The 144,179-nt window shown below is 41.5% G+C and overlaps 1 protein-coding gene and 1 long non-coding RNA gene across 3 annotated transcripts; one reads left to right on the top strand and one right to left on the bottom strand.

Annotated features, from left to right (window-relative positions):
- Positions 1-41,575: 41,575 nt before the first annotated feature.
- On the bottom strand, positions 41,576-45,854 carry LOC141000407 (uncharacterized). Of its 2 annotated transcripts, none has more exons than XR_012179529.1 (4): positions 45,574-45,854; positions 44,137-44,273; positions 42,794-43,001; positions 41,576-42,656 (listed from the first exon to the last, which is right to left on the bottom strand). It is a non-coding gene; the product is annotated as an uncharacterized lncRNA (long non-coding RNA). The 2 variants fall into 2 exon arrangements; XR_012179530.1 differs by lacking the exon at positions 45,574-45,854 and adding an exon at positions 45,265-45,301.
- Positions 45,855-48,685: 2,831 nt separating this feature from the next.
- ephb2a (eph receptor B2a) lies at positions 48,686-141,311 on the top strand. The gene is made up of 16 exons (XM_073470638.1): positions 48,686-48,785; positions 114,872-114,936; positions 118,221-118,905; positions 127,599-127,754; positions 128,654-128,989; positions 129,163-129,287; positions 130,023-130,185; positions 130,330-130,438; positions 132,216-132,280; positions 132,441-132,563; positions 132,934-133,181; positions 133,336-133,551; positions 133,987-134,136; positions 136,636-136,829; positions 136,942-137,097; positions 140,903-141,311. Exons 1-16 carry the CDS (start codon positions 48,686-48,688, stop codon positions 141,009-141,011), a joined length of 3,000 nt encoding a protein of 999 aa, XP_073326739.1. The 3' UTR covers positions 141,012-141,311.
- Positions 141,312-144,179: the final 2,868 nt, after the last annotated feature.

The raw sequence follows: 144,179 nt of genomic DNA, 5'->3' as shown, positions 1-144,179 counted from the left end.
TGAGGACAATGGAGAGTCGGTCCCCACTGCAACTGTGGACAATTGGAATGCTCCAACTTCCTCAGCATCAAAGGTCACTATTAATATGGGCTCTGTGTGTGTTTGATATAGTCGAGCCTATGAGTTCTTTGTTCAATGTCTGTGTTACTGAAATGAGCTGTATTTCATAGGCCTAATGATGAAGTCCAATCTTCCGCTCGCACTTTAATTTACATTCTTCAATCATATATGTCCATGCATTCCTTGTTCTGTGGACTAAAATAAGAAGGCATAGAAAAAGAGATTTTTGTCTTGTCATGTCATTATAGGCTATGTTATAGAAGGTATAGGTCTATTGTGGTTCATATGACTGAGCCTACAATTAAAAATATTTATTCCTATCTCATAATATATCAGACTTTGATCCTTTGTCTGCCTATTCATCACTGTGTCCAAGACCCTTCCTTTATTTAAAAGGATCTCGGCTATTTTATTGTTCTATATAGATTATTTGGGCTTTTTTTTTAAGTTACTAAATAGTAGTGTAATAAGTAATTTATTACTCTACGCAGTCAGTACTATTGTCATGTTATATATTACTTTAAAATGAAGGTAACTACTAACATGTAATATATTGCATTTTGAAAGTAACTTGCCCAACACTGACCATCATGGAAGCACCTGCTGCAGACTCTGTTGCTAACATCGCTAACAGACGACGACCACCCTGCAGTTTAGGGTTCACCGTGGTGATGACGAAGATAATGTTACACACTCGTGGCCTTATTTCCAAGAAATGTTTTTGTACGTCGGAGAGAAAGATTCTTCCCACTGGATGAAGTGCCTCTTATGCCTACCGAAAATCACTGAAATACTGGCATTCAAAAACTCTCTGTGCAACCTGAAGAAGCTCATCGAGGTAGGTAAAATGAATATTCATTCAGGAGCCCTTTTTCTCTTTGTTGATGTAAGCTCTCTCAGAATATGCCATGTTTGGTCCTTGAATTTGAGGGAATTGAGCCTGGAAAGTCCTGGAAAAGTATTTGAATATTATGTTGATGAAGGTTCTCAGTCATCCAGGTCACGGTAATTCTAAGTGCTGTATCGTACTCGTAGTACTTGTTTCAGTTTCTTGAAGACGTTTCACCTCTCATCCAAGAGGCTTCTTCAGTTCTAACTAACTGGGGGGGAGTTGCAGGTTTTTAAACTCTTATATTTTACTATTATTATTGTTTATTGTTATACTGAATTGTCCTTTGGCTGCTGTGATGCACATATTTCCCCGTTTGTGGGACTAATAAAGGAATTTCTGAATCTGATTCTGAAAAAATTCTCCGTAAATTGTTACAGTTATATAGTTTCAGCACTTTTGTATTTTTAAACAATGGCTACTTTGAGAATTGTGTTTGACCAGAATTACAGCTTCTCAAGGTGCGAGCTTACCTTATTTGAGCTCTGTGCATGGCAAGATAAAACACAAGCTATGTACCTCAACAAACATATAGTCGTGGTCAAAAGTTTACGTACACTGTATATCATGGCAGTCTTCAGTTCCAATGATTTCTACAGCTTTCATTTTTCTGTGATGGAATGAGTGGAACACGAACTACTTTGAAGTTTGGTTCAATAATGAATTTATTATAGGTCCTCTGAAAATGTGAACAAATCTGCTGGATCAAAAATAGACATACAGTAACTTGAACGATAAATTTTGGTGATTATAGAAAGCTGTGTGAATCAAATTTTCTTTGTAGCATGGCCTCTTCTTCTGAATGATTCTGATTGATAACAGCTGGTGACTTTTCTGGGCCCATTTTAATAGGGCTGTTTGATACAGCCATTAGACTCACACGAACACTACAATGTGAAAGTCTAAGGAGCTCAGCGTTGATCTGAAAGAGCACATTATAGTTACAGTTACAGTAGCATAATACAGTTGTGTCACTGCCATGAAGAAAACACAAACTATCACCTGCTGCTGAGGGAAAACTGGTCGGAGTGGTTAAGAGTCAACCAAAAAACAATGGACAATAAACTGGACTGGACTACAAACACGGAGGCAGTCTACAAGAAGGGCCTGAGCCGGCCTTACTTCCTGAGGAGGCTCAGGTCCTTCAATGTCTGCAACCGGATGCTCCAGATGTTCAGTCTGTTGTTGCGAGCACCATCTTCTTCACTGTGGTGTCCTGGGGTGTGGGCATCAAGGTGAAGGACGCAAATAGACTAAATAAACTCATTAAAAAGGCAGGGTCTGTTGTTTGCCTTAAGCTTGTTACCCTGGAGGAAGTGGTGGAGGACAGGATGCTGGCAAAACTGCTGGCGATCATGGACAATGTCTCTCACCCCCTCCACAAAACTCTGGACAAGCTAAAGAGCAGCTTCAGCAACATTACATTGAGTTACATTTTTCCAAAGTGGATTCTGTTTCAACTGTTTGGTCACAGACAGCATTCAACCCTGCTGCCTTAAGGAACGGCACAGGAAATCATTCCTACATGGTGCCATCAGACTGTACAACGCCCACGCAAAAACACACACATAATTTATTGCCCTTTAAATTATTATCACTGTAAATAAAACTGCACCTTATTCCTCTTGCACCTTAAGTTCCACTAAGTTCCACTTTGCTCAGCATTTTATTTTATTTACCTCAGTATTCTATCATATTCTTGTAACTACTTAAGCATTTTACTGTATATAGTACTCTATTGTTTTGTTTGCATATTGTGTATAGTACTTTTGTATATCTATATTTGCCTTTACATTTTGATTGCATTTGTACTTGTACCGCTGCTATGATGACCTAAATAAATCAATCTATCTATCTATCTATCTATCTATCTATCTATCTATCTATCTATCTATCTATCTATCTATCTATCTATCTATCTATCTCAGTCTCTTTCTCTCCCTCCTCTATTTTTTACCTCCTCTATGTCTTTCTTGCTCACTCTCTCTCGTCCACCCCAGTGTTAGGTTATGAAATTGAGGTTTTGGAATGGTCTTCCCAAAGTCCTGACTTGAACCCCATTGAGAACATGTGGACTGTGCTGAAGAATCAAGTCTGTGCTAGGAAGACAACAAATTTAGTTGAACTTCACCAATTCTGTCAAGAGAGGTGGTTAGAAATTCAGTCAAAGGGCTACCAGAAGCTTGTGGATGGCTATCAAAAGCACCTAATTAAGGTGAAAATGGCCAAGAGCCATTTAACCAAATATTAGAATTACTGTATGTATATTTTTGAGCCAGCAGATTTGGTCACATTTTCATAAGACCAATAATAAATTCATTATTGAAGCAAACTTCATGAATGTTTTTGTGACAAAAATGTGTTCCGCTCATTCCATCATAGAAAAATGAGAGCTGTAGAAATCATTGGAACTGAAAATTGCCATGATATTATGTTGTTTACAAGTGTATCTAAACTTTTGACCATGACTGTATAGTCATTATATACTGTTCAAAACAATCTGTGCAATTCATTTAGTGTAATCTTCCATTTTGTAGCAACCAATCGACACAAACTGTTCTCATATTTTTACTCTCATAAGTTATATATATATACATGCAGTGTTAATTCTCCGCTTGTTACCATTTGACCTCATTTAGACCAAATCAAGCATTGTAGAGAAAAACACTAGTCCTCTCATTCATTTAAATAGTGTGCTTAGGCTGCAGCAGTGCGGACTGCAGGGGGCAGCAGTAAAAACACAGCTGTCTGTGACCAAACAGTTGAAACAGAATCCACTTTGGAAAAATGTAACTCAATGTAATGTTGTGGTAGTCAGGAATGGACAATCATCAGTGCATCATCGAGTTAAGATTCCAGTATCGCCCAAAAATCTTGAACACAAAAAAAGTGTAATTGTGGAAAACCATTAAAAGGTTTAACGTCAGATATTCAATACTATATACATAGTTCATCATCTTGTCGCAAGTTTTCAGCTTTCTAACTTGTAGAATGTGTTTCAAAACAAATCTTTGAATTTTTCCTTTGCACATACTTTAAGCAGTACCACAACCAATTCCGCTAACATTATTTCAACTTTTGGTACTACTACTGCCATTGCTGTTACAACTATAACCCCAATCCCACAAAACAGTTTTACAAAGTTTTCCTGAACCAACAATATACAATCACATTTCACTAAGTGGTGAACCTCTTCCTATACTTGCATGTGTCTTTTGAGGATGCCCCTTTTAATACCAAATCATGATACTATCACCTGTTTACCTGTTGAATGCTCCAAACAGGTGTTTTTGGATCATTCCTCATTGTTCTCATTTTTTTGTTGCCTCTGTCCCAACTTGTTTGAAACTTGTTGTTGTCATCAAATTCAGAATAAGCATATATTTACAAAATGCAATGACGTTGCAAAGTTTAAACATTAATATACTGAAGCATGGTGGCTCAGTGCATGACAACCTAACCCTTGAGTTCCATTACTAGTTGGGGCTGGGCCTTTCTGTCTGGAGTTTGCATGTTCCACCAGTGCTTGAGGGGTCTTCCTTTGGGTACTGGATAGAGAGCAAAATTCACTACATTGTACTGAGTATGACTGCATGTGACAATAACAACTAAAGGTAATTTCATGCTGTTTTGTTTTCTACGGAAGCACTGAGGGGCAAGTGAGACTTTTTTTGTTTGTCGTTAATGTCGGGTGGAATACTGTGTATTATCAGCCTTCTCATCAATGGGTGTCCACAGTGAACAGTGAGTCACGGCCACAACCGAGAAGAAGACGAAGAAAGTGCATATTTCTGGCACAGAAAACGAGGTGGTTGTGTCTGACATGGAGGCTGGAAAACACAAATTATGAATTCTTCAATTCACGTTGTCCTTTAGCTGTGCAAGGACAGTTTAAAGTCCATCCATCCATCAGCATTACACACGAGTGACACTGCAGTATTTCTATGTTTACAGCACTGACTGCTTCACATGCCCAAATTATGTGGTATCCCTCAGTCTGGGATATTATTTGAAAATGGAAGCTTGATACATGAATACTATTTATTTATTGAAGTGTCGTTATGGTGAACTCGGCCTGCATCATGATTAGGACTCACAATGAGGATATGGAGTGTAACGATTCTGTGAAAGCTGTCACTGACTTTATTTACAGGCTTTCATAAATCATACAATCCATATTCGCAGGTGGTGAGGATGATCCAGATGAGCTGACTGGAGAAGGCAGAGTGTGTGTGCAGAGACTGCACTGTCTGCAGTGCGCTCGTTGTGCGCCTGACAGCACAGTCGTGTCCACTGCAGCGATTTCACACACAATAACTATATGAAAACAAAAATCATACTTGGTGAAATATGCACAGTATTCATTCTTTAATGCTATTTGATTTAATCTTGGATTTCTACCATAAATTATGATAACTGGATAAGTTAGTTACCAAACAGTCCGGCCCGCTCCGCTGTGCTCCAAGGGAGGGAATGTGATGATAACACAGCACTGACTGAGGAAAAATGGATTTCATATTTGACTTGGCTGATATTTTTACAACTGAAAGGTGTTTATGAAATAATTATTACATTTCAATACAACTGCAAATACGGAAGTGCAAGTACACAAGTGACACTGCTGGTTTGAATGTTTATGACAACTATAAATAATGATATTAAGTGAAATTGAATGTGAGATGCATCATTATGTGTAAAATAATGCCCCTCATGTTTAATTTCTACAATCTGGTTTTAATTTACCATCTCTGTTTTGCCAGTTTATTGTGTCTCCACAATGTTCATATGCAGCCTCACCAAGAGAAGATTAATCAACCTAATCTCAAAACTTTAAAAAATAAACTATATGCTCACCTCAGCTCTAAGGTTTCAGCCCTCCAGAGGCTCTGTATGGGGCCCAGATTTATGTGCTATGCCACAGTTTTACAAGGCACAGACGTGTCATGACATGACATGTCATGGTGCTGACGGGCAGAAACAATTCTCCATCTAGAAGCCACTGACCAATGACATTTTGTTGCTTCATTTGGAGGGCTTGTTTTTTGATAGCCAGTCTGAGTTTTCCTGGCCTTGTTGTTATGTATTTCTCCAGTGTTAATACCTGGCCCTTTGTGGAGCTGGCCAGTGATTACAGAGACACTGCCCTGCTCTGCTTGCAGGGAGTGGAACCCCGACAGCGAAGAGCAGCCACAGAAAGGCACCAGCTTTACTGCTCAATCTATGACCCACAAGTCAAGACAGATTACTTCTGATTGGATCGCTGATGATCGTCTGACCTACAATCTGCTGCATTCTCATCGCCGTCTCTCTGGGAAAAGGTTTCCATGGGAACAAGCCCAGGGCTCCTCTAATCTGTTGTTTTGCAGCCCTCGCTCATCTGGAGGCAGGCTGAATTCCTTTTTGTCAGGCCCATATTCTTCTGCTCTATTTCCTCACTGAGCTCTCTCTCTCTCTCTCTCTCTCTCTCTCTCTCTCTCTCTCTCTCTCTATCTATCTATCTATCTATCTATCTATCTATCTATCTATCTATCTCAGTCTCTTTCTCTCCCTCCTCTATTTTTTACCTCCTCTATGTCTTTCTTGCTCACTCTCTCTCGTCCACCCCAGTGTTAGGTTATGAAATAGCTCAGACAGATCAGCTGTAGGATCTCTGTGGACATGACAGCAGTGAAGCTAAGACACAAGATTCCTCTTGAAACCTTTAATTGACAAGAGCACTAAACAGAAAGATCAAGGAAGACATTCACATCAGAGACCATATCCACACCTGTTACCATGACAATTGGGCCTATTGCCAGTTGCCAGTTAGAGCTGTCCAGAAAAGAAAAAAACTACTTCCAACATTTACTTTAAGTATACCTTAAAAAAGTATTACAGTATGCATACAAGATACTTCCAATATCCCCTCCAACCATATATAAAAATACATACATAAAAAGTCTCTAATGTCTCCTCCTTCATTAGAAATTCCAAAATATCTAAATATGCAAATATTGTTCATTTCACAACTTTAGCTACTGAACACAAGATGTCCCCTATATCAATGTAAAGTCCATTCTCAGTGTATGTGAACTGGAGGTTTTTCCATATCACATTTAAAGTATAAAAACCTTTCTTGATAGATTTAGTTTAATACTAATGTTTCTTCTACAGCCATTTCATAGCTCATAACATAATTATTACCAACACCAGTTTGCAAGAAAACTTATGAAGGTTAAATCCCAGTGAAAGTTCTCATCAACTTTAACAGAGGAGCAATACAAAGCATTCTGACTGGAAACATGCCAAACTGGCATGCACGGCCCAGGACAGGAAGGCTCTACAGCAGGTGATTACTGTAAAAAAGGCCAGAACATCATTGACACCCATTTACTGAGAATCAGTGATATTGGTGAAGTGAGATGTCTGCCCAGAGCCCAAAGGATACTGAAAGACAACACCCATCCCAGCCACAGAAATACTGGCAGCCTTGATTTCATACTTGTTTCAGTTGCTTTCAGTATTCCAGCTACTAGCATAATGGTACCAACCAATTGCCCTGCATAGTACTTGTTCATTTGACCAACATTATAATTTCCTTGTTATTATTTCTCTGCATGCTAATATCCTTTCTTGATTACTGTTTTAATCATGCTATTGCCTTCAGGGTGACAATGGCCAGGGACCACACATGGAGTCAGGTCTCCTGTGGGCGCCGCAGTAGCGTACTTTTGGTCAAAAGTCAAAAGCTGACTCTGTGGTGGCATCAGCCATTTTCTATGTAGTAGTCTGCTGGAGCAGCAGCATCTTGGCAGCAGGTAGGAGGAGGCTTGATATACTTATCAAGAAGGCCAGCTCCATCCTGGGATGCCCTCTTGACCCAGTGCAGGTGGTGGGAGAGAGCAGGATGATGTATAAGCTGTCATCGCTGCTGGTGAAAGAGTCCCACCCCCTGCAGGTCACTTTCACAGCACTGGGCAGCTCCTTCAGTTATAGACTGATACACCCCAAGTGTGTGAAGGAGAGGTATCGCAGGTCCTTCCTTCCTGCTGCTGTCAGAGTCTACAATCAGCACTGCTCCCAGCAGACCTCACTTGTGCACTGTGCAATAAAAACAACTCTATACATAACCCGTTTCTCATTTTGGTTTGCACTAACTGAGCAATTTTCATACCCATATTTATTATGTATTAATAAGAATACACAGCCACACTGTTTATAATTACACTGTTTATATTTGTACATATTATGTATATACGAGCCTATTTCTACGTCTTAACTTTTTATTATATTGTTTATTTTTTACTATTATTATTGTCTATTGTAATATTACTTTCCTTTAGCTGCTGTGAAGCACAAATTTCCCCATTTGCGGGACTAATAAAGGAATTCTGATTCTGATTCTTATTCTGAGCTGTAGACAGGGTTGCAGATCTTTGGATAGAGTTTGGATAGGATGGGAAAGTCTTCATATCATTGTCATAAACAAGAACCTTTCAACTGGTTATTAAAATAGTCTTGATTTAATACTGATGCCTCTGTATGACCTGCTTTAGAATATGAGTACTGATGTTCACAGAAGTTGTTTTTAGAGTACTGAATCACTAGAACCAGTAAGGCAAGGCAAGGCAAGTTTATTTGTATGGCACAATTCAGACACAAGACAGCTCAAAGTGCTTTACAGAGGCACAAAATTACATTAAAAGACATTAAAAATTAGGAGGAAGACATCAAGAAACAAAGCATAATTGTTACGGCTCCCATCGTCATTTCATATTAGTTTGTGTGTGTGTTTTCTGTTCATGCAGAGTGAGCGCTCCTGTTTCTCAAAAGAAGGTGTGGCTCCCACACCTCATTGGCTCCACATCCCTGGCGTGGCAGCGAGGGATTGGCTGCTCCAGGAAGTGGGGACTACAAGAGCCGGTGATGCCAGAGGACGGGGTGGATCGCTATCGTCAAGGCATCTACCTAGATTAGAGAGCGTAAATTTGTACTGTGAAATATTGGCTTTGAATTCATTAGAGTGTGTTTGTTAGCCTGAGTGGGAGAGTGTTTCGGACTCCAGAGTTTAGATCTGTGTTTTGTCTGTTGTTTTAGGCCAGGGCTCACCCTGAAGCCACGCTTCATCACTTGTATATACCGCACCTATTCACTGTACATAATTGCACTTTTTCTGCCTGCCGTGTGATTATAAAAAATTTATTTTTTTCTCTGTACTTACACCATGTTGGGTGTTGGTTATTTATGTTGGGCTCAGCTCCCTGGGTCGAGCGTAACATAATAAGAAGAATAAGCTGAAATAGAACAGGTTTAGAATAAGTTTAAAAGACCAAAGAATAATATACAATTTATATAATATATCATTTTCTGGGAGTTTGTTCCAGATATGTGGAGCATAATACCTGAAAGCTGCTTCTCCATGTTTAGTTTTGACTCTATAGGGACTGAAGGCAGACCTGTACCTCACGACCTCAGAGGTCTGGTTGGCTCATAACATAGCAGCAGATCAGAAATGTATTTTGGCCCTAAGCCATTCAGTGTTTTATAAACCAACAGCAGGATTTTTGTAATCTATTCTTTGACAGACAGGAAGCCAGCGTAAAGATCTAAGAAGTGGTGTGACCCAACCCTTTTTTGGTCATTGTTAGGACTCGAGTAGCAGCGTTCTGAATCAGCTGCAGCCGTCTGATAGATTTCATTTAGATTTTAACCAATTTAGTGCTGTACCAGAGAGTCCCACCCAGTTTTCCAGGTGGTCCAGTAGTATATTGCGATCTACCGTGTCAAACACAGCCCTGAGATCCAGTAATACTAAGACTGAAATTTTGCTACTGTCTGTGTTTAAATGATTTGATTAAAAATACATTAAAAGAGTCATGTTGATGAAGGTTCTCAATCTTCCAGGTCACCAATTCCTACAGTGCTTAAACGGAGCATGCGGCACTATGCAAGTTTTCACCCAAACAAACTTGGCTCACGCATTCTAGCTGCTAACATACAGCATGCAGTGCAAACATCTTCACGTGACTGACTGTTTACTCCCCACACACACGCCCTGGAGTCTCCCTCTGTTGCCCCGGTCACAACTCTTGCATCTGTTACTCACCGTCAGCCCCCCTACTGTTCTCCTGTGACAATAATACCCTCACCTGTTCACTTCCCTATTCAGACAGTCATTACCAGTAGGTGATTTGTTCATTTTTAACAGGGGGGATGGCTCAATGGGAGCACCACCCTGACCCGACACACCTATGTACACCTCCCAAAGGACATTGTTGACGCCTTAACCATAACTGACATTCCTAATTCTCCAATTCCATTTTATCCAGTTATCTTCCTTCTCTCCCTACTACAATTGTCCTTTTATAACTGTATTAAGGTAATAAAGTAAATACACCTTTAAATTGTATGCAGTGGACTGAGTTTATTCAGGCAGGATTTTCTCATGTTTCTCACAATACACTACAAGCAGGGTCATTTTAAATTACATGACCCCTTGGAATTTTTTGCCATCTAAATTCCTTGAAGGACACACAATGAACATTGTGCAAAATAATAGAGCCCAACCGATTTATCGGCCGATATGAGCCTCTCGCAGATATCGGTTTCAGCGTATATATTGTCCGATATGCATCGATATGAAAACTTTATATTTAAAAACTATAATGGAGAAAAACATGCTTGGGGTAATATAAAATTGGTGTAATGACATAGTTTGTCCAGCAGAGTGTGCTTCAACGGGGGATAAAACAGCTGGTGTCACAAAATTTAACAGCTACCTCACTAATGGTTAAACTATAAACCAGCACAAAAATGACAATTACCAACATAACATAAGCCACCATGTTCTGAACAGGCACTAAAAACACTTACAAAAAGTAACATTTTAGTTTTAGAACAAGCAAACTTGTTGTGCTCCTCCTCTACAGAGAGATGTGCTGGGAATCCACCGGAAGCTGCTCTATGACGTCGCGTCTGCTGCAGGTTTTGTTCCGCCCTCTGCACGACATCATACCATGAATGTATAAAGAGAACCCAGCGGGAACGTTTCAGAACCGAGCCTTTGGCCTGCCCGATTTTGTTGACTTGCTCAGATTTTGTTTATCTGGTCATTTTTAGTTTTTATACAATCGGGAGTCTGCGCAGGGTGTTTTATTTTGAAAATTGACCAGATGCTCTATGTCGTTCCTGTGTCTCTGACTTCCTGCCGGCGCGATCTGCTCTGTGCAGCTTGTTGCGGCTTCCGTCAAAAAATCGACCAGGCAGCCGGAACGCAAAGCAGCCATGCAAGGCTTGACTCCACTGTGCGCCGGAGCTGATCGCAGCCGCTTGTGATTTGTAACACACTTCCTGCTACTAGGGGATGGAGAGTGATGGCAGGTTAACAAGGGGGATGCTTTTTGGTAATTTTGCTAACAAGGGGGATGGCATCCCCCCTCATATCGCCTACTGGTCATTACAGATAGGTGCCTCACTCTGCTGAGACCTCCCGCTGTGCAATGCAGACAACTGTGCCCTTTGGCTCGGACCACTACTGCTACTAGCAGTAAATCTGTGCCCCTTAGGATGGCGCGGTTAAATAATATAATATTATTATATATATTATATAATATTATTATATATAATATATTGAAAGATGTAATTGTCTCTAGATGCTTGGATTTCCTGTTTTTGACTGAGACTTGGCAGAGGGATATGGAATACAGCCCCTTAATAGAACTCTGTCCACCGGGCTATACTTTTCTCAGTACTCCCAGGACCACGGGCCGGGTCGGAGGACTTGCTGTGGTTTTTAAGAACTGTTTTACAAATTGTATATTGAACACTGTCGCTTTCTTCTCCTTCGAAATGCAGATAACTAAAGTTGGTCTTTTAAATCCATTTTATTGGATTTTAATCTGTCAACCCCGTGGTGTTAGTGGTTCTTTTATGACTGATTTTAGTGAATTCTTATCCTCTATTATAAAATTTGATGGAGTTTTCCCAGTCGCTTTGGTGCTTTTCTCACATCACTATTAACATTTGCACAGCAGTTAATGCATTTCTCAAAACAATTAGTGCAAACTGCAAGGTTATCACCTGCAAAAGCACGTCACTTGCTCAAAATGGATAGTCCATTCCTCAAAAGCAAGTATTCATGTCAATGAAACTGCCAGTGTCATCATAATGAGAAGTCTTGACACCATCGTTTATGAACAAGATAGTCAAATGGCTTTGTCATGTTTTCATTATGACAGTTTATTCTCTCAGTGTTTTCCAATGCAAAAAAAAGGTCAGAACTCGGTGACACTACCTGAAAATGCTCAAGACAGCACTATACACTACTTGTACAGCCATTTGAAAACTACAGTAAAGTTACACATTGCTGTAGTTAGGGGAGACACTGAATACGTACGTTTCACATTTTTACTGTATATGCTCTTTGCAATTCTACAGCATTGTGCAAAAGAAAAATACACTACAGTCACTTATTTAGAACAAACATAAGAAACACCCTTTTGGTAGAGCTGTGCACAAATGTGAACAATATAACAATATTGTAACTGAACATAGGTTAATCATTCTGGTACATCCAAACGTTTCTGTCCATCTGGCCACATATTTTCATCTACATCACAACGGATATCATCCCTTGCAATGCAGCGAGGAAAGTATCTCCTGGAGTGGCATCCACCCTCTGCATGACTCTGCTGTGATGTCGTCACATGCTGCATCCATGGCTGCTAGCAGGGCCATTTGCGCATGTGGACACCGGTCATAAACCTTCCACCTCCAGGCAGAGAAAAACTCCTCTATCGGATTAAGGAATGGGGAGTAGGGAGGGAGATATTCGACCAGCATCCTGTCATGTGCTGCAAACCACTGTCTGACCAGATGTGAGTGGTGAAAACGGACATTATCCCACGCAACAACATACTTGTTGAGTTGGCCTCCACCCCTCTCATTCTCAGGGACTATGTCCCTGTAAAGACTGTCTAAAAAAGTCAGCAGATGTTGTGTATTATATGGACCAAGAAGGGGGATATGGGTGAGGACACCATTGTCTGAGATGGCTGCACACATTGTAACATTCCCTCCACGTTGGCCTGGGACATCAGTGGTTGCTCTCTGTCCAATGCGATTTCTTCCACGCATTCTACCTTTGGCCAGATTGAAACCCGCCTCATCAACGTATATGAATGTGTGCAATGGTTCCCTGGCTTCCAGCTCCAGTACACGCTTTATCGAGAGAGAGAGAGAGAGAGAGAGAGAGAGAGAGAAATGTAACAACTTTTCCTGTGTAACATAATGCATTTTGGAAAACATATTGTACAGTATGTTCTGTGAATACATATACAGAATTGCTAGTGTACTGCATGAAACTACACAAAGTAAAACAGTTTACAGTGCTGAACATTAGAGTATACATAGAAGACATGTTTTACCTGTACTGGTGACGGATCTCCTTCACTTTTTCACTGTTCCGTTCAAATGGCACTTCGTACAATTGTTTCATTCGCATTTCATTTCTCTTGAGCACTCTGTCAATTGTTGCAATTGACACAGATTCAATATTGCCAAATACATTGTTATCCTCTATGACAGCGCTTTGAATTTCTTTCAACCTTATTGCATTGTTTGCAATCACCATTGAACAAATGGCTTCCTCTTGCTGTGGGGTAAAAAGGGGCCCTCTTCCACCTCTGCGAGGTTGTCTTTCAATCCTATGTGGTGCAGAGTAAAATTACAGTAATGTACAGAAAACATGAGATATTATGAGATGTTGGATTACTGTCCAATACTATACACACCTGTTCTCCCTACGAAATGTTTGAATGATTGAATTCACAGGGGTTCTTCCAACATTTGGTTGCACCCTCCGACCAGCCTCAGCCATTGTGAGGCCGTGATTGACAACATGGTCCACAGCTGTAGCCCTAATTTCATTAGGAATCTGCCTATGTATTTGGCCTCTTCTCCCTCGTCCCCTGTTTTGTCCCCGTCCCCTTCCTCCCCGCATCCTCAACCCTCTTCCTCGATGCTGGTCTCCATTTCTGTGTCACAGAATTGTAGAAATGGTACACACTATGTCCTGCTCGGTTCATATATGCTTGCCAAATGAGGGTTCATGGGATTCATCCCTGAGTGACTGTGAACAAGTGGCTTGTCATTGGTTACAACTAATACTTCACACACCTCCTCGTGAGTGAAAGCTGAAGTTCACCTGAGAGCAATTGTTCAATTTAGGAGACATTTCAAGGAAAAAATGATAAAGAAAGGTATAAAATTTGTTTGACAGAATTTGATAACTAATTCAACAATTTTGTATGTAATGACTCAAGCAATGAAATGAAGACTATTAGTCAAAATGAACTATACTTGTGGACGCTGAATAGTCGTTCCCAATAAAACTGACATGACATAAGCAAAAGGTAATGTTATAAAACAGCAGAGAATTGTATAAAAGCAACTGATACATGTCCAAAAGCATTTGCAATTTGTTCAGAGGAAGGAGAAATTGCTACTATGATGTGCACAAATGACTAAATGTTGTGGAGGTTGAACTAATAGTTATGAGAATTTTCATTCTGATCTGAGAAAAGCACCAAAGCAACTGAGAAAAACTGTATTATGGCTGGTGATTTTAATATTCACGTTGATGATGCCTCTTGCACCTTTGCTGCAGATTTTTTCAACATCACTGAATCTTTTAATTTTATTCAACATGTGTTTGGTCCTACTCAAAACATGGGTCATACTTTAGACCTTGTTTTTACACTTGATTTAAACATCGACTCTATTACCTCTGAGGACCTCCTTGTAACTGACCATGAATGTGTTTTGTTTTCTTTGTCTTTTCATTTGGAATCTCTGTCCAGCAAACGTTTAAGTTCCTCTCACATCTTTAATGACATCTCAGCTGATAACTTTACTGAAGATTTTGCTAAGAAGATTAGAGATATCAGGACCAGCGTCATGCTCTCTTCCACTCGCATCTCTGCCTGTCCAAGTCGGCCATCAGTTACTTCTTTTCTATAATTACTATGTAAGATCTCATTGATCTTGTGGGCAGCATGAAGCCCTCCTCAAGCCATGCTGATGTTTTACCAACATTATTTTTAAAAAATGTACTTGGTGCCATTGGTCCTAGTTTGGTCCATATTATAAATACTTCTGTAATGCCTCTGTTGAAAAAAACAAATCTCAATCCATCACTTCCCAAAAACTACAGACTGATATCAAATTTAAAACATCATCTAAAAAAGAAAGAGTAGTTGCCAAGCAGCTAGCATAAATTTTGTTAAAACATGATATTTTAGATAAATTCCAATCTGGTTTCCACCAAAAGCATTCAACAGGAACAACTCTACTTAGAGTAACTAATGATATAATGATTAACTCTGATCGTGGTGAATACTCCGTTTTGGTTTTTGTAGATCTTAGTGCAGCTTTTGACACTGTGGATCATAGAATTCTGATTGAGAGACTTAGGCAGTGGGTTGGTGTCTCTGGCAGCACCCTGGGCTGGTTCTCCGCCTATCTATCAGATAGAAGTGTTTCAGTTTCACTTGGTCCATACATGTCTGATACTGTGGCTTTGTCCTGCGGTGTGCCTCAGTGTTCTGTCTTGGGTCCTATACTATTTGCATTATACATGCTCCCCTTAAGTCATTTGATAAGCAATTTTAAAGGTATTTCATACCATTGCTATGCTGATGACATCCAGCTGATGACAAACAACCATCTCCAGCCGAACTTGGATAAGACTGTGATCATTACGTCAGATGGCAGAGCTTCTAAGATTGCTCAGTGTATTGGTTCCATGTCCTCTACTGTACAGACCAGTCTTAGAAATCTCAGTGTTGTATTTGACCAATCAATGCATTTTGAAAATCACATCAAAACATTCACCCACACATTTTTTCCATCTGAGAAATATCGCTAAATTCAGATCCATTGTATCACAGTCTAGAAATGATAATCCATGCTTTTCCATGTCATCCCGGTTAGACTATTGTAATTCTCTTTTCACTTGCCTCAACAAGTCATCCTGAGACCGTCTTCAATTAGTTCAGAACGCTGCTGCATGGCTGTTGACCAGGTCCAGCAGGATGACACACAAGCCAGTTTTACAATCTTTACATTGGCTTCCTGTTAAACTCAGGATTCATTTCAAAGTTCTTCACGTACAGAGCCATATACAGTCAAGCACCTGCCTATTTCTGAGCTGCTCCATCCCTATCTCCCTAATAGGTCACTTAGGACCTCTGACCAGGGCTTACTGATTGTGCCTCGCTCTCATTTAAAAACAAAAGGTGACTGTGCCTTTGAAGTGGTGGCCCCGATACTGTGGAATGCTCTTCCTGTAGACGCATGGCAGTCTGTTGATGCTTTTAAAAAGCAACTGAAAACATATTTATTAAAATTAGCTTTTGTCTCACTTTCTGCTATCTAGTGTTGGAATCTATATGCTTTTATTTATTTATTTATTTATTTTCCTTCTTGTTGCTGTTTTTTATGTTTTGTTATCTTACTTGTGAAGCACATTGTGACTCTGTGCTCTGTGAAAGGTGCTATATTAAATAGACTATACTTACTGTTGTAATGTTACTAGTCACATTAAATTTAAATTTGCATTTAGCATTAATCTTGTTATTGTCATGTAGCCCATGGAATTAGATGCCACACAGGACACATTTACTTCTGGGGTTTGTTTGGCTGCAAGTATATTGCTGACAATAATTGGGACAGGTCACTTATAACAGTGTTACAATTTGTGGCAGTCTTTTACCAAAATAATAAAAGCACAATTAACAAAATACGCTAAATACACTATGCTAAATACGGCAGTGGGCTATGGCTAATGACAGAAAACAGAAAATACAGCCTGTCAAATACATATTTTTACAGCATAAACCATAACCATACACCCACAAAATGACCATAGAATGTACAATACATTTTTACAGGACACTTACATTCTCCCTAGTTTCACCAAACCCATGTGGAACTTCCCGGAGAGTGCACAACTTAACACACTCACTCATTCACCTTCAAACAGAGTTAGAAACAATGTAACCAGTGCATTTCTCTAGTAACAAAGTAAAAGCACAGTGAAGCTTTATGCACTCGGACATTACCACGCACATGGAACACAGTTGTTGTCGACGAGTGCTCAAAAGGACACAAAACTCAGGACACAAACTCCAGCAGTGCCTAAAACAATCAATCTTGTTCAAATATCAACAAATAATGCTTTTTGACATGTTTATACATGGATATTTTACAAGATATATGTCTATTTACCTAATACTTTACACAACGGGACCTCCACCGTCCTCCACGCTAATTATCTCCACATTGTCTGCACATAAAAAAGGAAGGACCATGGATCATCTGGCGCAGTAACAATAACATTACTCAATACTGCCGCCTTGTGACCATAATCCGCAATAACAGGTAAGCCTGTGCCAACGCACTTACAATCTACTTCATCCTTTTCTCACATTTAAAGGATGTTACACTCAAAATGAAACAACAAAACACATGTATTAACATTTAATGAACCCTGAGAACTATATTAAACCTAAGTGGGAAATCTGATTTACCACCCGCGGACATTGATTATTTGCAGGGGGTATACTCCCCTGTCCCCTCCCCTGCGGTTGCCCGCTTGCTTTTCCTAATGGCAGGTGTAGGTGCATCAGCTTTACTTCTTGTTCTACCACCAATGTGTGGTGTTTGTCTGTCCCTATTTGTTGTGGTGAGCAAGTTACTGTCACTAACGTCTAGATGCACATTACCACTTACACCTTCTGCTCCTGGTGTCACAATTTCTCACATCTGTATAACCTTCCCCAGGTCCTTCACTGTCACTCTCATCTGCAGATGCTGCTACATCAACCATGTCCGGTACATGAGGTGGATCAACTGTTTGCACAAGCTGGGGAGGAAAGATTTCCTCAATGACAACAAAATCAGGACCGGGTGATTCTGGCATTTCCTCAGCTACAGGCTGTGTACTGGTCTGTATCCTCATTTTAGTTTTGGGTTTGGGAACTGGTTTTACACAAGGTCGCAATTCTGACCTATGAAGGTTCAACAGTGTGGTACCCTGGATGTCAACTACCTTGTAAACGATGGGACTCCATGCGTCTTGAATCTTATGTATACCCAAAGGTCTGTGGCGTTGGAAAACCAACTGACCAACATCTACAGGGGGACAATACATCTTTTCATTTTGCAGTGCAATTCTCTCAGCTGCCTTCTGTTCTACCATGTGCTTGCCTGAGTCTCTTCTGATGAACAGACAACCAGTCCTGCTTCCTTTCTGATACACACTCCCGCCCTAGTAATGCATCTACTGGGAGATGTGGCTGTACCCCGAAAAACAGATTATAGGGCAAGTACCATATGGAGGAATGCGGAGTGACGTTATAGGCATACACTAGTTCAGGAAGATGCTCTGGCCAACGCCTTTTGTTCTCTGGTGGAAGTGTCCTCAACAAATCATGGAGCGTTCAGTTGTATCTTTCACACTGAGCATTTCCTTGCGGCCTGTAAGGAGTTGTCCGTGTCTTTTTAAGCTCATAAAGCTTGCACAGTTCTGCTATAACGTCACTCTCAGGGACCCCATACTTCATGAACCACTCCCTGAGCAAAACTTTAGCTGTAGTGTCAGCTTTCTGGTCTTTAGTAGGATATGATTGTGTGAACTTTGTGAACACATCGGTCACAACAAGGACATTTTCCAGGCCATCAGAAACTGGCTCCAACATTGTAAAATGAACAGCCACCACTTCTAGTGGTCTGGAGGCCAAAAATGCTTGAACTGGAGTATGGATTTTTAGCTGAGACATCTTGGTCAAAATGCACCGCTCACAGTTTTTAACCCAGTTTTCAACATCCTCACATAGCCCTACCCAGAAAAAAACCTCCCTCTTAGCAGGTTTACAGTGTGTTCTATGCCCTGATGTCCCATGTTGTTGTGCACATTCTCTAGAACTTGATCCCTCAAACAACCAGGCACGAGTAACTGCCACACTTCACCATGACGTGGGTCTTTGACAACTCTGTACAGAAAACCGTCCCTTTGCTGTATGCAGCTCCACTGTTTCAACAGTCTTTTCACTTGGCTAGACAGAGCCGCTCTCTCTCTGGGGCGTGGCCCTCTTCCCTGGTCCCAAAATGTTCTGAAAGCTTTTAGGGTTGGATCACTATTCTGAAAACCTATCAGCTCTTCTCTGGTATAACCTGGCAGTGTGGGGGTGTTACCTTGCCTAGCACTTAAGTCACCAGACCCCGACTCCACAGCACGGATTTGTCTCACCTTGTAAAACTCAAAACCTTTACTGACAAGACCAGGATCCAGAACTGTCCCTCACTCAATCAGATTACAAACTGCAATGCAATTGTCAAAGTCTGAATCAGGGTCAGTTATAGGCTCCCCTGCAAACCCCTGCCTAGAGAGGGCATCAGCGGTGGAAGACAGACAGTTGCGCTACCCACCTCTGTTCTATAGCACCTAACTTAGCTGTCTGGAGGTGGCAAAGGGGGTTGTTGTTGGCTAGCGTAGGCTTTGACTCGTTTGGTGTTGCCCTGCTGCTGACACAATACAGCGCCCAGTCCATGCTGACTGGCATCTGTCGCAAGTATGAAGGGTTTTGTGAAATCAGCAAAGCCTAAAATGGGAGCTGAGGTAAGTTTTTTCTTTTAACTGTTCAAACAAAGAGTCACACTCTGGTGTCCACATAGTAGAAAACTGGTGACCTACTTTCCCTGTTTTCTTCACACCTGAACATTTGTTGACTAGGTCATCCGTGAGAAAACCTCGAATGAATCTCCTGTGGTAACTACAGAACCCCAAAAATGACTGCAGCTCTTTGCCAGTGATTGGGACCTTCCAGTTTTTAACAGCAGAGACCTTGGAGGGGTCAGTTCCTGCACCTTCTGCTGACACCTGATGCCCCAAAAACTTCACTGACTGTTGTAGGAAAGCACACTTCTGCAACTTCACCTTAAGTCTTCTTCATCAGACAGGTTCATGACTTGCACTGGGAAAACGTGACACTCAGATGAAACCAAAGTTGGCTCAACAACCAAACCGCTAGGTAAGGGTGCACTTATAGGCTCCAACAACAATAAAGGGCCACCTTCACTCACAGTCCTTAGTCCTCTAGCCATGACTGTAGCAGCAGATGAAGCAGGCACATGAACTACATCCTTACCCGCTACTCTAGCAAATGAGAGCCTGTCTGTTACAGTTGCTGCCTGAAAGTGATGAAAAGCCTCTCTCCAATGTGGGTCAAATTTACCATGCGGTGTGGTGTCAAACTCAGTGCGTACTAGCTCTTTGCAGTTTTTGACATTGTTCATCCCTATTAGACCTGGAACTGAGGAAGAGTGTGCAGAATCTTTGACTATCAGGAAACCTCGCGTTGGGATAGTCAGACCCATGGCTTCTACATCAAGCTCCACATAGCCCATATAGGGTAAGTCTAATCCATTCGCTGCAGTGATCTTTAACCACTCAAATGCAGGAATGTCTTCCCCTTTTTCTGACAGGTGTTCCCTGAAAAAACTCTCTCTCTGAAATTGTACTGACCATGCTACCAGTGTCAAGTAGGCATGATACTGTAACACCCCGGAGTTTCAACTCAACTATCTTGCATTCTCCAACTGCACGCTCTAAGATTTTACTTTTGTCAGGTGTCTCTTTTGGTGAGCCAGCTTTTTCTCCCCGAGTTGTTTGGCTCATGACAACCGAGGGTGGAAGTTTTCCTGTGCTACAGAGGGACTTGGTGTAGTGGAATCTTGCCCCCTTTTGGCCTGTGGGCGCCTCCTTGCAATGTGACCAATGCCTCTACATTTGAAACAGATAGGCTGGCCATCTGGTGTGAACTCTGGCTGTGATCTCGCTCAGGGCTTGGGTCCTGGGAACATCTGTTAAGTGCTGCGCTTACTCAGTTCACTTACAGCACCAGTTAGCTTCATGAGTGTTTTGCTTAGCTCTGCTAGCTGCTTTTCCTGATGAGCTACTGCTCTTTGAACATCATCTAATACAGTACATTGGCCATTGTCTGTTGTAACAGGGAAGCTCTGGGTTTCTGAAACCTCTGACTTAACTTGGTTACTCTTAACAGCTCTGGGATGGTGGAACCTGCTGTCCTCCATTTCCCATAGGAGGGCTTCGCTCCTCACATCTAGAAGACTGGAATCTGGTTTGTCCCTAACCATTTTTCTGAGTTCACGCCAGAGGGCTGCATCCCTTAAACCTTCGGTGAACTGATCCCTGAGAACAGTTTTCTCATTTGGTATTACATCTGCTTCACTACAGAGCTTAAGATCTGGGACAGTGCATGAGAGTAGTCAAGGAGGTCCTCCCCCTCAGCTTGTTTACAGTTGTAAAAGGACTGCCAAAGCTGTGTGGTGCTGCGTTTTTCACCAAATGCATTTCTCAGGTAAGAATACAAATCAAGTGGGCCCAATGGCTGATTCCCCATGCACAGTCACACCTCTTCTAATGCATGACCTCGTAACAAAAATAGTATGTAGTCACACTGTTCTTCTGTTGTTTGCTCTCTGGATCTTAAAACCCTTTCAACTTCATCAATCAACTCTTCCACAGATCTCCCATCTTTACCACACTCCCCACTAAATGCTTGGATCTGGCCTTCTCTTGGAACATAGATGTATGAACGTGCGGGTACACTCTGAGCCCTTGCTTCATTACTTAACCTGGTAAGTTCATCTCGCAATCTGGTGAGCTCTTGCATTTGAATCTGCATTTCATCTGTAGTGTCTCTACTTGTACCTGCCACCCCACCGGAGGCCTGGTCTAACTGACCATTATCATTACTTGTGGTACCTTCATCACTAGACATGATGAAATATCTTTAAACAGTCCACTATGAATGTAAATGTGAAGTCCAAATCGTGGGTCAAGGATACTGTGAAAACAGTCTCTATCTGAAATCTTGTTGAATCTTGTTCTTTACAGCGGAAGTTCGTGCTGGAATCCTCTGCGCAGGCACAGATGAGTCTTTTAACCAGGAAGCACCAGCACACCTTGGAGCCCTTCAGGTCGTCCCTCAATGGTCACCGCCTCCACCACAGGCTGGCCTCTCTGACTCAAACACTGGACATCACCTGCAGTCTTCACCACTGCCGTATTTCTCGAATAAAAAATAAAAATATGCCACTCTGTTGCCAATTTAAAAAAGTAGCATGAACCCCACTCCTGGTACTAAAAATGCCTGTGGAATTAGATGCCACACAGGACACATTTACTTCTGGGGTTCGTTTGACTGCAAGTTTATTGCTGACAATAATTGGGACAGGTCACTTACAATTTGTGGCAGTCTTTTACCAAAATAATAAAAGCAAAATTAACAAAATACAGAAATGTGCAAAATACGGCAGTCGGCTATGGCTAATGACAGAAAACAGAAAATACAGCCTGTAAAATACATATTTTACAGCATAAACCAGTGGTTCCTAACCTTTTGTGGCTCGTGACCCAATTTTTACATCACAAATGTCTGGCGACCCCAGAGACATTTTTTTTCTAGAATTAGTTTTTGATCATGTTTGTTATACTGTGTTGCAAATACAGAGTAGCCAGATTAGTGCAAAAAGTGACATTTTATTTTCCCTGATCAGGATATACATGTACAACAAACAATCTCTCAAACAATGAATTATGAAAAACGAGCTACTGCAGCATCTTAAACTGGCCACAGTGAAGATTTGAAAGATGGAAAGTATCACAGTGCTTCTGTTTCAGCTTCAGTTTGTCGTGTCTTTTATGTATTATTATTGTCTCTCTCAACTCACCACATTTAATGGGATGGCTGAGCCTGCACACCTCGCTGCAGCCTTTCAAAGTCAGGTGCTGTAGTAGACAGAGCGCACCTCATCTCTGCCGTAACATCCAGTCGGGAACGGTACTTTGACTTCATACACACAAGGGCACTAAATCCAGCTTCACACAAATATGTGCTTCCAAAAGGAACCAACGGTTTTAGAGCACACAGTGAGATCTCTGGGTACTCATCTCTTGCTCCAAACCTGAATTCCTCCACTGCCACTCGCGAATGCAATCCCTGATGCGTTCTGTCATATGAAAGTTCAATCAGCTGTTCAACAGTGGTGGCAGGCAGGTCCACTGCACCTGCATCACAGTGAAATGGGTCCCTCACCCAGTCAAACTTTGACATATCCACGTCTGGGAAATAAGTGGCGAAGTGCTCTTCTAGGCGTTTCAGGTGGCTACACATCTCCTTTGTGGAGCACTTATTGATGCTGTTGTTTTTTAAAAACTGACTCATCTGAGGGAAAGGGGTGAAGTTTGCCTTTGAAAGGCTTTCTCTCCAGTATGCGAGTTTCCACCATCAATACGATCACTCATCTGCATGACATTCTTGTTTTTCCCCTGCATGCTTGTGTCAAGTTCGTTTAGCTTTCCAAAGATGTCCGTTACATATGCAAGGAGGCACATTTTCTGCTGGTCACACAGAAAGTCGACAAAATCATTTTTTTTCACATCCATGGAAAACGCCAACAGTTCGTTTCTCAGCTTGAAAACCCGCTCCAACACGTTACCTCTCGACAACCACCGTGCCTCTGTGTGAACAGTAAATATTCATATTCAGAGCCCATGTCGGCGCATAGTTTTGCAAACAGACGTGTGCGCAGAGGATGTGGCTTCATGCAGTTCACCATGGTTACGACCTGCTGTAGTATGTCTCCGATGGGCACACTCAGTTCTTTGGATGCCAGTTGTTCACGGTGAATCATGCAGTGATTCCATATTGCAGATGGGGCCAGCTGGGTGATAAGTGTCCGCAAACCACTTCACCGTCCCGCCATAGAGAGCATGGGCATTTTTTCCTTCTGTGCTATCATCCATTTGAAGAGCGTAAGCTGGGGAATTGTGAAGTTTTTCTGTCAGTGTGCTCTCTTGGTCATCAGCGATTGAAAAGAAGGATTGATGCACAGTGTATCAGACAGTGGTATCGTCTTCAGTTTTTGAGCTTCTTCCTCCCCGCACATCGTTTTTACCATTGCGATGGCAGCTGCCGATATTAATGTCTCAGCAATGGTATGCGGCTTCATAACCCTAGCAATGAGATAGCTCACCTCAAAAGACGCTTTCAGTGCCCACCCACTAACCGTCACAGCCTTTTGAAGAACACTCGCTGCTTATTGAGCTCGGCATATTTCTTTTCGAAAAAAGATCTTGGTTTGCCGACATGTTCTTTGTGTGTTGTCTCAAAGTGTCTTTTAAGCTTGTTAGGTTTCATACTCTCGGCAGACAGGACGTTACCACACAGCAGACATTTCAGCTTCTCCTCGTTGCTTTCAATGACGCTAGTAAATACATACTGAAGGAAACTTTCGGCGTATTTTCTCTGTCTTCTTGGTGTCGGTTTCTCCGTTCCTCTTGGAACTGTCTTTACGGGGCCAGGTGGGCGAGGAAATCTTTCCATTTTGTTTTCTGTTTTTCCCTACTGACTGCAAGTTTGTGTTTAGACAGGTTGAATCAGGAACTCAAGTAGCGGTCACTTGTGCAGTCACGTGATCACGGCCGTCAATCAAGATGCGCCAGCTCAGATATTTTTATATGCTGCATTTTATTTGAACTCGATTTATACTCGAGAAAGTGAAAGTATAGAATACAGTTGTTTAAGATTGTGTGTGGTGTTTTTAATCATAATTTTAACAAGAATAATAACTAATTAAAAAAATAAATATTTTTTTTATCAATTACTAGACATTTCAGGCGACCCCATTTGAATTCCAGGCAACCCCACGTGGGGTCGCGACCCCAAGGTTAAAAAACACTGGCATGAACCATAACCATACACCCACAAAATGACCATAGAATGTACAATACATTTTTACAGGACACTTACATTCTCCCTAGTTTCACCAAACCCACGTTGAACTTCCCGGAGAGTGCACAACTTAACACACTCACTCAGTCACCTTCAAACAGAGTTAAAAACAATGTAAACCAGTGCATTTCTCCAGTAACATAGTAAAAGCACAGTGAAGCTTTATGCACTCGGACATTACCATGCACATGGAACACAGTTGTCATAGATGAGTGCTCAAAACGCCAGGACACAAACTCCAGCAGTGCCTAAAACAATCCATCTTGTTCAAATATCAACAAATAATGCTTTTTGACATGTTTATACATGGATATTTTACAAGATATATGTCTCTTTACCTTAGGGTGACCAAACGTCCTGTTTTCCCAGGACATGTCCTGTTTTCACGTCCTGTCCTGGCCGTCCCGGGAGTTTTTTATAAAGTGGTGAAATGTCCTGGTTTTCATTGTTTTTCATTGGGCCATTAAATTGACGCTGCATGCGACGTAATCCCTGAGAGGCTGCTACATTTACACTCACAATGAGTGAGCAGACAGCCATAGCACTCCTGCCTGCATCATCATGCCGAAGCGTAAATGCACATTTAACGATGAGCTACAAAAGAAATTCCCCACTTACCGTCCCGGTCGGGACAAGTGGGAGGCTTCGCGCACCATGTGCAAACCCGGTACATATGTTTCAGTGTCCAATGGGGGTGCCAGGGACCTCAAAGCCCCCATCGACACCGAAAAACATAAAAAAAAGTGTGTAAGGTGAGTGTAGTTCATCAAAGTTGACAGAGTTCTTTGTGAGACCCGGGAAATCAGAGGATGCTGTGAATGCAGCGGAGGGTGCATTCTCATTTCACACAGTGAAACACCACAACAGCTACAGGTCCATGGATTGGCACTAGTGCATTGCTAAAAAAGGCATTCCCAGATTATGACACCGCCAAAAAGTTTAATAGTGCCCGCGCTATGACCGAAGCCATTGTGAATGGTGTTTTAGCGCCCCACTCTGTTGAAGTCACAAATGAAGCACTGAAAGAAATCCAGTATTGTGGTATTTGTACAGACGGGAGTAACCACGGAGCAGTGAAAATATTCCCGATCATAATCCAGTACTTTGATTGGAAGAAGGGTGGTGTGCAAACAAAATTAATTGAGGTGAAAGGCACACCTAATAAGAAAGCAGAAACCATTGCAAATTATCTCACTGAAACACTGGCAAAAAAAATGCATTGCATTTACTGGAGATAATTGCAACACCAATTTTGGTGGAATCCGACGTGATGAAGGGGGAAACAATGTGTGCAGAAAAAGACCCTGATTGGTATGGGTTTGCCCAGCACACATATTGAATAATTGTGTTCATCATGGGGCAGACACAATAGATGTTGACCTTGAGAATATCATGTTCAAAATCTACCAGTACTTCCACATTTACACAGTGCGTACTGAGAACCTAAAAGAGTACTGTGATTTTGTTGACATTGAGTACAGGAGGATGCTTTCTCACAGCAAGACAAGGTGGCTGTCATTGTTCCCAGGCATCAAGAGGATGCTACAGATGTTCCCAGCTTTAAAGGCATTTTTTCTGTCTCAGGAAAAGCCACCTATAGTGATAAAGAAGTTTCTTGAAAACAACTTCAGTGAGATCTACCTGTGGCACATGCACTCACTGATTTCTGTGTTCCACACCCACATTCAACAAATGGAAAAGGAGAACAACTCCATCATGGAGGTGAAGAAAATATTGAACAGCATTCACAACGTTCTTTTTGAACGTAAGAGCAACAATTTCATGTCCCTTAAAGTTAAGGGACTACTGGCAGAAAATCGCAGAGATGGACTGGGTGAGGGCTGTGACAAGTTCTGTGCTGATGTGCAAGGCCTGTACAGTGCATGTCTGGAGTATCTGGAGAAGTGGATGACTCCCATGGAAGAGTTCTCAACATTTATGTGGATGGATATGAGTGAGCCACCAGATTGGGATGATGTGGAGGTCTGCATCAAGTACCTTAGAGAGAAGCAGTGTTGGGGCTAGTTACTTTAAAAAGTAATATATTACAGATTACATATTACTCTCAAAAATAGTAATGCCTTACACTACTATATTACTCCCTGGAGAAAGTAACTAGTTATATTACTAGTTATATTACTAGTATCTACGTCATCTCTTTCTCACATTTAAAGGATGTTACACTCAAAAGAAACAACAAAACACATACTAACATTTAATGATCCCTGAGAACTATATCAAACCTAAGTGGGAAATCTGATTTACCACCCAGGTACAGTCCTATATCTTGACTGCAGTCCAAGACCAATGTTGTTGAATCATTGCAGCTAAATGTCAGCAACCTGAGACAGTTGTGCATTTGCTGTCTTGAAAATTGCCCATTCCTCCTGAGAACAAATGACACTTAGCAACACACGCACCAGCTATAAAAAAGTCGGAAAATTTGGCAGTTAGAACGGAAGTAAAGTGTCATTGCAATGGAGATGATACACCCTCTCATGTCATCGCATTGGTGTCAACTACAAGGCTTCCAGAATATTGCAAACTGGCCACGTAGTTTGTCTCGTCGAGAATATTTGGTCTAAACGGGACTTTAAGAACAGATCATTTCAGGAAGTGAATCAGTTAAGTTCATTTACCCCAAAAATTAATTCTAATTAATTTTTAATTTGTTAGCAAACAACACAAATATTTTGTAACTAGGTTACATTTGTTCATCATTTAACAACGCCAGGGTTGCAAAACGAAATTTAGTTAGAGTCCTTCCTTTTAACCTATATCACAGAAAAAGAATTAAAAAATACATATTGTACATTTATTAATGGCATGATCATCCATAGTTAACTTGAGATTAACTGCACATTTTTATCAGTTCTAAATGTACCTTTGAAGGGGACATATTATGCAAAACTCGCTTTTTCATTCCTTTAGTACGTATATTTGTGCATCCGGAGTGCCTCCCAACCCCTTAAGCGTGAGTTTTGACAACTAAGTCAATAGCTGTGTCTCAATTCAGGGGCTGCATCCTTCGAAGGGTGCATTTGAAGGCCGATTACGTTACAACGCTGCACGAAGGCTGTCCCAATTTGAAGGCTCCTCCAAATGCACCCCCCAAATGCAGCCTTCTTTTCACTCTTTTTGGAGGATGCACCGCTACTATCCTTCGTGGGGGATCATCCCTATATTCCCCGGGTCCTATGTTCCCCACTTTGTATGTGACCGGGGAACATAAGACCCTTTTTTAGAAAAAGGGTCCTATGTTCCCCGCTTTCCCCCAAAGATTAGGGTTAGGGTTAGGGGTTAGGGTTAGGGTTAGTTACTTAGGACCCTTTCTTAGAAAAAAGGTCCTATGTTCCCCGGCAACAGTGGGGAACATATCCCATGTCCCATTTAACAACGGTTGACGCGGCCTTCGAAGGTCTCTCCGAAGGACTCGCCTTCAAAGGCCGCAAAGGCCGGGTTCTTCGAAGGATGCAGCCCCTGAATTGAGACACAGCCAATGTTTTGTACCTGCCGGAGTCAGGAAATGAGTCTCTAAACGAGCCATACTCCTGCCCTCGCGCTGGGTATCTCCTCCCATACTACCCCAGCTACCTGAACGAGGATCCGCCATTTTCTCGCCATGTTCTCGCCATGTTCTCGCTTCACTTGTACGCGACAGACTGACCGCTACCATGTACAACCCAAAAGTCAAGCACTGCTGCTCTGTCGTCAGATGCACGGATCCTCCTGTTTCGCTACATCGCCTCCCTACCAAAGAGGATATCAGAGCAAAGTGGCTACATTTTATTTATCAGGGAAACGTCCCAGCTTCAGTGAGCAAAAGCGTTTTTGTCTGTGCCAATCACTTCACGCTGGACTGTTTCAGCAACCAGGGTCAGTATAACGCTGGACTGGCAATGAGATTGTCCGTGAAAAGATGGATCCATACCCACTGTCCGTGGCAACGCCACAGATGATGGAACTGTAAGTGTTTAAAAAACAGTATAGTTTGTGTTACTTTGGCCATTTAGCACATGAGCTAACACTAACCATTGATGTAAATATGAGGCTGAACTAACCTTACATGTGAAGTTATCAACATTGGGCTTACTGGCCGTAGGATTCACGATAATGTTTATGTTACCAAACGTTAATTTGTCATAGCAGCACTCTTTTAAAACATGACTGACTTGAACGACTTCCTGTGTTTGGTATACATGTAACTACGTGTGTAGCGTTAGCTGCTGGCATGAGAGACCAGACCTGAGAGTACCAAAACGTTATCTGTAGTAAAGCAATCACTACTTTGTTTTGGAGCCATCCACAACATTACTGCTGCATCACTGCCTGATCTCCCAAACTACGGGAGATCAGGCAGCGATGCAGCAGTAACGTTGCGATTAACGTGCGTGCGTGCGTTAATCGCACATCAAAAAAATTAACGCTGTGGAATTCGCGTTAACGCATTATTATCCCGTTAACTTTGACAGGCCTAATATATAATAATCATATAGGTATGATTATTATATTCCGTTCATGCCAATAACTCCCCTTAACCCTGCACATGACTGAACTTTAAGATCAATAGAAATAAAAAAGAAAAAGAAAGTAGGAGTAAAGCGAATTGATAAAAGAAAAAAATAATTTTTGTGTGTGTGTTAGTGTAGGTGTGTAGGTGTGTGCGTGTAGGTGTATGTGTATGTGTGAGTGCGTGTGTATGACTTTTTGAGTTGATCAAACATGATCTACTTGTTTGGTAACACTACAATCAGGGTAAATTAATTAACATTAGTTAATGTCATAATAACCATAGCTTACAGTAAATTAATAGTTGACAATGTGTCAAGTAATCATTTACTGATAACGGTCATGTTAATTAAGTAGTTATTGGTTTGTTATTAATTCTAACAACATTAAGAATGACACATTAATTAACATTAATTAATGGAGTGATAACGTTAACTTGCAGTCAATAAATAGTGTGTCAAGTAATTATTTACATTGTTTATGTTAATGTGAGTGTTAATTCATACATATTTTCATAGTTTATTTACAGTAACAACAATAAGGTAACATCAATTAACATTAGATAATGGTGTTTAGCGACCGAGCGACACACAAACACAAGAGGGATCTGCCTGTACTAGTGATTTGAAACTTTGAAACTCACAGCTGGATGTAAATACCGGTGTGTATCTATCGCGAGTTCTGGTTGATCTTGTCTGGCGCGGCCTTCGTAGTGCAAACGGCTGTGAGGGAGACTCACGTGCACGCAGGAGCGTGCCTCCAGTCAAATATAATATAGTGACTGTTTAGGCTACAAAAATGTACTAAATGACGTCGTTTCGAGTAAACTCTGGATATCGCCACTTCAGGACACTTGGATTGCAGCGGACGAGCAGTATGGAGGAATATTACAAAGTTTTTGGGTAGTTTTATGGACCTTTTCGTCTCGGCAACCATTGACACCCGTTATATGGATTTTTGCTGCAGGAGGGTACCCCCGTGGGTCTCCAGCTGCACTTTGAGGAATAAGAAACTACACCGGACTTCTCATCAGCATGAGGGTGAGTCGATAATGACTGACTTTCGTTCTAGAGTGAACTATTCCTTTAACAATTAAATAATAGTAGTTAACTTACGTTTCAAGTACTTATTAACTAATGATGTTCATGTTATTTAACATTTTAATTCAAACATTATCGAAGATTCTATTTACAGTTATGACAATAGTAACAATACATTATTTAACACTAGTTAATGACATAATAACCATTTAGTAACAGTCAATTAAAAGTTATCAAATGTCTCAATCTTTATTAAGGTGTTTACAGGTGGGTGAGGTTCGCCCAGGGCGTCATGCAAACTTGGACCGCCACTGGGTTTACATATTAATGTAGGTACTTATAAGTTATAACTTACTTGGCTTCTTCCCCTAGGTCTCTGTGCTTCCTCGCATCACAAGTTCCCATGGATCGTGGTTGTCCCTGCTACTGTGGTCCTGCTTGACTGCTGTTATCACAATCATCATCGTCTTTATTATTATTATAATTGCTCTTGTTATAGTTTTAATTAGAACTATTATAATTATAATTATTATTATTAGTAGTAGTGGTATTGCCGTTATTATATCATTATTATTATTATTAGTAGTAGTAGTAGTGTTATTATTATTATTGCTGTTATCATTATCATTGTTGTTGTTGGTATTAAATGTCTACCTGTTGGGTGGATTGAATATAAATCTATTCATTTAATGTTTTATTTAAGTTAAAATCAATAATTTGGCATTAAAAATCCGATATTTCACAAAACTGTGGAAATTACCTGTTAAATCTTGGGCTGCTGTCTCAACTAGGATTCAGTGACTTTGAGCTTATAATAGTTCAATTATAAGAAGGTTTGATTTGATATTATTCCTTTGTAGATAACCGCATTTTCCGAAATGCTTTCTTTTGTTTCTCTACTTGAGTTATTTCCCCTCACCTTAAGTGTATTGGGTTTACACTATACCGTCTAACCAGAGTAATATCTGAAGGGTTACTCTGCTGACCATATTAATATCTAAGAGGTAACCTGCCCTCCATAAAAAATATTAATGATTATAGCGATAGTCTTTCGGTAGATCTAGCCTACAGTAGGCTATGCAGCCAAGTTATGCTGATGTGCATGCATTTTTGTATATAAACAAAAAGAATAAAAGAATTGTGCAGTCTTATTTGTGTCCAAGGGTGTAACATAATGCTTCTTAGTGACAGTTAACAAAGTTGAAAACTTCAAGTCTTCATAAATGCAAAGAAGCACAAGCAAAATTTACCATTTAACATAGTTTTTGTGAACCTTGTAAATGTGCAATCACACATGTATTAAACATTTCATGATTCGTTCCAAATTTAAAAGTAAAGCAATTATTTTATTGGCAACATTTATTTCATTTGAAATTAAAAATGAAAAAGTGATTATGGTTAGGTAATGCTTCTTCTTCGTTTATGATGCGTTTATTTTTTTTTGTATGGAGCAGTTATCTGTTAACATACAAATCCGTTGTCTTATTCTTTAGTGAAAAAATATCCACCATCAGCTATTTCCTCATCTGTTCTTCATTTAGTCTCTCCCACTGTAGTGATCAAATAAATACTTAAAGTACAGTACAAAAGTACTTATTGTAAAAATGACTTGAATCACAAGTAACTTCAGAAATTAAAAAGAAAAAACACCAAGCACACAGCTGTCTTATTTGATGTGGATCTAACTGGTCTGATTATTTCAACCATAGATGTCTCAGTCTTCTTTGGGTAAAGGTAAAAGGCCGAACAGACATCTGGATTTATTTGTGAATCATCATCTCCTGATTAGATACAATGCCACATATAAACCAAACTGTAGAAAACCCCTGTTTTTATGGGGGAAAAAAACTTTTCTTTATATATACTGCTTGCTCTCTGCAGTCTCTCCAAGGGACAGGCATTTTAGATTCCATTTGATGCAACCATAAGCGTCCTGGTTTGCCGGTCTCTTTTCTGAAGGAACTTCGTATTTGTCAGACGCATCAGCACAATGCTTTAGTTTTTCTTATTTTTGAAGTCGTAGATCGCTTCACATTCTCAATCCTATTTTGCAGTTGTTTAATGACAGGGTATATAATAGAATAATGTCTCCCTCTATTATGTCTTGCAGAGATTTGGGATATTTTGCCACCATCTTTTTGGCAATGTCAGTAGCGTTCCTTTTACTTATACACAGTTCCTTCTACTTATACAAGTTTTTCACATCATCTCACAAACCCCAATCCATACTATCTCCTTCATCAATCATGGTCATTTCCCTCTCTCCAATGCCTGCATCAGTTCCACTGGGAACTTCTCTTATGGTTTCATAAACGTATCCACAGAGGTGTCAAGTAACGAAGTACAAATACTTCGTTACCTTACTTAAGTAGAAATTTTGGTTATCTATACTTTACTGGAGTAATTATTTTTCAGCCTACTTTTTACTTCTACTCCTTACATTTTCATGCAATTATCTGTACTTTCTACTTCTTTACATTTATAAAAAAGCCTCCTTACTCCCATTTCATTTCGCCCTGTTTTTATTTTGGCTTGTCACCGTTCAAAAAAAACCAACCCAATCCAGATCAATCGCGCCATTAAATTTGATTGTGGTTGGATGAGGAGTATAAACACAATCCCATTACGACACCCTATTGGTCTGTACGTGATCCATCACCCCTGCACATGACACAAATCACGTCAGAGCAAACGTTTCGAAGAAGTAGACAGCACAACACGTTATCATGCGAAGATGCACGTGGCAGAGACTGAGAGCAGCGAAATGTCCCACTCCGAACCGACCACGAGTGAGGAGGCTCGGGTCCGCGAGCGAGGAGGGAGCCAGGAGCCAAATTTGGTACACCTAGCAGCAGAAATATTCGACGTGGTTGGAAGACATAACAATTCATATCGAATGCACTGCAAGCTCTGTGCGCCAAAATACCAGGAGCTAATGGCGTTCAAGAACTCGCCGTCCAATTTGAGAAAGCATATCGAGGTAAGCTGCAAGTTTCTAATCAGCCGAATAATGACAGAATATCATAGTAACTTAGTGACATACTAATGGTATTTGCAATGCTTGCTATGGCTAGGTACATGCTAAGACATGCCGTGGGTTTTACAACTTGTTGGTAAACCATGCACCAAGCATGAGCTGCTTGTGGGAGAAGGGTCTGACTGCAGAGCGCAGAGCCAGACACACCGTACAGCACCAGCTTAGTTTCATGTAAGTGTAACCCCTCATATGTCTGCGTAGTGGTTTTCAATCAAATGACGAGGAGAGTAGGACCATGCAGCAGTTTTATTAACCTGGCACAAACAGATAAAGTTGGGATTCAGCATAGCAGCGCAGGTTCAAATATACAGGCAATGTTAGTATGGGGAGAGATGGGATATTAGCTATTCATACGTGTGATCTCTAAACCTCTCAAGGGAGCAGTGAAACCTAACTTGTAGTCTTACCTTCATCCATAAACCTCAAGCATGACATTTAACACAGCAGTCCTAGGTAGTCTGAGCTTGTGGTTTGAGAGAAATGATGAGTCTCAATCTGTGCCTATGCATTTATTTTCTTCACAGAAGAAACACCCCACACATCTGGAGAGATACACGCAACTTACCTCCCTGAAAAGGAGGTCATCCACTGAAGGTTCTTTGGCTCCGCCGTCCAAACAAACCAAGCTGTGGGAGACTCGAATAGTGTATATTTACTATGGATGTGATTTATAACTTACCTACATCTACATTTCTCAGATGACAATATTTTTCTTTTTAAATGATCAGTTCCTGCAATTGAAGGTGGTACATCAATTAGGCTAAATGTTCCATGTTGTGTTTTTCTTTTCCTTTTTGTACAGGTTTACTCCAGTGGAACTGGCATTTCTTGCAGAATATGCGAAGACAATGAGCCCAGTTGCAAAGGCACTTGATGTTCTTCAGGGAGAAACCACGGTGCAGATGGGATGGTTGGTCCCCACCATAACTCTACTGAGGACCAAGCTCCAGCATCTTCGCGTGTCTTCAAGTTCTGAGAGCCTTTGGTTGCTGCACTTCTTTCAGGCCTTGAAAAACGCTTCGGAGAGATGCTTGCAGACCCAGAGCTGATAGCCTCAGCCATTCTAGTTCCCAAATTTAAGACCTGCTGGACAAGTGACAGAAATGTCCTCAAACTTGGTAAGTGTCTCACTGCTCAACTTTCCTGTAATACTGTGAATTCCTATGGAGTCAGTGAAATGAGGCTGACATGACATTTAATGACACACACACAGACACACACACTAGCCAACACACAATTACAATAGTGTTGTATAATCTCAATTGTGCTGATTTTTTTGTTTGTTTTGTTTATTCCACAGGCCTTGACTATATCAGAAGCCACTTGGACTGTCAGACCGAGAATCACACCAGTGGGGGCTCCGCATCATCTGAGGAAGACGACTTCTTTTCCTCCTTGAAGAAGACTGGCCCTCTTGAAGCGACCCAGCAGTTGGATGCGTACCTGCGGCTGAACAAAGCCTATTGGTAACTCGTGTATAATTTGTTCAAATTTGATATTGTTGACATTGTTTGTGTGTCTGCTGGGATTGGTGGGATGGGGTGATGTGAAGTGAAGCCTCTGTTAGCTCAGGTCAGACAGAGAGGGTCCAGGACAATCAGTTGGTAGGGAGGAATTGTTTATTTCCCTTCTAACAAGCGTACAGTACATCATGTCCTGCATTTATGAATCTTTATTTGCTTAAATTTGCCCTGCAGGATATCATGCATGCCGCACGCTGAAACTACGTCAAGCTACCACAGAGCCACTAAATCTCACTCACTCACACACACACACTCTCACTCTCTCTCACACTCTCACTCTCTCTCTCTCACACACTCACACTCTCTCTCTCTCTCTCTCACACACTCACACTCTCTCTCACACACTCACACTCTCTCTCTCTCTCTCTCACACACTCACACTCTCTCTCTCTCTCTCACACACTCACACTCTCTCTCTCTCTCTCACACACTCACACTCTCTCTCTCTCTCTCACACACTCACACTCTCTCTCTCTCTCTCACACACTCACACTCTCTCTCTCTCTCTCACACACTCACACTCTCTCTCTCTCTCTCACACACTCACTCTCTCTCTCACACACTCACTCTCTCTCTCACACACTCACTCTCTCTCACACACACTCACTCTCTCTCTCACACACACTCACTCTCTCTCTCACACACTCTCTCTCTCTCTCTCTCTCACTCACTCTCTCTCTCACACACACTCACTCTCTCTCTCTCTCACACACACTCACTCTCTCTCTCTCTCACACACACTCACTCTCTCTCTCTCTCACACACACTCACTCTCTCTCTCTCTCACACACACTCACTCTCTCTCTCTCTCACACACACTCACTCTCTCTCTCTCTCACACACACTCACTCTCTCAATTTCAAATGAGCTTTATTGGCATGAAAGTTTAAGCAATTTTGCCAAAGCAACAAAACACAATATACAATGTTGATACAGTAAATAATTACAGAATAAATAATAGATATATGATTAATAATAATGATAATAATGATAATAATAAAACAAATAAATTAATAAAGAAAAGAAAAGAAGAAGAAAAGAAAAGAGAAAAAATAAATAAATAAAAATAAAAATGGAAAGTGTGTGTGTGTGTGTGTGTGTGTGTGTGTGTGTGTGCGTATCAGTGTGCAGGTAAGTGGAGGAGATCATGTCCGGTGTTTGCAGCTTCTCTTTTTCTGTGGCAGGCACTAACATATCTTGCTGCATCTGCAGCAGTGGCACTTTTCTCTCCCAGTAAATATTGTATTTTTTCTGTGTCTGGGAGTTTGTCAAAATTTGGGGTTGTGTGTGAGATTTTGTAGTAAAGTTTTGTTCTGATATCGGTGTATTTGTCACAGTGCAGCAGGAAGTGCTGCTCTGTCTCCACCTGTCTGTGTGGACAGAGCCGACACAGCCGCTCCTCTCTGGGCAGCCACGTCTGTCTGTGCCGGCCGCTCTCCAAGGCCAGGTTATGGCTGCTGAGTCTGTACATAGTCAACGTTTTCCTCAGTCTCGGGTCGGTTACAGAGCTCAGGTATTCTGCCATTGTGTATTGTCTGTTTAGGGCCAAATAGCATTGGAGTTTGCTTTGGGTTTTGGTTGTAGATGTCCAATAGTTGATGTAATTGTCTTTTTCTTTTGCTATAATTTGGTGGGGCCGGATTGTGTGAGGGCGGTCTTGGTGCCCGGTGCTGTTGGAGCTGAGCCTCTGGACCAGCTGGCTGAGGGGACTCCTGTCTGTGCTCTCCTCTTGGCATTGTAGGGCTTTGTAGTGGTAGGAGCGGGGCTCGCTGGCTTTGAGGTGTTGGTAGAATTTTATGGCTCTTTTTTGGATCCGAATTAACAGGGGAAATTGGCCTAATTCAGCTCTGCATCCGTTGTTGGGGGAGTTCCTGTGGACTTTGAGGATAGTTTTGCAGATCTCTGTGTGCAGGCTTTCGATTGGGTGTTTGTCCCATTTTTCAAGGTCTTGGTTGATGAGAGGGCCCCACACTTCACTGCCGTATAATATAATTGGTTCAATTATGGATTGGAATATTTTGATCCAGATTTTGACAGGTATGTCTATGTTTGAGGATTTTTTTATAGTCCAGAAAGCTCTTCTGCCCTTATCTCGGAGATCTTTAATGGCCAGATTGAAATTTCCCGTCGATGTTATGTTTAGTCCTAAATATGTGTAGCTGTGTGTGTGTTCTATGTCCGTAGAGTCCAGGTGGAACCGGTGTTGGTTTGTCTGACTCTTAGGTCGTTTCTGGAAGACCATGACTTTTGTCTTTTCCAGGTTAACGGTCAGGGCCCAGGTCTGACAGAACTTCTGCAGGTGATCTAGCTGTTTTTGTAGAGCCTCCTTTGATGGAGCGAGCAGTATTAGGTCATCTGCAAATAATAAGCATTTGACTTCTATGTCAGAGAGGGTGAGACCAGGGACATCGGACTCTTCCAGGGATTTGGCCAGTTCATCTATGTAGATGTTAAACAGGGTGGGGCTCAAACTGCAGCCCTGCTTCACTCCTCTACTTTGGGGGAAGAAGTCTGTTTCCATGGTTCCAATTTTTACAGCGCATTTATTATTTATGTACATTGTTTTGATGATATCGTAGGTTTTTCCTCCAATACCTTTTTCTAATAATTTTAGGAATAGACCATGATGCCAAATTGAGTCGAATGCTTTCTTGAAATCTACAAAACAAGAGAAGATTGTGTTTTTGTTCTGGTGGACGTGTTTCTGGACGAGGGTGTGGAGGGTGTAGATGTGGTCGCTGGTTCTGTGTTGTGGTGTAAAACCAATCTGACTCTTGCTCAGGACATTGTGCTCACTGAGGAAGTTTTGCAGACGGCTGTTTAAGATGCTGCAGAATAACTTCCCCAGGTTGCTGCTGACACATATGCCTCTGTAGTTGTCTGGCTCGTATTTGTTTCCGCTTTTAAAGATTGGAGTGATGATCCCTCGGCTCCAGGTGTCAGGAAAATGTCCAATGTTCAAAGTCAGATTGAATAGTTTCAATATGGCAGTCTTGATTTTATGGCTGCTGAACTGAAGCATTTCATTTAAGATGCCATCAGGGCCACTTGCCTTCCGTGACTGCAGGGCCTGGATCTTAGCCAGCAGCTCCCCTTCACTAATTTCATAATCTAAAGGATTTTGGTTGTCTTTAACGATTGATTCAAGGGTTTCTAGTTTGTTGAGCAGATTATTTTGGGCCGAATCCAGAGTGATTGCACTGTATAGGTTTTTAAAGTGGTTTTTCCATATTTCCCCGTTTTGAATAGCCAATTCTTCCTTGTGTGATTTGTTGAATGAATGCCATTTTTTCCAAAAATTATTTGAGTCAATGGACTCTTCAATTTCTTTAATTTGGTGCTGTTCGTGCTGCTCCTTTTTAGCTCTCAGTGTTTTCCTATATGATTTCAGTGTTTCCCAGTACTGGAGGCGCAGCTCATGATTGTCAGGATGTCGGTGTTTTTCGTTGGATAGTTTCCGGAGTGTTTTTCTCAGACACCTGCAGTCAGAGTCAAACCACTTTTCATTAGCTGAGTTTGAACTGTGACGCTGAGATTTTTTCAGATTGGACAGAGATGCTGTGTTGTCAAATATGAAGTTAATATCCCGAACAGCCTGGTTCAGGCCGTCACTGCTGTGGGGATATGAGGTGGTGATAAAATGGTCTAACTGGGATTGGATTGTTGGATGACCGATTGCTTTTTGGTAGTCATCCTTGCTATTACTTGTCCATCTATAGGGTTGTTTGGAGCGGTTGAGTTTGCTGGGCTCTGCTACATGGGGGTCTGTTGGTGTCTTCCTAATGTACAGGGTGATTTTGCTGTGATCAGATAAGGGTGTTAGGGGGCTGACGGTGAACGCTCTCAGACAGAGGGGCTCTAGGTCTGTAAGGCTATAGTCCACTGTGCTGTTGCCAAGAGGAGAGCTGTGTGTGTAGAGACCAAAGGAGTCCCCTCGAAGCCGACCGTTGACTATGTACAGACCCAGCGTGCGACACAACTGCAGCAGCTGATGCCCATTTCTGTTGACGGTTTTGTCAAAGTTGTTCCTGTGCCGATGTGAAGGAGAGGGGATGTTGATCTGGCCCGGTATGTGTTTGTCTCCATGTGCATTAATCAGATCTGGTTCTGTGCCTGTTCTGGCGTTAAGGTCACCACAGATCAGCACGTTTCCCTGTGTTTGGTAGAAGCTGATTTCATCTTCAAGAATGGAGAAGCTGTTTTCGTTATAATAAGGGGACTCTGATGGGGGGATATAGGCTGCACACATGAATATGTCTTTGTCTGTGGAGACCACCTCTTTTTTTATTTTGAACCAAATTGAAAAATCTCCTTTTTTGAGTAATTCTATTGAGTGTGTGAGGTTCATCTTGTACCAGATCAACATCCCTCCTGAATCTCTGCCTTGGCTGACACTTTTCAATTTGGTAGATGGGAAAAGGACTTCTCTATAACCTGAAGGACAACCAGTGGACACGTCTCCTCTGTTCCAAGTCTCCTGCAAAACAATGATGTCTGAATTTTTTAACTCTCTATTAAAGTCTGGGGTCCTGCTTTTAAGGCCAAAAGCAGAGGACCTCAGACCCTGGATGTTCCAACATGAGATAACAAACGATTTAGATTTCATTAAATTCTAAAACTCAAAATGTAGCATTCAGTGTTAAAAAATGAGATAAACTTCCAATCCTAGTGTAAATGAAGAGATCGGTTTTAGGACATGTTAGGTATTATCTTACCTAATAATAATATAACTCTTTAAAATGAATGAATAAGTAATAATTAAATAATTAAATATAATAATAATAATAATAATAATAATAATAATAGTAATAATAATAATAACAATAAATAAATAAATAAACACTCTAGGGTTGTCTACTGTGTTTGACCTATCAGGTGGGAGCAGAGCAGGCTGAGCATGTGCTGGATGTCTCTCAGTTGGCTCTGTGGGGGTGTAGGGGTGGGGTTGGAGGTTGGAAGGGTAAGGGGGGGGTCTGCTGCTCTCCTCACCACCTGAGCGTAGCTCAGTGGGCCGGGGCGTGGCTCCTGGTGATGGTGCTGGGGTGGGGCTCTTGGGGGGAGGAGGGGCTCTGGTCGGGTGTGAGGGGGTTCGTAGCTGTGCTGGTGGGGTCGTCGTGTAGGGGGATGAAGATAGTCAGGTCTCAGTGGGGGTGGTCTGGATGGTCTGGATGGCAGTCTGGGGGTGCCGCAGTCCGACCTGCTCCTTCTTTGGGGAGTGGACTGGTCTCGGTTGAGAGCGACGTCCTTCAGTGTCCGGGCGAAGATGGGGACGGTGTTTTTAAGTAGATGGACATAGTCATAAAGGCAGCTGATGTCCAGGGTGGGGTGGTGGGCCAGGTGGACGTTGGGCCTCAGGACACAGTCTCTGGAGACGCTGCTGTTGATCCTGTGGATGGTGTCTGGGTGGAAATCTTTCCTGGGCAGCAGGGTTGATATAACCACTCTACTGTTTGGGAAGGTGCTGGAGGCTTTTTCTATTACTCCTTTGAGTGACTCTGACACTCTCTCCTGCTGCGTCTTCAGCTCGTTGGAGCCGGTGTGGATGATGATGTGACTCGGAGAACCCAGACGCTCCTCTGACAGCAGCTCCATGGCATGTTGGCTGGTTGGGCACCAGAGTTTGGCCACCTTGTGGTTGGGGAAAAGTTTCTTTTCATTTAAGAACTTTCCATTGGAGTCGATGAGGATGACGATGTCTGGCTGCTGTGCCGGTCTGGATGGACGAGGGGTGGAGTCATCCAGTGGGCTGGGGGGTGGTCTGGGTGTGGTGTTGGTCTGTGGACTGGAGGGGAGCTGCTGGGTGGGTGGAGCCTCTTGGTCCTGGTGTCTCTGGGTGGGTGGAGCCTCTTGGTCCTGGTGTCTCTGGGTGGGGCTCCCAGGGTCCTGGTTGTGGTCTGGGTGTGAGTCCTGCTGTCCTGTCAGGTCTGGGGTGACTCTGTCTGTCTCCTGGAGCTTCTGTGACAGAGAGGCCAGCTCTCTCCTGTAGCTCTCTCCCTCCTCTCTCAGCTCCTTCACCTCCTCTGTCAGGGCGCTCAGTGCTGCCATGTGGTTCTCCTGGTGCTGCTGCAGCTCTCTGATCTCAGTCCTCAGGGTGCTCAGCTCTGTTTTGTTCTGCTCCCTGTCCTGCCTCAGTCTGCTCAGTTCTGTGCTGAGGCTGCAGGCCTCCTCCTGGTTCGGCTGATGGCTGATCAGCTCTCTCAGCTGGACCAGCTCTCTTTCCAGCTCACTGAACTTCACCTTCATGTCGGTGATGGTGGAGGTCAGCTGGGGGTCCTGGGCCTGTTCAGAGCTGGGGGGCTCACTCTTCTGGTCAGCAGGGGGGCAGGTGGGGGTGGAGGTGGTGTCTGTGTCTGGCAGGGTGTGGGTGTCATCAGATAGGGGGCTCTTCTCCTGCTGGGCTCTTTCCTTTAAAAGGGGAAAGTCCAGCTCAAACTGCCTGAGGTTTCCCTGCACCATGACAGTCCCATTCTTGTATATGTTGACTGATGTATATGTTGACTGATGTCACTCTCTCTCTCTCTCACACACACTCACTCTCTCTCTCTCTCACACACACTCACTCTCTCTCTCTCTCACACTCACTCACTCTCTCTCTCTCTCACACTCACTCTCTCTCTCTCTCACACTCACTCTCTCTCTCTCTCACACTCACTCTCTCTCACACACACTCACTCTCTCTCTCTCTCACACACACTCACTCTCTCTCTCTCTCACACACACTCACTCTCTCTCTCTCTCACACACACTCACTCTCTCTCTCTCTCACACACACTCACTCTCTCTCTCTCTCACACACACTCACTCTCTCTCTCTCTCACACACACTCACTCTCTCTCTCTCTCACACACACTCACTCTCTCTCTCTCTCACACACACTCACTCTCTCTCTCTCTCACACACACTCACTCTCTCTCTCTCTCACACACACTCACTCTCTCTCTCTCTCACACACACTCACTCTCTCTCTCTCTCACACACACTCACTCTCTCTCTCTCTCACACACACTCACTCTCTCTCTCTCTCTCACACACACTCACTCTCTCTCTCTCTCACACACACTCACTCTCTCTCTCTCTCACACACACTCACTCTCTCTCTCTCTCACACACACTCACTCTCTCTCTCTCACACACACTCACCCTCTCTCTCACACACACTCACTCTCTCTCTCACACACACTCACTCTCTCTCTCACTCACACACTCACTCTCTCTCACTCACACACTCACTCTCTCTTACACTCTCACACACACACGCACACACGTTTTTGTAGTGGCTGTGTTGATGACTGCTTATCCAAATAAAGGTTATTGAGAAATAACATGTTTCTGAGGTATGAAGTTTCACACCATTACAGTACTTGTATGCAACTAGTCATCATATTTTCCGCTCCATGAAACACATGTTAATGGTCAGTCGTACACATATATGCTTTTTTCCTTAATGGCATTTTTTCCTTTTATTACTTTTATACTTTAAGTAGTTTAGAAACCAGTGCACTTTTTACTTTTACTTGAGTAAAAAGCTTCAGTGGATACTTCAACTTCTACAGAAGTATTTCTAAACCCTAGTATCTATACTTCTAGTTGAGTAATAAATGTGAATACTTTTGACACCACTGCGTATCCACCCAATCTATACCAGGCCTTTAGTAACTGCTGGAAGACGTTGAGGTCAAACTTCTTGGTGAAAGAGACTGCAAGGATGGGGAAGGTCCTGGCAAGGCGCAAACAGATGAGCTGCAAAAATACACAAAGATTATCAAGAACATACAATGTTTGGATACATACAACACATGTAAATCTTTTATATTTCAGACTGATCTTTTATGTAGGCTACTTTGGGGACTGGTTGCATCCTGTACTCCAATACTTACATTTCAGCTTCCAGGCAGCAAGGACTTTTCGGGCTTGACTGGGCCTCAAGGTTGACAGCAAATCAGCTTCCTCCATAAACTGAAAATCATCATATGTCTCCACCCCGAAGGATTGTAATGTCTCTTCTCTGTCCTTTTACACCTCTGGAAGGTTGGGCAAGACCTCAGTGATAGCGACACAGAAATGTTTGTTCCAAGTCAGTCATTTCTGCAATCAAGAAAGACGACAAAACTAATTAATACATTTAGACAAGCAACAGTGTACCATATACGGTATTCAGATAACAGGCACCTCTACTTGGAGTATATAATGTGAGATAATTTTCAACTTTTATTTCTGTTCAACTAAAAAGGAAAAACAGCGGTCACTTTCCTAGTAAGCAATTTCTAATAAGCATACATGTGCATTTTTAGAATTCTCTACAACAGTTGCCAAGATCATGTTTACTTTTACGAAACACTGTCTTTCAGTGGAATAACTTGGTGCCCATCAGTAATGTATGATGGTAACGGATACAATCTAGCAAGTCATTAATGTAAAGACACTGCATCCTTGTACTCTGCTTTGTTACCGAGTACAGGTGGTATTCAGTATGATGGTCAGATTTATGCGTATCCATAACAAAATACAACTATTTTGAATTCAAATAATGACAAGCTCTCTGAACTCCATGGACTCATAATTTTTTTGATATAAGGAAATGGGCTTTTTTATATGATGTACCTTACTGTATTTCTGTGGAAACACTGGTATCGTTTTCTGAAAAGCCAAAATCACGAACTACATGTTTAATTATGTCACTGTAAAGGTTGGGGGAAAATGTACAACTGTCTTTGACTTGCAGAAGCTGACTGCATCCTGGCCCAGCCGAAAGATCTGCCTGAAACATCCAACGTCTTTCAGATAAAGTTAGGCAGACACTTTCTTGAATCCAAATAATCTTTGATTATAATATCAAGATAGGCTACATGTGACAACAAAATCTTTCAGGCACAAATCACATTGACATCAAATCTTTAAGCAGGAGAGTTAACTGCCACATCATTTTCTGAATTTTACACTTTATCACCAATTAATACAGGCAGCAACATCAAGAAATTCTTGACCCAAGAGTTTGGACACCTCAGAGTTGACAGCACATGGCTTTGTGAGAGCATCGGATCCTTTGTACTTGAATTGCTTAATGCGCCGAGTCAAAAGTGAATATGTAAGCTGTTTTTTCTTAATGAAATACTTCAAGTACAGTCCAACATCATAGCATAAAACACCCTTAAATATGTCATGACCTTAACAAGGTGGGAGGCATACATGAAAAGATTTCAAAGCATTGAAGACAATTTACCTTTATTCTTTTGATGTTTTGATTGTTTCCAGCTTATAAGATCACCAACAGCAGAATTGAAACAGTCAGGGGTGCACCATGGACGACAAATATTTGGACCATCATTCTGAAACTCACTTCGAGTGACTTCACAGTACCTGCAAAAGTACGGAGAATGGCTGAAGTTTTCAGTAAACCCACAAATGCTGTGCAAGCCCAAATTATCACCAGCAATACAATAAAAGCCCTTTTGTTTCACCACCTATAGTCATAACATTTTCTTCAGAATCTTTCAAATCCAGTAACATCACAGAAAGTGTACAGAAAGATAGACTGCAACAACTTTGTTTTTTCTTTGCAGAGCCGATTTTATTGACAAAAAGCATCCTGGTACAGAATTAGCTTCAGGCATCCAGAATTTCCAATGAAGAACTGGTTAGACTAGCTTTGTCCATCACTTATATCACCAAAACCATCTGAGTCTGTTTCACAAGATTGTTGGGACTAAGAATTCTTCCACAATTCTGATTCTTATATGCTATTGAATGTTTGCTTCACAGGTATGTAGTGAGCAACCCTTTGTGTCATATTTTCATCATTTCCTAATGTGATGGTTTTAGGCTTTACATTTTTGAACACTTTTGATTGTCTGAGCTCTTGAATATATTGTTCTCAGTGGTCCCTGATTACAGGTAGGAAACTAATCTAAATCCTTCACACAATCGCAGATTTTAGCAATAGAATTGTCTGTTAGACTCCTCATTTTTTTTTAAAAGTGAATGCAGTTTACTTAAAGTGTAATCCTGCCCCAACTCACACACATTTTGCATTTCTTTGAAGGAGGAGCTGCCCTTGTAATTTTAAGTAGAATAAACATACATTCCTAAGAAAGGTTTCATTGAAATTCAGTGCTTACATTTGTTGCACTATCTGAGCTGTGGGAAACATTTCAGTGACAGAAGAATGTGAAATAATTTCTCTGTACATGTCACTTGTACTATTCACCAAACAGTCTCTATGTTTCCTGGACATGTGAGCAGTAAATGATGATTTCACAGTGAGTGTATTTTTACAACCAGTTACTGGACATGCCACAGGCCAGCCAAATGATCTTTAAAGTTCTTTCACAGTCTAAAAATTAGCACTCACAGCGTATTGCTTTTTGTATTCGCAGTTTTTCTGCGTTCAAACTAAAGTAATGGGACTGTTACGTTTTGGGGGATATTAAATGGAGGACCCAAGTGCAGACACACTGGCAAACACACACAGGAGGCAGTTTTGGGGGGAAACAAAGGGTGCGCTTTTAATTAACAAGCTGAACTACACATGGAAATACAGAAAAACTAAAAAAAAAAAAAGGTGCAAGTAGACAAAAACAACGTAACAACTAAAGGCTAAAACGAAGTGCAAACAAAAGCAAATTACAAAACAAAAGAGAAACCAAAACTACAAACATACCACACTGGAAACATGAGCAGACACTGGGGACGAAGCTGGGAGGCAACACGGGGAAAGACAAACCAATACGAAGGATGACGGACGAAGACGAACACAGGCTAACACTGGCTAGGTCGGGCGAAGTAGAGAGGACACGGCAACTGGGACGGGACATCAAAGGAATGGCGGAGACTGGTAAACAGGTTACGGAACACGGAGGGAAGGGAAACGATCTGACAAAGACAGAGGGAGAACAAAGGCTATATACAGAGACACTAATGACGGGACGAGGTACAGGTGGAGTGAGGACGGACACGGACAGGTGAGGGGATTAACGGAAAAACACAGGAGGAAGTGACAAGCAGGACGCGACACACAAGGGTACAATTTCAAAGTAAAACAGGAAACAAACCAAACAGACCCTGAACCGTGACAAGGTCATTTCTACAAAGAAATGTGTTGGGGTTTTTTTTGTTGTTTTTTAACATATTCTTACTTTAAACTGAACAGTTATGTTTTGTTTGGTATTTTGCAAAATATTACTTATTATTATTATATATAGTAAACAATGCTCCATTGCATGTCCATTTACAGTTTTTTGATGTCATGATTTTACGACACTTAATTCTACGGACATTTCTTACAATGCAGGACAATACTCCCAGTTGGTATCTGGTATGAACAAAATATTACATTATCATTAAACTTTATCAAGTTAAAATGATATTATTTGGGGCGCCCATGAGCTCAGTTGGTAGAGCGGGCAGCGGCCCAGGGTCCGAGGTCTGGTCCGGCCTGGGCCCTTTGCTGCAAAAAAAATTATATTATTTGCTTGTTGTCTCCTATATTATATTATAATCCGCAAAATTAATTAGGAAATTGTGTGTATGTGCATAATAAACCATGTCTGTTGTGCCAAAAAGTAAATATAAAGAGTATCAACATGTAACAGTGTCCTTAAACTTTGCTAAATACATTATAGATGTCCCAAGTCACGGTTCTTATCTTAGATGACCTTAGATCAGGTCTGTCCAATCACATGAAGACAATAAGATAAGAGATGGTGCCAAATCTTTATCTTTCTGAAAATGTCTCATATCAGATGACTCTTCTAACTTCATGTCTTCACTTTTACCTGAAGACCCTTTGTGGTTGAAACATTACATCAGTAGTTTGTGTGACTAATTAACTGCACACGTTAGCTGGAATATTTTGCTACATTGTGGCAGAAAGCAGGAGTGATAGTAGTTTAAAGCATGTATGATGCCTACATCTTAAACTTATAAGTAACGTATAACTCACTGCTCTCTGTCAGTGGGTTCTCTGCAGTCTGCTGCACTGTGCACTGGTAACCCGTCTGTAAATATGAACGGTCAGCATCATTTGAAAACCATAGTACTCCTGCTAGAGCTTCTGCTGTCAAGCCGCTTTGAACAGTCATGTGGAGGTGTGGCTGTAGTAGAACTGAGCTCCATCAGCCCTGGGACCAGCTGACCAACAGCCTCTTAACATGACGTCCGTGAATTTAAGATAATGGTTTATTAAAAGTAGTGCTGCCACACAGACACTTAGAGGATTGACCAGACATTTCAGTTTTTTTATTGTAAAGTTTTCAATTTTTTTATTATAAAGTTTTCAATGTTATGCTAAATTGATGTTAATGAACAAGACAGCATTTATCAATCATAATTAACCGTTTGTTAATACAAACGGTTAATTATTTATGAAGTGTTACTTAATGAATACATGTTTTTGACTTTACAACATGGGTCACAAGGAGCATTAATAAATGGGTGATTACAGTTAATAAATGATTATTTAGCACTCTTGCAACTCTAAAAAGTCGTACTTAACGGATAAATGTTTTCATCTTACAATAAGGCTCACAAAGAGCATTAATTAAGGTTAATTACTGTTAAGTAATGTTGAGTAGTTGTGGATCTGATGGCATACATGTTAACAAACTTTTTTATCACAAATGTAAGTTATGAATTAACATTTCTATTTTATAAACTGTTAATAGAAGCTTTATAAACTATAATTTAATGTATGAATTAACACCTAAGTTAAGATGGACACCATTAAAACATTAGTTAACTTTTAATTGGCTATTAGTAAAAGGTTATTACTCCATTAACTAATGTTAAGTAGTGTTTTGTTACTATTGTCATAACTGTAAATAAACTATCAAATAATTTATGAATTGACATGTTAAATCACCATTAGTTAATTCGAAATGATTCAAATTTTGAAAGTGCATTCAAAATCCTACTTGAGTAAAAGTACAGAAGTATTGTCAATGAAATCTGCTGAAAGTATCTGTAGTAAACGTGTTTCTGCAGAAAACATATTTTTCTACACTGACATTATCAGATTTTCAGTATAATTAATGCCAAAGCGACGTTTACCTCTGAAGGTGCCAGAGGTGGAGTTTATATAGTATATACAGTTGGGTGGTCTGACCCTCCAAATGGTCACCAGATGTAGTAAATCAGAGGGGTCTGAGATGACTGATGGGAGAAGAGAGAAGAAATAAAGTTCTGCCTTTTTGTTAAATATTAGTTCAGCTAACCTCTTTGAGCCTCTGTTATTTAAATGTATCTCTGCTAACAACTAAGGGCCCCCAACTAGAGTTGTGAACAAACTTTAATCTTGATCACTATATTGTATTTTATAACATTACATGTGTTTTGTAAAATAAATAAATAAATAAAAAATCTTAATCTGAGAAGTAAGTCATAGCTGAAGTATAAAGTAGCATCAGATAGAAATGTTCAAGTAAAGAACAAAGGGCAAGCGCATCAAAATATACTTAAGCACAGTACTTCAGTAAATGTATTTAGCTACTTTCCAAAGATGGAAATAAATGAACCTAAATAACTGCTCTGATTAGTTGATTGGCCTATACTCCTGGAGGACGCACCGCTGATGTGTCGCTTTTCCGCCCCCTTCCTTTTGGTTTCGCCCAAACCGGCCTGAGCAGCAAGCTTCTCGGCCTTTATCCCGCTGCTGCTGCTGCTGCTGATGATGATGATGATGATGATGAGGAGGAGGAGGAGGAGGAGGAGGAGGAGGATGCGCTGCAGCTCTGAATGAAGCTACAGTCAATGGCCTCCTGCTGGACGTCTGCGTGATGAACGCATTTGTTTTTTACAGTCAAATGTCTGGAATAACTGTGATTATGGATATCTTCTATTTTCTATGGATACTGCCAGCGGTGTGGGCTGTCGAAGGTAAGCCGCTGTTTCACTCTCGTTTCGATGTGAATGGTCGAATGTGTCGCGTGCAGAGAGCAACAGGGACATACAGCTCCATAATTAATGCCTGTCCATGTTCTTACCGTGTTTCCAACAGAGAAGACTGCTGTGTAATAATGTGATAGTGTTCCGATGCTCTGTTAAAGCCTAGTGCACTGTGAAGTGCTGAGGCTGCCAACATGTTTGTAGGCTAGGCTGGAATTAATACGCCTCTCTGGCTTTTACTATGTATGTGACATCATTAAGGGCCACCGGGAGTATGATGCACTATTATTCTTGTGAGTTGTTATATCTTCGCGCTGTTATTGCTCACTTTGGGCTGGTCATGATCAGTCAGCAGCCTACACGGGATGCCTCTGCAACATGTGTGTTAATATAGCCTACTGTACGATATAACATAGGCCTATGCAAAACGTGCATTCAATACGTGTATATAAATAATAGCCAAATTATAGGAAACACCACATAAAGTCAGTTTATGCAGATCTGTAACTGAGTCCGGTACAATGGAGGACTGGTGAACCTCCAGGATCCAAGTACACTGAAGATAATATAGGCACAAAACAGGTAGCGCATATAGAATCTATGAATATTTAAGGTGAATAAATAGTAATCTACCCATGTCACACATCCCCCCATGCATAATATTTTTTTTTTTTAATACAATTTTATTTGTATTTGCATTACGTGAAAACACATTAGAAGCTATTTAAGGAACAGTATACCCAAAAATGAAAATGGAGTCATTATATCCTCAACCCCATGCTTATGAAAAGTCAGGTGAAGTTTTGTACCCCACAAAACATCTCTTGAGCTTCATAGTAAAACAGCGTTGCAACATTTTCTTAAACAACTGAAGTAGATGGGGACTTGATGTACACTCAAGCTTGTGCACCCACTTCAGTGCACACTGATGCTTTTAGCTTAGCAGCTACAGTGAAGATTTCGGCTTAAAAAGGGGTATAAATAATAAGTCTTTTCAAATCCGTTTGGGGTCGCAAACTACCAGAGACTGTGATTATGCCAGACCCATGATGGGTATGATATTACACTTGAATGCATGTGATAGTACTTTTTTTTTCACATTTACAATAGTCAGCTAATTATTGGCCTTTGGCTAATGATAATACAGTAGTATCAGTGAAAACACAACTTGTCTGGATATCTGCTCCATTATTCTCATTTCACATCTCAAATTCATAGCAGAACTGAGTGACCACACACAGTCGTGTATCTGAACATGCAGGTGATTCTAACTGGGCAGGTTAATAAGAAAAGATAAACTGTACATGGAGACAGCAACAAACTTTTTCCATTTCCTTTCCCACATCACAAACACCAACCACTCCTGCCTTACGGCAACTCTGACAGGACACACAACTTTTTTGTGCACTCTTGTTTTTTAAATCACAATATTGTGATGGTATGGGGCTCAGCACTTATTATCAGCAATCAGCGATCAACACTACACCCAACTCATTTTTCCCCAAAATTGCGTTAGGATTACATCTTTAGTTTAAAAAACCTTCACTATGATTTCACAGTGATGCACAAGTTGTTAACATGTTTTACTGTCTTCTGTAAATATGTTTATCAGTTTGCTCCTGGTCACGTCTCGTCCCAACCCACTTCCGCATTTGAAACTACAAGTGGGCAAGAGGTTTGTTTGGCCCTGAGCAGGTAATCTTTTGTCTTTATTGTGGATGATGGACAGATAACTTTTATGCCGATACTGGTTTATGACTGTGAAAGCTGCCGTTAGTTTTTTTCTGTTATAAGACAGTGTCGAAACATTTTCTGTCTCTGCAATATTGTTTACACACTTGTTTACTTGTTCGACAGAGACGTTAGCCTCTATGTTAGCATTGTAAGCTAAAATTGCTATCATGTTTACACCAAATCGGCCTATTTATTTGCTCGTGGCTGCTAAATGAAGCAGCAAGTAATGCAAGTAAGATGAATGAATGGATCCTGTCCGGATTTATTTCTCCATAACAACCTCTTGCCCGGTCACTACTCAGCTGTTTTGCTAACCCTCCTCCCAGTCTTGTCCATTTGTTTTCAATGAAGCCTTTGCTAAATCAATATGATGGATTATCATATACGCGTTACCAGTAGGTGATTTGTTAATTTTTAACAGGGGGGATGACCCAATGGGAGCACCACCCTGCCCCGACACACCTATGTACACCTCCCAAAGGACATTGTTGCAGGACGCCTTAACCATAACTGACATTTCTAATTCTCCAATTCCATTTTAACCAGTTATCTTCCTTCTCTCCCTACTACAATTGTCCTTTTATAACTGTATTGAGGTAATGATAAATACACCTTTAAATTGTATGCAGTGGACTGAGTTTATTCAGGCAGGATTTTCTCATGTTTCTCACAATACACTACAAGCAGGGTCATTTTAAGTAACATGACCCCTTGGAATTTTTTACCATCTAAATTCCTTGAAGGACACACAATGAACATTGTGCAAAATAGTAGAGCCCAACCGTTTTATCGGCCGATATGAGCCTCTCGCAGATATCGGTTTCAGCGTATATATTGTCCGATATGCATCGATATGAAAACTTTATATTTAAAAACTATAATGGAGAAAAACATGCTTGAAGTAATATAAAATTGGTGTAATGACATAGTTTGTCCAGCAGAGTGTGCTTCAACGGGGGATAAAACAGCTGGTGTCAGGAAATGTAACAGCTACCTCACTAATGGTTAAACTATAAACCAGCACAAAAATGACAATTACCAACATAACATAAGCCACCATGTTCTGAACAGACACACTAAAAACACTTACAAAAGTAACATTTTAGTTAGTGTAGTGACCGACATGACTGATATTGTTAGCTTTTCCCTTGTTATCCCAGTACCAGAGCTAACTTAGCTGTTAAATAAATAGTAACTTATTACGTAGCTGTAATGTGTAACGTAGCTGTAACATGCTAATGACGTTACGCTAGCTTGGCTGTGGAGCTTAGCTGTGGGCATTGTAATGACTTACGAGATTTATGTTAGTTTCAACGTGCATTGTAAATCCGACATCGTTACTCCGCATTCAAAGCTTGCTCCGTATTTGGTTTCTGCCGGCCGACTTGTTGCTCTTGTTGCTTGTTGCGGGAGGGTGTGGGGGGGGGTGGGGGGGGGGGGGGTGGGGGGGGGGGGGGGGGGGGGGGATCTTTCTCAGATCGTAGAAGATAGCTTTAACTTCCTTGCACAAAGTTCGTCTGAATAATCTTGTTTGTGGTGTCCAACATGAAAGTGTATTGAAGTAAGTTGAAGAATACCCAGGTGTATCATATCTTTGGGATGAGAGCAAAAAAGGATAAATCTTCATGTTGATAGAAACAATTATTTAAATTTGGAGCACAGCCAATCAGTTTCTTGAAAAGGTGGATTAAAACCACATGCATACCTCCTATTAGGGCTGTCAAAACTTTCCAAAAATAACGTTCAGTTATTCATTCTATGCTCAATGCTTTTTCAGCTTTCTCTGTCACTACAGCACGCTCCCAGGAATGTATTGCTTCAGTTGACTACACTTATCATCAACTCTGATTGGATAACCACATAAAATGTGTCAGTTTCTCCCTGAAGGACTTTTGATGCTGGTCACAGCTTCTCCTTTGGGCTTGGAAGCCAAATTGTTTATTTCACATCAATAAAAGAACAGGCTGCAACCAGTGATGATGAATCGCTGTCTCTCATGTTCTATTGACAACAATGCGAACAGTGTTGAAGCAGCAAAATGTGCTAACATGCCCGGAACTAGTTGTTGTAACATCCAGTCATCCTCAAAATTGATCTCCATTCTCTGGCCTGTTTTCTTGAAGGATGCTCCAGTATTTGGCCAAAAATATGTGGACACGGGGGCAGCTCACTTTATCTGTCCCCTCAGGTCTGACAAATAGTGGTGTGCGGATTGCTCTGGACATATTGATCCCAAAAGTTTTTTTTCAGGGATCAATGCTCAGATTCGAAGATCAATATCTAAACCCAGTAATTTTGGGTAAAAGTGTATTTTATCATCAACAAGAACACAGTATAAACTAGGGCTGTCACAATCTCAATTGTAAGTCAGATATCAGTCGAAATGATGTCACGATCTCGACCTTCGAAATCAAAGGTGGAATTGAGGATTTAGCCATGCCCCCAGTGTCACGTCTGGCAGGTGTGCCAAGAAGGAAAAAACACACACAGCATGTCGTAGCGTGGCAAGTGGATTCACAATGGATCTGGTGTTGCAGCGAAAACGCAGGTTTTCCCGTTCATTTCAATGAGGGTAGTCCGTTTTGGCTACGGTGCTGCGTGCCGAAAAAGTTGAGACGGAGTCAACTTTTGGAGAAACTTAGCCCGACGTCAGGTTGGGGTGGCCAGTCATATAAGCTGGTGACTGAAGCCACAGTGGAGTGTAAAGTAATGGGTTGTGTGTTTTCACTCAGTTTGGCTTAGTGCACCAGCTAAAAACACATCTGTGGATTCTGATGATCACTGTAGGCCTGGCATGTTTAACCTACCGTGGCAGAGACATGACCAGAGATCATAAGCAGAGTAGAACGGGTCAGTAGCAGGGCATGTTATTTAGCATGGATAAATACTACAGAGGGAACACACCAGACATTTCCCTGTGAAGGGTTAAGTTTCACTTTCATTTCGGTTCAATCTTGTGCCCCAGGTTAAAACACACAGTAATGACAGTAAGGACTTTATTGTTATTTTTAACCTATCAACGAGGACAAACAATCACTGGTAGGACCAGCATGCTAGCAGCAGAACAACATAGCAGCTTCACCTTTCGGCTAATTGATCAGCGTGGGTTCCCAACACGTCACACACATGACCATGGAATGACACTACCATACTGCCACACCAATCTGCGGCGTTTCGCAGCACCACCATCTGCTTGCTATGCACGTGTAGCGTACGCGTCCACCGGCAACAAGACAAATATGGCAGGACATCTCCACAGGCTCATAAAGAAGTAGACTTAACTGAGAAAAACAACACCACATATAACATATATATACATGTTACCACATAGTGGATGTTTTGTTGTAAACTTGAATGACATCTGCTGTGAAGAGTGCACACTGCAGTTGCAAAAAAATAAAACCAATGATCCTAGACTAGACTAGTCTAAAAATGCCATAGCCACCTGTGCTAAAAGAAAAAAACAAAAAAAAAGATCAAATTGAAAATCAAAGTAAAATTGAAATCAAATCGAATCAAAGATTTGGAGAATCGTGACATCCATAGTATAAAGAAACTACATGATCACCAGGATCTAGTCTAAATAATATACACTGATAGGAACTACTTCTCCTTCTGCCTGTCATAGTCAAATGCGAACTACGGCTCTATCTTGGACAATGGCTACCATCCACTCCATGACGTGGTGGTCAGCCACAGGAGTACCATCAGTACTAGAATGATCCCACCAAGATGCACCACAGAGTGCCACAGGAAATCATTCCTGCCTGTGGCCATCAAACTGTTCAACTCCTCGCTCTGAGTGTCAGACACTCCGAATCAATAGGAGGACTCTAGACGCTTTGTTTCTCTAATGTGCAATAATTACGACAAATAATGTGCAATAACCCATATTTCAACTGTAGCATTATTTATTACACTGTATATATAGATATATTTCTAGTAGAATGTACATTTCTTATATTTTTATTCTATTTGTATTATTCTTGCTTATATATAGTCTTTATTTTTATTTTTATATTATCTAAGACTTTTGAATGGGAGCAGCTGTAACACAAGCAATTTCCCCTCGGGGATCAATAAAGTATTTCTGATTCTGACTCTGATTCTGATTATAAATGCTTAAGACACCACTGATAGGGAGTAGATATTTATGATGGCTCATGTGTGGAGCTTTTTCAGTTCTCAGAACAGCAACCGTGCTGAATGTGATGTACGTGGGACTGTGAGGCACTGTAGCAACACCACAAACATTGTTAAGCATCTGAGATTTAATCTCAATACAGGATCTGATGAAAGTTATGTGGTCTGAAGAAGAGACCTCAGGCACTGGCAGGCATATTCCAGGTACAGACAGAAAGAGAGAAAGTGTACCTGACTGTTGAGAAGTGATTCCCATCTGTCTAGGCTTCAGTTTGTCTGTTTATGCTCAAACAGAGTTCCGCGCATTCTTGAAATTATAGAGGCCATTTCATTAAGGCTTTGTATCGGTATCAAATTGGTATCAGCGATACAAACCTGGGTTTTACTTGGTATCAGATTGGAAAGGAAATCAATGGCATTGCACATCACTACCAACACAGTAAGAGTTGGTGATTTTTTTTAGGCTTTTCCATCTCATTTCCACGTTAAACTGAATTACTGTCATTCACAGACATACAGCACTAGCATTGAGGATAGGAGGAAATCCCTGCAACACTGACGAGATGCCACTTATTGCCATAGGACCAGTAGCTTTGTGTCATTCATGTTGTCAAGTTGTCTTCCCTAACCAGGTATATACTTCATAGGGGGCAAAGTTTGACGCTGTAGCCAAGGAGTGTATTAAATGTGGAATATTGAAAGTGATAGTATTCAAATTGAACAATTAGAATATAATGCATGTCTCTCTCCCTGCTGTTGTAAACAGCTAACCAGTTTTACTTGACAGGGCACATTGGCAGCAATGGAGCACACATTATACCCTAGTGATCATCCAGCAGAGTTATGCCTCCTTACTGCCTCTCAGCTCTAGCTGTATTGCACATTATCATGATGTCTTTTATCAGCTGGTGTCGTTGCTGCCATTCACACTTTGTTTTCTCTCCTTGAGACGTTTGCACCGAAACAGTGCTGTAATTGTGTGATAATTGTTTCCTTTCCAGCAGGAAGACTTGTGATTTGATACAGTATGTGGTGCTGAGAGGAAACACTCATCAGCCTCCAGGAGGAATATTAGAGGTTGAATAATGTATGCCTCTTTTCATTGCAACCCTATTGTGGGCAGTGGTTAAAGGCTTTTGTAAGGAGGGGGAGCCCTTCTTCACTCAGCGGTCATTATCTCTCAAAATATTTTTTTTTACCTTGCACCATCGGCTTAATACATATTTTATCAACTTATGGCCTACTTGATTATATGATATAATCAATTCTAACTTAGAACCTAGATGTCAGGAGAGGTGGTGGAGTTTTTTTTTCTGTGAGAGACTGTGGCGGAATGACTTAATTAATGGGAAACACTAACGTAGCATTAGCTCGTCTTAACAGTTAGCTAATGAGGAGGGCGGTTAATCATATGAAAACTACTCGCCCTGCTCATCTTTTCACTATTTGCTAACGTAACATTAGCTGTGTAGAGACTTTATCACAGAAACATAAAGGTGAAAAATACAGACATTTAGTTTCAGTAAATTAACAAAGTTAACATTTTGCTTTGACAGTTACTTCACCCACCTTCTGTGCGTCAGCAGCACCGTGTGCGCGTGCGTGCGTGTGTGCACTTGTGCTGTATGCGAGAAAATGCCGGTAGCAGTGAAAACGTGGACTGGAGTTTCATTGGTTCAGGTTCTATCTCAATAAACAAGCGGAACAGATTCAGTAATGAAGCTCTGACACAGCGCTCTGAAAACAGCGCTGAGTGAACACGCTGATGTATTGATGGGGATCCAAATTAATGATTTTAAAAAGTCATATAATGGTAGCTACACCCATGATTACAATAAAACACTGAAGCAGAGGGAGCTCAGCTCCTGCTGGCTGTACTGACGAGGTGAGGAGGCGGAGCTGAGCTCCGGAGGGCTCCGGCCCAATTTAATCTCTAATTGTGGGTACTGTTGTGTAAATAGTCCAAGTCCATCTGAAATTACAATTAATGACTCGTGAACTTAAGTTAGACTGACAAAAGTCAAATCATATTTACATTTTTTACTTCTTCATCTACAGTTTTTCATTGGATGTAAACTGTTGGAACCATCTGATGAACTCAGTATTGTTATTTGATGGTTGTAAAATCCATAGTGGTTGGCACTACAGTAGTTTGTTTTACTGCTTTAATATCAACAACCCAGCAGGCAGTTGTGAGAACTCCACTGTATACATTTCAACCAAGTGGCAACCTCCATGGCTCAAAAATTAAAGCTGCTGTAAGTGATAAAATAAGTTTTAGATAGCTTTAGCTAGTTCAAGATTCAGATTCATTTATTTGTCCCGTGGGAGATTTGCTTTGGACAAAAGGCTGCCACATAATAATACATATAATACAGTACATACATCAACAGACTACATAACACAAGTGCAAACAATACAGTGAGTGCCAAATACATTCCACCCCTCGCCCTCATCATACCCCCACATTATGGCCTAAGTTTTGGAGATCCACTGATATGGGAATAAATGAGGTTTTGTATCTGTCGACCAGATAGAAGCAGCTCATATTGAGAGTGTAGGACATGTGAGGGGTTGGCAGTAATCTTCCTTGCCTGTCTGACTACTATCTCCTCAAAGAGCTGTTAGAGGGTTGGATGCTCCCTCATCCCCATTACTTTTAATGCTGTGTGGAACAGTCTGTTTAATTGTGCTTTCAGCTTCACTGTAAGATTCCCAAACCAACCATCCATTCCATATCTGAGTATACTCTCTATCACAGCATGATAAAACACCAACATCATTTTCTGTTTGACTCCAAATTTGCTAACTGCAAAAAGTTTGCTAAAACAACGCTCACAGCAGTCTTAAGCCTATGTGTAAGTACTAAGAACTAAGTTCCTCGAATTGGCTAATTGAGTTTGGCTCCAAAAGCAAGTCAATCCGCAAAAGATCCCATGTTAAATTGCCCAACTATCCAGCAAACAGAAACGTGATACAAAAAACGTGATACAAAAAACAGTTCTGGTTACTATAGCTAATTTACCTGCTCATGACAGCTGTACAGGGGTAAACTTATATATAACTCACTTGTTTGAATTATATTAAGGCATTACAAATGTGTAAGCAGCATTTTACAGTTGTGGTAATGGAGCTGAGGAGCTACTTTTAATCACTTCATAGAGAGGTCTGTATTTTAGCCAATGGCTCCCAGTCATCTGGTTTAACCCCCAGGGACAAAAAATAAATTTGAGGTCGTGAGATAGTTTAATGGTCGGAAAGCAGAAAAAAAACTACAAGCTCTGTATCGCAAATTTTTATTCCTCTTCTGGACATGTCTTTTCTTTTCTAGTTCTTATGTTAAATATTGGATAATTTGTTACGCTCAGTAGTATTTTGTAGGACCCAGAAGCGTACACGAGGCAGGATGGGATGTGCAAGGTATTTTATTTACAGAACCAGGAGACTGCTGGTGGAGGTGTAAGGCTACACAGATGTGAGCCTTTGTCCAAGAGATGGAAGGAGGAGATGAGGTAGCTCACGGTGGCGCTGGTTGCTGTGTGGCGTGTGGTAATGCAGGTGCGAGAAGGGCAGGCTGTCTGCTCGAGAGGTGCGGAGAGAGCTGGGTTGCGGGAAAGAAGGGTCACAGGCAGAGCTAGATTGCAGGTGGACACCGGAGGCAGAACAACGTAGTGTTAACTCTTGAAACACACAAAACACTAGTAAATCACTAGAAGGCTATTCGGGCTGAGCCATATACCATGTCTGGTTGACATAATCATCTGGCAGCAGGTAGCGTGGAGAGCGGAGATTGGAGTTGGAGATCGCCAACCTGCTGCAGGTGCGTGTGTGTCAGCAGCTCTAGTGACGGGAAACTCCGCCCAACCTCTCACCACACCTCTGCAAGCATAACAGAAAACAAAACACTAAAACACAAAAATCTACCACAGAATATGGGATTGTGACATAATTTTGCCATTTCAGGCAACAAATGGTTCTTTGATGGAACTTCTAAACCCAATCAGCAGAATAAATGTTGCCAATGTTTGTTTCTGCAGACAATGCCCACATTTTATCCTGATGGCTTTATGCTACTAACTCATATGCATCTGAAATGTTGATGCCTTTTACTCAAGGGTCACAAGCCAAACAGATTGGGAACTCCTGGTCTAACTATGCTTTGTATTTTATAGTTAATCATGTGCTTTTTTAATATAAAACACCAATCTCACAGATAACTTGTAACTGTAAAATAAACAAAGTGTAGCTGTATCTGAGTATAGTGCTTGAGTAAACATGCTTACTTTACTTTCCATCACTGCAAATGTGCAACATCAAACTGAACCCATCCTTTTGGTTATGGAACCTTAGAAAAACACTGGTAAAATAAAATGTTGTTGGGTACCACAATTGATGCCTGTAGCATGTTTTTGTTAGCTTTGATGCTGCTTTTGTTCTTTGCATGTGATGTCTGTAAATTATTTTTTAAGAGGACATGGAAGCATAGCGCACTGTAATAAATTTCAGGCTGGTTTAACTTATAAACTTAAGTTCAAAAGCTGCCTTAAAAACATGAGTTAACTCAATTTAGAGAAAAGCTTTATTTCAACTAAGGAAGGTAAGTTATATAAATTGCTTAATTAATGACCATTTATTGTTTGAACTTGATACTCTGAGTTGAAATTACTTACAATATTACATTGTGCATTAAATAAAACTTACTTTCTCTTGTTAACTTATATGTTATTTGTATGTTATATGTTGTTTCAACTCATAAAGTTCAGTAATACTAGTTATTTAACTAGTGATTTTGTACCATTTAAACTTGATAATTTGAGTTCAAACTACTTACTATATTGCATTTCAAGTTACTTTAACTCACCTTTTTAAGGCAGCTTTTGAACTTAAAGTTGCAAATTGAGCAAACTAATGTTTTTAAATAACTAATTTTGTCTTGACTCATAATGGCAATTTAAACAGTTTACTAAAGATTACACTGAATAGACTTACAGTTCAAATACATTTATTGAACAAGGGTAAGGGTTAGGGTTAGGGTTCAACGCTCGCCTGCTCCCCGCCGATTTCTGCCACCTGCAGGTCGTCGAGAAACAAGATCCGAGCAGCTGGTCGCAGTTGGTTTAACCGTCCTCTATCTGCTCGACAACAAGTGTTCCTCTTCTTCTGTTAATTGGCAGCTGCAACTGGGTGGAGCTCCTGAAGTATTTTAAAAGATCTTACATGATAATTATTAATCTTTATCAGATCAAGACAAAATTTCAAGCACTGTTTTTTACGGCACATTAATATTGCTAACTCATTAAGGGTCACGCTCAGTTCATGAGAGATTCAGTTACTGTTGGTAAAACTCATGTTGTCAAGTTAGGTTGACACATTGAAATTTCCATTTCATTGAACTGGCTTAAGCCCTTAAGTTGGGATACCAATAACTCATTAAATTAAGTTTAAATTCCTCAACTCATTATATTGAGTTGATTTAAATTATAGAAACAAGGCAGGATAACTTATTGGGCTGGTCCCTTTTTACAGTGAAGGCACCCTACTAACACAGCATCAAAACAGGTTTTCTAGATTCAAGACTTTGCTGCCCCTGAGGGAAGACTGGCCTGCATCAAAAAGCACAAACAATACAATACAATACAATACAATAATAAAACTGATAAATAAAGGACATAAAACATGTGACACAGTAAGAACAGCAGACTGGATTACCGGTATTACACTGTACAATATCATACCGTATATGTGCTTCATAGGCAAGTATAGGTGATAAATATTAAATAAGTTTAATATCCTTTTAGTGATTGAGAAGATATATTTTTTAGCTTGCTTCTCCACAGTCTTACTTGGCTTCCAGTATATCATGACATTAACTTGGACCATTGGAGCTAGTGTGGATCCCAAAACTGCAGAATCCACTCCTCCTTCCTGCGATCAGGAAATAAATGTTGGTGTCACTGTGCTGCTCCAAATACTGGAGGAGGGAAAATAAACTTCTTGAAGTCTCTGGCAGAGGATGCACAGACATGTCCTTCCCAGACATCTTTATAGTCCTGGCAGAGTTACCTTGCTGGAACCACGGCCAGAACAAACAATCCTTTCATCATTCTCAAAGAAACCTGCCATGGATCAGATCTAGTCAGTCACTGTCCCTCAGGCTGTCATGAAATATTATTTCATCCATAAAAAAGCCAGACTGAAGACAAAGTACTTCTATGTCCAGGGAAAGGTGTTAATTTGTGGAGACGTTAATGCAGACAATCTGCCTGACTTCAGGATGAAAAAGAAAGTCTTCATATATAGGACTGTATTCAGCCACGCACAACTCTGGTTGAAAAGTAATTTTAATTTCAACACTTATGTTTAGAGATAGGCACAGAGTAACAGAACAGCGCTGGAAGTGGCTGGTAAATAAAAAGCAGACAGAGAGATAGTGGCTATGTACTGCCTGGCTAGATTACCAAGACAGACAAAGAAGCTAGAAGCTAGCACACCAAGTTAACATTACTGTTAGAGACCACAAGTTTACCTGACAGCTGTTCCTGTAAGTCCTTATTATGTTTGTTTCTTATATTAAAGACATAGCTAGTTCCACCTCACTGAAGTTGTTGACACAACTTTGATAGGATGGGGAGGCAGCATAATTTGTGGGCCTTGGACTGGAGTGTCTGTGTGTTCGCACGTGTATCTGAGTGAGACAGAGCATGTGTACGCATATACAGTTGCAATCAAAATTATTCAACCCCCACTAAAAATTAGGTTTATTGGCAAAATGTACAAACTAGCAGCTGTTTGCAATAAACAAATCAAACAAGAACAATTTAAATAGCTCAACACAAATATTACAAGTGGTTTCTCCAAATTCACCACAAAATGCCACTGCTTAGTACTTAGTAGAGCACCCTTTTGCTGTTATGACCTGCTGCAAACGTGATGCATAGCCAGACACCAGCTTCTGGCAGCGTTCCTGAGGAATCTTAGCCCATTCCTCATGGGCAAAGGCCTTCAGTTCACTAATATTCTTGGGTTTGCATGCTGCAACCACCTTTTTCAAATCCCACCAGAGATTTTCAATGGAGTTCAAGTCAAGCGACAGTGATGGCCACTCTAGTATCATCCAGGACTTCTTCTGAAACCAAGCCTTGGTAGACTTTGAGGTATGCTTGGAATCATTGTCCTGTTGGAAGGTCCAATGACGCCCAAGCTTCAGCTTCCTCACAGACGGCATGACATTTTCTCCCAGGATTTCCTGATACTTGATTGAATCCATCTTGCCCTCCACACGCTGCAGGTTTCCAGTACCAGAGGAAGCAAAGCAGCCCCAGAGCATCACTGAGCCACTGCCATGCTTCACTGTAGGCACGGAGCCCTTCAGCATTTAGTATGTGCCTTATTGTGGAAACTGAAACCTCAGTGCCTGCTGCCACCAAGTCTTGCTGCAGGTCTTTTGCAGTCAGTCGAGGGTTTTTGACCACCTGCCTCCTCAGGACTCTGGTGGCAGCCGTTGATAGCTTCCTCTTTCTGCCACGTCCAGGTAGTGTAGCCACTGTTCCTTTAACTTTAAACTTGCAAACTATGCTTCCAACTGTATCTCTAGGAACATTCAGTGCCTTTGCCATCTTTTTGTATCCTTTTCCTTGTTTGTGCAAGGCAATGATCTCTTCTCTGAATGATTTTGACAATTCTCTTGACTTAGTCATATTTCTAACATGCAATGAAACGTCACCGTCAACAGTCCAGGTATTTGAGGTGTTATATCTCAAGCACACCTGATGCAACTAATGAAGCCCTTGATTGGTTGCATCAGGTGTGCTTGAGAACACACCTGATTTGCAAATGTGTGCTCTTATGAGTAATTCTATTCAGGGGGTTGAATATTTTGGAGACTGCAGTAGTCATTGAAAGTAGGATTTAGTGTTGAATTTGGATAAAATCCTTGTAATATTAGTTTTATTTAACTATTTAAACCGTTCTTGTGTAATTTGTTTATTGCAAACACCTGAAAATTTTTAAATTTTGCCAATAAACCTAAAATGCAATGGGGGTTGAATATTTTTGATTGCAACTGTATATATATATGTAAGTATATACAGTATATATATATATATATAGAGAGAGATATCTATATATGGGAGATATATAGAGCTCTCTCTCTATCTAGCTAGCTAGATAATGTTGACACAACTTTGATACGATGGGGAGACAGCGTAATTTGTGGGCCTCGGACTGGAGTGTGTGTCTGTGCGCACGTGTGTTTGAGTGAGACAGAGGGAATGTGTACAGAATACAGAAGGGGGCGGGGCCGAAGACTGAATGGGAGTGAAAGACACTTTACGTCATGAAACGTTAGAGATATATCTCTCTCTCTCTGTATCTCTCTCTATACATATATATATATAGAGAGAGAGAGGGAGAGAGAGAGATACTATATCTCTATATATAGAGATGTATAGAGATATACATATATAGAGATATATATCTATATTGAGAGAGATATACATCTCTATATATAATTATTACTCTATCTATCTATCTATCTATCTATCTATCTATCTATCTATCCTGAACAAAAATATAAACGCAACACTTTTGTTTTTGCTCCCATTTTTCATGAGCTGAACTCAAAGATCTAAAACATTTTCTATATACACAAAAGACCATTTCCCACAAATATTGTTCACAAATCTGTCTAAATCTGTGTTAGTGAGCACTTCTCCTTTGCCGAGATAATCCATCCAACCTCACAGGTGTGGCATATCAAGATGCTGATTAGACAGCATGAATATTGCACAGGTGTGCCTTAGGCTGGCCACAATAAAAGGCCACTCTGAAATGTTCATGCCTATAATGTTCTGCTGGGAAACCTTGGGTGCTGGCATTCATGTGAATGCCACTTGACACGCACCACCCATCCGAACACTGTTGTGGACCAAGTACACCCCCTCATCACAACAACACTACCCGATGGCAGTGGCCCCTCGGCAGGACAATGTGCCCTGACAAACCGCATACACTGCTCAGGAACAGCTTTAGGAACACAATAAGTCAGTCAATCTCATGATATCCATAAGGACACCTGTCTGCCGCACAGTGCTCTAGTCTGCACCAACAGTATGCTACAGAGAACAACATACTGAAACAGCGAGTCGGCCCTCGTTCCTGGAAATACTCCTCAACATCGTGAACAACCTGCTCCGTCTTAGACATCGTCAGAGGGAGCAGAGTTACCAGCAAAAGGACAGAAATTCAGTCAGAAAGTGAAGATAGAAGAGACACAGAGGGACAGTCTGATACTTTTCCTCCGATCCGAGCCAGCTAGCTCAACCCACACTAGCTTACGAGCTACAGCCATGGCTTCCGACAACACCACCCTCATAAAAGCAAATAAACAAATATCTGACCTTAAAGACGACATCCGTTGACTCTCCCAGGAGTTGCAGAATAAACAGGCCCTGTTGACCTCCTGTCTGGACATTGCCCACAAACAATCCATGCAAATAGTCTCACTCAAAGCGGCCCTCCAGGATACTGCTCCATGGGATACCTCCACCTGTCCGCGGCCTTTCACTTCTTCAACCCCCAGCCTCCAGTCATCCTCGGCTGAAGTTGTGATCCGTGGCAGAAAGGGAGCCTAGGATGCGACTGCCTCTCCTCCTCGCCTGAGCCTCTCCAACCGCTTCGACGCCCTGGCCGACAATCCAGATCTTCGCCCGGTGCCAGGAGGCCTCGCCACCTGCTCTCTACACACGGCTGCTGCGGGCTTCCTGCCTGGGGGAGCCGCTGGCCCCTCTCCGCCTGCAACCGCTGGTGCTCCAGATTCGGTCTCGGGTGGCTCCACGTCCAGGATGGCTGGTCCTACACCTGCGGCCGGTGGCGTCCCTGTGGCTTCCTGCTCTGATGGCCGCGCGGTCCCCGGTGCCTCGGCGGCTGTTGGTTCGTCTTCTCCCCGCTCCAGCTGCCCTGCGTCTGGGATCATCCTGGCGATGAGGGAGGGCCCTGCGGCACCCCCGGTGCCCGTGGGTGTTGCGGGGCCCTTTTCCCCGCCGGTACCCGCCAGTCCCCGCCGGTCCCCGGAGCCGCTGTGCTTCGGCCACGGATCACCAGCTGTCTTCCAGGACAACCACCTCTCGCCACAAATTCCTGAAGGAAGTCGTTCTCCGATGCTCTGGAGGCATGCGCCACCCGACACCGCTGGCGGACTCTCTTCCTCCTGGGGCCGGTGCAGCCGACCCACCGCAACACCTGTCCTGCCAGGCAAAGTCGCCGATCCTCCCGTCAAGCACACGCCCCGGACGCTGGCTCACCACCATCCCTCCCGGCTCAACCTCATCCTCGCCCACTCTTTCCACCAACCACCCTGATCATTGGGGACTCCATTACACGGAATATCCGCTTTTTCAACACCACCACCTGTTGTCTCCCCGGTGCCACAGTCCTGGATATCCTGGGAAAACTTCCTGGGCTGCTGCAGTCTCTCCTGTCCTCCAGTACCCGACTAGTTGTGCACGTAGGGACCAATGACATGGCTCGGGGTGCCTCTGAACTGACAAAACATGCTTTTATCTCCCTCCTGGACTTCCTTCGCACTTGTGGAAAATCTGTTTTTATTTCTGGCCCCATTCCCACATTTGGTCGCGGCGACGTGCGCTTCTCCAGATTACTCATGCTCAACACCTGGCTCAAACCTGCCTGCTACGTCCGAGGTTTTAACTTTACGGACAATTTTAATCTCTTCTGGAACCACCCCTCCTTTTTTAAATCCAATGGCATCCATCCTAGCACCGCAGGTGCTCGCATGCTTGCAGCCAATATCCAATATTCCATACATTATGCTCCACGTGACTATTTACACCACACACCTCCTCCATAGACACTCTTCCTCACCCCACGCCAGCAGCAGTACAAAGCACAGTCCAGCTCCCTAGCGCTCCCGTCCATTCCACTCAGCCAATAAAATCTATCTGGTCCAATTCCCGTCCCCTTTCACGCAACACCGGCCGGGCCGTTGACCACAGTGTCCTAGCCTCCCTGCCCCAGTCGGCTAGCACCACTGCCAATTGTGAAAGCACCACTGTCAACTTCGGTTTACTTAATATCCGCTCACTCACGAGCAAGGGCCATCTCATTCAGGATCTCATCACTGATCATAAGTTTGACTTTTTCTATTTAACTGAAACCTGGCAACAACCCAACGACTTCTCCCAACTCAACGAATCTACGCCTCCGGCATTTACTTACACCTGTCAACCCCGTGGCACCGGCCGGGGAGGGGATCCATCACGAGAAGCGGAAAGTCTCGCCCGTGCCTACCCCTGCTTTCACCTCCTTCCAATCCACTGTTTGTCAGCTCTCTGGACCTACTCCCACCATCATTGCAACTGTTTACCAGCCCCCAAAACCAAACAATGACTTTCTACATGACTTTGCTGCTCTGCTCACCCACCTATCCACCCTTTCACCAAACAACATAGTACTGGGAGATTTTAACATTCACATGGACAACAACCCACTTACCAAAGACTTTACATCCTGCCTCGACAGTTTTGGATTTCAACAGCACACCGATACCCCCACTCACTCCAAGGGTCACATTCTGGACTTAATCTGCTGCTCTGGTGTTTCCCCTTCTGATCTAACCGCAGTTGAACTCCCCATAACCGACCATTTCCTCCTCTCATTTAATGTAAAACTCCCTCTCTCCACTACCAAGCTCCCCCGTCTCATTTCATTTCGCAATATTAAGGACATTAACTTAGATTCCCTCTCCTCCAGCATCGACTCCCTCATGGCCACTCACAACTCAGTCACCCTCGAACAGCTGGTTTCACACTACAACACATACTCAACCCCTTTGCTCCACTAAAACCCAGATCTGTCTCCTTCTCCCTTTCCGCTCCCTGGTTTACCCCCGAACTTCGACTTATGAAAGCCAAAGGACGACAACTTGAGTGGCTATACAGGAAAACTGGACTTCATATTCACAAAGACATTTACAAAAATCATATGTTACATTACAAGAACTGCATTACCCAAACCAAATCCAATTATTACACTGGCATAATCTGTTTCAACAAAGGTAACACCAAATCACTGTTCTCACTGTACAAGAATATCACCCAAGCCCCGGAATCTCTACCATCTCACCTCTGTTCAACTGCTTTCTGTAACTCCATCATGTCATTCCTCAGTCAAAAAATCCAGATGATCCACCAACATCTCAGCTCACAAACCACCCTCAATGTCATATCCGAACTTCCTCCTCCTACCCACTCTTTCTCCTCCTTCCAGCTCCCCACCACCTCAGAAATTTCAGATCTTATCCGCAAGTCCAAGCCATCCACCTGTCAGCTCGACCCTCTCCCCACAGTTCTGGTCAAAGCCTGCCTCCCTTCCCTGGTCCCTCTCATCTCTGCCATCATCCACTCCTCTCTCTCCACTGGAACTGTTCCTACACCATTCAAGACTGCTGCAATTACCCCAATTTTGAAAAAACCCGGTGCAGATCCCACAAACTTCAATAACCTACGTCCAATCTCTAATCTCCCCTTCATTTCCAAGATTCTTGAAAAAACAGTAGCTATTCAACTCCATTCTCATTTATCCAACAACAACCTGTACGAACAGTTCCAGTCTGGTTTCCGCTCTCTGCATAGCACAGAAACTGCACTCATAAAAATAACCAACGACCTCGTCATGGCAGCTGATTCTGGTTTACTCTCCATTCTCGTCCTCCTCAACCTCAGTGCAGCCTTCGACACCATCTGTCAGACCAACCTCCTCAAGAGACTATCCTCCCTCGGCATCACTCATATTCCTCTAAACTGGTTCAAATCATATCTCTCCTGCCGCATTCAGTTCATCCAGCTAAAAACCTTCACATCCCAACCTTCCCCTGTCACCTCAGGTGTGCCTCAGGGCTCTGTCCTGGGGCCCCTCCTCTTTATCATTTATCTCCTTCCCCTTGGCAATATCATTCGCAAACATAACATCACTTTTCACTGCTACGCAGATGACACCCAGCTCTACCTCGCCAGCAAGCCCACTTCCAACCTCCTGCCCTCCTCCCTTACCGACTGTTTAACTGAAATAAAATCCTGGTTCACTTCAAATCTACTAAAACTCAACTCTGACAAAACTGAGATTCTTCTCATTGGTACACAATCAACACTTTCCAAAGCTGACAGTTTCCCTCTCATCATTGATAACTGCTCCATTTCCCCCTCCCCACAGGTTAAGAGTCTGGGTGTCATCCTCGACAGTACACTTTCCTTCCAATCTCACATCAACAACATCACCCAGTCTGCTTACTTCCACCTACGCAACATCAACCGCCTCCGCCCCTCCCTTACTCCCCATACCACTGCTATCCTTGTCCATAGTCTCATCACTTCCTGCCTGGATTACTGCAACTCCCTCCTCTCCGGTCTCACCCACAAATTCCTGCACAAACTTGAACTGGTCCAGAATTCAGCTGCCCGTGTCATCACCAGACCCCCCTCCATCCACCACATCACTCCCGTCCTACAGCAGCTCCACTGACTCCCGGTCAAGTCCCGCATTGACTTCAAAATCCTTCTGCTAACATTCAAGGCCATTCACAATCTTGCCCCCCCCCCATATCTTTCCAATCTTCTCCATATCGCCACTCCCTCTCGCACCCTCCGTTCATCCTCCTCCATTCTGCTGACCGTCCCCCCTGCCCGTCTCACCACTTTTGGGAGCAGAGCTTTCAGCCGCTCTGCTCCCCGGCTCTGGAACTCTCTGCCACCAGAAATAAGGAACATTAGTACACTATCACATTTCAAGTCCCGACTCAAAACACAACTGTTTAAGATTGCCTTTTCCCTTTAACTGAATTTCCTGTCCATTTTAACTGTTTTTACTCTTGTGTACTTTTGTGGCTTTCTTTTTTTATTTATTTTATTTTTATTTTTAACTTATTTTATTCTATTGTGTATTGTGCATTGTCTCTTATTTACTGTAAGGTGTCCTTGAGTGACAGAAAGTCGCCTATGAAATAAAATGTATTATTATTAAAAAAGGGCCCAAGGTGTTGACCAGGCCTCCAAATTCCCCAGATCCCAATCTGATCGAGCATCTGTAAGACGTGCTGGAGCAGGTCGGATCCATGGAGGCCTCACCCCCCAACATACAGGACCCAGAGGATCCACTATAAAACGCCCTGGTGCCAGACACCACAGGACACCCTCAGAGGTCTTAAGTCCATGTCTTGACAGGTCAGAGCTGTTTTGGCTGCACAAGGGGAACCTTCACAATATTAGGCAGGTGGTCATAATGTTATGCCTGATCGGTGTATATATAGAGAGATAGAGAGTGTAGGAGTCATGTTTTATTTATAATCACCTATAACACCAAACCGCTAGGCGGCAGTATTTCCTTTGTGTTGCTGCCTGACCCCCTTGGCGGGGGTCAGGCAGGTTACTTTAGGTTACTCAGTGGTGTTGCCCAGGTGTTGTTGATGAATGGAGGAGCAAACAGTTTTCGACTGTGCATGAGCGATTTTTCTGTCTATTTTTTATGTGAACAAATGATAAGAATGTGGCTCCATTAAGAAATTAAATGACGATAATTATTTCAAACGCAAAGGAGGTTTTCATTGGTTTATTGCTCGAGTACACGTCAAAACAAACAATTAGCATCCAGTAGTGAACAAAGGAAATGACTAGTCACTACACTTAGGTGGAAAACTGCTTCGTTTGGAGGAAGAAAACCCGGACTCGTTGCATTGTGATTCAGTGAGCCGGTAAAGTGAACGCTGCATTACGATGGACATTTAAACTCACCTGTCTCTCGGTTACTGGAGCCGCTGGGACACTGCGCGTCGAAGCAGCTACTGGAACTGCCGGGAGGACGTCAGATCATCAATGCCAGCCAACGCACCATTGGGGTATGTGGTTCAGCACTGATCTCTATTAATGGCCATTGTAAATAGTGTGTGCACACATAGCGGTACAATATGCGTAAATCCAATGCATTGGTAGCGGACTCGCAGCTGCCTTGAATAAATTTTGTGCGTCAGGGCGTGCAGTTTTGTGCTGATACAAAGAAGCCTACTGATTTTGCGTGCTAATAAATAAAGCGTTGACTTTTGGCCAACATGGCAGAAGAGGAGAAACCGGACAGACATTCTGGGAGTGAGACTGACTTTAATGTGGGTGGGGAGGTAAAAACCCAAACTGAGAAAAGGGAAAAACGTGAGGTGAAATTAACAGCCAAAGCTTTATTGGAAAAAATAAGCAATTTAGAAAAAGAAAGAGAGGCTAAAATAAATAAACTGTCCAAACTAAAACATGTATTGTATTGATGGGTGATAAGGAACATGTAAATGAGGTTAAGGGTGAAGTCAACAAGTTTGTGGGTTTGTCTGAAGAAATATACCAAGTGCACAAGGTTTTGCTGGGTCTGTTGCCTGATGATGATGCAACAAAGCATGATATATGGTTTTGCGCTAAAATGTTGAATGTCCACGATTTTATTGCTGGTACAATGAAGTGGTTGGCTGAAATTCAAAGTTGCCCAGCCTCTGTGGTTAATGACACTGAGGAAACCGAGGAACAGGTTCAAGGTGAAACTGCAGTTGACAATCATCAAGAAAAAAGGGAAACCCCAGCTGTGGGCAACAAGGAAACAGAAATTAAAGCTGCAGCCCATGGAGTGGAGGCTCAAGATAAAGCTGCTGCTGGTGGTAATGAGGAGGAGGAGGAGATCCAGATTGAACCTCATGATAGCATTTCAAATGTTGCTTCAAAATCCTCCAGGAAGCCATCACGTCGTAAAGGTTCCTCAACAGCCAGTTCCTCCTCTAGCAGCAAATCCTCTGCAGCTTCTGAACGAATAAAGGCGGAGGCGCAAAGGGCCTCTTGGCTCGTGCTGCTGCTTTAAAGAATAAACATGCTCTGGAGGACCAGGAACATCTGTTAAAAAGACAAAAAGAACAGCTTGAGTTGCACACCGAGATAGCAGTCGCTAGTGCTAAACTGGCGGTGCTACAGGCCAGTGGCAGCAGTAGAGGCAGCATTGCATCGAAGCACTCTGATGGCATGGAGTCTTATTTCCGCAAAGGGGCTAAGCCTAAGACCAGGCCTGTCTTTCTCAATCCACACGCTTCACAATTTGTGCCTCAGCCCTCGCAGCAGCACGTGTCTCATCAATCACCACAAGGCTATGCTGAGCCATTGTCAAAAAATGAGGTTGCATTTGATCCAAACACAGCTCACTATAATCAGCAGTTGGACCCCATAGCTTATCCAGGCAACACCATCTCAAAGCCTCTTGTGTCGCAAATAAGCTCACCTGTCATCTCTCTCATTTTGAGTCTCCTAAAAATCCAGCTGTCTCACAAAGCATTCCATCTGTGCCAGGTGAAACTCAAACTCAAGGAGACCTCTACAGTGTGTTGCAACAACAAAATGATATAATGGCTCTTCTTGTTCAAATGCAAACATCACAGTTACTGCCACACTGGGAAATCCCAACTTATGATGGAGATCCTCTGCAGTTCAATTCATTTATAAAGGCATTTGAGCACTGTGTGGAGGCAAAGACCAAGTGTAAGGGAGACTGTCTGTACTACCTTGAGCAGTACACAAGGGGGCAGCCAAGGGACATTGTGCGCAGCTGCCTTCACATGACCGCTGAAAAGGGATACGCTGTTGCCAAGCAGCTGCTTAAGGATCATTTTGGGAATGAATTTAACATAACAGCAGCCTACATGGAAAAAGTCACTGGCTGGCCAAGTATCAAGTCTGAGGATACCAAAGCACTGAAATCTTATGGACTCTTCCTTCATGAATGCTGCAATGCTATGGAGAAGTTACGTTATTTAGAAGAGCTAAGCATGCCAGCTAATATGAGAATTCTGATTCAGAAGTTACCATATAAACTCTGAGAAAAATGGAGAACAAGGTCAAGTGAAATTTGCAAGAGAACTGGTCAAAGAGCACGTTTCCCAGACATTGTTAATTTCATTGAGCGGCAGATCAGAGTTATCTCAGATCCAGTCTTTGGTGATATACAGGACACACCACCTGTTAAAGGAATAACAAGGCCAAGTAAGTCTCAAATGAAATCACAATTTAAAAGAAATAGCTTTGCAACTCATGTTTCCATTAATGATAAATGCAAAGCAAGTGCTCACAATAATGGGGAAACTCAGAAAAAACGATGTCTCCAAGACAATCCCTCCCTCTTGTTTGTATTGTGCACATGATGGTCATGTATTGGAACAATGTTATCAACTGGGTAGAAAATCACACAGAGAAAAATTAGACTTTCTAAAGGAGAAAGGTCTATGTTTTGGCTGCCTGAACACAGGACACTTAAGCAGGAGTTGTGAAAAGCGCATCACTTGCAAACACTGCAGCCAAATGCATCCCAGTATTCTGCACATTGGGCAAAAGGAAAGGGTGAATCAGAAGGATACAGAGCAGCTGAAGAGGTCCTCTGAAAGCTGCACAACTTCCTCAACTTGTGGTCATACAGGGGCTGGCCACCACAATGGTATTCTTCCCATCTTGCCTGTAAAAGTGAAGAGTTCAAAAGGAAATAAGGTTATTGAAACATATGCCTTCCTGGGCCCAGGAAACACAGGTACATTCTGCTCTGAAAAACTCCTTCATGAGTTGAACACCCAAGGACGAAAGGCCAGGATTCATCTTCGCACCATAGGTCATGATAAAACAGTAACAAGTGCCATTGTTAAAGGCCTGGAGATTTTAGACTTATCTGGCAAACATTTCTATCAGCTTCCCAGTGCGTTTACTCAAAAAGAGATGCCGGTCTCCACAGACAACATCATCAGTGAAGAGGAGCTGACCAAATGGCCCTATCTTAAGGAGCTTAAAATCCCTCACATAAATTCTGATGTTGATCTGTTAATTGGCACCAATGCATCCAAGCTGATGGAACCGTGGGAGGTGGTTAATAGTCGGGGTGAAGGGCCCTACGCCATCAGAACCTTACTGGGGTGGGTAATAAATGATTCAGTACACAGATATGGTGATAGTGAGAGTGGTTACCCTTCAGTTCATGCCAACAGAACTGTAGTTGACAGAATAGAGGAACTGTTGACTAGCCAATACAACTACGACTTCATTGAAAAATCCTTTACAGAACAAGAGGAAATGTCAAGAGAGGAAAAGAAGTTCGTAGAAATAATGGAGGGCTCTGCTCGGCTTGAGGACGGATACTACAGGTTCCAACTACCTTTCAGAGGGAAAGACGTCTCAATGCCAGACAATCTCACCATTGCTCTGCAGCGTGTCTGCAGACTGCGGAGGAAGCTTTGTTGCAAACAGGATAGCTACCATCAGGGATAACACGGAAGTTGATCAATGGAGATACATTCCAACAGCTTTAAATCCCGCTGATGATGCTTCTCGTGGATTAAAGGCAGAAAGCCTTGAATTTCTATGGGATCCTGAAGAAAGGTGGCCAAAATCACCTATGGATTTCAATATGACTGCTGACGACCCAGAGGTAAAAGGGAACCTCAGAGTCAATGCAACAGTTGTCAGCACCAATACCACTTCTCAGCTGATAACCTTTTTCTCAGACTGGCAAAGGTTAAAGGTCGCAGTTGCTTGGATCATCAAGCTGAAAGGAGCTCTGCTGAAGCTGAGTAAAAAGAGGAAGGAGTTGCAGCTCGCTAACGCAAGTGCTAATGGAGCACCAGTGAATGTGCTAAAGGAGATGCAAACATTCAGAAATTCACTTGGGAATCAAAGGGTGTCGGCGTAGATCATTTTGGGCCAGTGGATGTGAAAAAGAGGGCGTAACACTGTAAAAAGGTATGGAGTTGTGTTCACTTGTATGACAAGTAGGGCCGTGCACCTGGAAGTGGCTTACTCTCTAGATACTGACTCATGTATCAACGCATTGAGAAGATTCATCTCTCGAAGAGGACAAGTTTCACACATGAGATCAGATAATGGCACCAATTTTGTGGGAGCAGAGAGAGAGCTACGAGAAGCCTTGGCTGCTTTAAATCATAGCCATATTGAAAAAGCCTTATCACAGAGAGGAATTAAGTGGAGTTTTAACCCACCATCTGGATCACATCACGGTGGCACCTGGGAGCGTCTCATACAAATGATCAGAAAGGTTCTGAGTTCTGTGCTTCATCAACAAACATTAGATGATGAAGGATTTCATACTGTGTTGTGAATATAAACAGGTTCAATACATCTCCGACCTCTTTTGGAAACAGTGGATCCGAGAGTATTTACCATTACTGCAAGAGCATCAAAAATGGACAAAGAAAAAAAGGAGTTTAATGCCTGGAGATGTTGTCATGGTGATGGGCTCCACAGCACCACGTGGGTCTTGGGTGCTTGAAAGAGTAGTCAAAACCTTTCCAGATAAAAAGGGTTTGGTGCGTGTGGTTCGTCTTCAAACCAAAACAAATGTGATAGAAAGACCTGTAACAAAAATATGTCTATTATGTCAAGCCACAGTTTGATTTATCTGTGCAGTGGTTTATGTAAAAGCTTGGGTTATGCTCTTATGCATATTCATATATTTTGAAAGTGATTCATATATGTACGGCTCCTTTAATTTATGTTTTTTAATTGCTTTGACTTCTGCCAGACGCAATTAGGGGCTGGCGTGTAGAAGCCATGTTTTATTTATAATCACCTATAACACCAAACCGCTAGGCGGCAGTATTTCCTTTGTGTTGCTGACCTGAACCGGATGTTGGCGGGGGTCAGGCAGGTTACTTTAGGTTACTCAGTGGTGTTGCCCAGGTGTTGTTGATGAATGGAGGAGCAAACAGTTTTCGACTGTGCTTGAGCGATTGTTCTGTCTATTTTTTATGTAACAAATGATAAGAATGTGGCTCCATTAAGAAATTAAATGACAAAACGCAAACGCAAAGGAAGTTTTCGTTGTTTTATTGCTCGAGTACACGTCAAAACAAACAATCAGTATCCAGTAGTGAACAAAGGAAAGGACTAGTCACTACATTTAGATATATATATATATATGGGTGTGTGTGTGTGTACATATATATATACATATATATACATATACATATATATATGTATATATGTGTATATATGTATATATATATATGTGTGTGTGTATATGTGTGTATGAATGTATGTATGTATGTATGTGTATATGTGTATACATATACATATATATATATATATATATATACATACATATATATATATATATGTATATATAAAGTACTACTATGTAAGTACATACTAAGGAATGTTACATTCAGGTCAGTGCCTATCTGTTGTTGCTTGTTGGGCTTGAGTTTGCCATTTTATGCTTTCAGCATATTTTTGAGCATGCAGTTATTCTGGAGAATATTCTGGACAGTATTTGTCATTGTTTGGATTGTTGCAATAATAATAAACATAAATTTGCATAAAGCAAGCATATTTGTCCATACCCATGTTGATAAGAGTATTAAAAACGTATAAATATCCCGGGGAGGTCTGGGTATCATCGGATAATCTGTAATTAAATTGAGAATCATCGAATAATCTGTAATTCAATTGAGAATCCAAAATCAGAAAATTTATAGAAAAAACGTTTAAAAAAAAATTATTATGATTTGTTTTTCATCCTTTTGATTTTACGTTCTGAACAAAAATAGGGAATTTATATAAAGGGGCCACTGGTACAGTGGACAGGCCAGATGGGGGTGCAGCGGCAGGTCAGCCCACCTCCACCTAACTGGCTCAATATCCGCTTCACCAGCTCTGCCACTGGCTGGTTGTTTTACAAACCAACCATGAGAAAAACACAAGCCCAACCCATTAACACCAGACAACTACTCAACATACGGTTAGGAAATAATAATAATAATAATAACAGTGATTTTTTCATGGCTTTGGTAACGTTAGTCCGCTGGACAGCAAGGGAGATTGGTGGGTGTGCCCATTCTCAGTTGTCCTCCAGTGCCACACACTCCTGGTGCCCTGGTAGTCCCCGATGGAAGTGGGCCAAGAGGAATTTAAAGTTTAATCAGACCACAAAAGAGACAAGAATTACCTATCTAGTGTGCTATTTGCTAACTGTATGTTCAGTGGTTGTCTGGGGTTAATGGCGGTGTTTTTCTCACTGGTAAACACATCCTCCGGAATAGCTCTCCCCAGCCTATGTGGTCAGTGTGTTTTACAAGCAAGAAAAACATTTCTCAACTGTATGTTCAACGGTTGTCTGGTGTTTATGGATTGCGCTTGTGTTTTTCTTGTGGTTTGTTTATAAAAACAACCAGCCTGCATCAGATCTGGGGAAGAGGATTATGAGCCAGTTCTGAACAGCCACCAAAGCAGACAAGCTGGGTGGCAGAGGTGGGCTGCCCTGCTTTTACACCGCAATTGGCCTGTCCGCTCTACCTAACAAGCCCAGAGACACTACAGTTGCAGTGAAGAGCGACTCTGGAGGATGAGTGACCTGGAGAGGAGCAGCAGAAGACCAGGATTAGGGCCTAAGAGATCGGCGTGTTTACCCGCAAAGCTACAGCTCATAAACCGCTGTAAACAGAGCAGTTTATGTGCCAGACTTACTGTGTGAGTAAACAAAGCACTAATAAAGTTATGGTTAGTTTTTATTTATTCCCCATTTTTGGTCTGAGTACAAAATCAAAAGTACGAAAAAACTAAGCGTTAATTTTTTTGTATCACAAACAAATAATGAAATAAGAAATATTTGTGACAAAAAATGAACGACTGATACACAGACCTTGGTTCAATGACCTGCCAAGTATTTTTGCCTGCCCTTTTCCAGACAATTTCTAGAACAATCACTACTTAAATTAAACAGAATGATGTTCTCCAGAAATCAGCCTGTCCAGAGAAGATGACATCTTGTTTCCAAGAAGTGCTTAGTTGTCAGTCATACCCACTCAGAGGCTATATGCCCAATGAGGTTTTATACTCTTTTTAAATTAGAGAATTCTGCACAATAGCTGTAGTATCATTATAACTAGTATTGCCTTACACAAAATTGAGAAGAATACCAATTATAGTTTTTAAAATATATTTTGAATGTTCTTGCTAATATTTGTTCTCAGTCCATAATGGCAACACTGTTTGTTCTTGGAACGAAGCCAGCCTGGCCTCAGTGCCCTTTGCTGACATTTCTCAGTGTGAGTTGGTTATCTAAACCAATCAATATTCAGTGTGGGGAGCAGCACAGTGCTCTTTAGCCTCTGGGAGCAATGATAGAAAACACTGAGTATTAAAACTCCCCGTGACCCAGTTCTTCACTGGGCTATGGTCGCTTCACCAAACATTTGAATTTGAACTTGACAACAAAATGTGTGTTAGCATAAGAGCCACTGCAGTGTTACATTAATGTCCACTGTGGAACAACTCCATGGTAGGTCTCTATCAACATGTCTAGTTACATGTTACATGGAATCAATGGCTGCATTTTCCTCCAGAGCTTCTCTCGGTATGCATTACCTCTCTGCTGCTCCTTTTAACTGCCCTTTACCACAACTTATTACAATGGACACATCCTAATAAATTAAATATAACAAAATGAACTGGCAAGAAAAGATTAGAATGACATTACAATAATGTAATATTAATTTACATTAATGCATTTCATGTTATTTTCCTCCTATGTTTTTTAACATTTAAAGTCCATTCAAACAGACAGAAATAGATTTAGACAATTTTCGTCATGGAGAGTAGCAGGGCAGTAATTTTAGCTCTTGCTTCCTTCTTAATCATGCCACATGGTACACTATATTAATCTGTGGAGCAGCTGATCGTGTCAAGGCCAGCAGGAAGCTTGAGACACATATGTTTGAATGTACAGGAGAAGAAAGTATACCATGCACCCAGGCACTGACCATCATACCATTTTCTTAGAGCTCACTGTCATCTGGAGAAATTATCATCGAAAATAGCCAAATTCTACTTTCAATATAATCTAGGTCTCAAGTGGTTATAAATGGGACAATCACGAAAAATTGTGTTCAAATGGGACAATTCTGAAGTTAACAACTTACATGGATACCATGTTCAGCACTATTGCATTAATCCTTACCATAATCAACTCTCTTCAGAATCGCTTGCACTACCTTTATCCAAATATTAGTTGCCAAACCCCAACCATTGGGGGGGTCACCAAAGCATGGTGACTGAGCTCTCAGTTACCATGCTTTAGTATTGCATTAGCTTTAGCAGAATGGATGGGCACATGATCGAAAGACAATAGAAGTCCACTAAAACTTTATTGTAACTACGCACATATTATTTTATTTATTTAAAGGTTTAATAATCAGGGACAATGCACATTAATAAAAACATTTTAACAAATGTAAACATGCCAGAATTAGCCAAAAGGCTATTTTACATCTGCTGTCCCTGGACTGATGTTAAGAGTCACCCTAAAAGAGAATGAAATGATTTAGTTATCGACATACAAATAATACATTAGAGGATTAGAAAACTAAATCTGAATAAAGGTTAAAAGGCAGAGAACTAGGCAAAAGTCCATACATACACACACATGCTAACATAAACTCAGCTCAAACAGCAGCCGCTATAGACAAAACAGAAGCAACGTTAATGCAGCAACACCAACATCGACAAAAAAATAAAATTTAAAAATTTGTTTTTTAAAAATTAAAATAAATAAATAAATAAAAATAAAAATAATAATTACACAAGACACAATAACAAACTAGCAGGTCACAAACAAGCAAAACATAAACACTAAACGCATTAAAAGCCATGCACAAAAAGCAACAGTAATACTAGACAATTAATAAACTGACAGACAGCATGACGGATGGCATCAGAAAGCATATGTGGATCTGCTGGACCTCTGTTGACCCCTGTCACCATCGACCTGTGTGCTTTGTGTATGACAAGACTCTAGTCCTTGAGTTTGGTCTCAGTCTCAAGTCTGGTGTCTATAATTATATTTTCAGACTTGTCAGACTTTAGTCTCCTCTGTGACTGAGCTCTCAGTTCCCAGCACTGTTCCCAGCACCACATTCTTATTTAAAAGTGCAGATCATTCTTTTTTCCACAGTGTGTACTTACCTTGTAACAACCAATGCATCCTGAGTTTAGATGTGTAGCTTGTAACATGGTACTTAATTTCTAGTATACAGTAGGTCTTTTATTGTAATCACATTAAAGCAGATCATCATTGTTTTCTGCTCCTGCCACCCTTCAGACTCTATGTACTTGATTCAAAGTTATATCACAATTCATCCCATTATCAACAACCATAAGACATCAGGATGAAGAATACTGAATGAGCATTGTATGATATTGGATAAAACTGACATTTTGTTATTTTTAGGGCTGTCAAGTGATTAAAACAAATCTTTTAATTACAAGCTTTGTGATTGATTAATTGCAATTAATCACACATGCCAATATCTGCAACATTATATATACATAAAATTATTTCAATGCAGATGTATTTTGGTAGATGAGTGAAACAGTGAATAAATTGACATTCTAAACTTTATGCCATTGCTACCATTTCATCACTACCACCTTTTGTTTTAGCATGATTTAACATCAGTAGATACAAATAGCATGAATATTAGCAGGGACAGTGATAGCTGTCACTCAAACATGAGGTCTCCTTGTGTATTAAGGACCTGCAGAGTTTATTCATGGGCAAATTGTTACCTGTACTGTTACATGTACAAGTGTGACATCAATTAACACACCTGCGAGTAGTAGCAAGTTCACTAACAAAGACCAGGATAGGGAGGGGGTTGTGTTCATTGGATTATAGGGGTCGAGGTCGGTGGACAAAGGAAAAGGGGGTCAAGTGCCAGGGGAATGAACTTGGGTTGAACAAGGTTGTGGAGTGGCTGGACCATCTAGGAACCCAGTTGTGACTCAGAGTGGGGGCACGTCTCGATGAGCACGCATCTTGATTGGTGCTCCTTCATCATCCCCCCGTGGTTCCTGTGCTGGAATAGCCTGGGTCCAATTCTGGAGAATCCTCTGGCTGTGAGGCGATGGTGACAAACGCTGGGCTGCCGAGTGATCCTTTGAGAGAGGATAGAGGAGAAGGACAGGGTCTGGCGGGGAGGGCTGTGAGCACTTGAGATGAACAAGAGAGAAATGGTTAGACTCACCTATATGGGTCTGCATAGGTTATTGAATTAGACTGGCTTGGGTGGTTGAGTTAATAAGAAACAGGTGGTCAGATTAGATAGGCCCAGGTAGTAAATTAGTGAGGGAGAGTGGCGTGGTCTAGTTCCTGAACTTTAGTTATAATAACTTCATTAAAGCATAGGAATGGAAAGGAGAGGACTGCGTCTTATAACTTTAGAAATGTTATATTATTTTTGTGCTGTCACACACTTGTCAGTAAAGCTTAGAAATGGAGAGGACTTTAGAACTTTAGAAATTTAAGTTGTATTTTTTCTCGCTACTGACGCTTCATATCCAGATCTTTCACAGGTAAAGCATTAACTACTAAATGAGGAACTTACAATCACCTGAATATATCAGCTCAATGATTATAACAACAAGAACCGGGTAGGTTAAATGTTATCATTAAAGTAAGCAATGCTGACCACAGAGTCAGGATCATTATTCCTGCAGAATAATGCTGCCTCATGTGAGCATCCCAATGTTACAGCAAATGCAGTCATTTGTTGCCAAAACCCAAGTAAAGAGTAGTTTGTGAAATTAACAACAGTTGGAAGATCTGTGACAATAAAAGACAGTAGGTATTCCACGTGAACCGACTGTTTTCTTCATCCTGGCTCCGGGCCTTACTGGGCATGAGTGGCACCATGACGTGACAGCTGTCAATCAAAGGCAATCGACAGATTCCCTCAGAGATATTACTGATTATTTAGACAGGATTCATAAAAGATTGCCATATATTGAAGTTATTTTACCACGGAAATGTCGTTAAATGTAACTAAATTAGCACTGTTTGATAACATGAATTAATTCAATTTAAGTCACATAGGCGTAAATTCCGGGGGACAGGAGGGGCACGACCCCCCACCCATATACCCATATTCACCATTGCTCAGTTGTTGCATTCTTTTGTTACACAGTAAGTGCTAAATAAAATTTTTGGAGGTATACATTGATACTAAATTCTGAGAACAGCTCATTCTATTGGTCTAACAAACACAGGTCTGTGTAAGCAGGCATGCTACCTCATGAATCTGATTGAGAGAATGTCAAGAGTTTGCAAAGCTGTCATCAAAGCAAAAGGTGGCTACTTTGAAGAATATAAAATATAAAACATTCTGGTTTAACACTTTTTTGTTTACTGGATAATTCCATATGTGTTCTTTCATAGTTTTTATGTCTTCAGTATTGATCTACAATGTAGAAAATTATTAAAATGAAGAAAAACCATTGAATGAGAAGATGTGTCCAAACTTTTGACTGGTACTGTATATATATAGTGTGAACAGCAATGTGTTCAGGCTAAGATATATACAGTGTGAACTCTGCAGTGTTTGGAATGTCCTCTGTACATGTAAGATATAATCAGTAGGTTCTTTAATTTTAATATTACAGGCAGGATTTATTCATTATTTCACAGATGATGTCAGGACTTCTGATCTTCAGCCGTCTTCAGACTTACTTGTCACTGTCACTCGGTACAATGATGAAGCAGGATCTTCCAGTTCTGCAGACCTGGTCGTTTCTTCATGGGGGTAGAATCCGGAGCTGCTCCTTGTTTCCTTGAGCAAGAAGGTCATAAAGTACTAACTGTACACAACGTCTAACAGTGTCATTACTGTGTGAGACACACATATTAAACCTTGTTATGTCCTCAAAAGTACATAGTGAAGTAACATAACAGTCTAATAACCGTAATGCCAAGTTGTTACAATATAATGAATTTACTACTGGGTCCATACAATCGCAATTTACAGTCAGCTGTTACAAATAAAGGCAACTAATAAGTGACAGCAGAGCAGCCTGTCAAAATAAGACTGCTATCTTATAATCTTCACATGTACATAGCTCTAGGGTGACCAAACGTCCTGTTTTCCCAGGACATGTCCTGTTTTCACGTCCTGTCCTGGCCGTCCCGGGAGTTTTTTATAAAGTGGTGAAATGTCCTGGTTTTCATTGTTTTTCATTGGGCCATTAAATTGACGCTGCATGCGACGTAATCCCTGAGAGGCTGCTACATTTACACTCACAATGAGTGAGCAGACAGCCATAGCACTCCTGCCTGCATCATCATGCCGAAGCGTAAATGCACATTTAACGATGAGCTACAAAAGAAATTCCCCACTTACCGTCCCGGTCGGGACAAGTGGGAGGCTTCGCGCACCATGTGCAAACCCGGTACATATGTTTCAGTGTCCAATGGGGGTGCCAGGGATCTCAAAGCCCCCATCGACACCGAAAAACATAAAAAAAGTGTGCAAGGTGAGTGTAGTTCATCAAAGTTGACAGAGTTCTTTGTGAGACCCGGGAAATCAGAGGATGCTGTGAATGCAGCGGAGGGTGCATTCTCATTTCACACAGTGAAACACCACAACAGCTACAGGTCCATGGATTGGCACTAGTGCATTGCTAAAAAAGGCATTCCCAGATTATGACACCGCCAAAAAGTTTAATAGTGCCCGCGCTATGACCGAAGCCATTGTGAATGGTGTTTTAGCGCCCCACTCTGTTGAAGTCACAAATGAAGCACTGAAAGAAATCCAGTATTGTGGTATTTGTACAGACGGGAGTAACCACGGAGCAGTGAAAATATTCCCGATCATAATCCAGTACTTTGATTGGAAGAAGGGTGGTGTGCAAACAAAATTAATTGAGGTGAAAGGCACACCTAATAAGAAAGCAGAAACCATTGCAAATTATCTCACTGAAACACTGGCAAAAAAAATGCATTGCATTTACTGGAGATAATTGCAACACCAATTTTGGTGGAATCCGACGTGATGAAGGGGGAAACAATGTGTGCAGAAAAAGACCCTGATTGGTATGGGTTGCCCAGCACACATATTGAATAATTGTGTTCATCATGGGGCAGACACAATAGATGTTGACCTTGAGAATATCATGTTCAAAATCTACCAGTACTTCCACATTTACACAGTGCGTACTGAGAACCTAAAAGAGTACTGTGATTTTGTTGACATTGAGTACAGGAGGATGCTTTCTCACAGCAAGACAAGGTGGCTGTCATTGTTCCCAGGCATCAAGAGGATGCTACAGATGTTCCCAGCTTTAAAGGCATTTTTTCTGTCTCAGGAAAAGCCACCTATAGTGATAAAGAAGTTTCTTGAAAACAACTTCAGTGAGATCTACCTGTGGCACATGCACTCACTGATTTCTGTGTTCCACACCCACATTCAACAAATGGAAAAGGAGAACAACTCCATCATGGAGGTGAAGAAAATATTGAACAGCATTCACAACGTTCTTTTTGAATGTAAGAGCAACAATTTCATGTCCCTTAAAGTTAAGGGACTACTGGCAGAAAATCGCAGAGATGGACTGGGTGAGGGCTGTGACAAGTTCTGTGCTGATGTGCAAGGCCTGTACAGTGCATGTCTGGAGTATCTGGAGAAGTGGATGACTCCCATGGAAGAGTTCTCAACATTTATGTGGATGGATATGAGTGAGCCACCAGATTGGGATGATGTGGAGGTCTGCATCAAGTACCTTAGAGAGAAGGGGGTGCCAATTGATGATGTCAAGTGTTTTGACCAGGTTGCCAATCTGAAGAGATTCATAGAAAGGTGCAACAGTGATGAGGAGTTCATTGGCCTGCAGGTGCACCAGAAGTGGACCAAATACTTTGAGAAGGCCAAAAGCATTGAACGCTACTCAGAACTACTGAAGATTGCACAGTTTGTCTTTGCACTTCCCTCTCATAATGCAAATGTTGAGAGGGTTTTCTCGTTGATGCAGAGCCAGTGGTCGAAGGAGAGGAACCAGCTCTCTGTTGAGTCATTGAAAGGGATTCTCTTTGTGCAATACAACTACAAAGACATGTCTTGCAAAGACTTTCATGCTTATTTCTTAAGCAACAAAAAACTGCTGGGAAAGATCAGCTCTACAGCAAAATATAGGAAAACAAGGATGAAGAAGAAAACTGAAGATACAGATATTTTTTGTTGATATTTGAGGTATTTTTCAGTTATTTATTATTTATTTATATTTCTAATACATAAGAGACATTATTTCTATCATTATTTCATTCGTTGTTTTTGAAACTTATAATAAAACATGTTGAGTAACCTCTGAGAAGCATGTCTGAATGTGTGTCTTTGGTTATAGATAGTATTTTGTTTGTAATATATCAATTTTCTATCCATACAGAGGAGGCATACTTTAAATGTATGTTAATTTTAAGGCATCTTTGAGTAAATTTTGAGTATCATATCTCGTTGCTGGGCCGAGTGTCCTGGTTTTTGGTAATCAAAATATGGTCACCCTACATAGCTCACTTAGCTCAGCTTTAGCAATACCACAGTACCAAGAAAACGGTCACATCATGCTGTTACAGTTTTTGTTGTCATTAGTTACACTAAAGATTTGTTTCAGTAAACAGACAACGTTAGATGTTACCCCCAGGCCTAAAGAAACGTTGTCAGGTCAATTTTTTAACTCATCCACAGCTGTCTCAAGTGTCAGAAAGCCTTGACAAAATGTACTCCTGTTTAGCTTTATTTTATGTCACTTCTTTTCTCTCTGTGTCTCTTTCAGGAGCTGTTGTTTGAGATGATGATAAAAGTCATTCCTGCAAGTTTGTGTTTACTGAATAATTTACTGAGGCTGTTAATTTCTCTGGGATAGTTAATCTGGCCGACTGGACTTCTTCGTCATCTCCTGCAGCACACTAGAGGCTACAGTGACTCACTATCGCCCCCTGGTCAGGAGGACTTGTTACAGAATGTATTACAAGACACCCGTACCTGGCTGCTTAGCAGTTGATATCTGTGCAATACAGTACATTGGCATCTTAGACATAACACCACAACTGTTATTTCTTCACACTCTGTTGATAGGGTTAGTTAATTTTTTAAAATGTTTTAAACTAAAATTATGTCCATATCTTATAAAATTCACCTTTAAGACACTAGAAGACAAGCTTGGCAGATGACATAAAAGTCCCAGATTCTACTATAGTCCATTCCATTTTAGCGACAGCCTAATTTTCTTTAAGTTTAAGCACAAAATTAAGTTATTTGTCAAAAATTATGAAACATTGTCAGGAAAGATAATAAAAAATACCAAAACACAGCTGACAGGAGTACTGTTTTTTGCAACTTATGCAGCAAGACATTTTCATACCATTGGAGTACTACAAGCTTAAAATATCACCTCCTTTTAAAGTTTAGAATGTTCATTTATTCATTGATTTACTCATCTATGTGATTAATTTCAATTAATTAATCACAGAGCTTGTAATTGATACATTTTCAATGACAGCTTTATTTTTTTCTTGAGCTTGACTCATTCTTTTCTCAGACTGTAAACTGACTTGGACTGTTCATGCACTCTACCTGAGCAGTCTTGTCCTGGTGTATGTACAGGTTATGTCAATTAGTTTGAGCCAGTAAAACACAACTTTATTCAAAAATATCCACCATTTTATCATAATTTAGTGTAAACTCAAGAAAAGGGTCCCTCTACAACCATAAGATTAGCCTATACCCAGAACCTTATTTTTGATATATGTACAGTCAAATTCCATAATTTATCAAATGTATTACTAGTAATTGACAAAAATTGCATAGTGGAGGTGAGGTTTACAGGAAACCAATCTTTAACGCTGATGATGTCATTATTCTGGAGCCATTACATTGTGCAATCAACATTTACCTCAATGATCAAGAAGATAAAAACCATATCAATTGGCAGTTTAAATAAATGTCTAATTAGATAGAAAATAATAAGCAGAATAACACAGGAAGCTGTCTATGAAAGCTGGTGCTGATAGCAGCATGGCAGGCAGCACTGTGACATAAAACAAAGTGAATTTCGCTGATGTATCCCTGTGGGTTTAATCCAGCGTGGCATACAGAGCGTGGCGCAGCCTACAAGGATTATGTGTGCTGGACTTGGCCCACTCTCTCCTCCTCTTTGCCCTACTTTTCATTGAATCATGCAGAGAAAGGCAGAACAAGAGCTCTCTCTTTCTACACACACACACACACACACACGCACTCTCTCTCTCTCTCTCTCTCTCTCTCTCTCTCTCTCTCTGCAGGAATGCAGGGACAGATGGAGCCAATGGGAAGGGGAGGGAGCCATTATTGGACAGAAAAAGAGGCAGAGATAGCTCTACAGTGTATGATGAGGACAAACATCACGTACCACACTGGTTTTCTCAAATATAAATTCCATGTCAAATAATAATTCATTAAGCTTATACTGCCCAGTAAGAATCTCTGAGTTTCAACTTGAAGTGGATGTCATCACTGTTGATGATAAGTATTTCCTTCAAGTGATTTCCCGCAGCATATTGTGTCCAGTCAGTTGTGCTCAAACTGCAGAGACTGAGGAGGTGCCATGACGAATGTCTAGTCACGAAAGCAGGGCAACATATACTAGAGCACCCCCGCCCTTGCCAGCCCACACTGTCCCCATTTCCCCACTCCAGCTCCCATCAGCAGCTCCAGACCATGCCAGCCCGCCTGCATTTTAGATGCACAAAGGCAGTAGTGTTCTTCATTATTAACAAATATATTAACTTGTGTCCTCTAGGCTCCCCTCTCTCTGATCTCTCTGATCAGTACAGATTTCATTTTTGCTTTTCTGAGTACCTGCGGTCTGGTCGGCAACATTCATCCACAAACGTGCAGTAAGGCCCCATTGATTTTATTTATTGTAAGATTAAATAAAATGCTGTTATTGCAGTATCAATATTTATTGTATCAATCCAGCGACATAAAGCCTGAAGAAAATATATTCAGTACCCACACTCTGAAATATTGCAGTACACAAAAACATGCATACACAGTATACAAATACATTTAGCACATACAGTATATTAACACAATGTACAGTATATAATATTATACTTGTGACAGACTTTTTAGATATGGATCTACCAATTCAGTTTTTTCAGGGCCCTTGCTGGTTATTAGTTATCAAGGAAACCAATAACTTATATTTAGAACAGATATACATTTGCAGTAAAAATTAAACAAAAGTCATGTGTCAAAATTCTTAATAACAGAATAGAATGGAATGTAACTAACTAAACTCTGCTCAAGTTCTGAACCTAAGTACAATTTTAAGGTACTTTAATTCAGTATTTTTATTTTCATTTCCATCTGCTAATAGTTGTTACACTCCACTACATTTATTTGATAATTTTGGTCACTAGTTACTTGGAAGATTCAGATTATCCAGTGCTGATAGGCTTTTACTTGTGACAATCAGGCAGGCCCACTATGTAGTCTGTTCCTATGTATGTATAACATAGTCATTGTAGCAGACAATTAGCCATCATGTAAATACTGAATGTATTGTTTTCTTCAGGTTGGCTGGATATCAACGTCCTTGTTGTGTAATTTTTGACTGTTGATGCATTTAAATATCAGAAGTATGTGCAACCAATTTAAACTACATCACCTGAAAATTCATATACCACAGACTGACCTTAATATTCTAATGGAAATCTGGCTGAAATAGAGTATACATCCAACGGGTTAATCCTTCACAGCCTAGGAAAAGAAGCCTGCATTATAACGAACCTTCAAATGGAATCTTCAAATGTGATGCATTCACTCTTCAAATGCAGCCTTCGGAGGATGCAGCCTCTAAACTGAGACACAGCTGATACTTAATTCTTTTGAATTTATTTCTCTGAAAGCTAACCGATTTAGTAATAATTCAATTCATGTGGTGTGTGTATGCTGACCACCCTCAATAGCAGACATACTTGCTCTGTACAGTAGCTCAGAGATGCTGGTTCTAGGTAACCTAACTTTGTTGACAAATGATTTAAACAGTCTAAAATAGATGTCTGATAATTCCAATCCATCACAGTTGATTGACTAGATGAACAGACCTCAATTGAAAGTTTCTTCAAAAATCAACATTGATAGATTTGATTCGGTGTGACAGTAGGGATAAAACGACTGCTTCTGATTCTGTGTGACAGGAGGGATAAAACGACTGCTTCTGGAGCTGTTTCACTTGGCCTTATTGACCACTGACCTCTGGCCTGTGTGAGAAGTGCTCAACTGGAAGGATCAAGAACTAGAATTATTATCGAAGGAAATGTAATTTTTTTTAAAGAGAGTTTTAAGTAAGCTTAGTGTTAAAGTCAGAACAAGCCTATGGTTCTACACATCTAACACTAATCTAACTCTCCATCTATTCCTTCTTATGTTACATTTAATGATTGTTTAATAAATAAAATATCAGAGATTTGCCATGCTTTCAACAGGCTTTTTGCTGCTGCTGTGAATTAGTATGTTATGGTGTACGCAGGTTCTGCTGTGGCTCATGTGCCCTCCTTAAACCGTACCTCTCAGCTCACCCTATAGGCCTTCACTTCCTCTGTTGCTCAGGAGGCATTTCAAATTAGCTAGGATCAACTAGACCCATGCTTTTGAAAGATCTGTGCCCCATTCATTACTGACCAAATTACATATCTGTTTAATGTCTCCATTTCGACTTGAGTTATCCCTTGTCAACTCCAGTAATCATCCTAGAGTCATTAGTTAATAAACAGCTCTAATAATTACTCTAACAAAATTCACAAAAGAGTCCAGACCAGTCTGGCATCAGAGCTAAACAGTACTGTCAAAGCTACAGTGCACATTGATTACAAATACAATTGTAACTGCTGTTAACAAAAGGAACTATTACATTGCATATTGCATAAAGCATGTTATACTGTTGATCATGATCTGCTCCTACAAAGGCTATGCGATATTGGTTTTGATTCTATGTCCTTTAAATGGTTTAAAGACTACTTGTCATGGACAAGCCTTTGACAAACTGCAAAATTCTTTTTATTTAAAAATTTGGTCTGAATGGATCAACACATTTTTACACCTCAAAGACTGGATAGGTCGATTGCCAGTGTCTCCCAAAACAAAATGACCAAAGCAGTGGATCAGCATTCGATTCCCCTGGTCTGCATATCGAAGTGTCCTTGGGCAAGATACTGAACAGGATGGATGACCAGGTTTCTCATAAGTGAATCTCATAGTTGGTTTTGGTTTTCTCAGCGATTTTCGGACTGTAGAAAATCTTTCACTTTCACTTCTTGCGCTTTTAACGGCTTTATCGCGTCTAGTTCTGTTTGACGTAGGTGAGCTTGCTCCCTCTTCTAAATCTTGTAAATCTTCTTCTTCCACAGATTCATTATTTGTCTCTGGGATATCAGAGTCTGACAGAGAAGGTACAGCACCTTCAGGCGGTTCCTCATTCTCTGTTTCTGTATTAGGTTGGTGGTCTGCTTCCACCTCAGATCTTTCATCCTCTTCAGAGTTTTCACTCTCTTCATTCTCCACAGAGCTTTGATTTACCATTTCCACTTGTCTCCTGACTTCGTTCACATCTAAATCTGGGGGATGATGGACAAGTTCAAACTCTGAACCTGATGACTCTGTGTCACTTTCTTCTACTGGGTCAGTAGGCTTGGTTGGCTGATGTTTTCGGGTAAGTTGAGCTCTCGTGACAGGTCTCGGAGCGGGGTTTGTATCATCCAAGGAGTTTGACATCCTGACCATATACCCGATGGGCAACAGGTGGTCTCGATGGAGAGTTTTTACCACACCTGTGCCATGCTCTGGTTTGACCTTGTAAACGGGCAGGTTAGGCAACTTTTCCAAAACAACACATGGTGTTGATTTCCATCGATCTTGGGGTTTATGCTTGCCTTTTAGACCCACATTCCAAATGAGGATTCTGTCTCCTTTCTCCAAAGGTAAGTCTCTCACACGGTGGTCATAGCGTGCTTTGTTTTTCAAGTGACTCTTTGTAGCAGCTTCAGATGCCATTTGGTAGGCTTTTTGTAGCTCTTTCCTCAACCTGGCGACGTACTGTTGGTAGGAGGTTTCACTTTCACCATTTGGCGAGATTCCAAAACAGATGTCAGTGGGTAACCTTGCCTCCCTTCCGAACATGAGATGATACGGTGAGTATCCCGTGGAATAATTTTTTGTGCAGTTGTATGCATGTACCAGGTAGGTGATATGTTGACTCCAGCATTGTTTCTTTACAGTGTCCAAGGTATCGAGCATTGCTAAGAGTGTTCGATTGAACCTTTCTGGTTGTGCGTCCCCTTGAGGGTGGTAGGGGGATGTTCTTGACTTCCGAACCCCAAGCATGGACAAAAGCTCTTTGATCAGGCGACTTTCAAAATCTCGGCCCTGATCCAATGTATCCATGCAGGTAGGCCGTAGTGCACAAAATACTTCTCCCATAACACTCTTGCAACAGTGACAGCCTTTTGATCTTTTGTAGCAAATGCTTGTGCATAACGTGTATAATGGTCTGTCACTACTAACACATTAGTAACACCTTTAGAATCAGGCTCTATTTGCAAAAAGTCAATACAAACTAAATCTAAGGGGCCATTACTTGTTAATTGGTTCAAAGGTGAGGCATGCTGAGGGAGTGTCTTCCTGGAGATACATCTTCCACAGGTTCGAATGTACTGCTCAACCTCAGCTGTCATCCGCGGCCAATAAAATCTGTCTTTAATCAGTTCGGTAGCGCGCTCCACTCCCATGTGTCCGCACTCATCATGCAGAGACCTTAGCACCATTGGGCGATACCTCGCTGGCAAGACCAGTTGTTTGATCTGTTTTCCACACGTTTTTTCTTTTACTCTGTATAACATGCCATCCTTTAATTCCAATTTGCGGCTCTCACGTAGCAGCAACACAGTTTCTGGACAATCATTGTTGGAGCGAGTCAGCACTTTATTGTTCTCCATTGCTTTCTTTACAGGCCCAATTGCTGGGTCCATGTCTTGTGATGCTTGAATATCTTTTGAGCTCAACTGGTCAAAGGTGTTCACGCTAAGGTTCACTGGGAACACATAAGCTTCAGGTACCGCTGTGGCAGGAGCTCCCAACTGATCCACCAATCTATCAGGCGCATCTGTCTCTCCACTGATGCAGGCTCGCTTGCAGAGGGCTTTGATGCCAGCAGGTGGGACACTAGTCCACTCTTTTGCCTCCTCTGGAGTGTACTGCTGAGACAGCAGATCAGCATCGATATTGTGCCTCCCAGGACGATATTGGATGGTGAAATCGTAAGTGGCAAGGGCGGCGAGCCAACAATGCCCGACGGCACTGAGTTTGGCAGAGGTCAACACATATGTTAATGGGTTGTTGTCAGTTCTTACAATAAATTTAGCTCCATACAAGTAATCGTGAAACTTGTCCACGACAGCCCATTTTAATGCCAGAAATTCCAATTGATGGACTGGATAGTTATGCTCTGAGTCTTTAACCCTCTAGGCACCAGAGTTTATTTAGAAAAATATTCCGTTTGGATTGTAAGATTTCAAAAGGCTGTAGCTTGGAAGTGGTGAGAGATAAATCCATAGTGTAAATGAGAAAAATATTCATAATGACCTAAAGTTTGTGATGGGAGTAAATTTAATTTGCATATTGTGACATCACCAGGTGACTGAAAGTAACTTTCAGTAAAACTGATTTTTGAACATATTTACACAGAAAAAAAATATTTATATTGTCATCTCATCCTCAAAATAAAGGAACAGGAGTTTGATTGGAGTAAATTTACTAATCTAATTTGTATGTCACCAGGTAAAATTCAGTAAAATGGAATTCTGAACATAATTACACAGTAGATTTTTTTTCATTTCATTTCATTTTTTCATAGATTTTTTTCATCCTCTCATCCTCAGAGTAAATGAACAGGAATCTGATAGGAGTAAATTTCCTAATCTAACTTGTAAAAAGAAAAGAAAACTCTCTCCGTGATCAGTGTGTGCTGCTTGTGTGACAGTGTGTGCAGCTGCAGCATCGTCAGTCACTCGTCACTGACGAGCGATTGTCATCAGAGGGCAAATCGTCCCCTTCTGGATCGCGATCAGCAAAGATCTGTGCAAGCACCTCATCCGCACTGTAAAGTCTTTTGGGCATTTTGTTTTTTATTACAAAAATCACTATCTGTCTCTCGATCTGTCCAGCACACTTCTGCCACCGCTCCGCGGCTCTCTCCTCTCCCACTCTGCCGTTTAGCCGCTGCCGCTCCGACAGCTGGTGTCAGGTTTCAAACTTTTTTTCTCAGGTATTTTGCATAGAAACACACCCCCGAATGACGTCAGGATTGAAGCTGAATCTATTGGCTATCTAGTGGTAGCAAGCAGTAACAGCACAAGGCAGTAGATTTAAAGATATGGGCTGTTTTAATGAGCAATGTTGCCTGTCGCAATAATGCGACTTGGGCGCCTAGAGGGTTAAGCTTCCGACTGGCAAAAGCTACTGGCCTGAGGCCCTCAGAATATTCCTGGTTTAAGACAGCGCCTAACCCATTCATACTCGCGTCCACATGCAAAATGTATGTCTTAGTGGGGTCAGCGAAGGCTAACACTGGGGCATTGATCAAACAGTCACGGATCCACTCAAAAGCTTCCTGGCAGGCCTGAGTCCACCGTTCTCCGAAGGGCTCTGATGGCTTGAAATAGACTTTGCTTGGTTTGACACTCTTTTTCGACTTGGGGTCTTGCCAAGTGGGGGCATAACCCTTGGTGAGCTCAGAGAGGGGACGGACAATGGCAGAGTAATTTGCAATGAACCTTCGATAATTACTGCAGAATCCGAGGAAGGACTTGAGCAGCTTCAGGTGAGTGGGCTCTTTCCAATGCTTTACTACCTCCACTTTGTCTGGATCAGTAGCTATTCTGTTAGCAGAAACAATGTGACCCACATACTTAACTTGAGGTTGGCAAAATTGACACTTGTCAATAGAAACCTTCAATCCGATCTCCTCAAGTCTATCCAACACCTTGAGAAGACGTTGCTCATGCTCTTCAAGTGTTTTGCCGAAGATGATAATATCATCTAAGTACACAAGGGCTTCCAGAAGATGCATGTCGCCAACAGCTTTTTCCATTAAGCGCTGAAACGTCGCCGGCGCTCCTGTGATTCCCTGTGGCATGCGCTCAAACTGATAGAAACCGAGAGGACAAATAAACGCCGTCTTTTCTTTGTCCTCCGGAGCCATCTCTATCTGGTAGTAGCCACTACGCAGATCCAGGACCGATAACCATTGGCTGCCTGACAAGGAGTCCAAGGCGTCGGCAATGCGTGGCATTGTGTACTGGTCTGGTGTAGTGCGGTTGTTAAGTGTTCTGTAGTCGATACAGATTCTTATAGTCCCGTTCTTTTTGCGACTACAACGATCGGTGAGGCGTATGGGCTTCAGGACTCAGTGATAATTCCAGCTGCCAGCAGTTGTTGTATATGCCGCCTCACGTCATCTATGTCTGCAGGGGCTAGTCTCCTTGACCTTTCCCTGAAGGGTCTGGGGTCATGCAGGCGTATGTGGTGTTCAACCCCCTTGGCCAAGCCAACATCCCACTCATGCAGTGAGAAGACATTCCGCCTCTCGGCTAACTTCTGCTGAAGCCGACTCTTCCACTCTTCGGGGATGGGGGAGTCTCCGAAATTAAAGAGACTTGGGTCTCGGGGTTTCAGCTGCAAGGTCAGATGGCTGGATTGGGGTAACTGTGTCTACAGCATACATCTCAGCAATGACGGTCCCCATTGGGAGGGAGGTTGTCTTTTTGGATTCATTCTGAATTAGAACAGTGAAGCTGTTGTTGTCTACATCGGCATCTGAGAGCACACCAGGCTGTACCAGCACACCAGCGGAAATATATTTCTTACACTGAGGGTCATTTAGAAGGCTGGTATTAAGTCTCCATGCGGTGTCTTTAGTTTTGTTATCTAAACAAAGTGACAAATATACACCTGCATGATCAGATATATCTTTGACCCCTATGTCACAATTTATTATTCTATGTCTCTCTGTGTTAAACCTGAAAAAATAATCAATCTTGGAATGGACACTATGAGAGTGTGAGAAGAAAGTGAACTGCTTTTGTACTGGGTGAAGTTCTCACCATATGTTTATCAAACTGACCTCATTCAGTAATTTTTTTAACTGTTAATGTCTCAGAATTTATTCTTTTCGTTAAATTGGTAGAGTCAACACCAGGTTGTAACTTGACATTCCAGTCCCTGCCACAAATCAGGACACCGGAGGATTCTGCAGCTATTATATTGAATATTTTTTTAATAAACGTTTTATCATTACCTGGTGGTCTGTAAACATTAGTCAGTGTTACTTGTTTATGATCAAGGAATCCTTTAACCAGGATGTAGCGCCCCTCCGTATCAACAATCTGCGCAGAGAGCTGGAAAGTCACTTTATTTGAAATCAATATTGTGACCCCTCTTGCATGCCCATTTCTATAAGAAGAATAAAATGTGTTTTTAAATCCTAAATTTTTTAATTTCTCGTGTTCTTCATGAGAGAGGTGGGTCTCCTGCCTGAAAATCACATGTTGTTTTTCCCTCTTCATTTTAGCTATTAGTTTATTTCTCTTAATTGGATTATGCAACCCATTAACATTTAGAGTAACTACTCTATATTCCTGATGTGACATTTGTTTTTAGTGGCCTTTTGCGTATCCACTTTATGCTCCCTTATCGACCTTAACGAAACATAACCTTAGAACATATATAAAAAGACTTCCATTTTTGAAGTTTCAAAATAACTTCTGAATAGGGAGGGGAAACCTGCACTTACCGGAGGGCCCCTCCATGTGTGAACCAATATCATCCTCTTGTGAATATTTTTAGTACACAGTTAGTGCTTTTTTTTTCTTTTTTCCCCTATATAACTCCTAGACTTGTTGGTTGTAGATTAAACCTAACTTTCTTAGGACTATAATTTCTTATTTTAAGACCCATTAGCAGCTGAACCATTTGAACAGATTAATTTATAAGAGCAATAACAATACACAAACCCTGAACACCTTCATAGTAATTTGTGAATGGTCTGTAACAGGAAAGTAATTCAATTTGGAATGTTGATTGCTGTTAACAGTTTTTATGTCCATCAGAAATAGTCCAGCAGTGTGGGTCGACAGTTAACTGACTAATCAGGCAGAGCTTACCGGGGATTATTATTGTCACATAGTCACCCTTTTATTCACAAGGAGCTCAATTTTCGTTTGCAGTGTCCGCTGAATGTCCGCTCAGCTGAATCTCCGGAGCTTATCCCGAGTACGTTCACGGTGGATGCATCAGTTTCGATGTCCCGCAGCTCCGGTTGTCTCCCAGGAGGATTTCCTTAGCCTCTCAATAGGTGTGGGTCCGGTGTGGCCAGCACTCTTGTTGGTGTTTGCGAGTAACCCTTTCTTCACCAGATCGTCCATCACCTCTCCTGCATTATTATAAGTGACGGGGCCGTCATCAAAGAAGACCTGGAGCTTTGCAGGCGGGGGTGTCTGGAACCGGAGCCCCCTTTCTTTTAGCATTTTTCTGATGGTGGTATATTCCTTTCTCTTCTTAATAATTTTTACAGGATAGTCTTGATTAAAGAAGACTCTTTTTCCGTTGAAGTGGGTCTCTCTTTTTTTCCAAGCCGAGCATTGTATCAGTTCTTTCGCTCTGTACTCGAGAAAGTATACAACCATGGATCTCAGGTTGGCCTCACGTGGTGGTTTGGGCCCAAGTGGCCTGTCGCAACGTTGTATTCCAAGGTTGAGATCTTGGAGAGACAACTCTGTTTTAATAAATTTCTCGAGGAACTCCTGCAAGTTTTCTCCTTCTGCTTCCTTGGGGATCCCGTGTATGCGTATGTTATTTCTCCTTGAACGAGCTTCTAAATTGGTCAATTTGGCCTGCATATCATCTTGAATTTGTACACTTTGGAGAAGCACCTCCTTTGCTTAGGCGTTCCATTCCTCAATGTCACATAGACGCCGTTCAACCTCCTCCACTTGGCCCGCTGTGTCTTTCAGCTCTGTGACAATTTCACTTAGGTTCTTATTAACTTCTTCCCTGAAGTTCCCCAGCTCTTCTTTCATCTCTCTTTAAACGTATCACCAAAGTTGTTTAACTCCATCCTTACGTCGGAGCGAACAGCCTTAATTTCAGCTTGTATAGCAATTATGCTATCTTGCAGTGAGTCCAAACCCGCATGTTCGCCATTATCATCCATGTCGATATCTTCTGTTTCGGTCGCTAGTCTCTCGTCTTTGTCTTGTTTTTGAATTCCTTTACCCCTAGTCCTCCTTTGTTTATCCCCCTCCATATTATTTTTCAGTTAATTGAATAAACAGCTGGTTTTAGCTGGGGGGAAGGCCTGATCATCTGAGAGCACTCTGATTATGCTGCCGTTTATCTCAACGCCATACCGGAAGTCTTGTGTGATTATTCTGTTTTAACTATACTCGCCACATTGGAAATGAAGGCATACCCTCAGTGATTCTTGAGGGCATGCCTTTAGAGACTTGAATAAATGTTGAATGAAAGCATGAGTAATTGTCCTCAGGTAAAATTGCATAAATTTTTTGTACATAACTTTGTAACTTAGTACATGTATTTGTAGATAGGGTTTGGTAGAAAACTCACTTTTTTGTACCACCCAAAATGTGTCCTTGGCATCTAGTACAAAACCTTTTTCATTAAGAAAAGCTGCCTGCTACTGATCCTCACAGGCGGTGAGCCTTATTTGTGGCCTGTAAAACCAAACCAATGAGCTGCAAGAGACTAAAAAGCTGTAGAGCTGAGGAGAACTGTAGTGTGCAACATATCCTCATACCCAAATAACTTAGGGTTGATTGCCAGTGATTCCCAAAACAATATGTATTACTGTTCAAAAAACAACATGATGGGTGCAGTGTACCAGCAACAGGCATATCAGACCTTTGTTGTACAGTCAAAGTTTAGTTTAGCAAAACATTGTGGTTTGTCTTTAAATAAGTACGTTACTCATGTAACTTCTGTCACCTATGTTACATACGTAACATCCATTACATTATATATGTGACGTAATTGAAATACATCAGTGAGTTAAAATAACTCACCATTGACCTTTGGTCTCACACAGGACACTGCCAGTGGTGAAAGTCCAGTGTTTGTTTCACCCGACCGTCCAACCCCAACCTCCTCCCTACACGGACTTTATCACCTTTTTACTACTTTGCCTGACTTCCACTGTAATAATTACTAGAGCAGCTAGAGGTGGCTGCCGAACAAGAAACGCAAATATGGCTCATAATATATGCCTTCATAGTCAACCTATATGTTTGACTGATGAGGACGGTCTGGTAGAGTGTAATAATTATCTTCTCTGTATGTTCTTTACTATGACTAACTCTTTTCACATTGTATACATTCATTTGATCAATTTGAGATATACATTCTATGGCTGTTTATGTTTAGACATTTACCAAAAGGGGTTTCATAGAAAACAAAAAAAGTAGTGTTTTGATATGAATTCCAAAGTTCAGGTGTCGCTGTGAGTCACCACTAGAAACAGATTCACATATGTGTGTTGTTATTTCTAATATAACATTGAGTTGCTTTTAAATGACAGATGACAGTGTTAAACACCATCATCAATATCACTGCTGTAGGACAGAAACATACAGATCCTCAGTCTCCTCTGTACTCCCTGCTTCCTTCTTGGCTGAGTCTGTGGGAATTGGTTGCGGGTCAGTGCTCATGGCCTCTTTATTCCTGTTTAGCGGCAGCTTCTGACACCTGGCTTGCCGCTCCCTCCCGGCTCCTCATTAATTGCTGATACTAACAAGAAGCGAGCAGCCGGAAAAATGGGCCATTTGGATGCAACAGTGGATGCTCGCATTTCTGCCTGACTCTGTAAACCCAATACAAGACTGGTATAAATACATAACATAAACTTTTTTTTTTTTTCTTGTATGGTATTGTCAGCTGTGACAATTGCGTACATTCCAAACTGGCAGTCATTAAAAAAAAAAAAAAGATTTTGCCCACTTTGGTAAAGAAATCATTTAGGCCTACAAATGTTTGTGACTGTTATTACGTGTCATTGTGGAGAATCACTTTTTAGAATTTTTCCATACTCCAAATTCACAACACATCACCACTTAAAAAAAACAAAAAACACAATGAGTCATGTGATCAGCTGGACAAGATGGCGGCTTGAGGGGATTGCTCCCGGTCCAGCCTCGGCATATAGTTGATTTTCTGTTCTAATAGGTTTCCACCTGGCCCTTTTTTGGTGGTTAAAGATTGTTTATGGCGATGACTACGAGAGGCAACCGACAGGAGTTTGAAGCCGTTGCTGAAGCCGTTGCTGAATCCGTGCTGGAGAGGCATCGGGCCTTTCTCGAGCCACAGCTAGCTGAGATGCTAGCTCAAATCCAGCAGGTGGGGAAGGATACCGACGTGAAACTGACTGCTATCCAAGCGGAGCTAACAGCGCTAACTGCGACCCTCGGCTCTACCAGAGAAGATGTTAAGGTACTGAAGACCTCAGTCGAGGCTAACTCTGATATGCTGGAAGACCATAGCCCAACCCTGCGTGCTATGGAAGCTAAGTTAGCAGACCTGGAGGACTGCAACAGGCGATGTAATATTCGGGTTATTGGTCTGCCGGAGGGCGTAGAGGGCTCCGCGCAATACCTTTCACATTCCCTCCCGAAATGGTTTCCCACCCTCGACGGCTGCAATATTGAGATTATGAGAACACACCAGATCTACAGCGACAATGCTAGCAACCGAGGAGCTAACCGCACTCTCATCTTTAACACACTACGGTACCCGACCCGTCAAGCTATCCTGGCTGCGTCCAGGAAGACCCCGCTCTCCATCAACGGAAGAAAGATTCGCTTTCCACCGGACTACAGCAGTTTCACCGTTAAGCGCCGCAAGGCCGTGCACCAGGCTATGAACGCAGCGCAAGCTAAAGGCCTGTATTTCTTCCTCATCTACCCGGCCACGCTGAAGGTCAAGGACGGGGCTCAGTACAAGGCCTTCACTTCTCGCAGTGAAGCGGAGGATTTCGTTGGGGCTGCTCCGGACCCGCGCTCGGGGTCTGTGGCGGGAGCTGACGGACCTTCCCCCGCCCTGTGTAGAGGCCCGCTCAGTCACTGTTTCGGCAAAATTAGACTTGTTTTTTGACTGTTTTTCACTGGATGTGGATCTGTTTGGAGCCTGTTTTTGCTTCAACTGGCGCTCTCCTGATTATCGCGCCATTCCTCTGTTGGACGGTCTTTCGTCTCGCTATCATTGGACATATTGGGTTTTAAACCAGGCTTCTGATGCTACAACTAACGGTTTCCCTTACCCAGTACTATGACCAACCTATTTTTTGTTACGGTTTGTATAAGTTTCATGGTGTGTTGACTGTGTCCAGGTGTGTTTGCTCTCCTGTTTGCTGATGTTTATCCTGGAGATAAAATTTCACGTTTTGTGTATGACTATATCTTGACTTTTGAATATGTTAATGTTTCCTTCTGAGCTACGACCACCTTGGTATCAGCTTCATGGGTTGTGCAAAGCCATGCAGTTTGTTTGTTTTCTTATCATATATGCTGAGCGTTTTGTTTTGTTCTTGTACATTCTGGCTACACTGGGTATCACTGTTGAGCTATATTACCTAATATTAGAACTTCGGTTGCTGTGTATTATTCTGGCTGGGCTGGCTGTTCTCTTGCTGCCCTGTATCCTTTTCGATCACAGACCTAATTTACCGTTTATGTTTGTATTTTTTTTTTTTTTCTTTCTTCAGTTTCATTTGTTTTGTGTTTTGTGTCTATGTCGAGTTTATGTTATGTAATGAGGGACTGGACTGTAGGTGCACTTATGTTGGAGTTGAACCACATGGAGGGCTTTATTGCTTTTTTCTCTGTGATTATTTATAGAACATTTTTCACAGATTATGGGTGAACTAAACATTTTGGTGTGGAATTGTGGTGGACTGAATGCTCCTCATAAGCGTGCTAGCGCCCTTGGTTTGTTTAAAAAGAAAAATGTGGACATTGCATTATTACAGGAGACGCACTTGCTGAAAGCGGACACCGGCCGTCTTGCTAATAGATTTTACCATACTATAGCTTTTTCCTCTGTGGACTCAAAATCTAGGGGTGTTTCTATTGTAGCTAGACGTAAACTACCGATTAAAGTTTTGTCATCCTGGGCGGATGATGTAGGTAGGATTGTTATTGCTAAGGTAGAATTTAACGCAAGGAAGATAGCTCTCATCTCGGCGTATGCCCCTAATGTTTTTGACAGTAATTTCTACAATTTAATTACGGCCAAGAGCTGACAAACTACTCTTTTGTTGTAGGTGCTGATTTCAATGCAGTTTGGGATCCGGTTTTAGATAGGTCGAGTGCATTGGCTTCGGGAGAGCAGGGTCTGGCCACAAAATCCCTTAAAGCTTGGGCTACCAATTTGGGACTTACGGATATATGGCGATTAATTAATCCCTCTGCTAAGGACTACACTTTTTTCTCTGGCAGACATAAATCTTTTTCCAGGATAGATTTTCTCTTCACTTCTCCCCGGCTTTTTCACTTCATTAATGCTGCAGTTTTACTTCCGATGGCTTTGTCAGACCACAAAGGAGTCTTTTGCTCTGTGAACTTGAGTTGCTTATCCAAGCGTGCGGCTAGATGGCGCTTCAATACCTTGTTATTGAAAAATGCAGCCTTTGTCAATCAGTTCGTCTCAGGATTTAAGGAATTTATTGGTTTTAATGCTGGTTCTGTAGAGGATCCCAGAGTCCTTTGGGAGGCGATAAAGGGTTTCATCAGGAGCAATACAATATTATTTAGTTCTAATGCCCATAAGACCAGGTCCCTCCGGCTGCATAACCTGGAAGTAGAATTCTCTAGGTTGGATTCTATTTTACAGCTTCGTTTTACAGAGCGGGTGGCTTTACAGCGTGTTTTGGTAAAAAAGGAAATTAACAGTATCATGAAGCAGCAATCTGAGTTTCAGATTTACAGGACCAGGCAACGATATTATTTTCACGGAGCTAGGCCTAGTCACCTTTTGGCCATGAGGATTAGGACTAGTGATAGCTTTGCAGATATCCCTGCTATTAAATCCGCAAATGGTAACATTAGCACCGACCCCGTACAGAGTAATGGTATATTTCAGGCGTTTTACTCCAATTTGTATGATTCGGAGGTGCCCGCAGAAAAGGTTCGCTGTGACAGGTTTTTGAATCATTTACATCTGTCCAAGCTTTCAAATGCAGACTCTACCAACTTAGAGAGGCCAATCACGCTAGAGGAATTGAGGGATGTGACGCGGACCATGCAGAACGGTAAATCGCCAGGCATTGACGGGATCCCCCCTGAATTTTACATTACTTTCTGGGAGCAGCTGAGCCCATTTCTGTTAGATATGATTACATTTTCGATCGAAAAGGGCAGATTTTCAAGGGATGTTAACACGGCCCTCATCTCCTTGCTGCTGAAAAAAGATAAAGACCCCACTGAGTGCTCCAGCTACCGCCCGCTTAGCCTTCTAAACTCTGATCTAAAGATCTTTGCAAAGCTTCTCGCCCGTCGCCTCGAGTCCCACATGCCATTATTGGTCAGCTCTGATCAAACGGGCTTTATTAAGTCAAGGCTGGCAGCTGATAATGTGAGGCGTCTACTTCACATCATTGAGGCCGCGACTAACAATAGCACTCCTATGTCGGTGCTTTCGCTTGATGCTATGAAAGCCTTTGACCGATTAGAGTGGTCATATTTGTGGTCTGTTTTGGAGGTGATGGGCTTTGGCTGCACTTTTATTGGGTGTCCGTTAAGTCCTGCTCTGTTCGTTCTGTCCTTGGAGCCGCTTGCTCAAGCAATCTGCCGGTCCACTTTGGTTTCGCCCGTTTCTGTCCATAACACGCCACACCAGTTGTCTTTGTATGCGGACGACGTTTTAGTTTTTTTGGAAAACCCCACTCAGTCATTGCCACCTCTTTTATCCATATGTGAGGAATTTGGAAGTATGTCCGGCTTTAAAATTAACTGGTCCAAATCTGCTCTCCTACATCTGAATGACTCGGCCAAAACATCTGTCCTTCCAGCTAATGTTCCTGTAGTGCAGCAGTTCAAATATTTGGGTATTGAAATTTTTCCCTCTTTAAATCAGATTGTTAAGTATAACTATTCTCTTGCCCTGAACAATGTCCTTAGGGACATGGACCGGTGGAATAGCCTCGGAATAGAGCTCGGGTCTCTATTATAAAAATTAATGTTCTACCCAGGATTAATTTTGTCAGGTCTATGGTCCCTCTTCCTCCTCCATCTGACTACTGGACCACACTTCGATCTGCAACCACCAAATTTATCTGGAATCGTAAGCGTCCACGTCTGAAATTGTCTACTCTTAAGAGGAGGAGGGAGGATGGTGGTATGGCCGTTCCTAATTTTGAACTTTACTCCTGGTCGTTTGTGCTCAGGCCCCTGCTCTCCTGGTTTGATCCACATTCCTCTGTATCTTGGCGTATGTTGGAAGTTAACACAGTCGATCCTTGGACACTTCAGGATATTCCTTTCATTAATTGTCCAAAAAACAATGTCAGCTACTTTTCGGTCCTATTATTTCTCATCTGGTGAAGGTCTGGAGATTAGCAGAAACACACTGCCATATTTCTTGCAAGTGGCACATTTTTTCTCCATTGTTTAATAATAAAGCACTCTTGATTGGTGGGAGGCCTATCTCTGCTCCTCAATGGGAACATAAGGGTATTCACCATCTTAAAGACATTTATAATGACCAGGGGCTACTTTCTTTCTCGGATATTAAGGATGCATTCGGTCTGCCAGGTTCCTCCTTTTTTTTTTATTTACAGTTAAGATCGGCACTCAGGGCCCATGGTGTCCCCTGGCAAAATTCTTTACCTACTCACCCACTCCGCGAATAATAAGGGGATGGTATCCAAGATCTCCCATTTTTTGCAGGTAACAGACCTTGTCACGCTCCCGATAGAGAGGGTTTGGGAAAGCGACTGCCCTGATATAACTCAAGGTTTTAAGTGGGATGGTGTGTGGTCCAGTATTAATGAAGCATCTCGTAACCCAGACCATCAGCATATTCATTTTAATTTCTTACACAGAACATACCTCACCCCTGTTAGACTTCATCACATGAAGGTTATTAATAATCCCTTGTGTAACCTGTGCTCATTACAGGCTCGGGGTACGTTTATTCATATGTTTTGGGACTGCCCCCCCGTTGGTCAATTTTGGATCAATGTCGCATCCAAACTGTCTAATTTATTACAAATAACAGTACCTGTATCTGTATGTGTGTTGGTCCTGAACGACCTGTCAACTCTTACTCTTTCCAAACTGAATAAGTGTGTCTTTTTCGCCGGTTTGACTGCAGCCAAGAAAATGATTGCTACCCGGTGGAAGCCGCCTCATTCCCGTACTGTCAAGGCTTGGATCCTTTCTTTTCTGGACGCTATATATCTGGAGCTCTCCACAGCCCGAATCAATGGTGCCAATGAGCGGACTCTTGACTCCTGGCGCTCTGCTGCTGTTTCTTTGAAAGACATGTTGTAACTCCTTTGCTATTGGCTCTCCTATTTTTGTATTCCTGGTTGTCTAGTTCCCCCTGTCTTGGGGGAGACATGGACATTGGGATTAACCTGGGGAGGCATGGAGCTTGAGCTGAATGGCACAAGGGTTAATCATTTTTTTGATTTCGAAAGGACCAATGAATCGAGGAGCAAGCTTACATGAATCCACCTGAAGGGGTACATTTACCTTTAGGGCATTTAGCAGACGCTTTTGTCCAAAGCGACTTACAATAAGTACATTTTTCACAAGAAAGAAACCACAACATATCACCGTCGATAAAGTAAGGATGAAAAAATTTAAAAAATGTTCAAGCCCTCGTCTGAGCATAGTAGCTGCTTTTTATCAAGGATACCTTAAGTACATAAGTGCTATGATTTAAGTGCTAATGGTGAGAACATACAAGTGCATAGGAGGGGGTCATGCTACGCAGGGTCGAGGTGAAGTCTGAACAAGTGAGTCTTGAGTCTTTTGCGGAAGATGGCGAGTGACTCTGCTGTCCTGACATTGGTCGGGAATTCGTTCCACCACTGAGGCGCCAGAACAGAGAAGAGTCGTGACTTCGCTGAGCAACCTTTGTTTGCTCTCAGCGATGGCGGTACCAGCCGGCCAGCTGATGTAGTGGAGTGAAGTGCTCGCGCTGGGGCGTGTGGTCTAACCAGTGTTTGGAGGTAGATGGGTGCAGTTCCGTTGACGGCCTTGAAGGCCAGTACCATCGTCTTGAATCAGATCTGGGCTGCAACAGGAAGCCAGTGGAAGTCACAGAGGAGGGGAGTCACATGGGAGAATTTGGGTTCTGTTGCAGCGTTCTGGATATGCTGCAACAGTTTAGTCGCAGGGGCTGGGAGTCCAGCCAAGAGCTAGTTGCAGTAGTCCAGGCGGGAGATGAACAGCGCTTGGACCAGGAGTTGCGTTGCATCCTTTGTGAGGAAAGACCGGATCCTGCGGATGTTGTAGAGGGCAAATCTGCAGGATCGGGCCACAGCAGTGATGTTGGGTGTCCTGGTTCCTTGCAGTCGATGAAGGCGATAGTGTGACGTCCTCAACAGTGACTGACAGGTCCATGGTCTTTCCATGGGATGAAGAGGAGTTCAGTTTTATTGAGGTGTAGTTTGAGGTGGTGAAGCCGTTTTTGAGATGTAGGTGTGGGTCATTCTTCTACAGCTCTTTTTGGCGGGGTCAGGCTGGAGATGACCCTGTGCAACAACATAGCCCAGGAAGGGTGGAACTCACATTTCTCCGGCTTGACAAACAGTTTGTTCTCCAGCAGCCTCTGGAGAACCAGTCTTACCTGTTTGTTACGTCCCTTTGTTATGTCGAGGGGGAACAGGGAACAGGGAACAGGGAACGGCAACACGATAAATCGAGAATTGAGACGAGACAAAGTTAACGGTTAAAGAAAATGATTTATTGAGGGTGAACTTCATACACAACTGGCCAAGGTTTACAAAATGTGGGGGAGGAAAGGAGGGAGGTGGAGTGCCAAAGCAATGAAATCAATAAAACAAAACAAGGCCTATACTATCCAACTAATTCTTATCTGAAACACAAAACAAAAACCTCTTCTCTAAAAAACGAGTGTTCAAAACAACTCTCAAAACAATACACATATGGCATCCATCCACCGCTAAACTAGTGTTTTTAGACAGAGTTGACTATGTGACAAATGTGTAGGGCACCCCAACTTACCTAACTCCTTTCTCCTACCACATACCTTCAAAAATCACCACAAAACCAATTCTGCCAGAGTATCTGTATCGTGTTAGGACAAAATGCAAAATGAGAGAGAGAGAGCACCTCAGCCAGGCTTATTGGGCCTCCATACAGGGGATTGGCCACTTCAGAAGTCATTGCATCAGTGGGCGGTGGCTTCATGTCCTGTCAGGTGCAGCTCATCACCCTGTCAGCACCTGAAGGAAAACTAGAGGAGGGAAAAACAGAGAGGAGAGGGAGAAAGAAAACAAAACCCTCTGCCCCTGCTGGGCACATAACACTGTTGAACATGTTCTTCCATGTTGTGGGCAAAAATAAGTATGTCAACCAAATAAACAAAAACTAAATGGTTGAGCATGTCTCTGAGAATGTCATTGATGAGGGCTTGGAACACCGCTGGGGCATTAGTTAGACCAGAAGGCATAACTAGGTATTCAAAGGGACTAAGGGGTGTGTTGAACGCCGTCTTCCACTCATCCCCCTACCAGATCCAGACAAGGTGGTAGGCGTTGTGGAGGTCCAGCTTGGTAAAGACTGTAGCATGGCAGAGGGGCTCAATGAGAGGAAGAGGATACTTGTTCTTAATGATTATTTAATTCAACCTTTGATAATTGATGCAGGGGCGTAGCGTCCTATCCTTCTTTTCCACAAAGAAGAATCCTACTCCTAGGGTAAAGGAGGAGGGGCGGATTAGAGACAGGTTGTAGAGACAGCTGGTAGGCAGAGAGGCGCCAGTGAGGATATCAAGGTAACAGTCATAGGGTCTGTGGGGAGGGAGAGACAAGGCTAAATCCTTGCTAAATACCTTAGCCAAATCATGATACTCGGGAGGCACTAGGGACAAGTCAGGTGGCGCTGGCGGAGTAGCAGTAGCAGTAGAGGCAGACAAGATCAACAGAACTCGTGATAGAGACACACCGGTATTTACATCCTGCTGTGAGTTTCAAAGTTTCAAATCACTAGTGCAGGCAGATCCCTCTTGTGTTTGTGTGTCGCTCGGTCGCTCACAGCAGGATGTAAATACCGGTTGGCCAAAGTAGATGCAGAGTTTATTTGGGAAATGTCGTTGGCATTCCACTGGGTTCAGACGAGTCCTTCCTAGCTGCATTGGTTCCTCCAAGGCTGTAGGGGGAGCTCCAGAGATCATGGCAGAGTGTAAAGTGAGACGTTGTTCAGGGGATGAGTGTAGTTGTAGTCTTGGAGCTGGTGTAGTTGTCCTGTGACTCTTGCTAACCCTTTCCCTATGTCTCTCCCTATGTCTATTATCCACCCAGATAGATAGGGAAAATAACTCTTCTAGGGACTCAGTTAGGTCAAGAGTGGCTAGCTCGTCCTGCAAATCATCAGATAACCCCTTAACAAATACTCAAGACCGCTCGCTCATGCCACCCACTCTCTGCAGCTAGAATGAAACCTTATGTAACTCACATACAAATGTGGCAAATGAGTCTAGGATAACAGATTTGCTTTCCCATAATGCTGTTACCCACTAAGCTGCCTTAACCCTCAAAAGATTCATAACATATGCAATACGGGCCTTGTCAGTAGGTGTAGGAGCCATTTGTGTGTGTCTGTTTGTTTTGACCACTGGGGGGAGTTTGGTTTGTGTCACTGATTGCAGATGGGCACCAGGTGTGTATATATAGATCATTTTAGGTTAGTTTTGGGTAGTAGGTGAAGGGAGCACATGATTTCTACCGTTAAGCCATCATTATGCCATAGTTAAGCCATCGTTAAGCCATAAGACAATAAATAGCACCATTGTCAAAGCTGAGTAGGCAGGTAGTGTAAGATGCTCTGGGTTGGGCTCAGGCGGGTGGCACAGCTGGTGGCTCGGTTGGCGTGGTGAGACTCAGGCTCTGGCAGAGGAAACGCTGAAGCTTCGGGCCTGGGCAGGTGGAAACACAGGTTGCTTGGTAGGCGAGTCAGTGGAGACTCACAGTGGTGTGGGGCTGAGGTAGAAGTGGAGGCTCAGGAGGATATAACACCAGCGATCCACAGTTGAGTGCAGGCAGGTTGCAGAGGTGCTGGAGGCTGGGTGGTAGGGCAGCCAGGAAGCTGGAAGCTGGTAGGTAGTCATTACATGAAGAGTTTATAAGACTTGTTAGATGCAGCCTGCAGTCAGAAAGGATGTTTCAGAGGCTGATAGAAACATACTGAGCTCTCCACATGGCAGAACGGAGTCCTCACCTCCAATCAGTGTTTCTTGCTGTCTAATGGTCAACGTTTTTTTCTTGAACAGAGAATGGGGGTGTGGTTTATAGTCATATATAGTTATTACCATCGCAGCCACACTGGCAAGATCTAGCAAGATCGACATCGCTGATATAGATTATCGATAGCATTGATAGTAGCATGGACAAGCAGCATGAATATTAGCAGGGAGAGTGATAGCTGTCACTCAAACAGAAGTTCTTCTTGGTTATTGAGTAGCTGCAGAGTTTATTCATGGTCAAACTGTGAACTGTACTGTACATTTACTGCCACTAGACAACTTTTCTGCTCGACCTTCCCCTCTGTCGGTAACACCATTCTGCTCCAAACACTGTCACCGTACCAGTCTCTCCATCTCTTGCTCAAGCACTGACCTGTTTCTTGAAGGAGTTTCCTGTTATTAGCACCGTTGCTAAGCGCTGAAGGAGAAGGTGGAAAATGCAATGCTTCCAAGCGGACCGCAGTCACATATCTGGGGAGGTACAGGCCAAGCTATGGGGTATGGGTCTGCATCAATTCAACACAGAGGCATAAATCAAGTAAAAGAAACCAAACTAAAAGTTCTGTCTGTCTGTCTGTTTGTCCATCTGATCGATTGCCTCCGATCCATGTCAGTACTGTGGACAGCGTCGCACACACATCTTGAGTTAACCATACTCATTCCATCAATTCATAGCACAAATGCCCTCTTACTTGTTGGGTTTACAGTGATCGAATGTCAGAATATTTAGTAACTAAAAAGCATTAAACCACATGCCAGCTTAGCTCGCATTATGTGCACAAAACTCACAGCTTTAAATTACACTTCAGGCTTCACTGTGTGACATGACCACGCCCTCTATCTATTTTTAAAATCCGATTTAAAATGCCTCAAAAATAGGTAAACAAGCGATTTTTAATTTCAGTGGGAAATAAAAGAAGGACAGGGTAGATAACATCAAATATGCCTTAATTGATTTACAGATTTTGATAGTGACAAAAGGAGGTGATCCAATCAAATAGGTGCTGGTCCCAATCCCGGAGAACCCGCATCCTGTTCTGGCTGGATCTGGCACAAATTAAGCCCTGCCTATTAGCAAAAGCTTAAATTTAGTCACTTTGAGCACAAAATTAAGTTATTTGTCAAAAAATCTTTAGTGAACAGGGTGGCAGTGTGTCAAAATAGTTGTTGATTAATTTTCTGTTGATGGACACATTGATTTATCAACTAATCATTTTAGCTCTAGAGGGCAAACCTTGGTATTGCTCATTGGAATAACAGTAGTGCCCAATACACAGGCATTCTAGGCACAGTTTACTAAAAAGAAGGTTTTTGAACAACTCATGTTAGCAATAGCAGTAGCCGTCCTGCCAGTCGAGATGCGTCAATCCCCAAGTGCGGCGTAACATGGAGGAGAAAGCTCCATGTTACGCCGGGGATCGGGGATCGACGCATTTCGACTGGCAAGACAGTGGCGAGCAGAGCAAGCGGCTGCTAACGTGAGTTGTTCAAAAACCTTTTTAGTAAACTCTGTGTACACAAACAATGTTCTCAATGCTCGTGTTCATGTGTAGAGACCCTGGTGATACTACGAGCAAAGTTTCATGTTGTGTCGAGTCTTCTTAGTGTTTTAAAAATCGTGATTTTGATGCTACCATACAGCTGCCCCTAGCACGCAATTGAAAATGATTTTGACCCAAAAACAAAACTACTGTAAATCTTAAAAGTGGCTTTTTCGTCGTAATTATGCTTTTACACGAAGGTTTGATTCGGGTACATTCACGAAAAAAGCCGAGGTTGCATTTTGGCCAGAGTTACACTTTAAGTCATTTTCTATTCAATCAAATTCCAAAGTGTGTTTGCATTGGGGGCCCCAAAAAATAAAGTTTGCCTAGTGTAACGTATTCATTTAATTCGGCCCTGCTTAATGTCATTTTGTGTCAACACCCCTTCAGTGTCATCAGTAATCCACTGTGTGACACACAGAATGCTGCAGTTCTGATTTTTGTATTTTGCTTGCTAAAAAAACGTGAAACTGAAAGCAGCATGTCAGCCACGATTCAGTGAATCCTAGCTCTGTTTGTAGGCTAATGGTGACTTTTATGCATTGACTCACTGAAGTGAGCAAATTGTATGTGTGTGTGAGTGTGTGCAGTTGTGTGTAAAAGTTGGAATGAATCACATGGCCAAATATAAAAATAAAAGCACCAGAATGAAACATTTATCCCCTAAAATTCTTATTATTATCATATGTAATTAGCTGGGAACATGGAGGCAGGCAGTGCTGAGCTGTGATTTGTTGCCACTATAATATTCTGTGATCCTCATCTTCAGAGGAACAAGCTTTACTCAGCACCAGACTCTCAGGATGATGTAAATAATTGAACATGTGTTGGATACACGGTCCTAGCAGCATGGTTTCACCTGACACGGTTTCTTGTCCGTGGTGGGGAATGGCATGGAGATTATGGACCTCACTCAGAGGCTTATGGATGTAGTGACAGTGAGAGCAGATGTCTCCAGGCAAGCAGAGGTGCTGTCAGAGTGTTGTGGTGTTTAGCAGGCACTCAGAATAAAAAATGCACTTTTTAAAGAATGCAAGGGGATGTGATAAAAAAAAGTCAGTTAGGAAGTAATAGATTCATCAGTCTGAAGGCTTATCAGATCACAAAACACTGCACAGTACAGTGGCCTATGATACTAGTGAGGATTTCACAGCTCAGATAAACAGCACAAGTACACTGTTCACGCTTCAAAGAGTTCTACCAGAAACATGCGCTTACACATAATGTTGGCCAAAACAACCTGAATCACTGTGACGCTGTGCTAACAACAGTCACTTCAAGTTGCTTCTGACAACAAGCAGTCAATTCGCATTGTGGATAGGGTGACCAAACGTCCTGTTTTCCCAGGACATGTCCTGTTTTCACGTCCTGTCCTGGCCGTCCCGGGAGTTTTTTATAAAGTGGTGAAATGTCCTGGTTTTCATTGTTTTTCACTGGGCCATTAAATTGACGCTGCATGTGACGTAATCCCTGAGAGGCTGCTACATTTACACTCACAACGAGCGAGCAGACAGCCATAGCACTCCTGCCTGCATCATCATGCCAAAGCGTAAATGCACATTTAACGATGAGCTACAAAAGAAATTCCCCACTTACCGTCCTGGTCGGGACAAGTGGGAGGCTTCGCGCACCATGTGCAAACCCGGTACATATGTTTCAGTGTCCAATGGGGGTGCCAGGGACCTCAAAGCCCCCATCGACACCGAAAAACATTAAAAAAAGTGTGCAAGGTGAGTGTAGTTCATCAAAGTTGACAGAGTTCTTTGTGAGACCCGGGAAATCAGAGGATGCTGTGAATGCAGCGGAGGGTGCATTCTCATTTCACACAGTGAAACACCACAACAGCTACAGGTCCATGGATTGGCACTAGTGCATTGCTAAAAAAGGCATTCCCAGATTATGACACCGCCAAAAAGTTTAATAGTGCCCGCGCTATGACCGAAGCCATTGTGAATGGTGTTTTAGCGCCCCACTCTGTTGAAGTCACAAATGAAGCACTGAAAGAAATCCAGTATTGTGGTATTTGTACAGACGGGAGTAACCACGGAGCAGTGAAAATATTCCCGATCATAATCCAGTACTTTGATTGGAAGAAGGGTGGTGTGCAAACAAAATTAATTGAGGTGAAAGACACACCTAATAAGAAAGCAGAAACCATTGCAAATTATCTCACTGAAACACTGGCAAAAAAAATGCATTGCATTTACTGGAGATAATTGCAACACCAATTTTGGTGGAATCCGACGTGATGAAGGGGGAAACAATGTGTTTGCAAATTTGAAGAGGTTGCTGCAGAACAAGATCCTGATTGGTATGGGTTGCCCAGCACACATATTGAATAATTGTGTTCATCATGGGGCAGACACAATAGATGTTGACCTTGAGAATATCATGTTCAAAATCTACCAGTACTTCCACATTTACACAGTGCGTACTGAGAACCTAAAAGAGTACTGTGATTTTTGTCACGGTTTTTTTAACGGATATATATTAAATAGAGGAGAGGACCCAGATGCAGACACACATACACGCACAGGAGGCAGTATTGGGGGGGAAACAAAAGGCGAGCTTTAATAAATAAGCTGAATGGAAAAAACCAACAGAGTAATCACGGGGAACTAACAAGACAAAACTAAATGCAAGCAAAGTTTAAACAAAAGCAAAGTACAAAATCAACAGAGAAACAAAACTACAAAACATACCAACACTGGAAACATGAGGACCTGGAGACACGAGGAGACACTGAGGACCAAGTTGGGAGGCAAACACGGGGGAAGACAGACAAAGACGGAGGGTGACGAACGAAGACGGACACAGGCTAACACAAGCTACAAACAAACACGAAGGCTAACATAACGAAGGTAAGGAAGGCACGGGAGCAGGAGCGGGACATCGAATTACTAGGCATGGAGCACATGGATCACGGAGGGAAACGAAAACGATCAGACAAAGACATGAGGGTGAACAAAGGCTATATACACAGACACTAATGACGAGACGAGGTACAGGTGGAGTCAGCACGGACACGGACAGGTGAGGGAATCAGTGGGAAAAACACAGGAGGAAGTGACAAGTAGACTGTGACACACAAGGGAACAATTTCAAAATAAAACAGGAACTAAACCAAACAGACAGAATCATGACAATAACAAAACACTGAATCATGACAGTAATAAATCAAAACAGACAGAGTCATGACAATTTTGTTGATATTGAGTACAGGAGGATGCTTTCTCACAGCAAGACAAGGTGGCTGTCATTGTTCCCAGGCATCGAGAGGATGCTACAGATGTTCCCAGCTTTAAAGGCATTTTTTCTGTCTCAGGAAAAGCCACCTATAGTGATAAAGAAGTTTCTTGAAAACAACTTCAGTGAGATCTACCTGTGGCACATGCACTCACTGATTTCTGTGTTCCACACCCACATTCAACAAATTGAAAAGGAGAACAACTCCATCATGGAGGTGAAGAAAATATTGAACAGCATTCACAACGTTCTTTTTGAATGTAAGAGCAACAATTTCATGTCCCTTAAAGTTAAGGGACTACTGGCAGAAAATCGCAGAGATGGACTGGGTGAGGGCTGTGACAAGTTCTGTGCTGATGTGCAAGGCCTGTACAGTGCATGTCTGGAGTATTTGGAGAAGTGGATGACTCCCATGGAAGAGTTCTCAACATTTATGTGGATGGATATGAGTGAGCCACCAGATTGGGATGATGTGGAGGTCTGCATCAAGTACCTTAGAGAGAAGGGGGTGCCAATTGATGATGTCAAGTGTTTTGACCAGGTTGCCAATCTGAAGAGATTCATAGAAAGGTGCAACAGTGATGAGGAGTTCATTGGCCTGTAGGTGCACCAGAAGTGGACCAAATACTTTGAGAAGGCCAAAAGCATTGAACGCTACTCAGAACTACTGAAGATTGCACAGTTTGTCTTTGCACTTCCCTCTCATAATGCAAATGTTGAGAGGGTTTTCTCATTGATGCAGAGCCAGTGGTCGAAGGAGAGGAACCAGCTCTCTGTTGAGTCATTGAAAGGGATTCTCTTTGTGCAATACAACTACAAAGACATGTCTTGCAAAGACTTTCATGCTTATTTCTTAAGCAACAAAAAACTGCTGGGAAAGATCAGCTCTACAGCAAAATATAGAAAAACAAGGATGAAGAAGAAAACTGAAGATATAGATATTTTTTGTTAGATATTTTTTGTAAGTTTGTGAGAGCTATTTTGTTTAAGTTGGATTGCTAATATAGCAGAGGTATTTTTCAGTTATTTATTATTTATTTATATTTCTAATACATAAGAGACATTATTTCTATCATTATTTCATTCGTTGTTTTTGAAACTTATAATAAAACATGTTGAGTAACCTCTGAGAAGCATGTCTGAATGTGTGTCTTTGGTTATAGATAGTATTTTGTTTGTAATATATCAATTTTCTATCCATACAGAGGAGGCATACTTTAAATGTATGTTAATTTTAAGGCATCTTTGAGTAAATTTTTAGTATCATATCTCGTTGCTGGGCCGAGTGTCCTGGTTTTTGGTAATCAAAATATGGTCACCCTAATTGTGGAGATATGTGAAATTGGCAAATTTATTTATTTTAATTGTTGTTTTGAGCTGTAACTCTAATGTTTTTAGATCTTTAGTAGAACACAGTAGTCCAGTCTATCTGATGTGTCTGCTGTGTTTATTTCATGTACGGTGTTGCTTTGCTGGCGTCTTTGATATCTAACCAACAGCGACATCTCGGACAAACTACTCGTTTTGGGTAAACTCAGGCAGTCATTCTCTTTAGTCTGTGGCCCAACAGGTAAATTAGGTCTCCAAACTAATGTTAGAAAAAGTGTTTATAGAGAATTAAAGCATTTAACAGGCATTTTGGATCAATTGAATATATACACTTTGAAAAAACACAGTGGATAAGACAATTAAATTATAAGTTAACAAGTGCGTGATGCAGGGGTTTTCTATCCAGACGTTTTTGCAAACAAACATTGTGATTAGTTCTATAGTGATTGATCCAGTCGCCTATCTGTGGCATTCGCAGGCCTCTAATAAGCACAGCCAATAATTTCATTCGGCTCATGTGACAGGCTACCTGTCTGTCTACCTACTTACCTGCCTGCCTATACACACTCTGCCTCTTCCACAAGGCTAGGAGGTTATATTGCTAAAGCTACCTGGAGCTAGTTGCATAAACATAGCAAAGTGCAACCAAATTTCCATATTTCCAAATAAACAGAAATGTTTGCTGTTTATGTTCATTGTGACAATGTTAGGTGTGTTTTCTTACATGTGAGACATGAGGTAACCCTAGTTGGATACAGTTAGTGATGACAATGTTTAGCTGCGCTCGCAGTACACAGCCCCTGAGCATGTTGTTCAGCAGCTAACCTAGTTGGCACAAAGCTCCTGAGAGCAAACAAGTGAACTGCTGCAGCAGTAACAGACTCATTCAGCGGCTAACATTAGCCAAAAGCACACACCTACAGCAGTGAGCAGTAGCTGACATGCCGGGCAGCCTTTTCGGACTGAGGTAGGTTTGTGATGGCTATTTTGCTTGTGTTTGTATGATTGTGGCATTTAACAGAGTTTATTTATGTATTTATTAGACAAAAAAAGCTAAGAGCTTGTTGAACGTAGCGAATTAGCTGTTCACATACATCTCCTTCCTGGTCAGTTAGAACTACGAGGCATTCAGTGTTGAGTGTGATGAGGCAGTTACGTTCAGGTGTTTTGGAGGAGTGGCTCTAGTGGAAGGCCTGGAGGGTGGAGGCTGGCTTGTTTTTTGGGATACTTTCAAAATGTAGCTTTCTGTTTTCCGGTTTCTACAATCTTACCAACCCTAACTTTAAATCTAAATATATTATTCAGAAAAGAACTAGAACAGAAATGTTATTTGGGATCAACTGCTTGAATACTGTGTGTGTAAGTCTGATTTGGGAGGCCTGCTTGTCTTGTGTTACAACAGATGAATACTGTTTAACAGGGAAAAAAACAAATGCTTACTTTGTAAGTAAATGCAAAATGTAATTTTATCATAAATTTAAAAGCAAGTTTACAGGTCAGGATTTATATGCTGTTATGGACTTGTGGTGCTAGAATGACAATATTCTGTAATTGCAGAAACCAACAACAGGGTTCATCTTAATTTCCCATAGAGAGTACCACACAGTAATAAGACACCTTGTCATTTTTGTCTTCCACAGAAGTGCTAATGGATTCAACAACAGCAACAGCAGAACTGGGCTGGACCATCAACCCATCCCAGGGGGTGAGTTGAACAAACCAAGACACTCAGAACACTGTGAAACATACAGCCAATATACATGTACAAATGTTCTGGTACAATGTGACAGCAGCAGTGGTGAATTTACCAGGAATTTTGAATTTTTGTTTGATTGGCAGCTGGAAACACATACATATCAATCTCTTTGATTGAAAATCCAGTACCTTAAATGTAACTACAATTAATCAAGTAGATCAACTTGTACAGATGCTCTGATTTCTGCTTTAGGGAAAGTGTGTTTACAAATGGGGTTGGACGTCTTTAAAGAATAGATAAATCTGTTGTCGTGAGACTATTGATGGGGTAGCAAAAAAAACAAAATAGCTAAATAACTTTATAAATACAGGGGAAATGTCACTTTTGTGGAACTGTTTACAACATGACAAGGCCCCCCAACCACACAACTATGTATGCAACTTTACTTTTAACATCAAATACCCACTGGCCTCCAGGGAGATTGTCCTCACCAAAAAATGGCAGCACTCGATGTTTGTTTAAATCTTCCTGGCAAGCAACATTTTGTGGGTCATACAAGTGAAATGATTCAGAGAGGCAAAGTTGGAATTAAAGTGACGTTGTAGTGCTAAGTAAATTTAGTCTTGCATTATTGATGCATTAATTTGTGTTTGTGCTGCTATTTTACAGGTAACACCTGCACAGGTTGTACAGTTGTATGTCTGAACATTTGTCAATTGTCATGTGTACTGTTGAGGTGCAGGGATTGGATTAAGTTCAGCAGTCCTTGAGACAATCACTGCCCACAGAATCTTCCAATCATTGTCCGACCCAGCCAGGTCAGCTGGATGAAACGCAGCTGCAAGTGGTGTCATTGCCCCAGGAAGATAGGGGGAAGAGCCAGGATAAAGGCTCAGCTGACCAAGCTTGGATCTAAGGGTTTCCCACTACCCAGCCTCATTATGGCTGATGTTCGGTTGTTTCATTAAATAGAGAAAAAACTCAGGCCACTCAGTAACAGGAAATCAGGTTGTGTCTACATCCTTACAGATACCTGGCTACATCACAACAACCCCAATCAAGCTATTGCACTTGATACTAGGGATGTCCCGAGCCGATCTGCGGGATCCAAGCTGTCATAAAGGGATTACAATTTGTGGCAGACACACACATAACGTTACTCTGGCAAACCTGTGAATAAAATGTCTGAAGTGTGGAAATATTTTAAATTAGAAAGCCAAAAGCAGTCCAACGACGACATGTAACATCTGCAATACAACCGTTTCGCAAGGGGGTAACAAAAGAGCTGCATTTAATACTACAAATTTGATACGGCACATAAAAAACAAACACTCAAAGGTACAACGAGTTCACTCAAGCAATACAGGCAAAGGCACCGAAGCAACAAACACTCGCGGATACTTTCAAAAGGAAAGAGAAGTATTGGATCAGGACTCGGTATCGGCAGATACTAAATATTAAATTACTCAGATCGGGATCGGGGTAAAAAAAAACTGATCGGGACATCCCTAGCAGATACATTTTTATTTTTGGACACAGAAAACAAATAAAAAATGCATAAAAAAGTTGAGATAAAAGGTGAAAATGTAACCATGATTCATTTTGAGATTGGGTGTTTGAGTCCACCCATGGGCATGATGACTAGCTTATCATATTTCAGGCCAACTTTATCAACTGTTTCTCAGGCAGCGTTTAATTTGGGCAACAGCTCTCCTTGTAGAAGTCTTCATTTATATGGATGTTTGTGCCCTTTTTTGGTACCATGTAATCCCTGGTTGTTTAAGAACATTTGTTGAAGCTTCTCTGATTTACTCCAGTTTTCTTCTTTCTCGTCTGCGATCCCATAAACAAAAATGTTTGTGTCCTCAAGCACTCCTGCAGGAATTGGACAGAGTAAACAAGCAGGAAACAAACCATTTCCTGCTTTGAATTATGTTGTTTTCAAATGACTTCATCTTTGTTTCCATCTCCTTGTACTCTGTTCTCATCTCTTTAAACCTATCTTGGGTGAATTCTAAGCTGGTCTTCAGCTCATGTACATCTTCAAAAATTCCATCCAGTCTTTTCCCAGTTCCATCCATAATTATTTCAAAAAAGCATTTGGAGCTTTCCTCCTGCAGAGGTAGAATTCTTATGTTCCAGTAACTTGGAGAGTACACTCATTGTAAACACGAAACCATCCTTACATTGGGATGCTTTATTGAAATGTGTTACATCATCAATTTACATCAGCAAATTTGCATCCTCTCACACCCACTTGTGCCTTCCCATTGACTTTGTATGCGGTCGCACCCTGTCTCAAATTTGCTATGAGGGAGGATACAATTGGTTGGTGGTTGGGCATACAAACATACATCCAACTGCCAACTTAGGTTTCTTTTAACATTACTACAGTCTTTTTATAACCATAATCAAGCACTTTTCTTTGCCTAAACTTTACCAAACTTTAAAGCCTTAAAGGGAAACTTTGTTAAGAGGTGTTCTTTGGCACACCTGTAAGCACACCTTACCCCCAAATTCCACCAGATCCGTGTTTGGTCCATCTCTGATCCGCCACAGCAGCAGAGCTGATAGGTTTCACTCTAGTCTATGTGTGTACTTCCATTGGCTCTGCTGCATTGCATATCTACTCCGTTGCGGCTCCAGCAGTCCAGACCCTTCCGCAACAGATACGCAAGGCTCCTATTTTTGCCCAATGCCAGAGCATGGTGCATCAAATCAGCCGAATTCAGCACAGAGCAGACAGGAAGTGAGACACCGAAACAAAATAAAGTTCCAGTTAATTTTAAGAATAAAAAAATCAAAACAAAAATCTCAAAAAGAGACAAATCCAAGCGAAGCCACCCTTCTTCTAATCCTTCAGTTGGGAACACTAACCTTTTGTCTGTTTGTTGTTGTGTGCACATACAATATATGTATAATTGCAATCGCACGCGATTCTGTAATTACCACAGGAACTCCTCTGAACTCTTCCGCAACGTACATGCAACCAGTGGAATTCTAGGGTGATATAACAGTGATGTCACGGTGTATTTACACACCCTGGGTGACGGTGGAACGTAAACCACTGGAGGTCAGCAGAAACAAGATTTTCAGCTGCTGGATAGTTGCTTTTTAACACTTATTATCACATAATGGTAGTTTTTGAAGAGAATGAAAAGCTGCCTATTTTGTTGTTTCAGTTGGTGGACCTGTTGCCTTTTGAATAACTGTTATTAACAAAGTATTTGTGGTTTTTGTACATTTGTTGTGTGTCACTTTCTCAGACGTTTTGTTTGTTGTCTGTCTTCTAGTGGGAAGAAGTTAGTGGCTATGATGAAAACATGAACACCATCCGAACATACCAGGTGTGCAATGTCTTCGATAGCAGCCAGAACAACTGGGTACGCACAAATTACATCCGCCGCCGTGGAGCTCAGCGCATCCATGTTCAGATGAAGTTCTCAGTGCGTGACTGCAGTTCCATACCCAATGTACCTGGCTCCTGCAAGGAAACTTTCAACCTGTACTACTATGAGTCTGACTCAGACACAGCCACTAAATTGTCCCCACCCTGGATGGAAAACCCCTGGGTGAAAGTGGACACTATAGCTGCTGACGAGAGTTTCTCTCAGGTTGATCTTGGTGGCCGCATCATGAAGATCAACAGTGAAGTCCGGAGTTTTGGACCTGTTTCACGCAATGGCTTCTACCTCGCTTTCCAGGATTATGGCGCCTGCATGTCACTCATCGCTGTTCGAGTCTACTACAGGAAATGTCCCCGTGTGATTCAGAATGGCGCTGTCTTTCCTGAGACTCTGTCTGGAGCAGAGAGCACCTCTCTGGTTGCAGCCAGAGGGGTGTGCGTTCCTAATGGGGAGGAGGTGGATGTACCCATCAAGCTGTACTGTAACGGGGATGGGGAGTGGATGGTACCCATCGGACGCTGCATGTGCAAAGCTGGGTATGAGGCGTTGGAGAATGGTACAGTCTGCAGAGGTAAGAAGCTCGCCAGTGCTGCTCTACAGTTGTTGCTCTACTATATCTATGTCTTCTTGTGTCAGTGTCATTCAGTCAACTGAAAATGTAATTATACCCACTGAGCGGTTTTAATCACAGTAGCAGCTAGGGCTAGAATAAACTATTTGACTATTCAGATATTACTGTGTTGGGAAGGTATTTGTTTTTCAATTTTAGGATTTGGATAGTTTCCCCCTTAAGTTATTTTACATTGTGCAGAATAACAAAGTTGAAGGAATATCAGAGCCTATACCCCATCATAACCTCATTGATTTAAGGGGTGCTGAGGCCATGAGCTGGTCATGAGGAGTTTCCCCAGTGGGGTTCCCTCCAGCACGGATTAAAAAACAGCACACTGATGGCTAGAAGCATTTTCAGAACCATTTAGAAGCAATGTATGAGGAAACTAGTGATGTTTAAGCAAACATAGCGCTTTCAGATGTGTTTTCTTGTTGGAGATGTGATCGTGATTGGTTTTGAAGGTGGGCTTTGGCAGGCAGCTGATGTCCCTTCTTTCAACCTTTTAGTGATACCTTACATTACTATTACCTATTTTCACCCCTGCATTTAATGCGTTGGTCAAGAGCACCATAGTCTGAGTCAGTTTTTGTGAGACGAGGTCCTAAATTGCTAATCATCAGGTAATCATTGCTTCAAACAAAAAAAGTCAGCAAAAATTATTATAAGTCATTACTACTTCATTAGTAGCACCTAAAGGGCTGTCCAATAGTACCTTAAATGCTACAGTTTAAAGCAAGATGCGGAATGTAATAACAACAGCTGTGGATTGTTGAGTTGTTGGATTGCATTTTTTTTTTCACATCTTGTTCATATCACGCTTAACATAATAGGCTTTTGTCTTTGTGGATGCACCATGGTGCAAATGACTGTGGCAAAAAACAAGCATAATGTTTCAAAATGTTGGACTGTTCTTTTAAATGGAAAACACTCAAGTGTAAACTAGGTGCTTATGTTTAAATATTAAGTAGAGTTGAATGTGAACTGAATTAAATTGTAGTCTTAAATTGATGCTTTATGCTGAGAAAAAATGATTTAAGTTGTGTTATAACAAATTAGTGGGCAGGTATTCAGTGTTGCTGACCTGGAGACTTTCTTGCCAGATTTTATAACTTTGTTTATGATGGAGCAAGGCACCATGGTGCGGGCCTCTGCAGATGGGGTATGTGCGATGAGCTCAAACAGAGGTCTTTATGCTCACTATCATTATCCATCGCAATATTCTCTGAAATTTACAAGACTGAGTTTACTCAGTATCTGGTTCATCTCTGTTCATGACATTTCGGTTCCAGAGTCTGTACAACAGTTTACATAAAATGTTTTTGAAATTCTGCACCTAGAGTCCCCTACTTTTTGAGTCTCACCAAATTTCCATTAAAATGTAAAACAAGGCAGTGCTGATCAAATTTGAACCACAATACTGTTCATTATCTATGTCACTCCTAAAACGTTTTCAGAAACAGATTTTAGTTACTGCTGTAATACCTTATTGTTTGCTACCAGCTGGCTGCTTTACTGTTTCCTGTTTCAAAACAGACTCAGAGCAGAAACTAAGCAACTCGCAGAATGTCACCCAGTGTTTACTGGACCAGTGCGGCGCAGTACATTCTTATACCACACTAATACCACAGCTCTTTTTCCTTATTTTCTCTGGTCATGCAGCAACTATTTCAAAAATATTTGTCTTTCTACTCCATAGACTCAGGCTTAGGGGCCATCTATTAGTGGTAAAATACTTCTTAAAGGATTTGTTAGAAAAATAGATTTTTGAGTCTTACTCCCAACTCCTCATGCTTGGGATGATGGCCGACCAATCCTACAATCCCAAAGCATCAGTTTTTGACGAGTCAGTGAAAAATCAACTTTCCTTACAAATGCACCTTTAAGTTTATGTTGACTTAAAATGTTGAGTAGTCTATGTAGTTATGTTATTCCATCACAGATAGGCAAATTAGAGCATTTCAGAGTGAGTTTTTAGCAGGATTTAGCTGCTTTCAATTCAAAATAACTTGGTATTTTCTGAGGCATGCTTTCTAGACCATATCCTGTGCATGCCAGCTGTGCACACTTTCCCTGGTATTAGAGTCTTCTTTCCGGGTCATAGCATTAATCCTGATCAGATCCTTCCCCGTATCTTAGCTGAGCGAGGACTTTACATGTGACAGGATCCAGGACAATACTTCACTTGATGGTCTGCAGATGAAGGTTAAAGGATGAACACTCTCAAACATCAAGGGCTGAATTATCCCTGCATTGCCTTGTGGGAGTAAGTTTTGCAGCTGAGTCGGATGTGTTCAATGACACATGTGGTACAGAATGTACCAGTATAGCCCAGTATAGCCCAACCTTTTTGAGAAATGTTTGTTTTTATAGACTTTGATGATGACTGCTGACTTTTTCAATTTTGCACTCTGCATAATGTGAGCACCATATCTAGTCTAATCTTTATCTGTGAAATTTATTTTTATTTTTCGTTAAAGCATTCTGAGGCTACTGTTGTTGCCATTATTTATGGATACAGTTACTGTGGTTACAGGTGTTTTTGTATATCACAAGGTTAGTAGAAAAGGTACTGTTCCTGTTTCTGTTTCTACCAGACTAAACAAACAGAATATGTTGTGATCAGCAAGCTTTTCATAGATGCATTTTTTTAATAGGTTAACAGTCAGGTTTTCAGTCTTTATGCAAAACTAAGGTAAACACATCCTGGTTCAAGTTCTGTACTAAACATGAGATTGATATCCATCTTCTCAACAGAGAAGGACAAACAACTGCTGCAGCCTGCACACTACTACTTGCACCAGTGGTTCAACATAATAAATTATTGCCTATTTGTGATTATGCATTAGTAAAATAAAAGAGGTTGCACTACAATTAAATAGTTACACATGCCAAACAATATAGGTAATTATTTGTCATATTGGTCAGTGAATTTCAGAACGTCAAACATTCTAGGTAGGAGGAGGGACACTGAACAGCAGCAGCAGTTTAAGCTAGCTAGTACAAATGTATACAACACGGTTTTGTTTTTAATGATATAACAGACGACATACCTTGAAATGTAAAAATAGAAACCTATAAGCTGCCTCTTGACACCTGTCAGTCAGGGCTGCAACACTCTCTCCCTCTGACCTCAGATGCGTGGACCAAGTAAACAATTTCAGGTTCCTGGGATTCAGCATCGGAGAGAACATGGACATCACACATCTCCACCCTTGTATAGAAAGCTCAGACTGTCCTTATTTAGGAAACTTTAGAAGGCAAAATTCCGATGACACTTTTAAAGAGAGGCAATGGAAAGCATTCTGACTGAAAACATCACAAATTTGCATGGGATATGTTGTATAAAGGATTAACCACAATTAAATGCTGTACCTGTTCAATAATAGGGATGTAACGGTATGAAAATTTCACACCACGGTAATAGTGACCAAAATTATCACGGTTATCGGTATACCACGGTATTTTTAAAATGTCTTTAAAATGGTGAAAAAACACTGATACACTGATAAATTGAAATATTTTCACCAAGATTTATATTTAAATAGATTTATTATATATTAAAAGGGTTAAGGTATAAGCAGCCTGTTTTTGAAACGCGTCCTGTAATGTCTGTGTTACAGAGGCAGAATGAGATGTACTGGCAGTAGCACTCAATTGGCCAGCAGACCCTCTCTGTGAAAAAAATTAATAGAAAATGTCATTATTAATTATTACTGTCATTGTTACTTAATGCTAAGGGTGCAACCAACAGATCACAAAACTCACAATCTAGATCATGTCACTTTTGTGAGAAACAGGTTGGATAATCTTTTAGATCAAAACAAAAAGGATTATTGTTAAATTAATTATGAACACTCTATTTTGGCTCTGATCTCTATCTAGACACTTGTTATATTCACCATTTTATATTATTCTTTATATATAGTCTATTCTACAAATAATCCACAAGTATTATATATTTCTGATATTACTTATATATATTGGCTGTCTGTCTCTGTCTGCTTGCTCGTCTGTTGTCAATGGACTCGGTCAATCTGATTGGTCAAATGGCTGCTGAGCCACAGGTAGACGCTGCTCCGATGAACGGAGCTGAGATGAAAGTCAGTCATCTCAGTCAGTTTGCATTCACTAACTCAGTCCACCCAGTACGTGTTTGTCTCAAATCCTCCTCACTGCAGCTCTGCATCAATATTTGGGGAATTATTAGGTCGACTTTAACAAGTGAAATCTATCCAATCCAATCCAACTTTATTTGTTAAGCACTTTAACACAACCAAAGTTGACCAAAGTGCTGTACAGAAAAATACAATATAAATACAAAAATAAATTAAAAGACAACAAAAACATGAGTAAAAAATAATAAAAGCCACGCAATACAAAGCAATAAAAACAAGGAGATAAAATCGACGTCTTACTGGGTGTCAAAGGCCAAGGAGAAGAGATGGGTTTTAAGAAGAGATTTAAAAACAGACAGGGAAGAGGCCTGTTTAACGTAGTGAGGCAGATCGTTCCATAGTTTGGGAGCCGACACAGCAAAGGCACGGTCCCCTCTGAGCTTCCGCTTGGTGTTAGGCACCCTCAGGAGCAGCTGATCAGCTGACCTGAGAGAGCGGGCGGGGGTATAAGGGTGTAGAAGCTCAGAGGGCAAGACCATTTAAAGATTTAAAAGCAAATAAAAGAATTTTAAAATGGATCCTAAATTGAATGGGCAGCCAGTGGAGTGAGGCTAAAATGGGGGAAATGTGCTCGTGTTTACGTGTGCCAGTTAAAAGACGTGCAGCTGCATTTTGTACCAACTGGAGACGGGCAAAGGAGGACCCACCAACCCCCACATACAGTGCATTGCAGTAATCCAGCCGAGTGGTAACAAAGGCATGGATTACTGTCTCAAAATGCTGCCTTGTCAGAATTGGCTTTATTTTGGCCAGCTGCCTCAAATGGAAAAAGCTAGTTTTTACAACAGCCTTAATCTGACTGTTGAGTTTAAGCTCAGGGTCCACTTTAACCCCTAGGTTTTTGATGCTAGGCTTAATGTACTGGGCCAAGGAACCCAGGTCTACAGGGGGGGGGGTCCCAGTGGTGCCACCAAAAACCATCACTTCAGTCTTTTTATCGTTGAATTTTAAAAAGTTATTTGCCATCCAGGCCTTTATGTCGTCGAGACACTTTAGTAAGACCCTGGCATCGAAATCATCTTTCTTTTTAAGAGGCACATAAATCTGACTGTCATCCGCATAACAATGAAATGAAATGCCGTGCTTCCTAAGTATGGAACCATCCTAATCCTTCCTAAGTATGGAAATCTACAATTAATAAGCGGTTCAGATAACGTCCCAAATCACGGATCAACTTCGTTCAGTTATACTACTATCTGGTCAGTTTACATTAGTGACAACAGCAAATTAGACAGAGAAAACTCGACCTACACACATCATGCACCCGAGCTTAAGGTTAATTTACCTTGCATTCGCTGAACAGTTGAGGGTGATGGTCGCGCAAATAAGTAAGTAAATTGGACGTGTTGCCGCCTCTCGCAACAACTTTCTTCTTGCAGCTTCTGCAGATACGGCTGCCATCCTCGACCAGCTGTCCCCTGAGTGATAGTAGCGGCCCTCAAATGCCTTGAGGGCCGCTACTATCACGTCCTCCCTCCGCCATGTCTTCTTCACTACATAACAAGCGCACGTTGAACGCTGCGCCTGCGTAGGGAGACTCGGATAAAGTATCTCGTGAGTTTTCCACACCGTGGTTATTGACCGCAGAGGTTACCATGGTAATTAAAACTTAAACGGTAACCTTCACCGTCGGGAATTTTACCATGGTTTACCGTGACACAGGTAACCGTTACATCCCTACATGTACAACAGATATATGTGAGTTGAGTGTCTTGTGCCTGATGGAGTAAAGTGTTAACAGCAACCTCTATGGAAAGCTGGATTTAAGGGCACACTCACCCTTGACCCAGTGGCTCTGTACCATGCCGAAGCATGATTGTCCCTCCTCCCCAGTCCCCCGCTGGCCTGCACTCACTTTGCTCCGACAACGGCCTGAGCACAGTTATCTCCTGTACATATGTGATCACATTGTAGTGGTCGCAGCAACAACAACACAGAGAGCATGATTTTACTGACTTTTTGTGGCTTATTTTGTGTGGTTTTGGTCATAGACGGTCCTCTCACATTCCTGGATTTCATGACTGTGCAAGGCGGTGTAATACGCATGATTATACTTCATCTCCACGTTGCGCACCTGTGCCTGTGCTCGTGCATGAGCAACTGTAACACCTCTTCCAACCGTGCCAGGGCCAAGGAAGCATACCGTGTTTGACACTTCACAGCAGGAAATGACTGTATTGTGAAGACTGAGTTTTTGTTGAAGGGCGTGGATGTGGCAGCACGGTGAAGGCCGATGTGGCACCATCCATCCATTCATCCATTGTCTGTAACCGTTTATCCTTTACAGGGATGTGGCACAATGGAACAGGAAATTCCACTGTACATGGTTGAATCAGCACCAAACATTACATGTTTGATAAGAGTCCCAGCCTGAACACATTAACATGCCATATTTTGCTTACAGTCATATCGCCACCTAGTGGCAACAGGAAATAACATTTTTTTTACTTCTATGCAATTGCATTTGGTCAGAAAATCTGCAAGGCCTTGATGATGGTAGATAGAAGATTCTTAGTTCTGATGCAGTAGCAAGGAATTATTCATGTTACCAGGGAAATTGAGTATAACTTCTGAAAAACCTTTACCTAGTTAGATTTTGTTTGCAAATTGCATGAAAATCTAAATGAATGATTAGGCAGTGTATTTCTTAGGTGGGATAATGCCTGACAAGGCACTAATTAGGCATTACTATATAGCCAAATCAGTTAGCCTGCATTGGTGTTACATGCTCCCCATCTGCTGGCCAGGAAGTGCAACTGTGGCTGATGCTTGGCTTCCTGCCTTTCCAGGTGAAAACGGTCTGGCTGATTATGAACGAATAAGAGGGGGTAGGGCACTAGGCTCTGGCTCTCTCTCCATTCCACCTTCTATCCAGTGATGCAGTCAGTTAGCCTGGAGGCTGGCTGTTTATGTTTTATGTTTATATGATGGGTGGGTGCGGTAGTCCTGTTTTCATGGCTTTGTTTCAGTTAGGTTTAGTTGCTTCTTTGTGTTAGGGTAGAGGGTTAGCCCCCAGCTCTGACGGCCCTGGTGGGTTAGTCTGGGAGGCTGCCCTTCTTTTTGTTTATTTTGGCTGGCCCATCAGTTTGTTTTTTTGTTTTTTTCCCCCCTCTGTTGGTTACTGTTCATTTAATAAATTCATCTTCTTTTAAACTGTAGCTTGACTTGCTTATTTGTGTTAGATCTCTTTTGGTGTACCTCCTGAAGGGGGTCGTAACAATTGGTCTTCACGTTTGCTCACATTTTCAGTTGTGAGAAGGAACTAATGTTACTGTTATGTTATGGTTAGGTTTGGTCCTCGTCTTAGGCATGATTTGCATTTGTTGTTTTCAAGCCAATGCTTGTTAAAATGGCTACCTTCTGTATGTTGTCATCTCCCACCCAACTGTGCCATCAGAGGTGCAAGGTCACATATCAAAACAGACTGGCAGATTACACTATAGTCACACACGCAGACTCAGTGACAAGCTTGGTTCGAGCAGAGTCGTCTTAATTTTATATGAAAGGCAACTAATTAGACTCTCTGACTTATTTTAAAAATAAGCCACCACTAAACTCTTCAGTCAGATAGCGATTTATTTTGAAAGTAATGCAACTACGATTTCAAGCAGTTTAAAGCACTTTATCCAAAATCCAAGCACTTTTCGAATCTTGAAAACACCACATTAAATTTCAAGCATTTTCAAGGATTTCCAGAACCTGTAAAAACCCTGAATCATGACTCTGGTGAAGGCTAGGAATAAGAATATAAAACTGGAAATGTATAGAATATACACATCTAAATGCATTGTTGTTTTTCTTCTTTATTGTTAAAAATGGAGCGGCAGTTTTGAAGTTGGTCAGGCATGACACAGCTCCCTTATGAGCAGAGGAAGATGCTGACACATTAAAGATGAACTGATCTCAAATGAATAAAGGCATGAACAATAATAATAATAATAATAATAATAATAATAATAATAATAATGATAATAATAATAATAAAAGCACAATGTTTCCTGAATGGAAAGCTAGTGTGTCTCACCTTCACTTGAGCTATGATAAGCTTGAAATTATTTTTTTTATACATATATCTTTACATCTTTATATGAATATAATAAACACAGATTTTTTCTTTCTTGCCTTGTGTAATCCCAGACAGTCTCCTCTGCTCCACATGTTCTAACATGTTTTAAAATGTTGTGGACTGCAGAACTGACAGCATCTGAAGGAGTCCAAGTACATGTCACTTCAATGAGCTGACCTTTATGAAATGCAGACATCCCGGGTGGGGAAAATGGGAGATGAAAGAGTTGAGACACAGCACTTTAGGATCTGACTAATACTAATATGGTTCTGATAAAGAAGCAGACAATAGACAATATGATATCAAGTTGACTCAGTCACTCTATCTGTTAAGACCCTTTTGTCTTGTACAATATACCATGTATTTTATTCAGTTTGTACCTCCTCGACCTATGTATATCTCCCTTACAGCTTGTGTATCGGGCTACTTCAAGGCTGCACAGGGGGACAACAAATGCCTGCAGTGCCCAATTAATAGCAGAACCACCAGTGAGGGAGCAACTAACTGTGTCTGTCGCAATGGTTACTACCGCACTGACTCCGATCCTCAACAGATGCCCTGTACAAGTATGTGTGCATCAACTCTTCATGACCACACACTGATAAATCTCAGTGTACTTGCTGCAAACAGCAGCTCAAATCATTTAATATGAACACTTATTCACCTGTGAAGTGCACAAATGTTATGTGAACATGAAGCTGTCTACATTTATGTCAATTTAGTTTCAGTAGCTTACTCTGTACCACAGAAATTAAACTGTATGGTGCTGTTCAACACATGATGTCATGCAGATCATTTCCATGATGAATAATGTGCCACAGATGAAAAGTGAGATAGTTAATATTTCTGTAATGGTTGAGATTGACAAAATCAGGGACACACAGGACACAAGTAAAAATCTGTCCATCCAACTATTTTCTGTTCATTTTCCATGATCCAGGCAAGTAATGCTGATGCTGCACCAATCTGCCTGTCAATCTTCAAAATTCATAACCTGTAAAGATTATCTTGCTGGACAAAATGTGCAAGTATTATACACTTAGAGCTTCTTTTCTGTCATAAAAATCCCATAGGCTTTTTGTCAAGGGAATCAGGGGCCAGGGGGATGTTAACTTCCAGGTTAGCCTACAAAAATACATCTTCCCCCATGATTATTTTGGGATCTGGATTTGACTAATATACAAACCATGATAAATATTGACATGGTTATCCTCTCTGGTCTGCTGAACTAATCTGACAAATTATAAAAGAGCACCACCTGCAGTAACTTAAAAAGGGGGAAACAATATTCACAAATGTTTGGCATGTGAGCTCTGCTCCAAAACATCACAGCAGTGACATGCCGAGTAACTGACATTGTGCATGTGTTGTACTATAGCTAGGGGATTAGTTAAACAACACAGGTTGCTCTACATTTACAAAATCACTTTTTAGTACACAACTCATACAATTTTGTTCTCTCCAGCTGTTCCATCAGCTCCACAAAACGTCATCTCCATAGTGAATGAGACGTCTCTTAGGCTGGAGTGGAGCCCACCACAGGAGGGCGGTGGCCGGGAAGATGTCGTCTACAATATCATATGTAAGAGCTGTGGCAGTGGGCGAGGTGGCTGCACCCGCTGTGGAGACAATGTGCAGTTTGTCCCACGTCAGCTGGGACTGACTGACACCAGCGTCCACATCAGTGACCTCCTGGCTCACACACAGTACACATTTGAAATACAAGCCGTCAATGGAGTGTCGGACCAGAGTCCTTATTCACCGCAGTACGCTTCTGTCAACATCACCACCAACCAGGCTGGTGAGGCTAACACAATATTTTACATGGCATATGTATTTTATATGCATAACTTGTTGAGTGATCGGGGGGAGGTCTACTAGTTTGAGTTTCAGTCATAGTGTCAGTACTAGTTTCAATAGAGTGTCAGTATTTTCTACAGCCTCCAACTTCACTTCCTCTTTTTTTGTTTTCAGCACCATCAGCAGTGTCCATCATCCACCAGGTCAGCAGAACCCCCAACAGCATCACCCTGTCCTGGTCCCAGCCTGATCAGCCCAATGGAGTTATCCTGGACTATGAACTGCAGTACTATGATAAGGTATGTCAGTGCTGTTGATAATAAGTCCCTTCCACATAGCTCTCTGTATCTCTGCAGGAGGTTCCCTCTACTAACATAACCTTATCTGTGTGTGATGTTTCATTATTTTTAAAATCTTGTAGTGTGTGCAGATTTAAGATTAGAGAGAAGAAAACCTGTGGAGTTTCTCCTTATGTGCGTGACACAACCCAATTTCAGAATCTGTTAGGATTTTAAATGCCTTTCAGTGTGAAGCCATGCCACCGCTGCCACACAGTGCGCCGTTCGGTGTTTTTTCAAACTGTGTGTGTGTATTGTAGTGTATCCAGATTAATGGTTCTTGAGAATGCATCAGACATACAGAGAGAAAGAGATTTCATCTTTTATAGTTAAATATTAGACACCTGGCAGGAAGACCATGCATTGTTGGTCTTATCATTGTCTCAATGCGCTATGTGCGTATAAAAACAGAGAAAATGAACTTGTCTCCCACAGTTGCAGTGATGTTTCTGCTCCGTAATTACGGAGTACGTCCGTAAGTACGGTAACAAAACATGTAGAAATGAGGCGTAATCAAAAAGAATGACTTCCTAAACCTTTCCCACAATGGTTCACATAGACATCATGACTTCTGATTTGACAGTGACAATCGTACTACTCTAGTGACTTATTTATAGTTTCAGGAACCGCCTCAAACAGCATTTGTCTGATTATTGTTTTGATTATTAATTGGGATTTCTCATGCATGTGTTTCAGAACCAGGCAGAATGGAACTCATCTCTAACAAGGAGTAGGACCAACACGGCAGTCATACGTGGCTTGAAGCCTGGAACTATCTACGTCTTTCAAGTTCGGGCTCGGACTGTTGCTGGATTTGGACGTTTTAGTGGCAAAATGTACTTCCAAACCATGACTGAAGGTAGGCGTGATAATCAAATTTACCAGCCAACAAATTTGCTCACTTGTTTTCTTTGGGGGAATTCCTAAAAGGAAATCCAGCCATGGATCAAATCAGTATTTAAAAAAATTAGTAACATCTCTTGGTTTGTCTCTTGACTTGTAGAGGAATATAACTCCAGTATCGAGGAGAAGCTCCCCCTCATCATTGGTTCAGCTGCTGCAGGAGTAATCTTCATCATTGCCATCTCTGTCTTCATAGCTGTCTGCCGTAGGTGAGCCAGTAACAGGCCATGAAATGATTTAATTAGAATGTTGTTTCCCTTAAAGCGTCAAACCACCATGTACTGTTATCCTTTAATGATGGCTTATTTCCTTTGCTAGCTGTTGATTTATCTACAGTAAACTAAACCACTTACAGTAATGATTGCACCAAAAAAACACAACAATTAGCTAAAAGAACCTAAAAAGGAGCAAAGGAGACAGTGACAACTGGTTCATCGCTGCAAACAACCCCTGTCAATGAGTTACTGATAAAATTGAATTACTGATGAGTGGAGAGCTGAATGAGCCACCAGGGGCAGGTAATGTTGAAATACTGTGGCTTGCATGGTGACAAAACACCTGGCAACATTTATCTTGTGTTGCTTTTGTCTTCCATTATCAAACATTGTAGGCTTTAGGTGGCAACTGCTTTCACTAATGTTTCCACTGGGTCCTCACTCCCCCAACTAAACACGTAACGTGCACCAAAGCCACACCTTGAAAGGGAGCATCGATTGATCTGTTTTCTTACAGTACAAAGCCTCAGAAATAGTATAGAATATAGAATGCTGGAAGAAGCAGTGTGTATGATATTGCTAGATTTTTAGTTTTAAACATTCAAAAAATGAACTAACATTATTAACAGAATGTGAAGAAACAACAGCGTTGACATTATGTCAAAGACGTATATGTACTGTGCTACAGGGATATCTATTGAAGTTAGCATGCTAATCTGCTTGCCTCAGCCTATTTCATAATAACACTTTGAACCTCCAAGTTTCAGCTTGGAGTCATTATATTTCACAAGCTCTCTTAGCTTTTAGTGAAATAAATTAATAAAATTAACTTAAAAAATGTCCAGAAAGGAAATAATCTTGCATCTATTTTCCTTACCAAACTACATTTTATATTACAGAAGTACAACCGAACATTAATTAAAACTTAATTAACGTTAAGACTTAGGATGAGCTTAATTACCTCATTGTAAACCACACATTGTTCGAACTGGACAAAATAAAACTCACTAACACAGGCTTTGTTTGTCTTTCCACAATCATCCCTGGTTTGGTTGAAATAAACCCTCAATTCACAGAGTAAGTTGTGAAAATATTCTGCTCTAACGCTGTTTTCACCTGCTGCTGATGTCTGACCCTCTCACTCCTCTGCACCGCTTCACGCCTCTTCTGTCCTCACCTGCCATGTCTTCTCATCCCCAGAGTCATAGTCCTGGTCAGAGCCACTGTAAATTACCTCCATACTGTATCTTTCTTCTTTAAACTGATATCCATAGGTCTCAGAGGCTGTGTTCAGTCCAAGTCTTGTGTTCAGCCGTGTTCACTCTCAGGCTGCTAAACCCAGTTGAGCTGAGCCCTGGTGCCTATGGTGACTGGCCTTGTGATCCGATGTGTCAGTCCAGGCAAACTCTAGCTAATTATCTAATGGTAGCTAGCTACAGCCAAAGATAGCTAGCGATCTAAAGAACAGCAGTTGTCGGTAACTCTGGTGTTTTGCTAATAAAAGCATACCCCTGCTCCTTCAACTTGTTAACAGTGAAGATCACAACAGTGCACAACCCAAAACACCAAGCAAGGCAAGGAAAAGACAGATAAAAGTTCTTCTTAACTGGTTTCAAACCTCACTATAGAGCTCTCAGTTTTGACATAATAGTCCCCATTCAAGGTCCACTTACTAGCTTTTTCAGTGTCATCCATATCGGTGGACAGAGTGACGCAGTTGATGAAGATGGATATGCTGACATGTAAGCCTCTGTGTGTTTGTTCCCAGCAGGAGAAGTTCAGACAGACCCGAATCAGATTATACAGACAAACTCCAACATTATACCAGCGGTCACAGTAAGTAACACTTTACTGCACAGTTACAAGTATGTCATCAGACTGGCTTGGTTTGGTTTGGCACAGTATGTAAACAATGCAGGACTTTTTCATACTGTGTTTTCATGTTTGGGTTTTTGTGTATATAGCCGTTGCTGTCTCTTCCATCTCTTTGTTGAAGTGTCACCAGGAATGAAGATCTACATCGACCCCTTCACATATGAAGACCCAAATGAAGCAGTCAGAGAGTTTGCCAAGGAGATTGACATTTCTTTTGTTAAGATTGAACAAGTTATTGGTGCAGGTGAGACACAACAGTGCATGAAATAGGACATGATGTCAGGTATCAGAGAAAGAAGCTGGGATTTCAAAAGGGGGGTTGATCCTGGAATTATTTGGACTCTTAATTAGAGCTCTGAGGATACTCAATGCTGACTACATCAGGCCATGCTTGCCATTTCCATGCAAATGTCATATTACTGTCTAACAAGATAAAAACTTTATGTATCATTCCTGTTCAGGCTATGACATAGAAAACTTTCATAGTGATACTACCTGTCTACTTTAATTTTAATTTGGGCCTAAAGACAAAAGCAGTGACTACAATGTTTATGTTGTGACATGTGATAGTTAAACTGTGCTTTTTTACAATGACATTGACCTTACACTGACAGGAGAGTTTGGGGAGGTGTGTAGTGGAAACCTCCGGCAGCCTGGGAAGAGAGAGATCCTGGTAGCCATTAAGACACTGAAGGTGGGCTACACTGAACGTCAAAGGCGGGACTTCTTGAGTGAGGCATCCATCATGGGCCAGTTTGACCATCCCAACATCATCCACCTGGAGGGGGTTGTGACCAAAAGCAGTCCTGTGATGATCATCACTGAATTCATGGAGAACGGATCCCTGGACTCCTTCCTCAGGGTAAAGGAGACACACTTATTAATGACAAAATTGCCTTTTGTAGGAATTTGATTCCTATAGGATGTTTGTATTACAGCACAAACAAGGTTCAGTCATCATTCATTCATCACAAAAAACCAACAAACATTAATTTTCTGGGGTTTTTCTCCTGAAGCAAAATGATGGGCAGTTCACGGTGATCCAGCTGGTGGGAATGCTTCGAGGCATAGCAGCAGGAATGAAGTACCTGTGTGACATGAACTACGTCCATCGGGACTTGGCAGCTAGGAACATCCTGGTCAATAGCAACTTGGTGTGCAAAGTGTCGGATTTTGGCTTGTCACGCTTCCTTGAGGACGATACTTCAGACCCCACCTACACCAGCGCTTTGGTGAGTCTTCATCAGAGACTACAGGGGCTATTCCCAATGTCTCTTATGCTACCACTAGAACTCCTCCAAAAAAGTGCAAACACATCCGTCTAATAACTGCTGAGAGTACTCATCAGCAAAGGGACTAAGGGATGGGATTGACCTTTTTTATGAATGAGATCCTGTCTCTGAATGAATTTGCAGTGTCAGTGAATGTGAACTATAATATTGAATTCATAAATAGGAGCATGACAAGGAATTGGATTGGATTGGATTAGAACATTTAGATAAATTAAATCAAATTATAAATTACATATTAATTAAATAACTCAAGGCAAAACAGGAAATGGAACAAAGGAAAAAAAATGGCTGGCCAACAGGTTAATACATTTTCTAAACGCATCAGAAATGTAACATCTTCCTGTCCACTGTTGACTTCCACACTTGTGTTTCCAGGGAGGGAAGATTCCCATCCGATGGACAGCTCCCGAGGCCATTCAATACAGGAAGTTCACCTCCTCCAGTGATTGCTGGAGCTATGGCATAGTCATGTGGGAGGTGATGTCGTATGGAGAGAGGCCCTACTGGGACATGAGCAATCAAGATGTGAGTAGAGCCCTGTAGAAAAGCTGGAATTGATTTCTTGTATATCTTATATCTTACATATCACAGAGCTGTCATCGAAAGGTCGTGACCCCATGTTTGAATGATTTGCTCTGATTCAAAATTCAAATTTAGAATAAGCTTTTAAGCACCTGTCTGTATGTATATGTATTTATGTTTACAAAATTTTCATTCATCACTTAACTTTTTATATATAAAATATATGAATGGACCAACCATTAAATACAGTGAAATAATTACTTAATGTTTTAAAGGAAAAGTATTTAAACTATATAATCATAATTATTATAAAATGTTATAGTCATGTTTTAAAAAATACTATTTTGTCACTCTTATTTTATATCATTTTTATTTTAGATATTAAGACATTTACAATGATTTCTTAAAATAAATGTTTATTTTCCCCATGACACTTTCTTTCATTTCATTTTATTAGGGCCCGAGCACTGACCAGTGCAAGGCCCTATTGTAATTCAAGGCGGAATTCTTATTAGGGCCCGAGCGCTTGTCAGCGCCAGGACCTGTTGTATCTGTAAGGATTATTTTTTTCCTTCCAAACGATCGCATATTTGGTGGCCTGAACATATCCCAAAACTCATCAAACTCAGAACATATGTCACATTTGTGTGCCGCTATTAGAATTCAATATGATTGGGGGTGGGGGTGGCCAGGGGACTCCATAGCGCCACCTAACGTCGGAAAATTTGTGTGAAAATTATATTTGATCGTCATGAAATTCACGGGACTCATAGTTCTCATCGATTCATGCAGGAATTCGTTTTGTTGGAATTTTGGCCGCAACAGGAAGTCGGCCATCTTGAATGGCGTGCAGCGATTTTCATTTTTCCGACACTGTTTAGAGGACTTTAGGATGTTCGCAGACTCACCAAATTTGACACGCAGGTTCAAACTCAGGAGTACTTTAATTCGATGCCACAACTGTCCTCAGGTGCAGCACAACAGCTCAGTAGCTCCCACTAATGGGTTTTCCCATTTGGTAGTACACTAACTTACTCCTCCTACAGATTTAACACCACATACTTCACATTCACTTAGGATCATCCTCAGACCTCGAAGATGAAAAGTTATCAAAAGCTTTCTCCTCCGTTACACCTCGTGGGTATGGCAGTGTGGTCAATTTTGATCCCTCGCCATAAGCAGGAAGTCATTATAACTTCAACATACAATTTCCTATCTACACCAAATTTCTCACACATGTAGAGGGGTTCGGCCTGAATACGTCTATGCATCAATACTGTGCCATATCTATAGCGCCCCCTAACGCCGGGTCATGTAAACAACTTTCTCCGATCTTCATGAAATTTGCAGGACTCATAGGTCTCATCGATTTACACACAAATTCTTTTTGTGGGATTTCTCACCCCAACATGAAGTCGGCCATCTTGGATTGCGTGCGGCCATTTTCTTTTTTCCAACATACAGTTTCCCATCTACATCAAATTCGTCACACATGTTCAGGGTTTCACCCTGAATACGACTATGCATCAATACTGTCTCATATCCATAGCACCACCCACTGGACACAGGAAGTCACTGCAAATTTCACTGTTGTCTTTTGGGTGACATGTATCCTGTTTAGGTGGGATGTGCGCACCCTCCAATGGCGCCATGGCCCGACGTACGTGGGTCGAGGGCCCGTTCATCACTGCTTGCAGTTTTAATTTCACTTATTTCACTTTCACAGTTATTCACTATTTGATTAAAAATTAAATTAAAATTGCAAAATTAAATAAATTAAATAAAAAATGTTTTAAATCAATTGGATCAAGTTATATGTTGAATTTAATTCAATTCAAAATTCTGCTAAAGAAAATAATGTAAAATAAATTCAATTCAATTAAACATTAAATCCAGTTTAAATTTGAATTTAATTAAATGATATAATACTTTATTAAAAATTTAATTAAAATAAACTAATTGAATCAGAATTTAATGAAAACTGAAATTAACCATAAATGAAATAAAATAAAATATTCTTGTTCATGTTATATTATTCATGAAATAATAGATATTCCAGCTATGACTAAATAAAGGGTGATATTCTATCGAATAGCGCTGTCAAAAATCAAAAGGTTTACTGTCCAACAGCTACAACTCTGTAGTCTTTGCAAATGGTATCCAATTATCATCAAGTGAAGATGTGTTATTGGTCCTGCCCTTATATTGTGGACACCAGGGTTGTAACTCTAAAGGAATATGTTGAACATAGAGACTGTATGCATGCAAAACTTTTGCTAGCCCTGTTCTGTCCCCAGACATTTCCCAAAATGTCCATTTTGCCTGATATCAAAGGATATATGGCACAAGCTAAAATGTGATTTATCTCAAATGCCCACAATCAAACATTGGTTTCATTCCATCTGTGGTTTTATTGCGTGTCTTATCTGTTGAGTGTAGTTCTGTACTGAATCAGGTTCTAGTCATGTTCAGTGACTAAAATCAATTTGTCAATTCTTGTAGGTTATCAATGCCATAGAGCAGGACTACAGGCTGCCGCCCCCCATGGATTGTCCTAGTGCACTGCATCAGCTGATGCTCGACTGCTGGCAGAAAGACCGCAACAACCGGCCCAAATTCAGCCAGATTGTCAGCACCCTGGACAAGATGATCCGCAACCCTAACAGCCTCAAGGCCACAACACCACTGTCATCAAGGTATGGCAGAAATTACTTCCATCACCTCAAAATGTGAATGACCTAGACCCCTCACAAATCAACTTTCTCACAGGCTGTTATGCTCTCCTTTTGTCTTCTTTCCTTCCAACAGTGTTCACTTACCTCTGCTTGATCGCAGCGCTCCAGACTTCTCCTCTTTCAGCACAGTGGATGAGTGGCTGGATGCCATTAAGATGGGCCAGTACAAGGAAAACTTTGCCAACGAAGGCTTTACCAGCTTTGATGTGGTGTCTCAAATGACCATGGAGTATGTCAAATGCTTTTGATATAGCCACACTATTAAGAAGAAACATTATACAAAAAGAGATATGGTGATGATACTGATCATCATGGTTGTCATCGCTAATTAATTGTGGTTTAAACCAGGGTTTCTGATGTGTAATTGAAAAAAAATACCTAATAACTATTTATCTTCAAATTATAGAATGACATTCCTATATGTAAGAAAAGTTGTTTTTTGAGTCTCATTCCTAATAATCATTCCTCATCAAATAATGAAACATTGGGATGGTGGCCAAACCTGACCTACAATCCCAAAGCGTCAGTATTTGATGAGCTGGGATGAGACTCAAAAATCAACTTTTCTAATAAATAAGACCTTTAACAAAAAAGAATGACCCTAACAGAAAGGTCCCAGTGAAACTGCATTAAAGGAATATTTATCTTCAGTAATGTCACATCTTTCTAAATTTAATTGCATATGTCAATGACGTACAATGATCGCTCAATATGTGGCCCTGATATAGTGTATATGGAGTGATATGTAGCCGTTGCAGACTGCTGACCTCCACCCACACCTTCGTCATCAGCATTGGTAAATCAGTTGGAGGATGAGGGAGAAATGAGCTACTAGGACCCACAAGCTAACAGCCAAGAGCAGTTTTATTTTAAGGCTGGAAAGAGAAAAGAGACTTTATTTTTAAAAAAATAACCCCACTTCTATACCTGCATCAACATAAAGTAACAAGTAATACAGGATAAGAACTTGTAAAATATTCATTTTTTTCACTGTCTAATAAAAATCTCAGCAGATCAAAAAATAACTGTGCTAAACCTAGGTTTATGCTATTTTGGTCACTACTAAATTGGTTTACGTGCTACAATATAAAAAAACTGCATCAGTTCTCTCAGGTTTCTATACTGTCCAGTGCTGAACCACCTCTATTGTCCATGTATATGAAGCACTCCTCCACTTTTTTCTCAAGTAACTAAATCATTATCTTCAGGACATGTCTATGAAGTATATTCACGCACAGCAGCAACACAGCCTTCCTATAACGACACTCCCTAAAACATTGGTATTTGGCCTGGGGGCAGCGCCTTACGTCCTGCATCCCACATCACACTCGTTGGCTCACATTGGGTGTCTCATCAGTACTAATGTCAAACAGATGATTGTCATTTTTGATGAACTTTGCTGCTCCTGTCCTGTGTAAAACCAAAACAGAACACTGACTTATCACATTCAATTCAGACCATGATCTTTTCTGAAACCTAAGCAAGTATTTTTATTAACCTAGTAGTTATTTCCTACATCTAACCAAGTAGTTTTTTTTCTAACCCTAACCAAGTAGTTTTATTGCCTAAACCTAACCAAACTGTGGTTGAAAATTGGAAATATTAGTTTAAATACCTGAAACAATAAATTCAAGAGATCTAATGGTATAAAGCCATAAAACAAAACTCTACCTCCACATAAAACTCTACCTCCACATAGGACATGAATGGTGGTCACCCACACAAAAGTAATTTACTTTGTCCACTCAGCCAGTGATGAGCTGGCTGCATTATTGAGTACTTTCATACTATATCACCTAAAGACCTAAAGTTTTTCCAGCAGAAACCTTCAATGCACAGATGAGGTTAAAAATCTCATCTCATTATCTGCTGCTTTTTCCATGATCATAGCGGGGGGCTTATCCCCCTTTCAGGGGGTTGCGAGGGTTACTGGAGCCCAGTTACTCTATGGGCGAAGGCCAGGGTACACCCCTGGACGAGTCGCCAGCTCATCACAGGGCCCTTTCTGAAGGCAGAGGCTGCCACTTAGGGTGCCATCTGCACATCAGGAGCAATTTTGGGGTTCAGTATCTTGCTCAAGGATACTTTAACATGTGGCTCGGTTATGCCCAGGGGAGCCGGGATTCGAACCAGCGACCTTCTGATCTCGAGTTACCTGCTCTACCCACTGAGCTACAGCCACCCCAATACAATACACAAATTATTGGAAAACAAAATGCACTCAGAGCACAGGCTGAGAAGGAGCTAGCTGAAGCATGCACAACTACGTCCTGCAAAACCACGCCCATCAGGGCAAAATACTATGTTTTTGGGGAGTCTCTTCAAATTGTCTTCAAATGAGGCTCTGGAGACGACGTACAGCTATAATAATCAAATGAATATGAATATGAATTTAAGTATTTTGTCTAAAAGTATAATAATAACAACAACAACAATAACAATAATAATAAGGGTGGTTACAATAGTAGGATTCAAGCAGAAACACAGCAGCAGGGCCAACCATGATCCAAAGGGAAGAGACTTTGGCCAAGCTGTACATGTGTACAGATAGAGAGGAATCGATTGATCATCTTTGATGTCAATGATGTTTTATCTAAATTTCAAATTTTGGGATCTGAATTTTGCCTATCAAATTTGAGCAATTCGATTGTATATATTATTTGAATTTTTTTAAACTTGTGAACACTGAAAAATAAAAGTGAAAATGGGTTATAGAATTCAGAGGCAAAAAATTCAGATGGATGAGCGAGCATACCATATACAGACTGCATGTCATCCCCTCTCTCTTCCCCATTTCCTGTTCAAGTCAAAGCTGTTCTATCTGAATAAAGGCTAAAAGCTAAAAAATAATAATCTTATAAAACAAAGCAATATATTATGTCAATGTTAAAAAAGAAAATCAGTGCTAGAAAGTCAAAGGCCTTGAAATTTCGATAACTGATGAGATGCATTAGCTTCCATCAAAACATAGATTTAATATCAATAAATTTTATATCTTTCCTCAAAATATGCAAATCAAATCAAATCAGCTTTATTTATATAGACCAAAATCACAATCACATTGCCTCAGTGGGCTTTATAAACTGTACAGTGAATGACATCATCTGTCCTTAGACCCTCGATTCGTTTGAGGAAAAACTTGTTTTATTGAGAAAAAAAAAACTTTTAACAAGGGAAAAAAAAGATGGAAGAAACCTCAGCGAGTTGCATTGACAGAAAATCTGATACAATTTATATAATATATAGTAATATAATATATTAAATATAAATGTGTGGATCCAGGAGGATGACTGAGCAGGCCAAGGTATTGCCAAGTGGTGCCCAAGCCAATTAACCTCCTCTCCACCGTGGTGACCTGGAAGAGGGCAGGTCATACAAGATAATTAGCAGTAAAGAGTGAAGAGTCATAAAATTTTACAGAAATACAGATATAAGGAGATAGTAAAACAGAGGAGAGCAATGATCCAGTGGAGCACAGGGTATGATGATCCAGATCTGTCAATATATAAGGCAGCGGGAGCCAGGAGAAAGAGATGTCTCCAGGAGGAGTAGAAGGAGAAGGAGGAGGAAGAGGAAGAGGAGGAGAAAGCTATAGAGAGAGGACAATGAGTGAGCGACACAGTTTGCAGCTTGAGGGAACAGAAAACAAACAAACAAACAAAAACATGCTGATGCCTTTTGACAGTTTTATTTTATTTTATTTTTTTTTATTTTAAAATCCCTTCTAATCCCACAATGGGGAAATTCTCTTTTTCGCTCACATTACACTCAGCCCTGAGTAGAGGCTGCTTATTTTCCCTCAAGACTCAAAAACCTTCATCAATCACATGGTTGGGGCAACCTGTAAGTAGCCTCAGAGACAAAACTAAGGGCAAAAAATAAATTCATCCATCTACTGTTGCTATGGAGCTAACATCATATAAAACTTGGAAACATAGAATACTTTTTTTTTTTTAAAATAGCAGGTCTTGAAGGATTAAAGTGATAGCTTTGTTGGTATACTGAGATGGAACTGACCAATGACTTCTCCTCAGGGACATCCTCAAAGTGGGAGTGACGTTGGCTGGCCACCAGAAGAAGATCCTCAACAGCATCCAGTCCATGAGGGCCCAGATGAACCAGATCACCTCAGTGGAGGTGTGACACCAGGAGCACACATGTAAACTGTGAGAAACCCAGCAGCCAACAACCTTGCACTCTCCTGAAACCTCTAAGGAGGCCTGATGACCTACACACAGACTGTGACTTCAATCCAACCTCACCCTCCGTCCATCCCTCCAACATCTCTGGAGAAGGCTCCATCAGTCTGCAACACAGCACAGATGTTGGGTAGTTTTCTTGTAGCTGTTGTATGTCCAGGTAATATTCACGACCCAGTCTTCAAACTGCTCAGTCTATGTCTATTTAAAGGACACTTTGTTTAATTTATCCCTTAAAATAACACACAACACTGTTCCACTATCACCAAGTTCAAACATTCAACAGCGTTTTCTATTTAAATTTTAAGACTCAATGTTGAAAATAAAAATGAATTAAAATGAAAAACAGAATTCAACTTGTTGGCTACTAGACAATGCAGACTACCTTATTACTTTAAGTTGGTAGCACCTGTTGTTTTCACAATTTGTCACACTCTTACTGCTAGCTGTGACTCAGTGTTGTGGGCCGTCTTTTGACTGGTAGTCAAAAGGGCACAATGCTGGTGCCTGGTAAACTAGGCTATTTTAAAGTTTTTCAGTAACATTTTCATACTATCAAACCCCAATTTGGTATTTTTAAGGCAGGCAGTTTCACAGTAATGGACATTAAATGTATTTGCATTCTGTAATTGCCTGTCTATATAATAGTCTTTATTGTCACTACTGGAATCCATAAAGGCTTCAAATAGCCTGCCTATGCACAAGGGATTCACAAAAATCCCAGTCTTCTTTAGTATAGTTGTTTTGGCCACACTGCTAACACTAGGAAGGTGAGTTTGCTGCTACCAGTAGTTCATACATGTGTGATTTGCAATAGAACTATGGGATCCATATTACAAAAACATACTTGCCACTACTCGTAGTAACCACAGGTGCCACCAAATCAGGCCCTGACACACCAGGCTGATGGCCGACTGTCTAGTTGTTGCCTAGTTGTTGTGGTATGTCCCACACCGTTGGCACTAGTCAGCCTTTGCTGTAAGCTTTCAGACTGACTGAACGGGTAGAATCACCAGCGGAGCCCATCAGTGAGAGAAATCACTGTGATTGGCCAATCAGCTAAGGGAAGGGAAGAGAAACGGAAAAAGAAAGGGAAAGCACCTCAAGCCTGTTGCTGTAGTATCCATGATTTCACCCATTTAGGTCAATTAGAAGTGGCTATATTAGCAAAAATGGTGTAAAAAATGCTGCTTTATCATAATAACGTATATACAGTAATTGCAGTCTGGAGTCTTCCCTTTTTGAATGATGAATACAGACTACCGCCACCTGGTGGTATGGAGAGTTATATCCTCTCATGCAGGCACAGAGTGTACAAGCTAGTTGGCCATCGGACGTTGACAGTGTGTTCAAGTGCAGCTTTTTAGCTGATACACAGGCAATGTGAGGTGATGTAACAGTAAACCTTTGTTGCCGCTAGTTCTATGATGTCGTTTTGGTGTGTCTGGGCCCTATGAGACCTCAAGTATTTCAATGGCTGTGCTGTCAGAAACTGTATTAGTTGTTTGGACTGGTGAATAGACAAAACAACCATGATGCTAATGTCAAGCCATTGACTTTAAAAATGTCCTCCTTAATGAATCCTGCGTGAGCTGGTCAACTGAAAATGCCATAAAATGGCGTGAAAACTGATATTTTTACATATATTATTGTTGATATTATGATTTTTATTTTGTATTTTAATACGCTTTTGTCACCTGAAATGGACCATATGTCAATTTTGATCGAGCCATACACTGTCTATCATTCACTGGGATTTCACTGCCATTTACTGTGAGCTGTTTATAGGGATATTTGTTGTAGCTGGAGCTTTCTCAGTGCTGCACATGAGTATTGAGCTAAAGATAGTACGCTCTTACAGGCTGATTGTTTTCAGTTGTCAAAGACAATTTAGTGTTTCAGTGTTACAGTGACAACACAGTTGTCATCCTATACATATCAATACTACACTGCCCTATTATGGCCCACAGAAACAAAAAGCTGGGCGGGGTTAAATACAGTCTAGTCTCCACTGTGTGAGTAGTTCAATGTCTTAATTAGTTTGCACACTACCTGATTTAAAGAAAATAACCAATAGTGCCCCAAATTCCAAAATTCAATCCCAGCTCAATCTTAACACAGGTTGTACATAAGCATTTGGCATTCACCTTAGATCAAATATTTCATAATACAAGATCTGTTTCTCACCTCATGTGTCTGATCCCATGTGTTTAAGTGTCAGCATATACTAAAAAGACAAATATGGAGGACAGAGAAGAAGTTATTTGTCATATTTCAGCTCCTTAAAAAATGCATGGATTGGCAGTGTCTCTTCCTTGACAGTGTTTTGCAATGCTTAATGTGACTGTCCATGATAACTTTTCTTGTATGCAATATAAGGGATGAGTTGTCAAATAATGGTGTATCTGATAACCTAGCGTATCTGTTGTTCCAAGAACATCATAATTAGTGTTGTCCCAGTTCCATCATTAAAATTAAGCAATCCCATTGTTCTGATGTCACAGTTTGGCAGCTCGTGTTGTTCCCAGAACATTATCATTAATGCTGCTTTAGGACATTCATTTTAACCTATAAAATCAGTGTTGAAAACCACAGCTGAGAGCAAGCCGTCATGGTTGAGTGGGCTGAGTATAAGACTCTCACTCAGGAGATCAAGTTTTGTATCCCATTTAGAACATATTGTCATACAGTTCTCTCAGTTCATTAATTTTCCTTTTCTTTTTAGATTTCTGTTGCTATTTGGTTAGGTTCAGGGAACCAAAATACTTGGTTAGGGTTAGTAAAACATGGTTTGGGTTAAAATGGACGCTTTCATAATGTTAAACATGCGTTTGAAAGGATAACTTCTCCCATGTGTGTAATTTTCCAGTCTTTTTCCCTGTGTTGCTACGCTATAACATTACAAAAATATGATTGGTCAGTATCCATTATGGTCCTGGAGCAATAGTAATTATGATCTTCCAGGAACCACACCAACACATTGAATAATCCTGGTCTGACAAGGCTGTCACACATAATTCACTTTGCAGAATGAAAGGGCAAATAGTCCTTAATAGAATCTAAGCAAACAGCCTCAATATTAACTTTGCAGTTGTCACAAGAACAATAATAA

This window comes from Pagrus major, chromosome 7, assembly GCF_040436345.1.
Source record: "Pagrus major chromosome 7, Pma_NU_1.0".
NCBI lineage: Eukaryota > Metazoa > Chordata > Actinopteri > Spariformes > Sparidae > Pagrus > Pagrus major.
This window is presented reverse-complemented; position numbering and strand designations above follow the sequence as displayed.

What these genes read in the sequence shown, in the direction of transcription:
- ephb2a (XM_073470638.1), top strand. Translation starts at nt 48,686, where the DNA reads ATGAACGCATTTGTTTTTTACAGTCAAATGTCTGGAATAACTGTGATT. An exon ending in CTTCCAAACCATGACTGAAG is followed by an intron (nt 130,186 to 130,329) that starts GTAGGCGTGATA and finishes CTTGACTTGTAG; the next exon opens with AGGAATATAACTCCAGTATC. An exon ending in CCACCTACACCAGCGCTTTG is followed by an intron (nt 133,552 to 133,986) that starts GTGAGTCTTCAT and finishes TTGTGTTTCCAG; the next exon opens with GGAGGGAAGATTCCCATCCG.